The sequence below is a fragment of the Scyliorhinus canicula genome, chromosome 23 (assembly GCF_902713615.1).
Source record: "Scyliorhinus canicula chromosome 23, sScyCan1.1, whole genome shotgun sequence".
Taxonomy (NCBI): Eukaryota; Metazoa; Chordata; class Chondrichthyes; order Carcharhiniformes; family Scyliorhinidae; genus Scyliorhinus; species Scyliorhinus canicula.
In genome coordinates this window covers 8245018-8388846 of record NC_052168.1, presented here as the reverse complement: position 1 = coordinate 8388846, position 143829 = coordinate 8245018, and the positions used below count along the sequence as shown (strand labels likewise).

At 53.0% G+C, this 143829-nt stretch overlaps 1 protein-coding gene across 1 annotated transcript; it reads right to left on the bottom strand.

The window, feature by feature from the left end:
* Window positions 1–59082: 59082 nt before the first annotated feature.
* syt3 (synaptotagmin III) lies at window positions 59083–126480 on the bottom strand. Its single transcript, XM_038783821.1, has 8 exons — window positions 125491–126480; window positions 100263–100632; window positions 97279–97828; window positions 77867–77987; window positions 76276–76447; window positions 68800–68929; window positions 63844–63967; window positions 59083–59889 (listed from the first exon to the last, which is right to left on the bottom strand). Exons 1-7 carry the CDS (start codon window positions 125642–125644, stop codon window positions 63869–63871), a joined length of 1596 nt encoding a protein of 531 aa, XP_038639749.1. The 5' UTR covers window positions 125645–126480; the 3' UTR covers window positions 59083–59889; window positions 63844–63868.
* Window positions 126481–143829: the final 17349 nt, after the last annotated feature.

Genomic DNA, 143829 nt, shown 5'->3' with positions numbered 1-143829 from the left:
GGGTGAGCCGACTGACATTAATAGTAATTCGAGCGGGTTTTGCAGATTGAAAAAACGAGAGATGAACGAGCGGTTCAGCCAGATGGCGAGATAAAAAAATAAGAGAAAGACTGGGACAAAGAGAGGGCGGAATGGGAATTTGAACAACAAGAAGCAGAAGGAGAAAGAATTCACCGAAAACGTAGGAAGACAAAGTCAGAGAAGAGTGCGACAAGGGAGCACGAGAGATAGAATAACAAAAGGGTAAAAGTAAGCACAGCAAAACCTGTAAGTACATTAAAAGAGTCGGGGGGGCGGGGGGGGGGGGGGGGGGGGCGGTTAGGGTGGAAATGTAGAAACAGGCGGAGACCAAGGCCCCATAACCGCTCCGAAGGCCTGAGTAAGAGAGTGTTTTGGAACACTCTCCACTTGCCTGGATGAGTGCAGCTCCAACAACACTCAAGAAGCTCAACACCATCCAGGTCAAAGCAGCCCCGCTTGATTGCTCCCCCTTCCACAAAGATTCAAACCCTCCACCACCGACGGACAGTGGCAGCCGTGTGTGCACCATCCACAAGATGCTCTGCAGGATCTCCCCAAGGCTCCGTTGACAGCACCTTCCAAACCCGCAACCTCTACTACCGATTAGAACAAGAGCAGCAGATACACAGGAACACCAATACCTGCAAGATCCCCTCCAAGCCACTCACCATCCTGACTTGGAAATATATCGGCCGTTCCTTCACTGTCGCTGGATTAAAATTCCTCGACCAACCTTCCTATGAGCACTGTGGGTGTACGTACACCACACGGACTGCAGTGGGTTGAAGAAGGCAGCTCACCACCACCTTCTCAAAGGCAATTGGGGATGTATTATGAGTGCTGGCCTAGCCAGCGACGCTCACATCCCATTGTGGTGATATAACCACTGTAGTTATGTGTACTTACAGTAGGGGGATGTATGGCTGTACCTGTAATACAGGTTTCTCTGGTAAGCCCCTGCCGACTAGCTCCGCCCACAAGGAGCTTGTGAATAAATATGCGTGTGAGTCACTCAGACCTTCGTCTACAGTTGCAGATGGAGGAATAGCATCGCACAGCAATAAATTGTAGCGCTAACAATTACCCGATGTGGCTCACGACTCTGGGCCCAGTCCTTCTCCGTAGGCATGTCCGGCACCACAAGGCGGAACCCCTGGTGGACAAAGTACGCCTTCTCCACGCCAACCCTCAGTATGCCTATGTGGAGTTCCCCGACAGCCGCCAGGACACAGTCTCGCTCCGGGACCTGGCTCCCTCAGGTGCCGATCCCATGCCCATGCCCCTTTCTCTCCCTGCGCCACCCTCCTTTTCCCCGGCGCCCCCCTATTCATCTCCACCAGGTCCATCCCTCGTCCCCCTGCCCACACTGGAGGACACGGAAGATTTTGGCTCGCTCTCGGAGTCATCCCGCCATCAGCCAGCACCAACACCGCCAGCACCTGCACCATCGGGGCCATCACCGCCTGTGCCGACGTCGCCACCACAGCTACGCCGACCACAGCGGAACGTTCGACCGCCGATTCGGCTCAACCTGTAACCTGCTAACCGGATGGACTCTTGGTTTTCTTTGTGGACCCTCTTGTAAATAGCTCATCCTTTGTATTATAGTTACACGTCACCCCCGCCGGACTCATTTTTACAGGGGGTGAATGTGGTGATATAACCACTGTAGTTATGTGTGCTTACAGTAGGGGGATGTATGGCTGTACCTGTAATACAGGTTCCTCCGGTAAGCCCCTGCCGGATAGCTCCGCCCACAGGGAGCCTGTGTATGAATATGCGTGTGAGTCACTCAGACCTTAGTCTACAGTTGCAGATGGAGGGACAGCATCGTACAACAATAAAGCCTCGATTGTACTAGTCTCTCGTCTTTGAGTATAATTGTTAGCGCTACACCCATGAAAGGAATGAAGAGTCACAGTACCCGAGTAAGAGTAGGGACTTTGAAATTACTTTTGCCGGGGTATACTCCCTGGCGACACGATGGGCTGCCCCCCACCCCGCCATGCCTGGCACTGTGAAAACATGCCACACCGACAGGCCGGACGGCAGTGTAACACTGGCAGTGAGGGAAGGTTGGCGTTGACGGGCCTGTTGGAAGAGTTCTCCAGTCACTTGCTGCATCTGAATGCACCCGAGCTGGTGATAATTAATCACAGTAACCTGCAGCCCCGCCGCGCTCCCCTTGATTGATGGTTACAAGATTCTGTGCGGCACCCAATTATCAGAGGTTTTGAAAGAGAAGAGGCGATGTGTCTCTCTATTGGAACAGCACCTTAATGATTGGCCTGCACCTCACTCCACAGCCAGTCTATTATTCTACATCGCGAAACAATTCAAATCCTTTGAAAGAATGGACTCACATCAGCAACAGGAGCACGAGCAGGGTGGGTAGCCTCGATAAGATTGTCACCTGATCCTTCACCTCCACTCCTCTCTGCTACCCTCAGCTCCCGACTTTATTTCCCACCTTTCCTGCTCCCATGGTATTCGACAGCAAATTGCCCCCTGCTGAGGGAGACGGTGGAGGAGTGGTAACGTCGCTGGGCTGGCAAATCCAGAGGTCCAGGTCGAACGCTCTGGGGACATGGGCTCAAATCCCACCGTGAATGGAAAACTCGGGAGACTCTGTTCTCCCGCCGGAGTCGGCACTGATTTGCGCTGAGAGCGAGAAATGCGATTCTCTATCCCGTGCATCGCATGATTCCGCACGGCGGGGATTGCGAGGGATTCCGTCGCAAACCCCGCTATCGGGCCGCCATTTTAAGCGGGTGGTCCGATGGCGGGTTCGGGCGGCTGTGACCCCCGCAATGCAATACCGCATCTCCCCTCCCCCCCCTCCACCACCACCACCACCACAGGGGGTTCTGGGTCACTTACCCCCCCCCCTCCCTGAAACAGTACAAGGATGACCTGAACCCCCCACCCAGAGACTCTCACCAGAAATGTCCACGAGAGAAACGCCCCCATAAGAGAGAGATCCCACCAGAAACCCCATCAGAAGAGAGACCCTCCCAGGAGGGTGTGGTGAAGGCGGTGGTGCTGTGGTACTGTCCCCGGGTTGGTAACTCAGAGACCCACTGCAATGCTCTGGGAACCCGGGTTCGAATCCCACCACGTCAGAAGGTGGGATCTGGAATTCCGCAAAAAAAATCTGGAATTAAAAGTCTGATGATGACTGTGAAACTGGTTGTCGCAAAAGCCCACCTGGTTGACTGGTGTCTGCATTGTCCTTTGTTTCAGGGCAGCACGGTAGCATTGTGGTTAGCACAACTGCTTCACAGCTCCAGGGTGCGAGGTTCGAATCCGGCTTGGGTCAATGTCTGTGCGGAGTCTGCACGTTCTCCCCGTGTGTGCGTGGGTTTCTTCCGGATGCTCCGGTTTCCTCCCACAGTCCAAAGATGTGCGGGTTAGGTGGATTGGCCGTGCTAAATTGCCCTTAGTGTCCAAAATTGCCCTTAGTGTTGGGTGGGGTTACTGGGTTATGGGGATAGGGTGGAGGTGTTAACCTTGGGTAAGGTGCTCTTTCCAAGAGCCGGAGCAGACTCGATGGGCCGAATGGCCTCCTTCTGCACTGTAAATTCTATGATCTCAGAGAGACCCCCAGCAGAGATTCCCCCCATAAAAGAGAATTTCCAACCTGTCAGCCCCCATTATAGAGACCCCTGCCTAGAAGCCCCCAATTACAGAGACTCCTGCCTGGAACCCACCCCCCCCCTCCCATTACAGAGACCCCTGCCTGGAACCCGCCCCCCCTCCCATTACAGAGACCCCTATGTGGAAGCTAGAGAGCAATCCATCCAGCGACAGTGGAAAAAAAAGTCACTGCTTTAAAACTCACCTGTGCCCTACACCTGCTGCCTCAGACAGAGGACGCCGCACCTGTAAATTCCCAGAAAGGGGAAACCACATTCAGCTGGGTTTAAACCTCCTCAGTTCTTCGATCTGCAAGACTTCCATTCACATCAGTGTGAAATTGATTTGACTGGGCTGTGATTGACAGGTTACACACAGTCAGCTGTCTGGATTGTTTAACCTCATTTCCCTTCCCTCCGGCGCTGAGGACCCGGGTTCGATCCCGGTCCCGGGTCACTGTCCGTGTGGAGTTTGCACATTCTTCCCCCCCCCCCCCCTCCCCCTCCCCGTCTGCGTGAGTTTCACCTCCACACAAACCCCCAAGAAGTTGCAACCTTGAAAGGTTCATGGAAAACTTTATAAAAACCATGGGAAGAAAATGTGAGGAGCCGGTCAGCGAACAAACCAGCAACACTCGCGACAGAATTCAGCTCACGCGTAAGCTTGGGACATGCGTAGAGAAATTGTCACCTCCACCGTACGCAGTGGAAACGAATGACCAAATATAGAGGAGCAAGTGCAGGAGATTCTGAACAGCTTAGTGAAGGTGTGACTTCCCTAGAATCGGGCGGTCAGGGGAGGAGGGATCTCACCAGCTGTGTTGAGTACAGAACTACCAACAATCCCAGAGGTCCATGTGTCCCCAATAACTCCAACACAACAGGAGTTACCAATGCGCAGGAACAACACTGTCCCGACAAGGAACATCACCCAGACAAACAGTCAATACGCGCATGTGTACCATTTAGAGACCTGCATAATTCCAAAACTGTGGCCGTCATTCAGAGACTGAAGTTAAAGTCTGCACGTGAACAGCACGTTCCAGGTCTAGCCCTCGCCCGAGGCCGCACTGAGAGGGGTTCAGATTGGGCTCCCATTTTTTCCGGCAGCCGCAATCATACCCCCCCCCCCCCCCCCCCCCCCCCCCCAAGCCCTCCCTACTTTCTGGCCTCCCCCTCTTTTTTCACCCCCTCAACCCCTCCCCCCCTCCCCCCCCAACCTTTGAGAGGCCCCCGGGAACCCCTTCTCTACTTGGCAAGGCCGCCCCGGCCCGACCCCGGGCGGCGCCAACCTGTCACCCCTGCAAAGCCCTTGGCACCTTTCCAACAAGAGCCAACGGCAGGCGGCAAGAAAAGGAGAGGTTCCTCGTCGGCCATGTGGTGGAAGGAATGTTGGGACCCGCACCATCACGGCCCATCGCTCCAGCCGAAAACATACTGGAAAAGTGTGGCCACGAGGATAGATTGGAGAGGTTGGGAACATTTTCCTTGGAACAAAGAAGGCTGAGGGGTGACCTAATTCAGGTGTACAAAATGATGAGGGGAAGAGATGGAGTGGGCAGGATAATATTGTTTCCCTTGGTGGAGAATTCCAAAACCAGGGAACAGAGATTCAAGGCAGTAGGCGGAGAAGGGACATGAGGAAGAACTTATTTACTCAGAGGGTAGTGGGAGTCTGGAATTCACTGCCCGAGTTGGTGGTGGAAGCTGAGACTCTAAACTCTTTTAAGAAGTACCTGGATCTGCACCTTAAGTGCTGTAAACTACAGGGCTCTGGACCGGGTGCTGGAAGGTGAGATTAGAAAGGACACCTGGGTGTCATAGAACATAGAACAGTACAGCACAGAACAGGCCCTTCGGCCCTCGATGTTGTGCCGAGCAATGATCACCCTACTTAAACCCACGTAACCCGTATACCCGTAACCCAACAATCCCCCCATTAACCTTACACTACGGGCAATTTACCATGGCCAATCCACCTAACCCGCACATCTTTGGACTGTGGGAGGAAACCGGAGCACCCGGAGGAAACCCACGCACACACGGGGAGGACGTGCAGACTCCACACAGACAGTGATCCAGCCGGGAATCGAACCTGGGACCACTGGAGCTGTGAAGCATTGATGCTAACCACCATGCTACCGTGAGGCCCCTGGTGTCCTTGGGCTAGCATGGGAAAGATGGGCTGAATGGCCTCCTTCTGTGTGATTCTATTCTATTCTATGCCTGGAAGAGTACTGGCTGTCACAGTCACCCGGGCTCTCTGCGTGAACTGCGCCGCATCGCCACACAAGGAGGTAGAATGATAGTGAACTGCACACGCCCCAGAGGTAAGAAACTCTCAGCGTTTTCCCTTTAAACACCTTTTGACGTGTGACTGAGCAATCTCCTGGATGCACCAGGCCACCTCTGACCTTCCCTGCCTCTGAAGATTAACCGCACAGCAGGGCAAAGGCAAAGGGACGCCTGGCAGCTGGCTCACCCGCCAGAGGCTGTGATCACCTCACATTCCAACGCAGGGCCATCCAGGCTTAATGTTATTCTCCTTGGCAAAGAGTGCTGTTGGGAAGCATATCAGGCAAACCCTCTGTCATAATACGCACCCATGCACATCATGAAGTAAGAGCAGGCAGTGACAGACACCCAGGTGAGCCAATCAGTATACAGAACAGAACACGACCAATCACAAGACAGGACACCAGAGGGGGGGGGCTTCCACCTATAAAACACACGAGGCATCAGCGCTCCGCCTCTTTCCACTGGTGATAGCTGTAGTGACAGTCAGGGTGTACAACTCATTCAACACCTCCTACACGTGGATCAGCGCTAGCCTGGTCTAGATAGTTAGCTTTAGTTACTTCGGGTAGTAGAGAGTCAACCCACAGGCAGCTGTGCGTTTCGTTACTAGAGTTCAATAAATCTCATTGAACCAACGCCTTCGTTTGGTGTATACTTGATCAGGTAACTGCATCGTGTGCAGCCCGTGTTACCCCAGGGTGAACAACACGACACCCTCCTCCCTGGCTGACTTTGTGTTATGGTTCGACGTGAGAGGCAATTGAGGGGAAAATATCTTTTTCTCAACACATCTTTGTGAAGTTTACGTTTCTTTGGGATGTCGGGGTGGTCAGAATGTGACCTGTGACCCCTGTCTCCTTGTGATGAACAGGAATGTCAGTGGATAGGGGTTTGGCTCCTCAGCTACGTCTGCACGACCTTCAAAGCTGCCGATGCAATTGTGTTTGCTTTCCGTGAAGACAAATGTACGACTGGAGCGATGCCACCTAATTGCTCATTTAAATACTTGGACATTGGGTTCATCGGATTCACCCGGCACCCTGGGGTCAATGGCTGCTCCCAGAAGACCTTGCCAGGACGTTGTTTAGTCCTGGTCCACACAAACGTCGACCAGTCGGAACTGCACCTGGGGTGGGGGGGGGGGGGGGAGGGCTCAGGCCATTGGAGTAGTCGGGGCAGGGCAGGGTGGTACCCTGGCACACCATGGCACCCTGGCAGTGCCACCCGGGTACCCTGGCGATGCCACTGTGACACTGCCAGGGTGTCCAGGGAGCTGCCTTATGTTATACAGAGTGCCATGGTGCCCAGGTGCCAGGTTGGCACAGCCAGGGGTCGGGCCCGGTGGGGTTTTCCACTTGTAGGTGGTGAGGGGGGGGGGGGGGGGGGGGGGGATGCGGGGGTTCCCAGTGACCTCCCCAAGGTTGGGACGTTGGGAGGGGATGATGGAGGGGGTCAATAAAGCGGATGGGGGGGGGGGGTGTGAAAGGGGAGTTGGGTGGGGGAGGAAGATTGGGGCAGCCGGACACCCCGATCTGCGGACGGCCTTTCCTGCTGCCGACTTCAATTCGCCACCAGGAAATCGTTTCTAAGTGCAGCCCTTAGCAGAGAGGACCCCCCCTCCCCCGAGGCCAAAGAGAACAGCAAAGTGCTGTTGAATAAGGGGGTGTTTCTCGGCGCTTCGGTGCCACGAGACACTAAACGCGGCCGACAGCGGACTTAGTTTGAAGTCTTTTGAGCCAGGATTCCAATCTGGGATCTTCCTGAACAGTTTCACATCAACTGGGATCGTGACACAGACTATCAAACAAAGCACATCTGGTTTCATCCTTACCCGGGTCTGGCCTACATGTGACTCCAGACCCACAGCGATGTGGTTGACTCTGAACTGTCCTCTGAAAATGGCCGAGCGAGACACTCGATTCAAGGGCAAATAGGGATGGGCAACAAGCGTTGGCCCATCCTGGCGATGCCCACATCCCGTGAAAGCCGAACGAAAGAAAATTGGTCGCGACAACGGGACACAGACAGACTAAAACGTCGTAGAATGGTTTTAGCACAGTTTGAGACCATTCAGTCCACTGTGTCAATGCTGCCTCTCTCTGAGGGCAACTCAGCTAGTCCCACTTGTCCGGCAAAGGAAGAAGCCTCCAATATAGGTTTATTCATAAAACCCTGTGTAACAGAAGTGCAGACTATGTTTACATACAAGTGATGGGGAGGGGGGAGCAGAAGTAGGCCATTCGGCCCATCGAGTTTGCTCTGCAATTCAGTGGGTTCAAGACTGATCTGATATAATCCTCAACTCCACTTTCTCGCCTTACCCCCGTTAACTCTCGATTCCCTTACTGATTGAAAATCTGTCTATCTCGGCCTGGACATACTTAATGACCCAGTCCCTACAGCTCTCTGCGGTAAAGAATTCCGCAGACTCGCTGCCCTTTATTCCTCCTCGTGGCTTCCACATACTTTCCCCCATCACTGGTTGGCAACCGGCTCTTATATCTGTGCCTAAATTTCCCCAATTAATTCAACCTGCTTTTAATCACATCTACAGCATGCTGCTTAATCGTTCCCCTATTTGCAACATTAACACTGCTCCCCAGTCCTTTTCTCATCTCTGTACAATCTTTCTCTGCACAGCTTATTATCAAATTCTCCTTTGAAAGCCTCGATCGAACCTACCTCCCCCACACTCTCAGGCAGCGCATTCCAGATCCTAACCACTCGCTGGGTGGAAATGTTTCACCAAGTGTCCCTGTTGCTTCTTTCGCCAATTACCTCAAACCTGTGTCCCCTCTCGTTCTCGATCCTTCCCCCAACGGGAACAGTGGGCGGGATTCTCCGAAACGGTGGCAGAGTGTCCGCGCTGTCGTGAACGTCGTCGCGTTTCCCCGCCGGCGCAAAACGGGCACGGGCACTACCGATTCTGGCCCCCACAGGCCTCCCTTCCCGGCGCCAAGTGGGCGGCGCGCCAACCCGCGCATGCACATTGTCGCCGCGGCAACCCGTGCACGCGCAGGGGACTTCGTCGCCACCCCGGCCCCGACGCAACATGGTGCGGGGGTTCTAGGGGGCCCGGCCGCGTAACAAAATAGGGCCGGTGGCTGGAGAGGCCGGCCCGCCGATCGGTGGGCCCCCATCGCGGGCCAGACTCCATCGGAGGCCCCCCTGGTGAAGGAGCTCCCCTCCCCAGCCCCCCACAGGCCGCCCCCCCAACTCTGCGCGCAGAGTTCCCGCCGGCTGCGAGCCGGTGTGACGGCGACGCGGCCCATCAAGGCAGGAGAATCGGTGGCCCGGCAGCGACCAACGCAGCGCCAAACGCGCCGACGCAAATGGCGGCGATTCTCCGAGGGGCGGAGAATCGCGTGCCGGCGACGGGGCGGCGTGGCACGGTCCCGGCGATTCTCCGGCCCGGCGCGGGGCTCACAGAATCCCGCCCAGTTCCTCCCTAGCCTCTCCGTCCAGACCCCCTCGAGGTCTTGACAACCTCGATCAAATCTCACTCTCTATTCCGAAGGGAACAATTCCAGCTTCTCCAACCTGTCCCTGTAACCCAGGGTCCTATTCTCTGCAACCATTCTCACGAATATTCCATTGGAAGGTACGAACGGGAGGAGGCCATTCAAACCCTCAATCCTGTTCCGCCATCCAGTCAGATCACAGCGGATCTGTATCTTAACTGAATTAACCTTCCTTGACAGATTAGCCGACCCCTCACGGCGCCGAGGACCCGGGTTCGATCCCAGCCACGGGTCACTGCCCATGTGGAGTTTGCTCATTCTCCCCTTCTCTGCGTGGGTCTCACCCTCACAGCCCAAACGATGTGCAGGGTAGGTGGATTGGCCACGCTAAACTGCCCCATAATTGGAAGAAACAATTTTTAAAAAGCTATAAGCCTCTGGCGACTGACTAGCGACTTGTTCCAGGAATAACTAGCTATGGAAACAGACAAAACGTATGCCTTAATGCCCCACTAGGGGCAGGAAAATAATTGGGATCTTACCTGGAGAAAGACTAGCCTTTCTATTCAATTTCAAGGTAATGGAATGACTCAAACTGCTTTGGGATCTATATTTATCATGTACTGTTATGATCCCAGCTGCTGTTAATACTGGACAATTCAAATCCCAGAATAAAACCTCGCTCGATAAACACTTAAAAAAAAACTTAGAGTACCATTGTGCTCAATAAATCCTACCTTATTTTTTAGAAACATGGAAGAAAGCTACTGAATAAATTCACAGGAGTCTGCTGATGAACTTTTAATACAAAGGACAAAATACTTCTTTCAACAAGAAAAGTGAACTTTGTCACACCAGACAAAAAAGGTTGGAAAGATCTCAGTACAAACACAAGAAGACAATTCAAATTCCCACAATTTCTTTACCCCATGCAATATCTTTACAGGCGCACGAACGAGGGGGCAGTACGGTAGCATGGTGGTTAGCATAAATGCTTCACAGCTCCAGGGTCCCAGGTTCGGTTCCCGGCTGGGTCACTGTCTGTGCGGAGTCTGCACGTCCTCCCCGTGTGTGCGTGGGTTTCCTCCGGGTGCTCCGGTTTCCTCCCACAGTCCAAAGATGTGCGGGTTAGGTGGATTGGCCATGCTAAATTGCCCGTAGTGTCCTAAAAAGTAAGGTATGGGGGGGGGGGGTTGTTGGGTTACGGGTATAGGGTGGATACGTGGGTTTGAGTAGGGTGATCATGGCTCGGCACAACATCGAGGGCCGAAGGGCTTGTTCTGTGCTGTACTGTTCTATGTTCTATGAGTGACGATTTACCGCTGGCTTGACACGTTGGCTTCTCGCTCGGGATTGACACAGTTGGAAATGTTTTTTTTCTGACGAATTCCTGAGCATTCACTCAATGCTTCCCACCCAATCCATATTTCTCCTTGAGACACCCAAAAACTGCACTCTAAACTCACTGGTTCTTTAACCGCGCACCAAGCAAATGAGTTCCCCAAACTCGGTATTCCTGTAGTGCCTCCACTGAATTGAATACTTTACTGAGTTCCATACTTTTTGTTTACATTTAGCGTGCCCAATTCTTGTTTTTCCAATTAAGGGACAGTGTAGCCTGGCCAATCCACCTGCCCTGCACATCTTTGGGTTGTGGGGGTGAGACCCACGCAGACGCGGGGAGAATGTGCAAGCTCCACACGGACAGTGAACCGGGGCCGGGATCGGACCTGGGTCCTCGGCGCCGTGAAGCAGCAGTGCTAACCACTGCGCCGTTGTGCCGCCCTACATAGCCCCATAATAGTGCAGCACGATAGCATTGTGGATAGCACAATTGCTTCACAGCTCCAGGGTCCCAGGTTCGATTCCGGCTTGGGTCACTGTCTCTGCGGAGTCTGCACATCCTCCCCGTGTGTGCGTGGGTTTCCTCCGGGTGCTCCGGTTTCCTCCCACAGTCCAAAGATGTGCAGGTTAGGTAGATTTGCCATGCTAAATTGCCCTTAGTGTCCAAAATTGCCCTTAGTGTTGGGTGGGGTTACTGGGTTATGGGGATAGGGTGGAGTTGTTGACCTTGGGTAGGGTGCTCTTTCCAAGAGCCGGTGCAGACTTGATGGGCCAAGTGGCCTCCTTCTGCACTGTAAATTGTATGATAATTGATTATTCGGTTAAACACTGTCCCTTTAGCCTTGCAGTTTTTTCTTCTCGATGAGCTCTCTGACACACAAACAAAACGCTCCCTCTCACCTCCTGTCTTTCCTGGTTTTCTGTCGCTGGATCTCTGTCACTAGCAACAGTGAAGCTGGTCTACCTTGCGTTTGATTTCGAGAATCACTGAACGTTCAACTGCTTTTAACCTACATCTTTAACTTCAGGGGTTGTAAGACCACATTTAAAATGTGTAAATACAGGGCGGCATGTGGCGCAGTGGTTTGCACTGGGACTGTGGCGCTGAGGACCCGGGTTCGAATCCCGGCTCTGGGTCACTGTCCGTGTGGAGTTTGCACATTCTCCCCGTGTCTGCGTGGGTTTCACCCCCCACAACCCAAAGATGGGCTGTTTCAAAGCACGGCCTGGAACGTTAATGGAAGCTTATTCAGGAGTAAATTCAAAGGGAAACTGGTTTGAAGGAGGAACCTTTCGTCATGATAGAGATGCACGTTCCCTTTTCCCATTGGGACGTGGGAATTTTGGAGCGCAAATCATAACCCTCCCATCAGTCGCATTTAGCTCATGCCAGCTGCACCTCTGTTTGTAGCTGCACTTAGCCCTAAATCACGAGGTTCTGGGTTCAATTCCCACACCAGGACTAGTAAATGGAAATCGAGGTCTGATACTACACTGAGGACAGTGCTGCACTTTCGGAGGTGAACCTTTGGGACGTGCTTTTTGAGGTGGGAAGAAAGGCTGCTGGATTGACAGTCGCAAATCATCCAATCATACATTTTCTCTCCAATTAATGTGGTAAGCCTCCCCCTGCTTCCCCCCGCCCCAAAAGCCCCTCCCCCCCCCCGAGTTTACTGGGCTGAGCTGGTTATCATAGAATCCTTACAGTGAAGAAGGAGGCCGTTCGGCCCATCGAGTCTGCACCGACCCTCTGAAAGTGCACCTTTCCTCGGGTCAGGCCCCATAACCCAGCAACCCCAACAAAACTTTTGGACACTAAGGGGCAATTTAGCACGGCCAATCCACCTAAGCTGCACATCTTGGGGCTGCGGGAGGAAACCGGAGGAAACGCACGCAGACACGGGAAGAATGTGCAAACTCCACCCAGCCACCCGAGGTCGGAGTCGGACCCTGGTCCCTGGCGCTGCGAGGCAGCAGTGCTAACCATTGCGCCACCGTGCCGCCCACATCTCAGTTGCTAGGGGTGGCGGGGGGGTGGGGGAGGGGGTCGTAGGAAGGAGCACAAATGCCAAAACAAAGTATAATCAGCTGATGGTGCACCCTTCTCAATGACATCTTCAAAAAGAAATCTGGGCATCGGGGTAAGGACTGGATCAGACTCCTGTGAGATGCCTGCTGTAGTCGAGCAGCTCGGCATTGTTAGCCACGCAGGGAAAGCAGTGCCTCAAACGAGCCTTCCTGGCAGCTGTTGATGGGAGAGCGGAGGGAAGCAGTTCAACCTCACTTGCAGATAAACATCAATAATACTCTTAGGCCGGGACGCATTAAATATGGATCTGCCAAGGCTTGCTGTCCAAAATACTCCGTCAATGGACTGCAAAAAAAAAAAAACACTGAAGCCTGATGTGCAGAGCGCCTGCTGCAGACATTCTGCCTGGTGTGACTGTGCATTTTAAAAACTAATTGGCCAGTTTAATGGCTCACAGCTTGCCTCCCTCTCCATGTGGACGGTGACGCGCGTGGCAGACGGTGGTTATTTTACGTATTGCTCTGCTCACTGGGTGCGGTTTGCCACACGGTTGAGCGGCACCTGCTCGCAGTTGGCGATCTGCTGCAAACATTCCCCGGGCTCGCTGCCCACGCTGAGAGAGGACGGTTCCCACCCCGCCTCCACCCCCAGGTTCCCGAGGAACTGAGCACGGTTTGCAGATGTCCTGCACGAAAGAGTGGCTGTTGGGATCCACAGAGCCGTCACCTTACTGCTCGCCCCCTCCACCCAGGACCCCCGCACTCGCCACCTCCAGAAGTCCGTTCCGTCTTTCCTGAAAGCAAAACAAAAAAAGTATTGCATTTAAATAGCACCTTGTAGGCGGCACGGTGGTTAGCACTGCTGTCTCACAGCTCCGGAGTCTGCACGTTCTCCCCGTGCCTGCGTGGGTTTCCTCCGGGTGCTCCTGTTTCCTCCCACAGTCCAAATGACGTGCAGGTTAGGTGAATTGGCCATGAAAGATTGCCCCTGAGTACCCAAATGGTGAGGTGGGGTTACTGGATTGCGTGGAGAGGGTGGAGGCGTGAGCTTAAGTAGGGTGCTCTTTCCGAGGGTCAGTGCAGACTCGATGGGCTGAATGGCCTCCTTCTGCAATGTAAATTCTCTGATTCTTTCGTCAGCTCCAATTTGGGACTGTAAGGGTTAATGCGGCACTGGGGAAACATTGTCGCTCGCATTATGATGTAGAGAGAGTGTCACCTGGGCCTGAATTTAACGGGTCGGGGTACGCCTGAAGTCGCTGTGGGTGAGGGCGGATGCGATACCCCCCCCCCCGCCCGAGATCGGGTCGCTAACACGATATCGCGCTGTCTGACCAATCAACAATTCAGGATTATACTCACTTTTTGCAGAGCCAGCTATTCCAGTTCCTCTGCACACAGCAGAAAGTACTCTCCTGCGACCAAACCTCCAGACGAGCACCAGCACACTTAAAACAGAAGAAACAGGGGAGGGGGAGCTATAGCCCACCAGTTTCTGTCACAGAACCAGGATAAACTGCAGCAATGAAGCTGGGGCTGCAAGCTCACATGCAAAATATGAAATTGAACCTGCAGCAGGACAGAAGCGGCCACCAACTTGCCAAAAAACAGGACTCAGGGAGGCACGGGTGCACACAAAGAAAGTGAGCGTGACATTAACAGCCAAACTGCAGGCTGAGCTCAAGGATGAGAACAGACAAACGCAAGGGAGGTAAACCTTCAACTTCCAGGAAGAACATGCTTCACAGCGCCAGGGTCCCAGGTTCGATTCCCGACTTGGGTCACTGCAGGTTCTTCCCCGTGTCTGCGTGGGTTTCCTCCGGGTGCACCGATTTCCTCCCACAAGTCCCGAAAGACGGGCTTGTTAGGTGAATTTGGACATTCTGAATTCTCCCTCCGTGTACCCGAACAGGCGCCGGAGTGTGGCGACTAGGGGCTTTTCACAGTAACTTCATTGCAGTGTTAATGTAAGCCTACTTGTGACAATAAAGATCATTATTATCCAACCAAAGAAGACAGACTGTTCGTCGACAAGGAAAAATCCAGCACTAAGGAGCACCAAGAGCAAACCTGATAATGACGCCAGAGTGTTCGGAATGCCGAATATGTCAACTTCAACTCGACCAACAAATTCACCCCCAAAGCAGTTGAGAGTATCCAACCTCCAGAGAAGTTGTAAAGTCTCCGGAATCTATAAAGGCGGAGACTTGGATGGAGAAAGGGATAGCTAGTAAATACATTTGGGTAAAAGACTTGGGGTGAGGTGTAGTATTAGGGTGTCTGGGACTGCAAGGGTTAATATGGGATGGGGAAATGATGCAGCCCACATTATGATGCAGAAAGGGTCACATGGGTATAGTAGATTCTAGTGGACAGTCTGGTAACCATCAGCGTGAAGATAGTATTGAGTCGGGACCGTATCCTGCATGTATGTGTACAGTTATGGGTTATTAATAAACAGTTATTGTTTAATCACAGAAACCTCTAGATCTTTGGGCGGCACAGTGGCACAAGCGTTAGCACTGCTGCCTCAGAGCACCAGAGACCCGGGTTCAATTCCAGACTCAGGTGAGTGTCTGTGTGGAGTTTGCACTTTATCCCCGTGTAGCTAGTGGTGTCCCTCAGGGATCCATGTTGGGCCCATAATTGTTCACAATTTACATAGATGATTTGGAGTTGGGGACCAAGGGCAATGTGTCCAAGTTTGCAGATGACACTAAGATGAGTGGTGAAGCGAAAAATGTAGAGGATACTGGAAGTCTGCAGAGGGATTTGGACAGGTTAAGTGAATGGGCTAGGGTCTGGCAGATGGAATACAATGTTGACAAATGTGAGGTTATCCATTTTGGTAGGAATAACAGCAAACGGGATTATCATTTAAACGATTAAATATTAAAGCATGCCGCTGTGCAGAGAGACCTGGGTGTGCTAGTGCATGAGTCACAGAAAGTTGGTTTACAGGTGCAACAGGTGATTAAGAAGGCAAATGGAATTTTGTCCTCCATTGCTAGAGGGATGGAGTTTAAGACTAGGGAGGTTATGCTGCAATTGTATAAGGTGTTAGTGAGGCCACACCTGGAGTATTGTGTTCAGTTTTGGTCTCCTTATCTGAGAAAGGACCTACTGGCTCTGGAGGGTGTGCAGAGGAGATTCACTAGGTTAATCCCAGAGCTGAAGGGGTTGGATTACGAGGAGAGGTTGAGTAGACTGGGGCTGTACTCGTTGGAATTTAGAAGGATGAGGGGGATCTTATAGAAACATATAAAATTATGAAGGGAATAGATAGGATAGATGCGGGCAGGTTGTTTCCACTGGCGGGTGAAAGCAGAACTAGGGGGCATAGCCTCAAAATAAAGGGAAGTAGATTTAGGACTGAGTTTAGGAGGAACTTCTTCACCCAAAGGGTTGTGAATCTATGGAATTCCTTGCCCAGTGAAGCAGTTGAGGCTCCTTCATTACATGTTTTTAAGGTAAAGATAGATAGTTTTTTGAAGAATAAAGGGATTAATGGTTATGGTGCTCGGGCCGGAAAGTGGAGCTGAGTCCATAAAAGATCAGCCATGATCTCATTGAATGGCGGAGCAGGCTCGAGGGGCCAGATGGCCGACTCCTGCTCCTAGTTCTTATGTAATACCCAGAGTGAGGAAGGAGGACATGAATTGTCCATTGCCGTTTTTAAAACCCATCTGGTTCACTGCTACCTGTTAGAGAAGGAAATCTGCCATCCTTATCCGGCCTGGTCTACATGTGACTCCAGACCCCACAGCGATGTAGTTGACTGTTAAATACCCAATTCAAGGGAAATTAGTGATGTGCAATAAATGCCCCCCCCCCCATCCCACGGATGAAGTAAATACTGGGACAACAATCACCATCCAGTACCTTCACCCAACTGGGTATTTCTCCTGGGAAATGATGGCAGGATATTCATCCATGGAAGTCATCACAGTGAAGCCGAAACATTGGACATTCACCTGCGTGCATGGTGATGAGGAACGGTTCTGCTTTCCCATCCAAAACAGAAGAGCAAGGAGGTCAATTGTACCATGGGCGGCACGGTGGCGCAGTGGTCAGCACTGCGGCCTCACAGCTCCAGGGACCCAGAAAAGATCCACAAAAGATCAGCCATGATCTCATTGAATGGCGGAGCAGGCTCGAGGGGCCAGATGGCCGGCTCCTGCTCCTAGTTCTTATCTTCTTATGTTCTTATGTGTGTGCGTGGGTTTCCTCCGGGTGCTCCCATTTCCTCCCATAGTCCAAAGATGTGCAGGTTGGTGGATTGGTTTAGCGGCTGGTTTAGCACACTGGGCTAAATCTCTGGCTTTTAAAGCAGACCAGGCAGGCCAGCAGCACTGTTCAATTCCTGTACCAGCCTCCCCGAACAGGCGCCGGAATGTGACGACTAGGGGCTTTTCACAGTAACTTCATTTGAAGCCTACTTGTGACAATAAGCGATTTTCATTTCATTTCATTGGCAGTGATGAATTGCCCCTTAGTGTCCAAAGGTTAGGTGAGGTTACGGGTATAGGGCGGCGGGGTAGAGTTCTCTTTTCAGAGGGTGGGTGCAGACTCAATGGGCCGAATGGCCTCCTTCTACACTGTCGGGATTCTATGAACTTTACCTAATACCTCCCAACAACAACCAGATGATCCCTTTTTGTGACGGTGAATAAGGTCATACCACTTAACAGACAGGACAGGCAGAAACTTGGCTTGAGCGGGGAGATGGTGGCGTTGTGGTAATGTCACTGGACTAGTAATCCGGAGAGCCGGGCTAATGTTCCGAGGACAGCGGTTCAATTCCCACCACGGCAGCTGGTATAATACAAATGGAATTAGCCAACCTGGAATATAAAGCGAGGTGATCATGACAATTATCATCCATTGTTGTAAAAACCCATCTGGTCTTCACCATCTTTTTTAAAAATTGTTTCACGAGATGTTTCATGGCGCAAGGGCTGGAATACAAGAGCAGGGATGTACTTCTGAGGCTGTATAAGACTCTGGTCAGACCCCCATTTGGAGTGTTGTGAGCAGTTTTGGGCCCCGTATCTAAGGGGAGATGTGCTGAGGCCTTGGATAGGGTCCAGAGGAGGTTCACAAGAATGATCCCTCGAATGAAGGTTCCGGGATTTGTGGTGTGAGGAACGGTTGAGGACTCTGGGTCTGTACTCATTGGAGTTTAGATAGAGGGCGGGGGGGGGGGGGGGGGGGGGGGGGGGGACCTTATTAAAACTTACAGGATACTGCGAGGAGCAGAGTGAACGTGGAGAGGATGTTTCCATGAGTCGGAAAAACTAGAACCAGCCTCAGACTGAAGGGACGATCCTTTAAAACTGAGATGAGGAGGAATTTCTTCAGCCAGAGGGTGGTGAATCTGTGGAACTCTTTGCCGCAGAAGGCTGCGGAGGCCAAATCACTGAGTATCTTTAAGACAGAGCTAGATAGGTTCTTGATTAATAAGGGGATCAGGGGTAATGGGGAGAAGGCAGGAGAATGGGGATGAGAAGAATATCAGCCATGATTGAATGGCGGAGCAGACTCGATGGGCCGAGTGGCCTAATTCTGCTCCTATGTCTTTTTATAAGAAAATATTTTATTGAAGTATTTGTAATTTTGCGACTTTAACAAATTTAATACATTAACATTCTAAACAACCTAGTGGCCCGACGCACACAACCACATCACAATAACATACCCAACTACCCTCCTGCCCTAGCTCCTAACTACCCGTATATTAGATTGCCTGTCCTTATTCTACACTGCCATGCCTCCCACTTTCTCCCACCCACCTTTCCCCCTCCCCCCCCGCTCTGATCCTATGTTTTATGGCCTTATATGGGCGTTGCTGGGCTGGGTCGCCATTTGTTGCCCATGCCCTTGGACTGAGTGGCTCGCTCGGCCATGTTGGAGGGGCAGCTATGGGCCTGGAGTCACATGCGGGCCAGGCCAGGCGAGGACAGCGGATTTCCCTGCCCAGCTGGAGGGGTTTAAAGACAATCGATGTCAATTCCATGGTCACCGTTACTGGGATTAGGGCCGGGATTGTCCCGGGTCACCAGCAGAAGGCTGGGACGGGAAAATCTGGGATGGGCGTGACTGGAAACTCCCGCCCAATATCGCCTTATGTGACACGGGACACACCTTCAGATCTTTCATTAGGAGGTGACCAAGTACGCAGATGAAGGTAAAGCAGTGGATGTGGTGTACATGGATTTTAGTAAGGCATTTGATAAGGTTCCCCATGGTAGGCTTATGCAGAAAGTAAGGAGGCATGGGATAGTGGGAAATTTGGCCAGTTGGATAACGAACTGGCTAACCGACAGAAGTCAGCGAGTGGTGGTGGATGGCAAATATTTAGCCTGGAGCCCAGTTACCAGTGGCGCACCGCAGGGATCAGTTCTGGGTCCTCTGCTGTTTGTGATTTTCATTAATGACTTGGATGAGGGAGTTGAAGGGTGGGTCAGTAAACTTGCAGACGATACGAAGATTGGTGGAGTTGTGGATAGTGAGGAAGGCTGTTGTCGGCTGCAAAGAGACATAGATAGGATGCAGAGCTGGGCTGAGAAGTGGCAGATGGAGTTTAACCCTGAAAAGTGTGAGGTTGTCCATTTTGGAAGGACAAATATGAATGCGGGATACAGGGATAACGGTAGGGTTCTTGGCAATGTGGAGGAGCAGAGAGATCTTGGGGTCTATGTTCCTAGATCTTTGAAAGTTGCCACTCAAGTGGATGGAGCTGTGAAGAAGGCCTACGGTGTGCTAGCGTTCATTCGCAGAGAGATTGAATTTAAGAACCGTAAGGTGATGATGCAGCTGTACAAAACCTTGGTAAGGTCACATTTGGAGTACTGTGTGCAGTTCTGGTAATCTCATTTTAGGAAGGATGTGGAAGCTTTGGAAAAGGTGCAAAGGAGATTTACCAGTATGTTTCCTGGAATGGAGAGTAGGTCTTACGAGGAAAGGGTTGAGGGTGCTAGGCCTTTTCTATTAGAACAGAGAAGGATGAGGGGCGACTTGATAAAGGTTTATAAGATGATCAGTGGAATAGATAGAGTAGACAGTCAGAGATTTTTTCCCCGGGTGGAACAAACCATTACAAGGGGACATAAATTTAAGGTGAATGGTGGAAGATATAGGGGGGATGTCAGAGGTAGGTCTTTACCCAGAGAGTAGTGGGGACATGGAATGCACTGCCTGTGGAAGTAGTTGAGTCGGAAACATTTGGGACCTTCAAGCGGCTATTGGATAGGTACATGGATTACGGTAGAATGATGGGGTGTAGATTAATTTGTTCTTAATCTAGGACAAAAGTTTGGCACAACATTGTGGGCCGAAGGGCCTGTTCTGTGCTGTATTTTCTATGTTCTATTATGTTAAACATGCGATGTAAACATAACTTGTTGGTGTTAATAGTGTTCACCCGCGGTTCTGTAAAGAGGTGTTCAGCCAAACTGTCCTTTCCTCAATTTTAATCGCCCTATATATTTGAAAGAGCTGCCTCCACAAATGTTCTGGCAATTTACAGCCTGTAACATTATTAATTACTTTTGTGCTGTGACATATATTTAACATTATTACAAATGTAAACACGATTAATTGCAATCAAGTTAGAGCAGGCTTCATTAATTAAAACTTAATTCAATTAGTGTTTCGTTGCATTTTGCAATCGCGCCAAAAGGCTGGTGATGCACTCTGTAATATTGAGCCCTGTCCAACGTTTCCCCCGTCGGTGCCAAGGTAGGGACTTTCCTCGATTCAGCACCAGCTCGGACATGGCCAGCAAGGCTCTGGGGGACGTAGAGAGGAGATCGTCCAGGACGGAAGACGTCAGTGACGCAGAGAGGAGAGCAGAGAAGTTGCGGCTAATTTCCGTCTGGGGCTGGTTTAGCACAGTGGGCTAAACAGCTGGCTTGTAATGCAGGACGAAGCCGGCAGCGCGGGTTGAATTCCCATACCGGCCACCCCGAACAGGTGCCAGAATGTGGCGACTAGGGGCTTTTCACAGTAACTTCATTGAAGACTACTTGTGACGATAAGCGATATTTATTTATCAAGCAGAGAAGGGTAAAGGGAGAGCTCAGACAGAGGTGCCCAAAGTGGGTTTCAAAAAAGGGAAATACTTTCCAGATGAAGGAGTACTGCTCAGCGGAGGGAAGATCCAAAGGGATCCCAGGGCGAGTGGAGAAATTTTACTTCCCGCAGCAAGTTGTAGCGGTCTAGGTTGCTTTGCCCGAAGGGGCTGTGGAAAATTGTCAAGTTGCTCGCTTCCACTTGCAAGAAGCGACATATATTCCTACACAGGGACCTACTCTTTGCACAGAAAAAAGAAGCAACATGTCCAGGCATTGCACCTTTATTGAATGGAACAAAAGCCCGGGGGGCCATTGTTCCCTGGTACATTCTCCATGTCAATGCCTCGACCAATCAGAGTCAACATGCCGACCAATCAGCACCCTTTTCCGGTGCAGTATAACCCGCGCTCCCTTTGAAATGTGCTACTCTTGCGTCGGTCCTGATGAGTGCAAGACGCAAAGCTTCGACAGCATGTTTCTTTTTTCAGCAATAATACATTTCCAAAGGAATTTGATACATTCTTGAATATTTGTGTGTGTGGGGAGCGGGGCTGGGTAAGAAGGGGAACGGGGTGGAGTGTGTGTGGGTGGGGGGGGGGGGGTGAAGATGGGCAAGGCTCTTGGGAAAAGGGAGCGGGGGTTTGGGAAGAATTAGGATAATTGGAAGGCTTCCAGAAAAGCCAGCGTAAGTAGCAGTAGTCAGGCAGCCACCTTCTGTGCTTTCACATCCCAGGATTCGATGCTTTGGATTTTTATCTGTTTCTAATGCAATCAGGGCTGAACATTAACTGTGAAATGTTTTCCATCTGAGCTGTAAAACCCAGACATTATGATCAAGTATTCATCCTATGTTGCTGCTCGTAATGTCCTTTCTGCTGAGGTCTTGCTTCTCGCTGCATGGCAGGGACTGTAACTGATTTACAACGAGAACCAGGAGTTATACTGTCTGCAATAAAATGTATTCCCCCAACGTAATCAGAAAATGAACAGCAGATTATTTTGCGCAACAAATTTGCTTTCGAACACCCGGCTTAACCTGTGAGTCCTGAGCTAACCGTTCCTATTTGAGAAGACCACCATCCCTGCCATCAAGGTGTGAGCCCAAGTGAGACCACGATTGCTTTTATTCATTCCGGCACTGGATACGGGCGTCCCTTGGCAAGGCTGGTATCTGCTGCCCATCGCTAACTGCCCCTGAGAAGGGTGAGGAGCTTGCCCGTTCTCCCCGTGTCTGCATGGGTTTCCTCCGGATGCTCCGGTTTCCTCCCACAAGTCCCGAAAGACGTGCTTGTTGGGTGAATTGGACATTCTGAATTCTCCCTCTGTGTACCCGAACAGGCGCCGGAATGTGGCGACGAGGGGATTTTCACAGTAACTTCATTGCAGTGTTAATGTCAGCCTTTTTGTGACACTAATAAAGATGATTATGGAATGTGCTGGCGAGCACAGCTTCTTGAACAGTGGCAGGCCATCTGGCCCAGGCACCCCCCCCCCCCCCCCCCCCCGGAAGTGGGGTGGGTGGGGGTACCACTGAGGGGATTGCCTGGCCCACCTTGGAGGGGCGGTTAAGAAAGAACCACATTGCGGTGGATCTGGTGGCCAGACCGGGCAAGGCTGGCAGATTTCCTTCCCCGAATGGGACATTAATGAACCAGGTGGGCTTTTGGCCACAATCAGTTATGGCCGCCATTGCTGGGCTTGGCGTTCGAGTCCAGATTTCATCAATCATTTGAAGTTAAATCCCAACCCGACCAGCTGCCGTGCTGGGATTTGAACCCATGTCCCTGGAGGATTAGCCTGGGATTCCGGATTGCTTCCCCTACATCACCATCTCTCCAGGGCTGCTAGTTTGTATTTGGTGGGGGCGTGTATTTTGGTTCTAGTTGCAGCAGAGCATGAATGATTCCCGGAATTCTGGCTGCGCCACATCCTCAAGGGTGAATCACGCACCCCATGCACTAAAATAATGCCCAGACTTGGCAGGGCGCCCCATTAGTTAGACTTCTCCTTTCGCCCTGCCTCCCAGACCTTGGGTGTGGTGCCAGTCAGGAACATGGGAACAGGAGGAGACCATTCAGCCCCTCTACTCCTGTCCTGCCATCCAATGAAATCATGGCTGATCTGTGACCTAACTCCATAGTCCCACCATTGCCCGTATCCCTTCACACTCTGGTTAACAAAATAGTCAGCTGGTAAACGACAGTCTAAAACCTCGACCAGTCAGTGAGATTTAAGGATTAGAATCCCGACAATGCAGAAGGAGGCCATTCAGCCCATCGAGTCTGTTCCTACCCTCTGAAAGAGCACCCTGCCTAGCCCCAATCCCCCGCCCTATCTGTGACCCCACCTAACCTGCACGTCCTTGGGCACAAAGGGACAATTTAGCATGGTCAATCCACCTAAACGGCACATCTTTGGACTGTGGGAGGAAACCGGAGCACCCGGTGGAAACCCACTCAGACACAGGGAGAACGTGCAAACTCCGCTCAGTCACCCGAGGTCGGAATCAAACCTGGGTCCCTGGCGCGGTGAGGCAGCAGTGCTAACCACTGTGCCACCGTGCCGATTGAGGAAGAGACAGGGGGATGACAGACAAAGAAATTGGCTGAATTAGATTCAAATCAGGTAGAGAAAGCGAAATAAAGCGAGGGACAGAAATGTTGGATGAAGAGAGGGAAAAGAGAGGCAGAAAGAAAAGGTGAGACATTTTAAAATTGGAACACAAAATGGGCAAGAATAATTTATTATCTCTGGGAACGGGATTCAATTGTTCCCTTTGTTTGAGACTGAGTGGAGATGAAGCAACTGAGTGTCATCATTAAAAGGGTCCACCTTACGCTGTTAAGTACCAGACCTATCTTTGCACATTGCATTTAATTGGTAGTTAATGTACAAATGCAATAATGTCTTGATCCTCGGGTGGATGTATTCCGGAAATTCCAGGTCGATGTCCGACCTCTGTCATCCGTGCTGGGATCAGACAGTCGGGAAGAACAATGATTGACTTGACTATTGCACTTCTTCCTTGCTCAAGCTGTTTGAAGACTGACTGATGATGAGCGAGTGGGACTGCTGGCGCTAGCATTGTTTCTGACAGCGTGTGGGTGTTGAGCTACACACAGCTACGGTGGAAACTGCCAGATTTTTATGCTCCAGGTTGAGGGATATCAATTCTGGGAGAGTAAGCGACTAGTTTTTAAGTACAGCTTCCAAAATGTCGGCAGCAAACACTCTCAAGTCAGGGGAAACACAGCCGGGGGGGCAGGGTGAAGCAGCCTGTGCCAGACCCTAAAGTCATGGGGTCATTGCGGCACGGGAGGCCATTCAGCCTATTGAGTCCATTCTAGCTTTCTGTGGAGCAGTCCAGGCAATCCCATTCTGCTGGTTTATCCCTGTACCCCTGCAAGTTTATTTCAGTCAAGAGTCCATCCTGTTTCCTTGTAAAATAATTCATTGCCCCACCTTCCACCATCCTCTTCAGCAGTGAGGTCCAGAGTTATCATTCGCTGCGTGAAGAAGGGCAAGAAGGTGAAGGGGCTGGTTTAGCACACTGGGCTAAATCGCTGGCTTTTGAAGCAGACCAAGGCAGGCCAGTAGCACGGTTCGATTCCCGTACCAGCCTCCCCGAACAGGCGCCGGAATGTGGTGACTAGGGGCTTTTCACAGTAACTTCATTGAAGCCTACTCGTGACAATAAGCATCTTTCTTTCTTCTCACATCCCGCCCTGACATCACTTGACAAAAACATTAGCACCGTGGCCCCCTGATCCTAGTACCATCAGCGGGGAGGCTGTCAATATTGTCAATGGATTTATATTCCAGAGACCCAGGGGTAACGCTCTGGGAACCTGGGTTTTAATCCCACCATAGCAGATGGTGAAATGTGAATTCAATTGAAAATTAAAATCAAATGATTTTAGAGGGATGAGGGGGGATCTTATAGAAACATGTAAAATTATGAATGGAATAGATAGGATAGATGCGGGCAGGTTGTTTCCACTGGCGGGTGAAAGCAGAACTAGGGGGGCATAGCCTCAAAATAAGGGGAAGTAGATTTAGGACTGAGTTTAGGAAGAACTTCTTCACCCAAAGGGTTGTGAATCTATGGAATTCCTTGCCCAGTGAAGCAGTTGAGGCTCCTTCATTCCATGTTTTTAAGGTAAAGATAGATAGTTTTTTGAAGAATAAAGGGATTAAGGGTTATGGTGTTCGGGCCGGAAAGTGGAGCTGAGTCCACAAAAGATCAGCCATGATCTCATTGAATGGCGGAGCAGGCTCGAGGGGCCAGATGGCCTACTCCTGCTCCTAGTTCTTATGTAATACCCAGAGTGAGGAAGGAGGACATGAATTGTCCATTGCCGTTTTTAAAACCCATCTGGTTCACTGCTACCTGTTAGAGAAGGAAATCTGCCATCCTTACCCGGCCTGGCCTACATGTGACTCCAGACCCCACAGCGATGTAGTTGACTGTTAAATACCCAATTCAAGGGAAATTAGTGATGTGCAATAAATGCCCCCCCATCCCACGGATGAAGTAAATACTGGGACAACAATCACCATCCAGTACCTTCACCCAACCGGGTATTTCTCCTGGGAAATGATGGCAGGATATTCACCCATGGAAGTCATCACAGTGAAGCCCAAACATTGGACATTCACCTGCGTGCATGGTGATGAGGAACGGTTCTGCTTTCCCATCCAAAACAGAAGAGCAAGGAGGTCAATTGTACCATGGGCGGCACGGTGGCGCAGTGGTCAGTACTGCGGCCTCACAGCTCCAGGGACCCAGATTCAATTCCGACCTCGGGTGTCTGCCCGTGTGGAGTCTGTACTTTCTCCCCGATTCTGGGTGGGTTTCCTCCGGGTGCTCCGGTTTCCTCCCACAGTCCAAAGATGTGCAGGTTAGGTGGACTAACCGTGATCATTGCCCCTTAGTATCCAAAAGGTTAGAGATTACGTTAAGTGGGGTTAGTGGGTTAAGGGGATAGGCTGTGTGGGGCCTGACCCTGGGTACGGTCGGTGCAGACTCGATGGGCCGAATGCCCTCCTTTGCACTGTAGTGATTCTATGATTTCCCATCCGCTAAAAAAACAAATGTGGGGCGCGATTCTCCGTGAATCGGCACGATGGCCCGAACCCAGCGCCAAAAACGGCGCGAATCACTCCGGCGTCAGGCCCCCCGAAACGTCGCGAGTTCTTCGGCCCGGAATGGGCTAGCAGCGGCGTGATGCCATTCGCAACGGCGTCACCCGTCTCGGACGCGTGCGCAGTCGGTGACGCCATGCGCCGATTCTCTGACCCGGCAGGGGGTCGGAGAATCCCACCCATGGTCTTCCAACTTAACACAAACTGGCAATCTATACCCCCCATGCCACAGTAAGGCTCAGTATCCAATCGTTTCCTGATTGCTCCCCTTTGACCTGGAAGTGTTTGTGTGACTGAGATGGCCGACAAGGCCACGTTGTGAGGGCTCTGTCATCTGCTACTAACTGAACATATTAACAAATGCCACACCATGCGTAGACGGTTATACAACTTTATAATTAGCCTGAAATACAAACAGACCAAAACTAAATCCTACCCGTGTTACTTTGGAGTCCTGTTTAGCAATTTTAAACATTACAGCACATTATGCAGGGAATTCCGTGCTCCTTTGAGCTACTTCTGCAGTTCCCATTAGCATCTGTTCGGCATTATTGTTGATAAAGCCGCATAACTCTTAACATCAAAGTGGTGGCAGGGCCAAAGGCACAAAGATTTTCTCCACACAGATGCGAAGGACAACCCAAAGTCAACAGCAATGACTCACCGCTGTCCGAACGTGGTTTTCCCTTCTGATTGGTAATTATTGCTGCAGCAAAAGCTTCGCTTCTAAATAGGTAATGTCGCAGAGACTCCTCGGAGGATTACACTTGGCTTGTGTCCACCGTTTGTCCAAAGCTCAAACCGGGACCCAGCTGGTCTCTAACAGCCTGTTTATCCTCACGCTCCATCCCTTTCAGCTGATTGCCAGACCTCTCCTCTCCTTGCAAAAGATAATTACAGATCTGGGAGGCTACTGGGTCCGATTTAATTCATCCATCTCCGACTGCCCGAGATTTCACCCATCCTACAAGCCATCAGAGCATTGAATTTGGTTCCATTCCCTGGCCTCCAATACCGCATCAAAGCGTCCATGGGCGGCCCGGTAGCACAGAGGTTAGCACTGTTGCTTCACAGCGCCCAGGGACCCGGGTTCGACTCCTGACTTGGGTCACTGTCTGTGCGGAGTCTGCACATCCCCCCCCCCCCGTGTCTGCGTGGGTTTCCCCCGGGTGCTCCGGCTTCCTCCCACAAGTCCCGAAAGACGTGCTTGTTGGGTGAATTGGACATTCTGAATTCTCCCTCGGTGTACCCGAACAGGCGCCGGAATGTGGCGGCTAGGGGCTTTTCGCAGTAACTTCATTGCAGTCTTAATGTAAGTCTACCTGTGACACTAATAAAGGTCATTATTATTATTATTTGGTGCACGATCACCTTTTGCGAAGGAGATGGTCGATATCTCCACCCCAAAGTTCATCGCTTACTCATCTTGGGCCACTTACTCGAAACGGGCTTTGCCAGTGCAGTACTGGGCGAGTGCTGCACTGCCCGAGGTGCTGCCATTTGATGAGGAGCCAGGGAGTCCTACCCAGTGTCCCGGACATTATTTATCCCTCAACCGCCATCGTTGAAGCGGATGATCTGCTCGTTACCTCATTGTTTCTGAGTGGGATCTCGCTGTGTGCAAATTGGCTGCTGCTTTTCCAACATCGCACAACAGTGACCACGCCTCGAAAAGTCCTTCATTGGCTGAAAAGCACTTTGGGATGTTCTGAAGTTGTGAAAGAGGGCATAGAAATGTCCCCTTGACTCCCCCTCTCTCTCTCCCCCCCCCCCCTCACCTCACCCCCAAAATATCACTTAGTTTCAAATAATATTCTGGATTTATTATTTCCGTCCATTAGGCTGACACTAAATCCTCTAAACGCACTTCCCAGATGCCTCCCTCTCAGCTTAAAGATGCCAATTCTCTCAGGTGTCTCCTCATAACTCAGAACTTTGACCCGAGGGATCAGTCGAGTTCCCGGGCGGGATTCCACGGAGAATCGCCGGGGGGGCGCTCAATGCGGCCCCCCCCCCCCCCCCCACCCGCAGATTCTCCCCATGTTAGTGCCCGCCGAGTTCGGCTGAGTCCCGTCGGCGTCGTTCTCGTGTGGTCCTACCCGGGGGGACCTCGGCGATCTGGCTGCGGGGGGGGGGGGGGGGGGGGGGGGGGGGGGGGGCGGCCTGGTTGGGGGGGGGGGTCTCCGAGGGCATCCTCCATTGTGGCCTGGCCCGCCATCGGGGCCGACCCATCGGCGGGCGGGCTTATCCCAGGCCCCCTATGCTCCTCCGCGCCGGGTCCTGGTAGCTCTCCGCCATGTTGCTTCGGGGCCGGCACGGAGACGGCAAACCACGCGCGTGCGCGCACCCAGGGAATCGGAGACACCAGGTGCATGCCCTTTGGGCAGGGTGGTGCGCTGGCACTGCTGGTGCCACCTGGGCACCCTGGCAGTACCACCTGTGTGCCAGTCTGGCAATGCCAAGGTGCCCAGGTGGTGCCAGGGTTCCAGGTGGCTCTGCTGAGCTGGCATTATTTGTGTGCCGGCGATTGGGCTGGGGATGCCCTGTGTGGGTGTTGGGGGGGGGGGGGGGAATAGTGCATTGGGGTTGGGGGTCATGTCGGGGAGCGGGGTGGCCTCGGTAATCTCTCGCTGCGCGGTGTGGGGTTCCTGGAGCTCCTGAGTGTACAAAACGGGGCTGGGTGCGGCCTCGACTGCCCATTCCCCGCTGAGGCCCCTTATCTAGCCCGGGTGCCGTTTTATACCATTGTGTTTCTCGGCGCTGCGAGCTCAACACGTGGTTCAACGCGCTCGCTATGGGACCTTGTTCCCTTTTAATTGAATCGCACCCCAAAAATCTGCCTCTCCCAGCCTGAAATATTTCATTGTCGGGGCAACCCCAACCCTAGATTCCCAACCCTTTGAGCGAAGAAGTTCCTCCTCATCTCAGTCCCAAATGATCGGCCTCTTATCCCGAGACTGCGCCCCCATGTTCTAGACTCCCCAGCGACGGGAAACAATCCTGCAGCATCTACCCTGCCAAGCCCCTTCACAGAATCTTCCATATTTCAACGAGATCGCCTCTCATTCTTCTGAACTCCAGAGAATATAAACCCAATTAACTCAGCCTCTGGCGAGGATAATCCCGTCATCCCAGGAACCAATCTGGTGAACCCTTGTTCTACCACCTCCGATGCAAGTATATTCTTCCTTACCAAAGCCGAACACGGTATGGGTTCAGCAAAACCCTCTACCATTGCAAAAAATTACCCCTTTGCGTTGGAACCTCAATCCCCTTGCAACAAAGCCCAAAATTCAGGTTGCTTTCCTAATTGCTTGCAGTATCTGCACGCTAGTTTAATGACTTCCTTGTGCCCTAGTCTCTCTGAACAGCAAGTCAGAAGCTTCGGGCCTTTTTAACAATGTTCCTGTTTTCTGACTTACTGGCAAAGTTAATCACCTCAATAGGGCAGCACGGTAGCATTGTGGTTAGCACAATTGCTTCACAGCTCCAGTGTCCCAGGTTTGATTCCCCGCTGGGTCACTGTCCGTGCGGAGTCTGCACATCCTCCCCGTGTCTGCGTGTGTTTCCTCCGGGTGCTCCGGTTTCCTCCCACAGTCCAAAGATGTTAAGTGGATTGGCCATGCTAAATTGCCCTTAGTGTTGGGTGGGGTTACTAGGTTATGGGGATAGGGTGGAGATGTGGGCTTGGGTTGGGTGCTTTTAGGGGCTGGTTTAGCACACTGGGCTAAATCGCTGGCTTTTAAAGCAGACCAAGGCAGACCAGCAGCCCGGTTCAATTCCCGTATCAGCCTCCCCGAACAGGCGCCGGAATGTGGCGACTAGGGGCTTTTCACAGTAACTTCATTGAAGCCTACTTGTGACAATAAGCGATTTTTATTACATTTCTTTCAAAGAGCCGGTGCAGACTCGATGGGCTGAATGGCCTCCTTCTGTACTGTAAATTCTATGATTCCATGATTCTATGACCTCATTCTTCCCGACATTCCGATTTGTATTCGACCCCTGCGGCTGGCCAACATTCTGTTGACTGTTCATCTGCTTTGTTTGTTCTTCATCTTGCACCGACCAAGACTCCTAAACCTTTGATCACTTTATCCTTATTTCTGTTCATCCGGTGTGTGTGTGTCATTATATCCTGCCCTCCCCCCTTCCCTTTTTGCATTCCGGCCTTTGTTGAGGATTCCGTAGGGTGGCCAACTCTGTGTGAACCTGTTCCGGAGGGTTTCATCAGGGGCCTTCCAACTACCCCAGCCCCGCCCTCCCGCCATCATTCACCCGGCACGTCAATCGTCGCCACACTCCACGTTCCCAACCTTAATTGGAAACCGGACAGGCTCTTCCTCATCCGATTGGATGACTTTTGACTGTCCTTCAAACAGCAATTCGTTCGCACCTCCAACATACAAACATGGAGGATAGAAGCAGGAGGAGGCCATTCGGCCCTTTGAGCCCGCTCTGCCATTAATGACGATCATGTCTGATCATCCAACTCAATAACCTGATCCCATCTTCCGCCCCATATCCTTTGACCCCTTTCGCCTCAAGTGCAATATCATAGAATCACTACAGTGCAGAAGGAGGCCATTCGGTCCATCGCATCTGCACCGACCCCTCATGAAAGGGTGACCTACCTAGGGTCAGGCCCCCACCCTTTCCTCTTAACCCAGTAACCCCACCTAACCTAACCTTTTGGACACTAAGGAGCAATTGAGCGTGGCCAATCCACCTAACTTGCACATCTTTGGACTGTGGGAGGAAAGCGGAGCACCCGGAGGAAACCCACGCAGACACGGGGAGGATGTGCGGACTCCGCACAGACCGTCACCCAAGACGGGAATCGAACTCGGGACCCTGGCGCTGTGAAACAACAGGGTTAACCACTGGCCTGCAGGGACATCCTCCCCGTGTCTGCGTGGGTCTCACCCCCCCCCTCCCCCCACACACACACACACAAACCAAACGATGTGCAGACTAGGTGGATTGGCCACGCTAAATTGCCCCTTAATTGGAAAAATTGAATTGGGTATTCTAAATTTTAAAGAAAGATACTAAAGCGTCATTTATTTTACAGCCGTGCTCACGTCTAGAGTTTTATCCCATTTTCCTTGTGGAAAATAATTAGGTGCCGTTCTCAGTAACTCAAGGAGCCAGGAATCATCTCCTTTTCGTGAAAGGATTATAATTATTTTAATGTGGGTTGCAGTGGTCCGGATCTGCTAACAATTTCACAGGGTCCAGCTCCTTTCACTGGGGGGAATCTCACCGAGGACATATCATGTTAATTGAGGAACTAAAATCTTTAAAGCCATGTCTCCACGATAATCCCCCGCTGTCAGCAGAACTGCCTCACTGGACTAAACCAGCTCACTCGCCTGTCCGTACCCGGTACCCCGTCAGAGGAGCTCGGACGTAGGTGGGAGATTAACTGGATTAAGGGAAGGATGACTGAGCGAAGTTAAATAAACAAATGTTGTTTCAAGGGGCTTTGGGAGGAATCACAATCAGTCAATAGCACGGGAGGCTAAACTTTAGGATGCGTTTGTGGAGAAACATCTATCGTTTCCACCGTTCAATTGCTCATCAAACCTGCGGAATTGTTTCGGTGCTGAAGGAGGCCATTCGGCCCATCGTGTCTGCACCGGTCAAAAAACCGGTAGCATGGTGGTTAGCATAAATGCTTCACAGCTCCAGGGTCCCAGGTTCGATTCCCGGCTGGGTCACTGTCTGTGCGTAGTCTGCACGTCCTCCCCGTGTGTGCGTGGGTTTCCTCCGGGTGCTCCGGTTTCCTCCCACAGTCCAAAGATGTGCGGGTTAGGTGGATTGGCCATGCTAAATTGCCCGTAGTGTCCTAAAAAAGTAAGGTTAAGGGGGGGGGTTATTGGGTTACGGGTATAGGGTGGATACGTGGGTTTGAGTAGGGTGATCATGGCTTGGCACAACATTGAGGGCCGAAGGGCCTGTTCTGTGCTGTACTGTTCTATGTTCTAATTGTGATAAAGTTTTCCCCTCGCATCGCATTGGCTTCTTTTTCCAATCACTTGAAATCTGTGCCCCCACGCGTTCTCGAACCTGTCACGAGCGGGAACAGTTCCTCCCTCTCCGCTCTGTCCAGGCCCCCTCACGGTTTGGAACATCTCTATCAGATCTCCTCTCGGAACCTCTTCTCCCCCAGGGGAACGGTGCCGACCTCTCCAATCCATCCTCATCGCTGAACTCTCTCATCCCGGCTTCATTTTTGTCAACCACTTCTCCGCTCTCTCCAATGCCAACACATCCTTCCGATAGTGTGGCGCCCAGAACTGTACACAGTACTCCAGCTGACGTCTAACTACTGCTTCTCAAATCTTCACCCTTTTAACAATTAACTTCCCCGTGAACCTTGCTAAATACAAGCTCCCCCGTTAAAGGGGGGGGGGGGGGGGGCATTCAACCATTCACCATTCAACAGGTGAATAATTCACATATTTGCCTAATATTTGAAATCCCAAGGTGCATTTCGAACCCCCACGTCACTCATTTGACTCATAAAGCACAAAGGCCTGGTATAAGGGGCGATGGTGGCAGAGTGGCAATGTCACTCTACTAATACTCCAGCACCCCAGGTGAATGCTCATGCTCACTGTACGGCCGCTGACCCTGCCCTCTGGCCCCCCGGTCTCCTTATGCAGGGTCTCCCCTGGGTGCCGTTGCACGGCGCTGATGGAGTCTGTGCTCCTCCATCATTGTAATGAAAAATAGCGAGCTCCACTGGCTCCACACTGATATCGCTCGGGTTACCTGTGAGGGATGAGAGACAAAGAGAGAGAGAGAGAGAGAGCCAGGTTTGGTGTCGCGGCTTGATGACATCATTGCCTCCCCTGACCCATTGGCCCCCTTGAACCCTGGAAGCAGCCAATCCCAGACCTTATCCAGCGGCTACCACTCACTCACAGCTGAGATGCCCTCCCATCTCCATGGCCCCAGCCTATGTCTTCACCCAGTCAGAGTCGCCTTTGGTCTCCTGTCTGGTCCTCCCCTCCCTTATTCTCTATTCGACTGGGGGTTCTGACAGGTGGTTTATATTCGCATGTCCCTAATGGACAGGATCAACTAGACGGTGATGTCCACCTTGGGGGCGAATCACTGGCAGGCATTGGAGTCCAGCGCATAGGCAAACCCAGTGCCCCTCGATCCTGTGTACCCAAGAGTTGAGCCCTGAGTTTACATCCCGTCCCTTGACTTTGAAATATTTTGGAAGCAAAGTGATTGGCCGGGATTCTCCCCTACCCGGCGGGGCAGGGGGTCCCGGTTTGATGGAGTGGCGTGAACCACTCCGGCGTCGGGCCGCCCCAAAGTTGCGGAACTCTCCGCACCTTTAGGGGCCAAGCCCTAACATTGAGGGGCTAGGCCCCGCACCGGAGTGGTTCCCGCTCCGTCGGCTGGCGTGAACGGCCTTTGGCGCCACGCCAGCCGGGGCCGAAAGGACTTCGCCGGTCGGCGTAATCCGTGCATGCGCTGGAGCATCAGCGGCTGCTGAAGTAATCCCAGCGCATGCGCAGGGGAGGGGGTCTCTTCCACCTCCGCCATGGTGAAGACCACGGTGAAGACAGAAGAAAAAGAGTGTCCCCATGGCACAGGCCCGCCCGCCGATTGGTGGGCCCCGATCGAGGGCCAGGCCACCGTGGGGGCACCCCTCCGGGTCAAATCATTCCGCACACCCCCCCCCAGGACCCCGGTGCCTGCCCGCGCCGCCAATCCCGCCGGTCAGGTAGGTGTTTTGATTCCCGCCGACGGGAGAGGCCTGACAGCAGCGGGGCTTCGGCCCATTGCGGGCCGGAGAATTGCCGCGGGGGCCTGCCGACCGACGCGTCGCAATTCCCGCCCCCGCCGAATCTCCGGTGGCGGAGAATTCGGGACATGGCGGAGGCGGGATTGACGCCGGCTCTTTTGAAGTTCTTTTGAAGTCCATCCCTTGACTTCGGGGCAAGGGGCAGCTGACATTAAGGGCAAACTCTTGATGGCCAATGTGTTTGACGAGCTTGAGTATCTGGAATGTGAGGGAGCACAATTGCTTTCTGCGTCAAGGATAGGCAGGGGGGGGGGGGGGTGGGGGGAGGGGGGGGGGGGGTGGGGCCCTCCGTGCCTTCTCCGTGCCGGCCATGGTGGAGCCCTATAGGGGGCGGTGTGGAAGGAAAAAGTCCTCCCACGGCACAGGCCCGCCCGCAGATCGGTGGGCCCCGATCGCAGGCCAGGCCACCGCGCCCCCCCCCCCCCCCCCCAACCGGGGCCGTATCCCCCTCCCCCCCCCCCGAGGACCACACCAGCCGGCCTAACAGCCAGGTCCCGCTGTATGGGACCACGTCCAATCCACACCGGCAGGACAGGCCAGAAACCGATGGCCGCTCAGCCCATCGGGGCCCGGAGAATGGCCATGGATGGGGGGGAGGGGGGGGGACGCTACCAACGACCCCCCGACCAGCGTGGTGTGATCCCTGCCCCCGCCCAAAAACCGGTGCCGGAGAATACGGCGGCTGGCGTCGGAGTGGCGGGGTGGGATTCACAACGCCACCCCCCCCTCCACCCGGGATTCTCCGACCTGGCCGGGGGGGAGGGGGGGGGGGGGGGTTCGGAGAATCCCGCCCCTGACCTTTGGCCTCTCACGAGATTTAGCTGCCACGATGGGATTTGCGCCCAGGGCTAACGTGGCCACAGACTTTGCACTCCTACAATTCAGGCCTCTTGCGCATTCTGCACTCTCCCTTCTATTGGCTGGTGCTTGGGCCCAAGCTCAGGCATTCCTTTGCCAAAACCGCTCCACCTCTCCTCCTTCAAGTCGCTCCTTAAATCCTATCCCTTTGACCAAGGCTTTGGCCACCTGTCTGACAACCTCCTCCTTTGGCTCAGTGTCAATATTTGACTGGTAACACTCACGCTTTGGGATCCTTTATCACGTTAAAGATCCAATATCAATGTAAGGTTGCTGCTGGTGCTTATCGGAAAAGGCAGCTGTAACTAATCTTGGAAGAAAGTAAGCCAGGCCAAGCCCCTGGTGATTGTTTTGACAGAAACAAAATGAATGCTATATTTCAGCAGCTATTAGATATAAAAGCCCCTTTGGGGATGTTCACTGAACAGACAAAAAAAGTAACTCTCACAAGCCATCTGGTGATTTAAAAACTTTTCTCCTATAAACCTGCATTCCAACTCAAAGAGAAAATCAGGTCCAATTCATCGTAACTGTCTCCAGATCCATAAATCTAACTGATTTGATCAAACCATCAGGCCATATACCCTGATTGTCCTTAATCCCCATTTAACTCACCCAGATCCACGACAGCACGGGGTTAGATACAGAGTGAAGCTCTCTCTACACTATCCCCATCAAACACACCCAGGACAGGTACAGCACGGGGTTAGATACAGAGTAAAGCTCCCTCTACACTGTCCCCATCAAACACTCCCAGGACAGGTACAGCACGGGGTTAGATACAGAGTAAAGCTCCCTCTACACTGTCCCCATCAAACACTCCCAGGACAGGTACACCATGGGGTTAGATACAGAGTAAAGCTCCCTCTACACTGTCCCCATCGAACACACCCAGGACAGGTACAGCACATGGTTAGATACAGAGTAAAGCTCCCTCCACACTGGTCCCCATCATACACTCCCAGGAAATGTACAGCGCGGGGTTAGATACAGAGTAAAGCTCCCTCTACACTGTTCCCTTCAAACAATCCCAGGACAGGTACAGCACGGTGTTAGATACAGAGTAAAGCTCCCTCTACACTGTCCCCATCGAACACACCCAGGACAGGTACAGCACAGGGTTAGATACAGAGTAAAGCTCCCTCCACACTGGTCCCCATCATACACTCCCAGGAAATGTACAGCGCGGGGTTAGATACAGAGTAAAGCTCCCTCTACACTGTCCCCATCGAACACACCCAGGACAGGTACAGCGCGGGGTTAGATACAGAGTAAAGCTCCCTCTACACTGTTCCCTTCAAACAATCCCAGGACAGGTACAGCACGGGGTTAAATACAGAGTAAAGCTCCCTCTACACTGTCCCCATCAACACTCCCAGGACATGTACAGCACGGGGTTAGATACAGAGTAAAGCTCCCTCTACACTGCCCTCCATCAAACACTACAAGGAAAGGTACAGCATGGGGTTAGATCCAGCGTAAAGCTCTCACTACACCAGGGGTGGGCAAACCTTTCCGTGCAAGGGCCACATTCAAAAATTCACAATTCACAAAGGGCCGCATAGTATATTAAGTAAAATAATTACTTCACCCGGTTATGATTCTGGGCGCCTCATATAGAACATAGAACAGTACAGCACAGAACAGGCCCTTCGGCCCTCGACGTTGTGCCGAGCAATGATCACCCTACTCAAGTCAATGTATCCACCCTATACCAGTAAGTAACCCAACTGCCCGCCTCCATTAACCTTAAAAAATTTTTTTAAAAAAAACAAAAATTAAAAAAAAAAAATTTATTATTTTTTTTTTTTAATGACTTGGCGGGCCGCAGAAATACCTTTGGCGGGCCGCATGCGGCCCGCGGGCCGTAGTTTGCCCACCCCTGCACTACACTGTCCCCATCAAACACTCCCAGGACAGGTACAGCACGGGGTTAGATACAGAGTAAAGCTCCCTCCACACTGGTCCCCATCATACACTCCCAGGACAGGTACAACACGGGGTTAGATACAGAGTAAAGCTCCCTCTATATTGTCCCCTATAGTACAGCAACTACCTATATTTATATAGCATCTTTGACACCATGAAGTATACCTCAGCCTTTCCATGGAGCAGTATAGAACAAGCTATGAGACTGAGCCACACCAGGAGATAGTATTTCAGGGACCAGAGGCAAAGTGGTAGCTTTTACAGAGCGACCCGAAGGAGGTACAGTATGAGTTCGAGAGGTTTGTTCCAGAGCTTGAGGAGCCTCTTAGTTTCAGGAAAGCTTCAGAATAGAGAGGCGGTCGGATCTCTCAGAGCGTTGTGGGAGTGGATGGGATCACCGTGACAGGGAGGGGCGAGGCCAAAGAGGGATCGAGAAAATTCTCACTCAGACCTGCAAGGAAGAATTTGCCTTTAAATGGCACCTTCGGCCACCTCAAGGGCTCGGCAGACACCGGAGAGCAGTCACTATTGGAATGTAGGGAGCACAATGGCCAATGTTGTGCACAGCAAGCTCCCGCAAGTTGCAACGTGATGATGATGGGATAATCTACGCTGAGGGAATAAATATACCCTGTGACACGAGGGTTGGGGGATGGGTGGGGAGCACTCCCTCTCTTTCTCTCTCTCTCTCTCTCTCTCTCTGTTTTAGGCCCTTCCAACCTCATCACTCCACCCTCATCTCGCGAAAAGAATAGAGGAAGCAGCACGGTAGCACAGTGGTTAGCGCTGTGGCTTCACAGCGCCAGGGTCCCAGGTTCGATTCCCGGCTTGGGTCACTGTCTGTGCGGAGTCTGCACGTTCTCCCCCGTGTCTGCGTGGGTTTCCTCCGGGTGCTCCGGCTTCCTCCCAAAAGTCGTGCTTGTTGGGTGAATTGGACATTCTGAATTCTCTCTCTGTGTACCCGAACAGGTGCCGGAGTGTGGCGACTAGGGGATTTTCACAATAACTTCATTGCAGTGTTAATGTAAGCCTACTTTTGACAATAATAAAGATTATGATTACATGGTTCCCGAGCACAAGGAGTTAAGCGCACATCGCAGCGACTGGCGGCGTAGCGTTACGGGAATCCTGAAGGACTCGCATTCTCAATTCCTCCTCATCAATATTCAGGAGGAGTGTTTAACCATCCATAGCGCAGAGGCTCCATATGGACTGTATTAGCTTTAGCAGCATTTGAAATTCAAATGAGAAAGAGTCGATTTCTATATTGCTTCACTTGAAATTAGGCTGGGTTTTTCGTCGTCTAACCTCACCGGCTTGGCAGCGTTCATTGATCTCAATTTGAAAGGAGTACGTTGGCAAGGCCGTGACTTTGGCATTTTTTAAACGTACAGTCAGAGACAGTGCACCTCGCCTCCGAGATCCGACGTCTCTCTGTTCAGACACAGCTGTATTCGCAGAGAAAATGCCGCCGTCTCCTCAGATCGGTCGGCGTTTTACTGGTTGCTTCAAGCCAAGGAACGGACTTGCATTGATATAGCGCCGTTCTCTACCTCAGGACACCCCAAAGTGGGTTTCAGCCAATGACGCGCAGGCAAACGCGGCAGCCAATTTGTCCACAGCAAGCCCCCACCTCAGGTGACTGTCTGTGCCGAGTTTGCACCTTCTCCCCGTGTCTGCGTGGGTTTCTTTCCGGGTGCTCTGGTTTCCTCCCACAGTCCAAAGATGTGACGGTTAGGTGGATTGGCCAGGCTAAATTGCCCTATAGTGCCCAGGGATATGCCGGTTAGGTGGGGTGACAGGGATGGGGCGAGGGAGTGGGCCTAATTTCGGGTGGGTGCAGACTCAATGGGCCGAATGGCCTCCTCCACTGTCAGGATTCTATACACTCCATTCCAAGCTGCTGAATCTGGCTCCCTGGTCCCAGCGGTGAATTGTTCTCCCCACCGATCTCAGTTCTTGTCTTCCCCAGTTTTTGTGTGGTAATCTGGAGGAGCTGATCCGCTTCCCTCGCTGGCGGCGGGGAACGAGGAGAACAGGAATAAGGAAGTCTTGGCTACAGTTTGTAGAGTTTTGGTGACCACATCTGGAACTCCAATTCCCCTCCCTCACCTCGCGGGGCACTAAGGCAGACGAAGTGCCCCGCGAGGTGAGGGAGGAGAATTCCAACGCTAGTTATTCCCGGAACAGGTCGCGAGTCTGGCCCCTTGAGGGGCGCCCCTCCACATCAGGCCTGGTTGACCGGGAGTCTCCCCCGTTCTTACCGCCAGCCATTGGCGCGTTCGGATAGATTTATAAGTTGACACTCAACCTGTTTGGCCTGTTTGGCCGCGTTAAGAACGCAGCTTCCTGGGCCATCGAGTCCTGGGGCGGGACTCGAACCCGGAGCATCCGGCTCAGAGGCACTGAGTCTAACCCACTGCCCCACAAGACCACCACACAAATGGAATACGGTGTGCATTTTTGGTTTCCATATTTAAGGAAGGATAGACTTACATTGGAGGGGGTACTGCGAAGATTCACCCGACTGGTCCCTGGGATAAGGGTGATGTCCTGTGAGGAGGGGCTTAACAAATTGGGTTGATGTTCCCTGGAATTTAGACGAATGAGAAGCGATCTCGCTGATGTCTGTGAAGGGGTTTTGATCGGGTGGACCCTGAGAGATTGTTTCCGCTGGTCGGGACATCTAAAACACGGCTGGGGGGTGGGGGGGGGGGGGGATATTCTGAGAATAAGGGGTCGATCATTGAGGACTGAGATGAGGAGACATTACTTCTCTCACAGGGTTGTCAATCTTTGGAAGTCTCTGCCCCAGGGGATTATGGGTGCTCTGTTGCTGGGCAGCTTTCAGGCTGTCGGATGCACTGATTTTTGGTCTCTCAGAGAATTAAGGGATGGGGGAGTGGGCGGGAAAGTGGATTTGAAACCCGAGGTCAGCCAAGGAGCAGGCTCGATGGGCCGAACGGCCCACTTCAGCGCCTACTGGTCTTGTGTTCAGCTCACAGACCGATACAGGTCCCCCGAAGTGTGAAGAATAAAGGGTTTGCCCTCGCCCCGGCCCTGTCGCAGACTCATAGATCGCGACTGATCACTGTGAATGGCCAACAGGGCCATTATCATTGGGTCATGTGACTTTCAGCAAGGCACAGGCGAATGGAAAAACATTACCACGGTAAAGGTCAGCCGCGCAGCTCCGTTGATTGACACCCGGGCATCGACCTCTGAGTTACGAGGCAACAGTGCTTAAAGACAGGCCCTCTTCAAATTGCCAAGTGCAAGAGACTCATTCAGGGCAAACCAGTGATTGCAAAACCTACCCCCCAGACCGTTGGTTTGTACCTTGGTGGACCAGTCCAGCACCTCCAACAACACAAGGTCCAAAGTTAGCTGCTTGCAGCGCTGACAGTTTATATGTGTCCTACAATAGGATGGACAATAGGCAGGGCAAGGGAAGGAGGGTAAAGACCGATTCCTAATTACTATCCGGTCACTCCCTCCATGTTTGTGTGGATGTTTCCCACGGGCGGGCTCGATTTAGGCGGCTTTGGCTCCAGGGGTAGCCCTGTCGTCTGAGTCAGCTGGCTGCGCGGTCAGGCCGACCCCCAGGGACATGCGCATCACTGACCCTCCAGCTCAGCAATGGGGGCTTCAGACCAAGGCTCCAGCTGCCCTCTAAGGCGGTCATTAAAGACCCCCACCGTGGCTGAATCGAAGGGCGGTCAATGTTTCGCCCTTCGACCAATTGGTCATTTACCTCATTGCGTCTGGTCAGGACCTGCTGCGCACAAGTTGGCATTTGTGCGTGCCCATGACGGCACTGACGATGCTTGAAACGTACTTGGTTGGCTGGGAAACACTTTGGGTGTGAGGCGAGGGGGTCTTGAGATTTGACAAGGGGGTTTATCAAGACATGTTTATTTTTCTGTCTCTCTGATTCTTCCAAACAGCAACATTCGTTGACGCGCTTGGCACCCAGGCAGTTTGGCACCCAGGCAGTTTGGCACCCAGGCAGTTTGGCACCCAGGCAGTTTGCCGCTGTCTATGACCGGCCGATAGGTCCTCTCGGGCGGCGTGGTAGCACAGTGGTTAGCACTGTTGCTTCACAGCACCAGCGTCCCGGCTTGGGTCACCGTCTGTGCGGAGTCTGCACGTTCTCCCTGTGTCCGTGTGGGTTTCCTCCGGGTGCTCCGGTTTCCTCCCACAAGTCCCGAAAGGCGTGCTTGTTAGGTGAATCGGGACATTCTAAATTCTCCCTCAGTGTACCCGAACAGGCGCCGGAGCGTGGGGACTAGGGGCTTTACGCTGTAACCCCATTGCGGCGTTAATGTAAGCCTACTTGTGACAATAATGAAGATTATTATTAATGCTCTGCCGACGCAACCCACCGACAGAGCAAGCTGCGGGACATCATGAGCTCGCTGGGGTTCCACTGCCTCCCCAAATTTAATTCTTGATCCCAATGATGGGGTGGCTGTCTAGACTCAGCTGTTGGAGAATCATTGCTATCAGGGGGGTGAAAGTGGTAAGAGAAAGGGGGGGTGCTGCGGTGCGTGTGAAACACAGCCGGGCAGAGCCTGAGGCCTGTGCCTGAGAGAGATTTTTACGGACCTTCCTCTTCGTGGATGTCACGGATCATTGGGAGAGGGAGGCCGCAGGCTTCAAATCACGTCCCACTGCGCCGTGAAAAGCAAGGGTGGTCCTGGCTCGCCAATGAAGATCTCAGCGTGCTGCATCACCACCGAGTAATTTATCGGAGGATTGATCAGAATGGAAGCAGTTTCCACTGGCAACCGTCGCCATGGAAACCATCTTCCCGATGAAACGTGAAGCAGCTCCGGGGGTTAATGGCTTAGCTTTGGTCAAGGCCTCCCATCACAGGATGAGCAGAATTAACCCTCTGAGTGCTCCAGTAGCGGGCGACAGAGGTCAAAGAAACCAAAGCTAGAATGTCTTTCCAGAAACGATCGATAAGTGTAATACTTTTTCGGCCGAGGGTAGCAATCAGGATGTGAACTTTACTTCGCATTCTGACGTTAGTAGCCGCCTGGCAGTGCCGGCGTTGAGCGTTGCCGAGGGAAAAAAAAGAAAAACAGGCTGTCGAAGCTTTCCATCTTACACTGATCAGGACAAATGCCGGAATGCCGAATTTCAAAACGGGGCACCCGGTTCGTGCTGCGTGAGAACGGGGGTTGCTGTGTTTCTGTCGAGCAGATTGCCCATATTTTTCGTTTCCCTGCGCCAGACGTGACCGAGGGGCTGAATGGGCCTTACTCTAACTTCTGCTACTCGCTTCTGGGAGGCCTGAGCAGCAGTCTCCTTCACCCGTCACGTTCTTCTGAAAGGACGCCTGCCGGTACATTCCCCGCGACCATGATTGTCTTCGAAGGACAGTCCAGGTGGCGACCAATGTAGGCACAGGAAGATCCCAGAGCCAACATTTGTAATGGCACTTAGGTCTCCTTTTGGTCATGTTGGATTTGATTTGAATGTTAGTTTCGAGTGCTAGCGCTATTCCCTCCCCCTTTTACTGAATCTATTCTTTCACCCGAACAGTACTATGCGAGCAGGAGCTGTGTGCTCTTTTCACTAGCAATTGAAGCCAAGAAACCTGGACTTTTTATAAGTTGGGGTTGTTAGTGATACTTCCCACTCTATGCATATAATAATAATCTTTATTATTGTCACAAGTAGGCTTACATAAACACGAGAATGAAGTTACTGTGCAAATCCCACAGTCGCCACACTCCAGCGCCTGTTAGATTGGATTTTGTTTATTTTGCAGTGAAAAGTATTTTTCTGCGAGCAGCTCAACAGATCATTAAGTACATGAAAAGAAAAGAAAATACATAATAGGGCAACACAAGGTACACAATGTAACTACATAAGCACCGGCATCGGGTGAAGCGTACAGGGTGTAGTGTTAATGAGGTCAGTCAATAAGAGGGTCATTTAGGAGTCTGGTAACAGCGGGGAAGAAGCTGTTTTTGAGTCTGTTGGTGCGTGTTCTCAGACGTCTGTATCTCCTGCCCGATGGAAGAAGTTGGAAGAGTGAGTAAGCCGGGTGGGAGGGGTCTTTGATTATGCTGCCCTCTTTCCCCAGGCAGCGGGAGGTGTTGATGGAGTCAATGGATGGGAGGCGGGTTAGTGTGATGGACTGGGCGGTGATCATGACATTGAAGTTTCTTGCGGTCTTGGGCCGAGCAGTTGCCACACCAGGCTGTTCGGGTACACTGAGGGAGAATTCAGAATGTCCAATTCACCTAACAGCACATCTTTCGGGAGGAAACCGGAGCACCCAGAGGAAACCCACGCAGAAACGGGGAGAGCGTGCAGACTCCGCACAGTCAGTGACCCAAGCCGGGAACTGGCCATACGAAGCAACAGTGCTAACCACTGTGCTACCGTGCGTAGGGGGACGTAGTGGTAACATGGACCGGTAATCCAGAGGGCTAGGCTAACCCTCCAGGTACACAGGTTCAAATCCCGTCACAGCAATTCTTGATTATGATCCAGTCACCGTGACAACCATCGATTGTTGTCAAAACCCCTCGGGTTCAGTTAAGGGAAGGAAATCTGCTGTCCTGAATCGGTCTGGCCTACACGTGACTCCAGACCCCCAGCGTTGTGCCTGACTCTTAAACTGCCCGCCTGAAATGGCCGAGCGAGCCATGCTGTACAAGGGGCAATTCGGGATGGGCAACAAATGCCAACCTTAGAAGTGATGCCCGCGTTCCCCCCCCCCCCCAAAATAATGTTTTGAAAGGTCCGCACACTCGTGAGAAAGTGAACATTGTCCATTTGACTTACACCCTTGCTTGTTCTGTTTCAGTCCACGTTTGTGTGTGTTCTTCTTCCAGTCTGCTTCTTTCGGGGTCCCTAAATCAGCAGCTTGAGGGATAAATTTAAAGGCAGCCCCCCCCCCCCCCCCCTTGAAGAGGCGGGGCATCAGAATCTCAGAGGCGTGTGTGTGTCACACGCTCCATTGCAGTCTGCGGGAATTGAACCTGGGATCCTGGCCATACGAAGCAACGGTGCTAACCACTGTGCTACCAAGCAAAGGGGGATGTAGTGGTAACATGGACCAGTAAATCCAGAGGGCTCATCTAATGCTCCAGGCACACATGTTCAAATCCCACCACACCAATTCTTGATTATGATCCAGTCACCGTGATTTAGCACAGTGGGCTAAACAGCTGGCTCCTAATGCAGAACAAGGCCAGCAGCGTGGGTTAAAATTCCCGTACCGGCCTCCCTGAACAGGCGCCGGAGTGTGGCGACTAGGGGGCTTTTCACAGTAACCTCATTGGAGCCTCCTTGTGACAATAAGCGATTATTATCTGTTTGTCGGTGGGTGCATCTCCCTCTGTTTTAGCGCGTGTGTGTGTGTCTCCCTCCCCGCCTCACCCCATGTATCCCTCTCTCTCTCTGCTGCGTTTTGGCTGCCTCCCTCCTGCCCCTTTGTGTTCCTCCGTCCTGTCTCCGAAGCCTCGTAGTTTTCACCGTCACGTCTTCCCCTCTGCTACTCCCATCAGTCAGCGAGGCAGTAATTCTTCAGCCGGCCCTCCTGTTACAAGCCCAGAAAACCGGGACAATCAAATCGACGTCAATCACGGCCGCGGGATCAATTTGTCACACACACTCCATTGATCCTGAGCCACTGCGTTCTGATTAAATCCAATCTGCTGGCAATGGAAAATCACAAAGGGACGCATTTGCAATTTCTGGGGCCTATTCAGCGTCTTCCACTGTGGATTTTTCATCGGGAACAGCACACAGTGAATTTTAAACCAAAAAAAGAGCCAACTTCAGCTCGAGAGGGAGAGTGTGTCGGGATTCACCCTGTCCCATTTCTCACACTGTTAGCTTGTTTCCGGGGGATCTCTGTGATCCGGCTTTGCACAAAAAAGGGAACAACTTAAGATTTAACACATGATACAGCGGCACCAGTTCAGCCGTGAATAAAAATCCTTCTCTGGAGCAAACCATCTGTTTCAAGCCATTTGTCTCCTTTATCCAGCATGGGAGATGGATTGTCTGACGTAGGGAACATCTCCAAATCACGTTTTCAAACCATTCTGAATACAGATGGTCGCTTGCCTTATTTCTACACACACACACACACACATGGTGTGTCTCCCGCCCCCCCCCCCCCCCCCTCAGAGACGACCCACAATGCAGAAGGAGGCCATTCGGCCTATCGAGTCTGCATCGACCCCTTTGAAAGAGCACCCCACCTATCTCCACTCCCCCCGCCCTATCCCCGTAACCCCCATTTCACCTTTGCACACGACAGGGGCAATTTTAGCATGGCCAATCAACCTGAATTTTAGCATGGCCAATCAACCTGAATTTTAGCATGGCCAATCAACCTGAATTTTAGCATGGCCAATCAACCTAAACTGCGCACCTTTCGGCTCTGGGAGGAAACGCGTGCAGTCACGGGGAAAACGTGCAAACCCCCAAGGTCGGAATCGGGCCCGGATCCCTGGCGCCGTGAGGCAGTAGTGCTAACCACTCCGCCACCAGGCCACCCCACAAGGACTTGAAACGTTAACTCTGTCTTTCTCTCCATGGACGCTGCCTGATCTGCTGAGTTTATCCGGCATTTTCTGTTTTTTTTCACACCAGGAGTATCTCCTCCTGCTCGCCTTTAAGGTTATGCTAGGGCGCCGGTTCGCTCAATGCTGTGGAGGTGACAGGCCTGCGGCTTGACATATTTTCAGCCTCCAACACTGCAGTGATGCCTGAAGACGACGGCATCGGCGTCGATTTTACACTTGCCTTTCTAGAGTGGGGTTTGAACTCATAACCGCCTCACCCACAGGCAAGGGTGCAACCCACTGTGCCAGGGTGGCTTTTACAACTGTTGCAGAATCTGTCCCTGAGTCCCTGCCGTGCCCCCTCACACCCTTCCTGCAAACCCCCCCCCCCCCCCCCCCATCCCTACCCCACCCCCTCGCACGTTTGAGCTTGAGATCTGAAGAGCAGAGCTCGCCTGAATTTAAACGCAGCCTGATTGCAGCAGGACCATTAATTAAGTGTGGGGCCAATGCATGACAGACAGCTCTGGGCACCGAGCGTGACATCCACATGCGGGGTGACAGCCAGAAAGACCCTGAGCGACGGCCAATGATTAAAGGTGCTCGAGCCATGTAATTGGACAGTCGATTTCAATAATGTCTTGTAATGAGACACTGACAGATTGACACCACCGCCTGGCTGTGCTTTTGTCTCTATTCCGCACGTTGCCGAGGGAATCGAAAACTCTCCATCCTTCAGCTGTTGGGCACAGCATGGGCAGGGTGCTAAATCCCCTCTGCCCAGTTCTTAGTTAAAGAGGGAGCATGCGGAATTGGTAGCAGCGTTAGGACACAAGAGATAGGAAACTAACGGCTATGTGTCTCGCTGTCCTACGGGTCTGTTTGCAAAAGGTTGAAAATACCTCTGCAGTGCAAAATGTCTGCCCTCCCAGTCACAGCTCAGCTTCTGGTAGCTGCTGTGGTGCCTGTTCGCTTTGCTCTGAGTTCACACCCAGGCAGAACCAATCGAGCACAGTGGGCATGGATCAGTTGCCAGACTCGCATAATCAAACGCAGAGCAATCGAACACCACGCCACGTGCGGCACTGTGTGGGATACGGATGCTGGTGCTTACTCCAGGGGCGACTGCTTCTCCTGGGCCTGAGAGGGCAGATGGAGCCTCGGCAGGAGATGTCCCATCGGCTCGGAAGAAACGGTTTTAGGTTTGGTCCTTTTCTGCAACCATGTCTCATGCCCCTTTGCCCTCCCTTCCTGATTTGTTTGGTTCTTCCCTGCCCACATTTTACCTGGTTTGGGGAATAGCAGGGGAGCGTTGGAAGGATTAGCAGGTCGATCAGCAACTTGTGGACGTACACCACAAGCAGACGGCTAACCCAGAGTTTTTGGCCAGCGGGAGGGGCATTAATTACCGATCCATAAATCCTCCCATGCTCTGCTGGATAAAGAACTCCACATTATTCCCATTGCCAGATCATTAAGACCTTCTTTGCTTTGTTTGTTCATCCGTCAGGTTTTATTTAAGCTCCATCTTCCAACTGTAGCATCCAGCTATGTTCCTATGATGGTTGAATGGTTGATGTCCCTTTCCGTAGGGTCCCAAGTTCAAACCTTGGGCTCTTTTTTTAAAAATTCATTTGCGGGACGAGCGTATCATTGGCTAGGTTAGCATTGATTGCCCATCCCTAATTGCCCTTGAGAAGGTGTTGGTGAGCTGCCTTCTTGAACTGCTGCAGTCCCTGAGGTGTACGGATAGCCACAGCGCTGTTAGGGACGGTGTTCCAGGATTTCGACTCAGTGGCAGTGAAGGGAACGGCCGATATATTTCCAAGTCAGGGTGGTGAGTGACTTTTCATAGAATTTTTTTTTTTTCATAGAATTTTTACAGTGCAGAAGGAGGCCATTCGGCCCATCGAGTCTGCACCGGCACCTGGAAAGAGCACCCTACCCAAGGTTAACACCTCCACCCTATCCCCATAACCCAGTAACCCCACCCAACACGAAGGACAATTTTGGACACTAAGGGCAATTTAGCATGCCCAATCCACCTAACTTGCACATCTTTGGACTGTGGGAGGAAACCGGAGCACCCGGAGGAAACCCACGCACACAGGGGGAGGACGTGCAGACTCCACACAGACAGTGACCCAAGCCGGGAATCGAACCTGGGACCCTGGAGCTGTGAAGCATTTATGCTAACCACCATGCTACCCTGCTGCCCCATGCTACCCTGCTGTTGTTGTAGCTGCGCTCATCCAGGCAAGTGGAGAGTATTCCATCGCACTTCTGACTTGGGCCTTGTAGATGGCGGATCAGGAGGTGAATTACCCGCCGCAGGATTCCCAGCCTCTGATCTTTATCCCTGGAAGGGTAGTGATAAGACTCTATAAGGTGCCAGAGTTTTTGAGCAAATTAACCCAAACCATCATGTGACTATACCTCTGCGTTGGAACAGTTTGGTCTTGTTGGATCCTCAGTAGATTTTTGGACGTTCAGTGAGGGAAAGTGTGATAGAGGGAGAAGATCATCCATTTAGAGGGAGATAATGGTGTCATGGCAATGTCGCAGGACGAGTAATCGAGAGGCCCAGGCTAATGCTCTGGGGGCACAGGTTCAAATCCAACCCCGGCACATGGTGGAATTTGAATTCAATTCATAAAATCTGGAATAAATAATAATCGCTTATTGTCACAAGTAGGCTTCAATTAAGTTACTGGGGAAAGCCCCTAGTCGCCACATTCTGGCGCCTGTTCGGGGAGGCTGGTACGGGAATTGAACCCGCGCAGCTGGCCTTGTTCTGCATTTCAAGCCAGCTGCTTAGCCCACTGTGCTAAACCAGCCCCCTATAAAGCGAGTCTCAGCAACGGTGGCCATTATTGTACTAATTGGTACACTCAGCGAGACCTTAGGTGTCCTCGTGCATCAGTCGCTGAAAGTAAGCGCGCAGGTACAGGAGGCAGTAAAGAAGGCAAATGGTATGTTGGCCTTCATAGCGAGAGGATTTGAGTACAGGAGCAGAGATGTTTTACTGCAGTTGTATAGGGCATTGGCGAGGCCACACCTGGAGTATTGTGGGCAGTTTTGGTCTCCTCATCTGAAGAAGGATGTACTTGCTATGGCGGGAGCAGGGCCGGCTCAAGGCACCGGCAACTCGGGCAGTCGCCCGGGGCGCCATGTGCTAGGGGGCGGCAGAGACTCGGGTCCCGCGCATGCGCAGTTGGGCCGGTGCCAACCAGCGCATGCGCGGTGGCCGCCCTCCCCCAGGGCGGCCCCACCCCCCCCCCCGGTCCGCCCCCCCCCCCGCTCGGTCCGCCCCCACCCCTCGGTCCGCTCCCCCCGCCCCCCCCTTCGGTCCGCTCCCCCCCCGCGGTCCGCCCCCCCCCTCGGTCCGCCCCCGCCCCACCCCCCCTCGGTCCGCCGCCCCCCCCCCCCTTCGGTCCGCTCCCCCCGCGGTCCGCCCCCCCGCCACCCCCTCGGTCCGCCGCCACCCCCCCCCCCCCCTCGGTCCGCCGCCCCCCCCCCCTCGGTCCGCCGCCCCCCCCTCGTTCTGCCCTCGGCCCCGCCCCCCCCTCGGCCCCACCCCCCACCCCCGGCCCCCCCCCTGGCCCCCCGGCCCCGCCCCCCCCTCCAAGGGCGGCGAAGTTCAGCTTGCCCGGGGCGCCAGCAACCCTAGGGCCGGCGCTGGGCGGGAGTGCAGCGAAGGTTTACCAGGCTGATTCCTGGGATGGTGGGACTGTCATATGAGGAGAGACTAAGTCGGTTAGGATTATATTCAACTGAAGTCTAGAAGAGTGAGAGGGGGGGTCTCATGGAAACTTACAAAATTCTCACAGGAATAGACAGGGTAGATTCAGAAAGAATGTTCCGGATGGTGAGGGAGTCCAGAACTAGGGACCGTAATTTGAGGATAAGGGGTAAACCTTTTAGGACTGAGGTGAGGAGAGAATGGTGAATCTGTGGAATTCGCTACCACAAGAAAGTAGTTGAGGCCAAAACGTTGTGTAATTTCAAGATGGAATTTGATACAGCTCTCGGGGTTAAAGGGGATCAAGGGATATGGGGGAAGGCGGGATCAGGGTATTGAACTTGATGATCAGCCACGATCATAATGAATGGCGGAGCAGCCTCGAAGGGCCGAATGGCCACCTCCTGCTCCTATTTTCTATGCTCCTAAAAACCCATCTGGTTCACTCATGTCCTTTAGGGAAGGAAATCTGCCGTCCTTACCCGGTCTGGCCTACATGTGACTCCAGACCCACAGCCTCAATTGGGCTAGAAAGCACCCTTTTCAAGGGCAATTCGGGATGGGTAATAAATGCTGCCTGCATCCCATCTTAAAAAAAAAAGAAAAAATGGATCCTAAATGAATGGAGAACGAGCTGAAAGGTGACATGGCCGATTACTGCTACTATTTTTATATTCCTGCCTCATTTTGGTCTTCATTGTTACCTGTACCGATGCACTCCAGCAGGTATGGTTGGTGAATTATCAGGAGGAGGAACTAACTGGGTGAGTTCCCAAACCTTCCAGCACCATCGCGCCTCCCTTCGAAGCCCCCTCAGTCTAGGGATGCTTCAATGTGACTGTATGGGAGACAGTGAGGGCTCCGGGTATGGGGTACAGTGAGGGCTCCGGGTATGGGGGACAGTGAGGGCTCCGGGTATGGGAGACAGGGAGGGCTCCGGGTATGGGAGACAGGGAGGGCTCCGGGTATGGGGGACAGTGAGGGCTCCGGGTATGGGGGACAGTGAGGGCTCCGGGTATGGGAGACAGGGAGGGCTCCGGGTATGGGAGACAGGGAGGGCTCCGGGTATGGGAGACAGTGAGGGTTCCGGGTATAGGGGACAGTGAGAGCTCCGGGTATGGGAGACAGTGAAGGTTCCGGGTATGGGAGACAGTGAGGGTTCCGGGTATGGGAGACAGTGAGGTATCCGGGTACGGGAAACAGTGAGGGTTCCGGGTATGGGAGACAGGGAGGGTTCCGGGTATGGGAGACAGTGAGGGCTCCGGGTATGGGAGGCAGTGAGGGCTCCGGGTATGGGAGACAGTGAGGGTTCCGGGTATGGGAGACAGTGAGGGCTCCAGGTATGGGAGACAGTGAGGGTTCCGGGTATGGGGGACAGTGAGGGTTCCGGGTATGGGGGACAGTGAGGGTTCCGGGGATGGGAGACAGTGAGGGTTCCGGGTATGGGAGACAGGGTTCCGGGTATGGGAGACAGTGAGGGCTCCAGGTATGGGAGACAGTGAGGGTTCCGGGTATGGGGGACAGTGAGGGTTCCGGGTATGGGGGACAGTGAGGGTTCCGGGGATGGGAGACAGTGAGGGTTCCGGGTATGGGAGACAGGGTTCCGGGTATGGGAGACAGTGAGGGTTCCGTGTATGGGAGACAGTGAGGGTTCCGGGTATGGGAGACAGTGAGGGCTCCGGGTATGGGGGACAGGGCTCCGGGTATGGGAGACAGTGAGGGTTCCGGGTATGGGAGACAGTGAGGGTTCCGGGTATGGGAGACAGGGTTCAATGTATGGGAGACAGTGAGGGTTCCGGGTATGGGAGACAGTGAGGGTTCAGTGAGGGTTCCGGGTATGGGAGACAGTGAGGGTTCAGTGAGGGTTCCGGGTATGGGAGACAGTGAGGGTTCCGGGTATGGGAGACAGTGAGGGTTCCGGGTATGGGAGACAGGGTTCCGGGTATGGGAGACAGTGAGGGCTCCGGGTATGGGAGACAGTGAGGGTTCCGGGTATGGGAGACAGTGAGGGTTCCGGGTATGGGAGGCAGTGAGGGTTCCGGGTATGGGAGACAGTGAGGGTTCCGGGAATGGGAGACAGTGAGGGTTCCGGGTATGGGAGACAGTGAGGGTTCAGTGAGGGTTCCGGGAATCGGAGACAGTGAGGGTTCCGGGTATGCGAGACAGTGCGGGTTCAGTGAGGGTTCCCGGTATGGGAGACAGTGAGGGTTCAGTGAGGGTTCCGGGTATGGGAGACAGTGAGGGTTCCGGGAATGGGAGACAGTGAGGGTTCCGGGTATGGGAGACAGTGAGGGTTCCGGGTATGGGAGACAGTGAGGGTTCAGTGAGGGTTCCGGGTATGGGAGACAGTGAGGGTTCCGGGAATGGGAGACAGTGAGGGTTCCGGGAATGGGAGACAGTGAGGGTTCCGGGTATGGGAGACAGTGAGGGTTCAGTGAGGGTTCCGGGAATCGGAGACAGTGAGGGTTCCGGGTATGGGAGACAGTGAGGGTTCAGTGAGGGTTCCCGGTATGGGAGACAGGGCTCCGGGTATGGGAGACAGTGAGGGTTCCGGGTATGGGAGACAGTGAGGGTTCCGGGTATGGGAGACAGTGAGGGTTCAGTGAGGTTTCCGGGTATGGGAGACAGTGAGGGTTCAGTGAGGGTTCCGGGAATCGGAGACAGTGACGGTTCCGGGTATGGGAGACAGTGAGGGTTCAGTGAGGCTTCCGGGTATGGGAGACAGTCAGGGTTCAGTGAGGGTTCCGGGTATGGGAGACAGGGTTCCGGGCATGGGAGACAGTGAGGGTTCCGGGAATCGGAGACAGTGAGGGTTCTGGGTATGGGAGACAGTGAGGGTTCAGTGAGGGTTCCGGGTATGGGAGACGGTGAGGGTTCCGGGTATGGGAGACAGTGAGGGTTCCGGGTATGGGAGACGGTGAGGGTTCCGGGTATGGGAGACAGTGAGGGTTCAGTGAGGGTTCCGGGTATGGGAGACAGTGAGGGTTCAGGGTATGGGAGACGGTGAGGGTTCCGGGTATGGGAGACAGTGAGGGTTCAGGGTATGGGAGACGGTGAGGGTTCCGGGTATGGGAGACTGTGAGGGTTCAGTGAGGGTTCCGGGATGGTGTGCTTTGCTTTCAGTATAGGTGCTAATCCTTAATCGCAGAAGGATTAACACAGGAATGATATCCTGACTTTACCCTCCCACAACCTCAGGAAGTACCAAATGCTAACACAGGACCACTGTGTCCAAAAATAACTCGAGGCAGAAAGAGATTTCACCGTTAGTCATGAAGGTTTTATTCAACAGTTCAGCCACAATTTGAGCGGAGTTAACACAACCAATTGAGAGGAAAAATAAAATAATCACATTTATTTCCCTGTTTTCATGGCTTTGAGTGCGTGTTTCCGTTTGACAAACACAGATGACACACATTGGAAAATATCCGACATACATTCACAATGGATGGGTTTGTTTTACAAGATTGGCTTTGACAATTCTGCCCCCCCCCCCCCCCCATCCACCCCCCACCCTCGCTTGTGTATCCTTAAAAAGGGGCAAATTATTGTTCGCTCCGCATGCCACTCGACGAGACAACACATGCAAAAAATGTTCGAAAGGAGACGCGGATTCCGACCCTCGTCACTGATAACATCTGGCAAATTGTACGAAGACAAAAAGAACAGAAATAGATGGATCGTTTGGAACTCTATTGCTCGGGATTGTTGCTGTCAGCCCCAATGTTATTCCTCTGAATGTCGTGTACCCTTGACTACACCTCCCCTCGCAGCCTTCCTCGCCTCCCTCTTTCTCTCCCTCTCCTCCAATAGCTGCCAGCCAATGGCACGTGTGCTCTCTCTGTTCCCCCACTGCGCTGAAATTCGGACGCATCCTGTCTCCCACTCAAACCCGACCTCCCCCAGGATTTTGTTCCTGCGTTAATCCTGAACCCCCCCACCCGTTAGCGCTGGTTAGTGGTTAGCACTGTTGCTTCACGGCACCAGGGCCCGGGGTTCGATTCCCGGCTTGAGTCACTGTCCCTGTGGAGTCTGCACGTTCTCCCCGTGTCTGCGTGGGTTTCCTCCGGGTGCTCCGGTTTCCTCCCACAAGTCCCGGAAGACGTGCTTGTTGGGTGAATTGGACATTTTGAATTCTCCCTCGGCGTACCCGAACAGACGCCGGAGTGCGGAGACGAGGGGATTTTCACAGTAACTTCATTGCAGTGTTAATGTCAGCCTACTTACGGCAATAAAGATTATTACTATTATCTTGCTTCGATCACGATGGCCGCCCCCCCGCCACCGCTCCCGATTTACCTCACGCACTACTTCCAACTCGGCATCATCAAAACCAGAAACAATCGTTGAGCATGTTACGGATATTTAATAAATAAAATAAATAATCTTTATTGTCAGAAGTAGGCTTACATTAACACTGCAATGAAGTTACTGTGAAAATCCCCTAGTCGCCACACTCCGGCGCCTGTTCGGGTACACGGAGGGAGAATTCAGAATGTCCAATTCACCTAACAGCACATCTTTCGGGACTTGAGGGAGGAAACCGGAGCACCCGGAGGAAACCCACGCAGACACGGGGAGAACGTGCAGACTCTAAGCCGGGAATTGAACCCAGGACCCTGGCGCTGTGAAGCAACAGTGCTAACCACTTTACCGCCGGGCCGTCCCACTGTGCAGGAAGGTCATTATTGCAGCGCGGTTGCCATTTTGAATCGGACGGCGAGACCCTCTCCAGGTTTCTTCTGGGGTACGTGCAAATGTCAGGAGTTAGGAGCCCAGGGTGGCCACTCGGCCCCTCGAGCATCCCCCCTACGCCCCCCGCCGATTCAATAGGATCGCGGCTGATCTGATTGTGGCCTGAGCTCAACGTCTCTGCCTGCCTCCCCATCGCCCTTGGTTGCAAGAACAGTCACTATGTGCCACTGCAAACCTGTTCTTGGAAAACACTATGTTCCGATACGTATTGACATCGAAATAGGAAGTGTCCATTCAGCCCTTCAAACCTGTTCTGCCTTTCAATAAGATCATGGCTGGTCTGTATATAAAATTCAGTTGTCCGCTTTGGATCTCTGACCCCCATGTCCTCGCCTCACGAAACTCTCAGTTTATTCATTTTTAAACCCCATAACCTCCACCCTGCAAAGGGCAAGAAGATAGATCCTGATTGCACCCCTGTCAGAATGGTGATCAAATCCCATTCTATTGGCACCTCCCCTGTCCCAGCAGTTCGAGTTGCTCTGGCAACATCCGCTTTTCCAAGGGTGCTGCAGCCTGGAGCTATGGACCGTGATGGTCGAGGATCCGATTTTCTTCTCCCTTACAGGGCTAACCACTCTTACCGTCCACCATTGGCGTGCGTTTAGAAGGATTTACCAGTTGACGCTCAACCTGTTTTGGCCGCTTTATGAAGCCAACTTCCTTGGCCATCAAGTCCTGGGGTGGGGCTGGAACAGGAGGTTCTGGCTCAGAGGCAGGGATGTTAACCCACTGTGAGCGCCACAATACCTCCTCTCCATTTCTTTATCAAACTGATTTAGAAATACAGCATAAAACTGAGGTCCCAGTACAGATTCCAATGCGAGTCAGATGCTCCCATTCAGAGGGCACACTCATTGTTCCGACCCTCTGTTTCTTACCTCCTAACCAATTCTCTACCCACATTATCTTAAAATCTCCATATTCTCGTTGGATTGGGCCCAGCTGAGAGATTTGCTGCAGACAACCTTACTCTGCTGAGTAAATATTAACTCTGTACAGTTACACAGTGAGCGATCATTACCCTGCTGAATACATAGTAACTCTGTACAGTTACACAGTGAGTGATCCTTACCCCGCTGAATAAATATTAACTCTGTACAGTTACACAGTGAGTGATCCTTACCCTGCTGAATAAATATTAACTCTGTACAGTTACACAGTGAGCGATCATTACCCTGCTGAATAAATATTAACTCTGTACAGTTACACAGTGAGTGATCCTTACCCTGCTGAATAAATATTAACTCTGTACAGTTACACAGTGAGTGATCCTTACCCTGTTGAATAGATAATAACTTTGTACAGTTACACAGTGAGCGATCCTTACCCTGTTGAATAAACAGTGACTCTGTACAGTTACACAGTGAGTGATCCTTACCCTGCTGAATAAACAGTGACTCTGGAGTTACACAGTGAGTGATTCTTACCCCATTGAATCAACAGTGACTCTATATAATTACACAGTGAGTGATCCTTACCCCGTTGAATAAACTGTGACTCTGTACAGTTACACAGTGAGTGATCCTTACCCCGTTGAATAAACAGTGACTCTGTACAGTTACACAGTGAGTGATCCTTACCCCGCAGAATAAACAGTGACTCTGTACAGTTACACAGTGAGTGATCCTTACCCCGTTGAATAAACAGTGACTCTGTACAGTTACACAGTGAGTGATCCTTACCCCGCAGAATAAACAGTGACTCTGTACAGTTACACAGTGAGTGATCCTTACCCCGCAGAATAAACAGTAACTCTGTACAGTTACACAGTGAGTGATCCTTACCCCGCAGAATCAACAGTAACTCTGTAGTTACACAGTGAGTCATCATTACCCTGCTGAATAGATCGTAACTTTGTACAGTTACACATTGTGATCCTTACCCTGCTGAATAAACAGTGACTCTGTACAGTTACACAGTGAGAAATCCTTCCCCTGCTGAATAAATAGTAACTCTACAGTTACACAGTGAGTTACACCAGAGGTGCGAGGAGAGGCTACGGAATAGCAGATTGGGTGAGGCCACCCCCACCAGTCTGACTCAGCTTCTAAGATAGGAAGTTCTGAAAACTAGAATTCAGTCCCCGCAATGCCTGTGCCCCCAAACCTGATTTCTGCTGTTACAGAAGTCTTTCCATGGATTTCAAGGTCTTTATGTTTATTCACTGTGTAACAGTGTGGAGCTGGTGTTTATTCAGCAGGGTAAGGATCATTCACTGTGTAACAGTGTGGAGTTGCTGTGAATTCAGCAGGGTAAGGATCATTCACTGTGTAACTGTGGAGTTGCTCAGAATTCATCAGGGTGTGGATCATTCACTGTGTAACTGTGTATGGAGTTGCTCAGAATTCAGCAGGGTAAGGATCATTCACTGTGTAACTGTATATGGAGTTGCTCAGAATTCAGCAGGGTAAGGATCATTCACTGTGTAACAGTGTGGAGCTGGTGTTTATTCAGCAGGGTAAGGATCATTCACTGTGTAACTGTGTGGAGTTGCTCAGAATTCAGCAGGGTAAGGATCATTCACTGTGTAACTGTGTGGAGTTGCTGTGAAGTCAGCAGGGTAAGGATCATTCACGGTGTAACTGTGGAGTTGCTCAGAATTCATCAGGGTGTGGATCATTCACTGTGTAACTGTATGGAGTTGCTCAGAATTCAGCAGGGTAAGGATCATTCACTGTGTAACTGTGGAGTTGCTCAGAATTCATCAGGGTGTGGATCATTCACTGTGTAACTGTGTATGGAGTTGCTCAGAATTCAGCAGGGTAAGGATCATTCACTGTGTAACAGTGTGGAGCTGGTGTTTATTCAGCAGGGTGTGGATCATTCACTGTGTAACTGTGTGGAGTTGCTCAGAATTCAGCAGGGTAAGGATCATTCACTGTGTAACTGTGTGGAGTTGCTGTGAATTCAGCAGGGTGAGGATCATTCACTGTGTAACTATATAGAGTTGCTGTGAATTCAGCAGGGTAAGGATCATTCACTGTGTAACTGTGTGGAGTTGCTGTGAATTCAGCAGGGTGTGGATCATTCACTGTGTAACTGTGTGGAGTTGCTGTGAATTCAGCAGGGTAAGGGATCATTCACTGTGTAACTGTGTGGAGTTGCTGTGAAGTCAGCAGGGTAAGGATCATTCACTGTGTAACTGTGTGGTGTTGCTCAGAATTCAGCAGGGTGTAGATCATTCACTGTGTAACTGTGTGGAGTTGCTCAGAATTCAGCAGGGTAAGGATCATTCACTGTGTAACTGTGTGGAGTTGCTCAGAATTCAGCAGGATAAGGATCATTCACTGTGTAACTGTGTGGAGTTGCTCAGAATTCAGCAGGGTAAGGATCATTCACTGTGTAACTGTGTGGAGTTGCTCAGAATTCAGCAGGGTAAGGATCATTCACTGTGTAACTGTGTGGAGTTGCTCAGAATTCAGCAGGGTAAGGATCATTCACTGTTTAACTGTGTGGTGTTACTCAGAATTCAGCAGGGTTAGGATCATTCACTGTGTAACTGTGTGATGTTGCTCAGAATTCAGCAGGGTAAGGATCATTCACTGTGTGACTGTGTGGAGTTGCTGTGAATTCAGCAGGGTAAGGATCACTCACGGTGTAACTGTATGGACCCACTGTTTATTCAACAGGGTGAGGATCACTCACTGTGTAACTGTGTGAAGTTGCTCTGAATTCAGCATGGCGAGGATCGTTCACTGTGTAACTGTGTGGAGTTGCTGTGAATTCAGCAGGGTAAAGATCATTGACTGTGTAACTGTCTGGAGTTGCTCAGAATTCAGCAGGGTGAGGATCGTTCACTGTGTAACTGTCTGGAATTGCTCAGAATTCAGCAGGGTGAGGATCGTTCACTGTGTAAACTGTGTGGAGTTCCTGAGATTCAGCAGGTTAATAGTTATTGCCACTTTTAATTATTACTGATCCATCGAAACATAAGACATTTTGAAAAGTAGGATAGCGAAGTGGGTTCGTTCGGGAGGATGGATGGAGAGAATTGGCTGGTATTGTATCATTTCAGGAACGGGCTGGTCGAGAGGAAATCTGATTGTGTTGGAGTAGACAAATATCCTTCACAGAGAGAGGAACAAAAAGGTGAGAACATTAGTGGAAGGGTCAGCATGGTACATGTGTTCACATCCCTTCAGGTGGGAGGGACTGCGCTGCCTTATTATCCATTGAAACGGATGGCTAGATGGGTGCTTGCAGAAATTCCTGCAGGAATAATACCCCCCTCCCCCACTATTTTGTGCCACTTATTAAAGGGGAATTGTCTATGACTGAATGCCTGCGTTCTCTGAAATAATACAAGACAGATCGATGCCCTCCTTCCATTCGTCGAAGCTTCAAAGGGTTCGTCCAAGCGATCTTGAAAACGGGCCTCTTCATGGAGCTTCCTCTCTCCCCGTGTCTGACTCCATAATCAGCCACCACCTCAAAGAATGGCGGGACAGAATCGAGGGGCCGAATGTCCTCCCGCTGCCTCTATACATCTATGATGCAGCGCAGTAGCATAGTGGTTGGCACTGTTGCTTCACAGCTCCAGGGTCCCGGGTTCGAGTCCCGGCTTGGGTCACTGTCTGTGCGGAGCCTGCACGTTCTCCCCGTGTCTGCGTGGGTTTCCTCCGGGTGCTCCGGTTTCCTCCCACAGTCCAAAGATGTGCAGGTTAGGTGGATTGGCCGTGCTAAATTGCCCTTACCGTGCAAAAAAGGTTGGGTGGGGTTACTGGGTTACAGGGACAGGGTGGAGGTGTGAGCTTGGGTAGGGTGCTCTTTCCAAGGACCGGTGCAGACTCGATGGGCTGAATGGCCTCCTTCTGCACTGTAAATTCTATGATTCCATGATTCTATGAATGTGCAAGTTGGATTGGAGGAAATGGTATGTCTTATTGAATGTAAGCGGTAAAAGACGAGCGGGAACTCAACACCCATGTGGATTATTAAATAGATGCCCATTCAGTGGCATCAAGATGCCCTCGAATGATGAATCAGACTAGAGCAGAATGGGGAAATCGTGGGCGGGAGCCTTGATAGCTTCTCTGCTTTCGGTTATTAAAGATCTCAATAATGCATCTTGGAATCTTAGTTACATCTGCTGTCTGGTTCGAATAGCTTCTGATTAGCTGCCCACGAACATCTGGATCAACTGGGTAACAATGATAAAGAACACATGTTGGCAGGTTCGGGCTGGGTGTGAGGTGGTCATGGAGGGTTTGGGTGGGGAGGGGGGGGGGTGTTAGCGGGAATAGATCCCCTCACTGCTGCCTCAGGAGATAGCGTTATCCTTGTCCCAAACATTCCAAGTGGACCAGAGACAGAGTGACATTGGGCAATGATGCAGAGTTAGCCAACCCCGATGGCGTTCCGACGGGCGGCTTGGCGTAGAGATTGTCCCCACCGACGGCCCCTCTTCCCCCCCCCCCCCCCCCCCCACCCCCTCAACTCCAGAGACGGGGGGGAATGAATCCAGATGGAAATCCACTTAGCAAGATGGCTACAGTGTGACCCGAGGACCCACAAATCTTAGCGCCTCGAAAGCAAGTTACCAGCTCAAGAAAAAAGAACACCCCAAATCGTCTGAAATTCCTGGGTCGAGACACACATCCAGAAGCTCTTCCTCCCTCCATCCCGTCCGTCCTGCTGCCCGATTGGTGGGAATTTGCAGAGAATGGATCGGGTTTTGACTTGACGAAGTAGTCCCAGGTTGTGGGGGTGAAAGGGTTGGTGAGGGGGTTGGTGGAGGGGGTATGGGTGATGGAGGACAGGGGGAAGATATACGGTGGGGGCCACCGATTTCCCACTCACACATGTCCCACCCAAGCCACACACATATCCACGACGTACATGGTCAAACATGCATTCTAAATGAAGTCATTTTTCTTTGCTCCGAAAATTTGGTTTCGCAGTTGCATCCCTTTCAGAACGTTCCCTTCGGTTTCAGCTGGAGGGGGTGGGGGGGAGGGAGGGGTTGGTCCTGATTTGGGCTCCCAGGCGTCCCCTCGACAATGCGCGCACGTGGCAGTTGAATGTCGTTCGAAATGGACCATGGGCTTAATCTATGAGTTTACCCCCTTTCCTTCATTGCCCACTTCGCTCGTACTCGCTCTCCTCCGACCTGGATGCAGAAGTTGTACTTTTTGCTTTCCGCCTTTCTTTCTCTCTTTCGCGATGAAGAAAGGATTGTTAAAACTGAAGAAAAGTAAGAAAGCGCTGCTGGCTTCTTGTGTTCCCTGCGGGGGAGAGAGAGAAGGAAAGAGAGTGGATGAAAAATTGACGGTAAATAGATTTTCGCCGTCCCTATTTAGCACAAAATCTCAATGTTGTCTGCCTTGATCACAAAGGCACAGCTATTGCTATCCGTCAGATCGCTTTTCATCAGCCTCTGTGTTCACCTCACTCTCTTCAGTCTTACCCTTTTTGTCACTTCTTGTCATTTTCAAAGGCTAAATTGATTGGATTTCAATTCCACCAGCTGCCGTGGTGGGATTTGAACTCTTGCCCCAGCGACTTAACCCCAGGATTACTAGGGTATTGCTACCGTCTCCCCACCACTTCACTCTGACTGCCACTGTATCCAACTCGCGTTTCAAATCTGTTTGTTCCTCTCTCTGACAGAAACCCTCAAAGCTCTTCTAGAGCCAGGGAGGCCATTCAGCCCATCGTTCCTTGGCTGACCGAGGAAGACCATAAAACTGTAAGACTGTGAGCAGAATTAGGCCACTCGACCCATCGAGTCTGCTCCGCCATTCAATCATGGCTGATATTTTTCTCATCTCCATTCTCCTGCCTTCTCCCCATAACCCCTGATCCCCTTATTAATCCAGAACCTATCTATCTCTGTCTTAAAGACTCTCAGTGATTTGGCCTCCACAGCCTTCTGCGGCAAAGAGTTCCACAGATTCACCACCCTCTGGTTGAAGAAATTCCTCCTCATCTCTGTTTTAAAGATCGTCCCTTTGGTCTGAGATGGTGTCCTCTGCTTCTAGTTTTTCCTACCAGTGGAGACATCCTCTCCCCGACCACTCTATCCAGGCCTCACAGTATCCTGTAAGTTTCAATAAGATCCCTCCTCATCCTTCTGAACGCCAACGAGTACAGACCCAGAGTCCTCAACCGTTCCTCATGTGATTGAAGCAATCTAAACCCATTTTGCAGCCTGGGGGGCGGTGGCTCTGTTAGGTCACAGTTCATCTCCCCACAGCCCTTCCAGATAGCAAGTTCCAGACTCCCCACCACACTTTGGGTGAAAAAGATTTCTCAACTTCTCTCTACTCCTACTACCATTTACTTTAAACCTGTGCGTCCTGGCTATTGATCTCTCTCTCTGCTCAGGGAAGTACGTCCTTCCTATCTATTCCGTCTAGATGCCTCATCATTTTATAACCTCGCCTATCCAATCCTTTCTCGTTCCCCGTGTTCCCCATTGGAAAACGCAAACATGTGAAAAAGGGACATTCGGCCCCTCCAACCTACACCGTTTAATAAGATCATGTCTGATCAAATTGTGTTGAATTCTACATTCCCATCTACCCCCTCCACCCGATAACCTTTGATCCCCTGCCCAACAAGAATCTATGTGCCTCCACTTTAAAAATATTCAGTGACTCCACCTCCTTCTTTTGTATTCGCTCATGGGCAGCACGGTTCAGTTCCCGTACCAGCCTCGCCGAACAGGTGCCGGAATGTGGCGACTAGGGGCTTTTCACAGTAACTTCATTGAAGCCTACTTGTGACAATAAGCGATTTTCATTTCATTTCATGTGGGGCGTCGCTGGCTGGGCCCACGTTTATTGCCCACCCCTGAGGGGCAGGTAAGAGTCAACCACATCGCCGTGGGCCTGGAGTCACATGTAGGCCAGACCGGGGAAGGACGGCAGATTCCCTTCCTCAAGAGCATTGGTGAACCAGATGGGCTTTTATGACAATTGACAATGGTTTCATGGTCATCATTAGACTTTTCTTAATTCCGGATTTTAAAAAAAATTGAATTCAAATTTCACCAACCGCCCCGGTGGGATTCGAACCCGGGTCCCCAGAGCATGACCGTCTGGGAGCAAAGTGTTCTCCTCATCTCTGTCCAAAAAGGGACAGCACGGTGACGCAGTGGGTTAGCACTGCTGCCTCGCGGCGCCGAGGTCCCAGGTCGATCCCGGCTCTGGGACACTGTCCGTGTGGAGTTTGCACGTTCTCCCTGTGTTTGTGTGGGTTCCCCCCCCCCCCAACCCAAAGATGTGCAGGGTAGATGAATTGGTCAGGCTAAATTGCCCCTTAATTGGAAAAAAACGATTTGGGTACTCTAAATTTATTTTTTAAAAAGAAAAAAAAAAATCTCTGTCCTAAAGGTGTGACCAATAATTTGAAAACAGTTCCCCCTAGTTCCGGACTGACCCACAAAAGGAAACGTCCTTTCCATGCCCACCTTGTTGAGACCGTTAAGGATCTTACATACTTCAGTCAAGTCCTGCCCTCACTCTCCTAAACTCCAGTGGAAACAAGCCCAGTCTGTCCAAACTCTCCTCAGAAGACAACCCGCCCATTCCAGACATCGACCCGATGTTCCCGGCCTCATAAATCTCCTCTGTACCCTCTCTACTGCAATCATCCCGTTTTTGTAATATGTTGACCAAACTGTACGCAGTACTCCACCTGTGTCGCAACTAGTGTTCGTATTGTCATGTGAGTGACCCTTTCAGAAATGTTTTTGTCTTATCACATGGCTTCAGTGATCTCATTATGTGGGTGGAGCTGGGCTGTGGCTCTGGGTTTTACTTTCGCTTTCGTTTGGGGTTTGTTTGTGGCTCTGTGTTTTTGCTTTCATTTTCACATTTGGCTGCTGCGCTCAGAAAGAGGAGTGTCTCCCTGTCTTCAGTTTGAAAGCTGTTCCCAGGATACTTGATAACTTAAAGGAAATAATTGCTTTCTGGAAGGAAGTCAAACCTGCTGTTTTGGAAAGGAAACAAGAGCATCCACACCAGGGGCGAAATTCACCCCTACCCGGCGGGGCGAGGGGGTCCCGGCATAGCGGAGTGGCGTCAATCACTCCGGCATCGGGCCTCCCCATAGGTGCGGAATTCTCCACACCTTTGAGGGGCTAGGCCCGTGCCGCAGTGGCTCCCGCTCCGCCGATGGCGGCAAAACTGCCGGCAATGGCCTTTGGCGCTATTCCGCCCAGCGTCGGGGCTGGCCGAAAGGCCTTCTCCGGTCCACGCTTGCGCCGGAGTGTCAGCGGCCGCTGACGTCACCACTGGCGCATGCGCGGTGGAGGGGGTCTCTTCCGCCTCCGCCATGGTGGAGGTCGTGGCAGCGGCGGAAGAAAAAGAGGGCCCCCACGGCACTGGGCCACCCGCCGATCGGTGAGCCCCGATCGCGGGCCAGGCCACCGTGGGGGCACCCCCCCCGGGGTCCGATCGCACCCCCACCCCCAGGACCCTGGGGGCCCGCTCGCGCAGCCAATCCCGCCGGCACAGAGGTGGTTTAAACCACGTCGGCGGGATTGACCTGTCAGCGGTGGGATTCGGCACGTCGCGGGCCGGAAAATCGCCACGGAGGGCACGCCGATCGCTGCGTGGGGGGGGGGGGGCGGGATTTACCACGATTCCCGGGTGGCGGAGAATTCCGGCCACGGCGGGGGCGGGATTTACGCCGGCCCCGGGCGATTCCCCGACCCTGTGGGGGCCGGCGAATTCCGCCCCAGGTCTTGTGTGCTGGGCCACACCTTTGAGAAAGGGTCATTGGTTTAAGGGATCTTGTTATTAAATTGGAACAGTTAAAGGGGGGAATTTATTAAGGGTGATACATAGATTCCTGTAGCTGCGTGGGGCATTTATGTGTATAGTTGATAAGAATACTTACTGTGGGTGTTTATAAAAATTAAATTTGTAGACTAAAGCTTGTTTTGATTAAAAGTGCTTAAGGCCTCTGTTGAATAACATCTAAAAGGCCCGAGTCCTCATCACAACCAACATCGATAAACTGTTGTCGGTCAGGTGAACTCCATGATATAACTTTGGAGTTTCCTAAACCCTGGCCCATAACAGTATGTTCTTTTCCCCTACTCTCAGTCACTCAGTTGATGCTCTCCCCCTACGCCCCCCCCCCCCGCCCACACCCCCCCCCCCCCCCCCCCCCCGCCTCCCCGCCTCGCCTGTTTCTAACTAACCCGAGAGAGAGAAGGCAGCACTCACCTTTATATGAGGCATGATAAGACACTCAGTCTGAATGAGGACTTTCCACCACAATGCTAACTGGTTTGCTGGCACCAGCACTGGCAGTGTAAGTCTTCGTCATGTAACTATTCATCAATTTTTCCTGAGGGATTAAAACAAAAGGAAGATGTGGAAAATTGAAATGAGTTTAAAGACTCTCCACTGTCAATATCTCAACAATACACTGTCGTAAGGTCCCCCCCCTTCCCCCCCCCCCCCCCCCCCCCCCCCCCGGGTTGCTGCTGCTACTGTCCCCGTACCCTATCGCTGAGCCAGAAAGTCGAGGAAAGGTTGCCACCGCCTAAAGAACCCTTGTACCGATCCTCTCAGGGCGAATTTGACCTTCTCTAGCTTAATGAAACCCGCCATGTCGTTGATCCAGGTCTCCACGCTTGGGGGCCTCGCATCCTTCCACTGTAGCAAAATCCTTCGCCGGGCTACTGGGGACGTAAAGGCCAGCACACCGGCCTCTTTCGCCTCCTGCACTCCTGGCTCCACCCCAACCCCAGAAAATCGCGAGTCCCCAGCCTGGCTTGACCCTGGATCCTACCACCCTCGACACCGTCCTCGCCACCCCCTTTCCAGAACTCCTCCAGTGCCGGGCATGCCCAGAACATATGGCCATGGTTCGCTGGACTCCCCGAACACCTGACACACCTGTCTTCACCCCCAAAGAACCTACTCATCCTCGTCCCAGTCATGTGGGCCCGGTGCAGCACCTTGAATTGGATGAGGCTAAGCTGCGTACATGAGGAGGAAGAGTTAACCCTCTCCAGGGCATCAGCCCATGTCCCATCTTCGATCTGTTCCCCCAGTTCCCCCTCCCACTTAGCCTTTAGCTCCTCTACTGACGCCTCCTCCACCTCCTGCATTACCTTGTAGATATCGGATATCTTCCCCTCCCCGACCCAGACCCCCGAGAGCACCCTGTCACTCACCCCCCTCGTGGGAAGCAAAGGGAATCCTTCCACCTGCCGCCTAGCAAACGTCTTTACCTGCAGATACCTGAACATGTTCCCCAGGGTGAGCCCAAATTTCTCCTCCAACTCCCCCAGGCTCGCAAACCTCCCATCAATAAACAGGTCCCTCAGCTGTCTGATGCCCACTCTGTGCCAATCCTGGAACCCCCCCATCAATGTTCCCTGGACAAACCGATGGTTCCCCCTTAACGGAGCCTCCATTGAGCTCCCCACTTCCCCCTATGTCGCCTCCACTGCCCCCAAATCTTGAGGGTAGCCACCACCACCGGACTCGTGGTATACCTCGTAGGAGGGAGCGGCCACGGCACCGTTACCAGGGCCCCCAGGCTTGTATCTCCACAGGACGCCCTCTCCATCCGTTTCCATGCTGCCCCCTCACCCTCCATTACCCACTTGCGCACCATCGACACATTGGCCGCCCAATAATACCCCGAGAGATTGGGTAACGCCAGCCCCCCACCATCTCTACCCCGCTCCAAGAAGACCCTCTTCACCCTCGGGGTCCCATGCGCCCAAACAAAGCTCATGATGCTGCTAGTCACCCTCCTAAAAAAGGCCCTAGGGATAAAGATGGGCAAACACTGAAAGAGGAACAAGAACCTCGGGAGAACCGTCATTTTGACGGACTGCACTCTACCCGCCAGCGATAGCGGCACCATGTCCCACCTTTTGAATTCCTCCTCCATCTGCTCCACAAGCCTGGTAAAATTAAGCTTATGGAGAGTCCCCCAACTCCTGGCCACCTGCACCCCCAGGTATCTGAAACTCTTCACTGCCCTCTTAAATGGGAGTCTCCCAATTTCCTCCTCCTGATCACCCGGGTGTACTACAAATACCTCACTCTTGCCTAGATTTAACTTATAGATTTAACCGAGAAGCTCCCAAACTCAGCCAACAGCTCCATCACCCCCGGCATTCCCCCCTCTGGGTCCGCCGCATACAACAGGTCGTCCGCATACAGTGATAACCTATGTTCTTCCCCACCCCGCACCAGGCCCCTCCACCTCCCCGACTCCCTCAGCGCCAAAGCCAGAGGTTCTATCGTCAGTGCAAAAAGCAAGGGGGACAGGGGGCACCCCTGCCTGGTCCCACGGTAGAGCCTGAAGTACTCTGATCTCCTACCATTGGTAACTACACTCGCCATCGAGGCCTCATAGAGCAACCTCACCCATTTGATGAACCCCTCCCCGAATCCGAACCGCTCCAGCACCTCCCACAGGTACCCCCTCTCAACTCTATCAAACGCCTTCTCTGCATCCAGTGCCACCACTATCTCCACCTCCCCCTCCACCGCTGGCATCATAAGAACATCTAACAATCTCCGCACATTCGTGTTGAGCTGCCTTCCCTTGACAAATCCTGTCTGATCCTCGTGTATCACCCCTGGCACACAGTCCTCTATCCTGGTGGCCAGGATCTTCGCCAGCAACTTAGCGTCAACATTGAGGAGCGAGATTGGCCTGTATGATCCACACTGCAAGGGGTCCTTATCCCGCTTCAGGATCAGAGAGATCAGCGCCCGTGACATCGTCGGGGGTAAAGCCCCCCCCTCCCATGCCTCATTGAAGGCTCGCACCAACAGGAGGCCCACCAGATCCGCATACTTTTTATAAAATTCCACCGGGAACCCATCCGGCCCCGGCGCCTTACCTGACTACATTTGACCAATCCCCCTGACTAGCTCCTCCAACTCTATCGGCGCCCCCAGCCCCTCCACCAGCTCCTCTTGCACCTTTGGGAAACATAGCCTGTTCATGAAGCTCTCCATCCCCTCCCCCCCCATCGGTGGCTCCGACCGGTACAGTTCTTCGTAGGTCCCTAAAGACCCCGTTCACCTCTGCCCCCTTCTGCACCACATTCCCACCCTTATCCGTCACTCCACCAATTTCACTAGCCGCATCTCGCCTACGGAGCTGATGCGCCAACATCCTGCTCGCCTTCGCCCCATACTCATATACCGCGCCTTGCGCCCTCCTCCACTATGTCTCCGCCTTTCTGGTGGTCAACAAGTCGAACCTGGCCTGCAAACTACGCCGTTCCCCCAGCAACCACTCCTCCGGGGCCTCCGCGTACCTCCTATCCACATCCAGGAGCTCCCCCACCAGTCTCTCCCTCTCCCTCCTCTCCCTCCTTTCCCTATGGGCCCGGATGGAAATCAGCTCCCCCCGGATCACTGCTTTCAGAGCCTCCCAGACCATCCCCACCCGGACCTCCCCCGTGTCGTTGGTCTCAAGATACCCCTCAATACTTCCCCGGACCCTCCTACACACCTCCTCATCAGCCAGCATCCCCACATCCAGGCACCACAGCGGGCGCTGGTCCCGTGCCTCTCCTCTACCCCCCCGGCCCACACCAGCTCCTTCCTGGCCATTCCAGCAGCAACCCGGTCCCCCCTCCACCCCCCCGCACCCCACCCCCCCAGGCTAGGACCCCTCCTAGCCGCGACGCACCCTCCATGGTACTTCCGTGAGTCAGCTGACTTCTGCTGACTCCGGCAACTCGCGCTAAAACCCGGCCCCTCCCGACATGGGGTCATCCCCCCTCCTGCCACACCTCCTTGGCACCGCTTCAGCACGGGAAAAAACCAGTAGAGGCCACGCCCCCACCGCCAGCTCCACCCCCCCGCCCCGCAGCACGAGAAACCAGAGGAAAGCCCGCGCTTTCACACTGCCCCACCCCACCCTTCTGACGCAGCTCCCCAAATTCCAGCTCCACCCCATCCCCCAGCCCCGTACAGAAGAGAAAATAAAAAAAAACCCCAACATTCCCCATATAACCCAAAACCAAACCCAACAGACCCACCCGGAAACAGAGCAAAAAACCAGCATAAAAAACACATGTCAAAGTTACAAAAACAGCACAGCAAACAGCAACGACCATAGTTCACCGGACCCCACAGCCCCCAGACCCTAGTTCGAGTCCAGCTTCTCCGCCTGTACAAAGGCCCACGCCTCCTCCGGGGACTCGAAGTAGTGGTGCCGGTCCTTATATGTCACCCACAGACGCGCAGGCTGCAGCATTCCAAATCTGACCTGCTTGGCATGCAGCACCGCCTTCGTCCGGTTGAACCCGGCCCGCCGCTTAGCCACCTCCGCACTCCAGTCCTGGTAGATTCACACTACTGTGTTCTCCCACTTGCTGCTCCTCTCTTTCTTGGCCCAGCGCGGCACACACTCCCGGTTGCTGAATCGATGGAACTGCACCAGCACCGCCCTCGGGGGCTCATTTGTCTTGGGCCTCCTGGCCAGCACTCTGTGGGCTCCCTCAAGCTCCAGGGGCAAATGGAAGGACCTCGCTCCCATCAACGAGCTCAGCATCATGGTCACATAAGACGGAAGATCCGACCCCTCCAGCCCCTCCGCCAGACCCAGGATCCTCAAATTCTTTCGCCTCGTGCGGACGTCCAGCTCCTCCAAGCGGTCTTGCCACTTTTTGTGAAGTGCCTCGTGCAACTCCGTTCATGGGACATGTGTGTTGCAGGCTGGGCCAGCATTTATTGCCCATCCCTACTTGCCCCTTGAAGGGGCAGTTAAGAGTCAACTGCTGTGGGGGGGGGGGTCTGGGCCGCATGTAGGCCAGACCGGGTAAGGACGGCAGATTTCCTTCCCTATAAAGGGCTGGTTTTGAAAGCAGGCCAGCAGCACGGTTCGATTCCCGTACCAGCCTCCCCAAACAGGTGCCAGAATGTGGCGACTAGGGGCTTTTCACAGGAAGCCTACTCGTGACAATAAGCGATTTTCATTTCATTTCATAATGCAGACCAGATGGGTTTTTACGATAATTGGCAATTATCATTAGACTTTTAACTCCAGATTTTTATGAATTCAAGTTTCGCCATGTGTGGGATTTGAACCGGGTTCCTCTGGGTCTCTGGCTAACTAGTCCAATGACAACACCACTACGCTACGGCCTCCCCACAGGGAAACCTGAAGCATCTGGAGCGTCTGAAGCTTACCTCAATCAGCTGGTGCCACTGCTCAATGGGCTTGCGAGGATTGGCCAACATTTCGTTCCAGTGCTCCCGACCTGGCCCATCAGCGTCATTGCCCACGCAACACATCCCGATAACCTCGTTGTGACCAATACTGCGGAGAGAGTAAGAGGGGTGTCAGCAGCAAGTCTGGTACCATGGACTCTGGAAATTTGAAATCTGTTCAGTCCGCAACCCTGAGTTTCCAGGTGATTGTAACTTTAACTCTTACCCCTGGCTTCCAATCTGACCTCTCTGTCCTTGGCCTGCCTATATTTTCCAGTCAAGCTCAAGAAACATAATAATAACAATCTTTATTAGTGTCGCAAGTAGGCTTACATTAACACCGCAATGAAGTAACTGTGAAAATCCCCTAGTCGCCACACTTCGGCTCCTGTTCGGGTACACTGAGGGAGATTTCAGAATGTCCAATTCACCTAACAGCACGACCTTCGGGACTTGTGGGAGGAAATCGGAGCGCCTTGTCCTTCGACCTCGGCACTCACCAGCCGCCAGGACTCAACACCGACGTTCAACAACTTTCGATCATAACCGTCGCCTTCGTTTTGTTCAGTGGCCGCGATTTGTCCCAGAATGCCACCGAACCTACACATCTTTGGACACTTGGGGGCAATTTTCTAGCGCGGCCAATCGTCCCTAACCCTGCACATCTTTGGACTGCGGGAGGAAACCGGAGCACCCGGAGGAAACCCACGCAGACACGGGGAGAACGTGCAGACTCTGCACAGTCACCCGAGGCCGGAATCGAACTGCCGCCGTGACGTGGCAGTGCTAACCACTGGGCCACCGCGCTGGTTCTGTGGGTTGGGTGTCCTGGGCCAGGGAAGCTTGAGGGGAGAAATGTTCCTTCTTTCCAGCTCGCACTAACCCTCACTGTCAAGACCATTCCCAAGTGCACTGGGGCTAACTAGTGCTTTTTGAAGTGTGATCCCTGATGTAAGGTAGGAGAGTTTGCGCAAAGCTGGCCCCCACAAGCAACAATGAGGTAAATGATCTGTTATTCTTCGTGATCTTGGCTCAGGGATATATTAGGAAACGGATAGGGAGGGCTATTATGCAGAAGGGGTTACATAGATGCACCTCTGTTGGAACTCGTTGAAAAGAAATCCAACAGCTGTTTGCAATCCGAGTTCACTTTCCCACTTCCCGCTCAATCTTATTCTGAATATATTTATCAAGAGAAGCTGGAATTTTGAACGTTATGAAACGGTATCTCCTCGAGGAGCTAAAAGGCTTCAGCTGTGAATAGCTTGCACTCCCTACCAGGACAAGTCCCATTGACAGGTCAACGCAGCTACCATTAAAATATTTTACATTTAAAGATAGGGCCCCTCCCCCATCCCCCCCCCCCCCCGCCCGCCCGCCCTTTCCCCCCTCACCCCTCCACCTGCTCCACTCCCCCCCCACCCCCATTGAGGGGGACGCAACCCAGAAATTCACAGTGCACCATGGTGCTTAACCAATCAACCGCCGTTAATCCTTTAAACGCCATTGTCTGTGCACCTCCTCGTTTAAATAATTTATCGTAGAACAACTGCCTGATAGGATAACCAGGATAAACAAAATAATAAACCACTAACACCAATTGACTACTGTGGAACCACTGCAAAATACGTCTGTCCTCCAGCACGACCTACTCCCAACTCCCAGACCACAGGGCCACGTGATGGGTTTACACTGCCACCTTGTGGTCGGCGGTCGTGCATCACATTATGTACAAACCTGCCTTATGCATATCATCAAATGAGCTACTGCAAAATACGTCTATCCACTAAAACGACCTGCTCCCAACTCCCAGATCACAGGGCCACGTGATAGGTTTACACTGCCACCTTGTGGTCAGAGGTCGTGCATCACATTATGTACAAACCTGCCTTATGCATATCATGATATGAGCGACTGCAAAATATGTCTATACACTAAAACTACCTATTCCCAACTCCCAGACCACGGGGCCATGTGATAGGTTTACACTGCCACCTTGTGGTCGGAGGTCGTGCATCAAATTATGTACGAACTCTTGGGCTCTTGAATCCAATTGGAGGCCTTCCAGGACAAGAGGAGCGGAGCTAACATTCCAGGGATGAAGGTCTCCCATCTGGGATGTGATGAAGGTGTTAAAGAAGCTATGCGTCAAGGTAAAGTTAGATTTAAATTCCACTTTGGGCGAACTTCTTTCAAGATTTTCAGAAACCCCAGGCCGACAATAAATCCTTGAGATTGTATGCTCGAAACGTTTGAATCTTCTTGTGAATATATTAGTATAATTCTCCGTACAAGAGGAGAGGTAAGGTAGCTTATGTTATATCGCCAGGTTGTGCTATGCAGCCTCTTTGAGCCTAGTTAATAATACCTTTGGTAAAAGACAGAGCGAAAGTCATGGAGGAGCTGATGTAACAGGCCCCTTCAGCTGAACTTAAAAACAAGGCTATTGTAATGTAAGGGTGATAGATAAAGAAAGAGACAATGGGAGAGGTTTGAATGCACTTTATCGCTGGAAAGCTCCCTTTGTCCCGTGTTGATTGTGAGGTCCAGAGTCACGGGATTGACGCCGGCCCCCGCGATTCTCCGACCCAGCGGGGAGTCGAAGAATCCCGCCCCAGATGTGAGGTAATGCATTTGGGAAGGTCTAATAGGGGCAGCACGGTAGCATTGTGGATAGCAGAATTGCTTCACAGCTCCAGGGTCCCAGGTTCGATTCCGGCTTGGGTCACTGTCTGTGTGGAGTCTGCACATCCTCCCTGTGTGTGCGTGGGTTTCCTCCGGGTGCTCCGGTTTCCTCCCACAGTCCAAAGATGTGCAGGTTAGGTGGATTGGCCATGCTAAATTGCCCTTAGTGTCCAAAATTGCCCTTAGTGTTGGGTGGGGTTACTGGGTTAAGGGGATAGGGTGGAGGTGTTGACCTTGAGTAGGGTTCCGGACACACTGGGCACGATTCTCCGCTGCCCACGACGGGTAGGAGAATAGCGGGAGGGCCTTCCCGACATTTTTCCTGACCTCCCGCTATTCTCCGCCCCCCCCCCCCCCCCCCCACGGCCGCCCCACGACACGAATCGCTGCTCGCCGTTTTTTACGGCGAACAGCAATTCTCCCCAGGCCGATGGGCCGAGTTCCCAGGCCTTTACGGCCGTTTTCACGAACGCAAACACACCTGCTCTCACCGTTTGTGAAAACGGCCGCAAAGTGCCGACCCGGACAACTATGGCACCGATTGGCACGGCCGCACCACGGCCGTGCCAAGGGTGGCATGGGCCTGCGATCGGTGGGCACCGATCGCGGGCAGCGGGTCCGATACCCACGCACTATTTGTTCCTCCACCGCCCCGCAGGATCAGTCCGCACGACGGCCCGTGCATGCGCGGGTTTGACGCATATGCGTGATGACGTCATCCGCGCATGTGTGGGTTGGAGCCGTCCAACCCGCGCATGCGGGGCTGACGTCATCGTGCGCGTCAGCCGCCGTGACGCTTGGCGCGCGGGCTTAGCGACGGTCGCTAAGCCCGCGATGCCGTGCTTCACGGGGCCGCGCTGCTAGCCCTGCCCGGGGGGGGAGAATCGGGTCCCGGGAGGGGGCGCGGAGGCTGCCGTGAAACACGGCCAGTTTCACGGCAGCCTTTACGACTCTCCGCATTTGCGGAGAATCGCGCCCACTGGATGCAGGGACATTGTTCCCTCGGGCTTGGGGTGTCTAGAACAAGAGGTGACGGTTTCAGGATGCGAGGTTGGCTATTTAGGACTGAGATGAGGAGAAACCTCTTCACTCAATGGGTGATGAACCTGCGGAATTCTCTACCACAGAAAGCTGTGGAGGCCACGTCACTGAGCATACTTAAGAAGGAAATAGATAGATTTTTAGACTCTAAAGGTGTCGAGGGGTATGGGGAGGGCGCTCGGGTATGGTGTTGAGTGAGAGGATCAGCCACGATCACTTTGAACGATGGAACAGGCTCAAAGGACCAAATGGCTTCCTCCTGCTCCTATTTTCTATGTTTCTCTTATTCTGGTGAATATTCTCTGTGCTTAAGGTCAGTATGTCCTTCCTGAGGCGAGATCCTCAGAGCTTGTCCTGCAGATCTGTTTATCTTAAGTCCCATTATTTTCTCCCGTTTCGGCGCTTAGATTTCATTCAATAGATTTCTCCTCCTGACTGAGTTTTAATCTGGCTTGCAGCACTGTGCTTTTTTTTTGCCCCCACCTGCCACAGTAAAAATAGACGTATAATACTTGATTCAGCAAGTCTGCCATTTATTTCCCGTGTGTTTTAGTCTTTCCTCCTACACTGGGTCCACAATCATCATTACCTCCCCCCCCCCCCGCTATTTCTCTTGACCTATTTTTTTTAAGTTGCGGTGTTAGTATTGAATTCCTTAATTTTGTTTTTTGCATCATATTCCCTCTTTGCACCTCTATGGAGTTTGTTGCCACTCCAGTTTCTTGGCACTTCACCATTCCGTGGCTTGTCTGCGTACCTTTTCATTCAATGCTGCCTGCTCTCTCATTTGCAGGACGCGCAAGCTTAACAGCACCAGCGGAGCTTTTTACCATCAGGCCTGAGTCACCGCTTTGTGCTGGATCCAAACTCATCTGCGAATGCTTCCCGCTGTTCGTCTATAGTTTACCCATTTCGATCTCATCTCGGGATGCGGTCGATTTATTCCTTGCCCGTCCGAAATTTGCCTTGCTCAGATGTAAACTCTCTCGGTTCGCTCCAACCAAGCATCAAATTATATCACGGCCAATGCTGTCAAGGTGTACGCGTCCCTTAGCCTCAGACGGTTAACTGGTTCCGCCTCATTACTCATAATTAAATTGAAGAGACTGTTCTTTGGTCAGTGCTAACCACCATTCCAGAGATTCATCCAAACTCATTTTGAAAATGTTACTGCCTTTTCTGCCTGAGCTGTTCACCATCTTCCTGCCCACGTGAAAATTAAAATCTCCCCATTCTAACCAAATTGTTTCTGCTACATTATTCCTTTACGATGTTTCAACCTCCCCCTCACTATATCATGAGGGAGGCTTTTTGTTTTATTTGTTCGTGATGTGTGGGCAGGCCATCCCTTGAGGTAGCGGTGGCGAGTTGCCTGCTTGGAGCGGTGTGGTCCATTATGGTGTAGGTACACCCCCGGTGCTGTTAGGGAGGGAGTTCCAGGATTTCTTTTTTCCCGTCGGCGATGAAGGGACGGCCGATATATTTCCCAGTCAGGGTGGTGAGTGGCTTGGAGGGAACCTCCAGGTGGGGGTGTTCCCCATGTGTCTGCTGCCCTTGTCCTTCCAGATACTGGAGTTTGCGGGTTTCGGAGGCACTGTCGAAGGAGGCTTGGCGGATTGATTTTTGATGGCGCACACTGCTGCCACGCCCCATCCCCCGTCAGTGGTGGAGGGCATTAAGGTTTAAGATGGTGGATGAAGTGCCGATCAACTGGGCTGCTTTATCCTGGATGGTGTCGAGCTTCTCAATGAATGACAGAGGCAGAAACTGCAGGATTGGAACCGCAGGAAGTCAACCCCCGCAGCCTGAATCCCAGGACCAACCGAGTTTTAGGTGTCTCAGGGCAGGGAGGGTAAGGTGATGCGCAGTGCGGTAAGCAGATGGAGGTTGGGGTGTGGGTGAAGAGGCTGCGGGCCTGGGCAGGACTTAAGAGACCAAATCTTAGAGTCGTAGAGTCATACAGCACAGAAAGAGGCCCTTCAGCCCATCGTGTCTGCGCCGGCCATCAAGCACCTATCAATCTAATCAAGTACCTATCTATCCTAATCAAGCACCTATCTATCCTAATCAAGTACCTATCTATCCTAATCAAGGACCTATCTATTCTAATCAAGGACCTATCTATTCTAATCAAGGACCTATCTATCCTAATCAAGGACCTATCTATTCTAATCAAGCACCTATCTATCCTAATCAAGCACCTATCTATCCTAATCAAGCACCTATCAATTCTAATCAAGTACCTATCTATCCTAATCAAGCACCTATCTATCCTAATCAAGCACCTATCTATCCTAATCAAGTACCTATCTATCCTAATCAAGGACCTATCTATTCTAATCAAGGACCTATCTATCCTAATCAAGGACCTATCTATCCTAATCAAGTACCTATCTATCCTAATCAAGGACCTCTCTATTCTAATCAAGGACCTATCTATCCTAATCAAGCACCTATCCTAATCAAGTACCTATCTATCCTAATCAAGCACCTATCTATCCTAATCAAGTACCTATCTATCCTAATCAAGGACCTATCTATTCTAACCAAGTACCTATCTATTCTATTCAGGTACCTATCTATTCTTCAGGAGGGGCAGCGGAAGCGGGTTATCGGGGGGGGGGGGGGGGGGGGGGGGGGGGGGAAGGGGGTGGATGGGGTGGGGGGAGGGGGGTGGATGGGGTGGGGGGAGGGGGTGGATGGGGTGGGGGGAGGGGGGTGGATGGGGTGGGGGGGGGGTGGATGGGGTGGGGGTGGATGGGGTGGGGGGGAGGGGGTGGATGGGGTGGGGGGGAGGGGGGGGGATGGGGTGGGGGGAGGGGGGTGGATGGGGTGGGGGGAGGGGGGGGGACGGGGTGGGGGGAGGGGGGTGGATGGGGTGGGGTTTGGGGGGAGAGGGGGGATTGCCCGATGTCAGAGGGAGGCTGCTGAAGGAGACATCCCCCGCCCAGCTTCCCACCCGAGGCTTGGACAGGATTCCCTTCTGGGCCCCCCGCCTGCGCCCTCAACTACTCCTTCCGGAACCATCCAACGGTGAATTTGCGGAGAGCGATCAGGGCGGGTGGGAGCCCGATCGTAAGGCGGTCAACCCTCCCGCCGCCTGCAAAGCTGGCGACAGTGGAACGTACACCTCTGCCAATGGAGTCATGACGGCACAGATGGTCGACACATCCCAGGCTGGCTCGCTCTGTAGAGCAATCTAGGCAGTACCAACACCCCCCCACCCCACCCTCCACTCTACCCCCATAGCCCAGCAATTTCATTTCCCTGAAGCGCTCATCCAATTTCCTTTTGAAAACATTGTCTCTGCCTCAGTGCCCTTTCAGCCCATTACCATTCGCTGCGTAATAAAATTCGTCATCCAATCCCTCAGCACGGTTTTCTCAAAGCTGAAATCCATGCCCCTTCACTCTTGCATGACCAGCTGAAGGCAACAACATTTCCTTGTCTCCCATCCCCTACCCCCTCGTTTGCGTGAACCCGTCTTTAATCTAACCCTTCGACTCCAGGTCAATCTACGCTCCTTCCAATGGCCAGACCTTCCTTGTTGAGCATCAGGGCTGTTTTTCTCAGTCACACGCTGAACACACTGCTACACCGAAACCAATGTGGGTGGATGTTGGTGCTTAATCCTTTCATAAGTCCAACCGTCCCCCCCCCCCCCCCAGCTCCTCCCACCCCCCCCCCCACCCCAAGGCCAGCCCCCTATTTGGTTCAAGAGCCTCTCACCAATCGTAGTCCATGACAGCAATGATGACGTTGACGTGATCCATGTTCTCGTTGGGAATGTCGAACACCAGCGCCTCGTTGTACACCGGGTTGAGTGTGTTTTTCTTAATCGAGGTCTTCCGCTTCTTCAGGCGCCTCCCTTCGCAGATCAGCGAGGCCTTCACGTAGGGATCTGCGAAGAGAGGGGAGGAGGGGTTTGGTCGAGAAACGGGGCTGGTGCCCACCGGGGCCTCGGTTCTCTGCTGCTACCCTTCCCCCACAGCCCCAGAGCCGCCCTCACGTTCGAACAGGAAAGGGAGAAATCGCTGCCGACCTCGGCTGATCTCGGCCTGAATAAAGGCGCTGACTACAACGTGGGGGCCTGTGTCTGCCAACCACTGGCCTGCACTGGCAAACGGCGGCGATTGCTGCAATTGGCCTCAGCACCCTCAGTCAGGGAAGGGCAAGATCAATAAAGGCAGGAACCCTGGACTGGAGTCTCCGGTCGCCGACGCCGAAATCGCGTTCGGAGAATCCAAATTCCCGACGGAATCAGGAGGCGGCACTGCTTTCGCGTTGCTCCGCCCCCTCCATTGCCTGGGGCCCACGCCCCTGCGATGCTCCGCCCCCGACCGGCCGAGTTCCCGACTACGTGTGTCTCCCACGGTCTCACCCGTCGGGAACTCGACGTGCCGGCTGCGGACTCAGTCCCGCGCCGCCACAGTCGCGATCCGGGGAGACCCGATCGGCGGGCGGGTGTTGGGGAGGGGGGGGGTGTACATTACCCGAGGCTGGCGGCACTGTGGGGGGGGGTTCGGGGTACGCGGGCCGGCTGAAGGGGGCTATTCACGGGCTGGGTCCGCGAGCGGCCTCCGCCGTGAAGCACGGCGCGACCGCTGCAGGCCTTCGCCGTGCGCCTGTGTGGCCACGGACCCGGCAGTTCACCGGGCCGTATCGGCGGCTGGAGCCGTCCTGCTCGCCCCCCCCCCCTCCCCGCCCCCCAGCAGAACGGGGACTCGGTGGCCGTTTTGCGCCAGTTTTCCTGACTTAAAACGCCTCAGTTGCCACGGCGACGTGGGGACATAGCCCCAGAACGGGAGAAGCCAGCCCCCTATTCCTGAATTATTATCCATGGGAGTAAATCATTCAACCCCTCTCGTCTGTCCCACCACTAATTTAGGTCATGGACAATCTGCACACTGACTGCCGTTCGCTTCATACCCCTCAACCCCCCCCAAAAAAAAACTATCGACCTCATCGAAAATTGTAATCGTCCACCCAGTACCCACTGGGAGATTTTTGCATCGCCTCCTAAAATAGGCCCCAATAACGCCTATAAGAATGGGAGCATGTGCAGGATTCAGGGTCAGGGGTCAGGGGTCGGCCAATCGACCCTCCCTGTCTCAACCGCATGCGGCTGAGGTACCCCGGGGGGAAGAGAGAGTTGACAGTATCTGTCGGAGCAACGACCCAGGAGAGAGGGAGAAAGGGCCGTGGTGGGTGAGGGTTGTGGGGAGGCAAGGAGGGCTGAGAAGTGTACAATTGGTTTGAGGGGAACGGGAGAGGTGGGTGAGGGGGGGCCTACCGTTCTCGCGCGAGGCGGTAAGGTTACCTGAGAATCCGGTTAAATCCATCGCCTTTAGGTTGGTGGCTTTGATAATGGTGATGGTCAGCCTCCCGGCCGTTGGGAGGTAGCACAGAGAGAAGTTTATCTCGCCCAGATCAGCCTTCTCCTGGGGGAAAGAGAAACACATTAGTGCCGCAAACGAACACCCCAGAATACTCCGACCTGGGCTTTATTTCTCGGCACTGCAGCGAAGGATTCAAATATTCCTCGTCTGTTTATCGTCCTGAGATGGAAACACGCCTTACCTCCGTCAAGACCAAACGGCCATCAGAGCAAGTGGGAGATAATCATTGAATAATCATCCAGAATAATCATTGAATAATCATTGAATAATCATTGAATACTCATCCAGACCAATCATGCCAAATCTGCTTCACCTTTCAGATGAACGTGCATACGATCATGCAAATCAGGAGTGGGAGTCGGCCATTTGGCCCCTCGAGCTGGTCCACCATTCAATAAGATCATGGCTGACCTGATGGTGGCCTCAGCGCCCCTCCCCCCATAACCCTGATACCCTTTGATCCTCTACTTAGTCAAGAATCTGTCTCCTTCCACTGCTCACTCATACTTCGATAGGTAGAGGCCCAACCTGCCCTTCCTTTCCACCTAATTCCTTATTAATTTACTCATTCTTTCATCCCAGGAATCGGCCGAGTGCACCTTCTCCGAACTGCTACCAAGACAGCGATGGTAAATATATCCCTCCTCAAAGTAATGAGCTGTCTCCCTGTCCATCAGGAGTGAGGGAGCCCAGTGCTGGAGTGGTGAAAATTGGGATTAGCCGAAAGGGGCGATTTGGAGGAGCGCCGATATAGCGGAGGGTCGGCGGCGGGGGGGAGCTCGAGAAGATTATTGAGACTTGGAGAGGTCCGAAAACAACAATGAGGATTTAAAAATCGAGGCTTTGTTCAATTGGGTGCCAACGTAGGCTAGCGAGCACGGGGCTGATGGCGGAAAGGGGCTTGGTCGGAGTCAGGGATTTGGGACGCAGGGCTCGAGGTTATGGAGACCGTTACAATAGTCAAGTCTTGAGGTACCAAAGGCGTCAGCTGGGCCTCAGACTTTCAGCAGCAGATTTACTGACGCAGCCTTGTTAGTCAAGGCAGCACGGTAGCATAGTGGTTAGCATCAATGCTTCACAGCTCCAGGGTCCCAGGTTCGGTTCCCGGCTGGGTCACTGTCTGTGCGGAGTCTGCACGTCCTCCCCGTGTGTGCGTGGGTTTCCTCCGGGTGCTCCGGTTTCCTCCCACAGTCCCAAGATGTGCGGGTTAGGTGGATTGGCCATGCTAAATTGCCCGTAGTCCTAAAAAGTAAGGTTAAGGGGGAGTTGTTGGGTTACGGGTATAGGGTGGATATGTGAGTTTGAGTAGGGTGATCATTGCTCGGCACAACATCGAGGGCCGAAGGGCCTGTTCTGTGCTGTACTGTTCTAAATCTAAATCTATCTGCCTTAAAAAAATTTAATCGGGGCAGCACGGTGGCACAGTGGTTAGCACTGCTGCCTCACGGCGCCGAGGTCCTGGGTTTGATCCCGGCTCTGTGTCACTCTCCGTGTGGAGTTTGCACATTCTCCCCGTGTCTGCGTGGGTTTCGCCCCCACAAAGATGTGCAGGGTAGGTGGATCGGCCGCGCTAAATTGCCCCTTAATTGGAAAAAATTAATTGGGTACTCTAAATTTTAAAAAAACTAAAGAAAAACATTTAATCACCCTGCCTCTTACACTCTTTGGGGAAGAGAGCTCCACAGACAAACGACCTGAGAGAAAAAACATTTGCCTCATCGCTGTCTTAAATGGGAGAATGCTTCTATTTAACTCTCGCCCTTTCGTTCTAGTCTCTCCCACAAAGGGAGACATCCTCCCAGCACTTACCTCTTGAGTTCCCTCACGAGCTTATGTTTCAATAAGGCCCCCTCTCATTCTTCTAAACATCAATGGATATTTGCGCAACATGTCAAACCTCACCTCACGGGTAGAATTTTAAGGATTCGCGCGCGCCTTCTTAAGAGTTGGCGCCGAACACGCAGGGGCCTAGTCTCGATCTCCCACGTCAATTTAAGGCTTGCTTGAGTGCCGATGGGCTGTGGGCGTGACTTCAATCTGCCGTTGGAAGACCCACCTGAGAGAGAGCTGTGGGCCAATCAGACTGGCGTTGATGTGGCCAGAAGCGGTACTTTGCCTGGGACTAAGTCCCGGGATCTTTGAAAAGGTAGGCCCTGACGGGGTTCCCAGAAGGGGAGGGGACGCCCAGGGTGAATTTGGTGGGAGAGGGAGGCGGGGCGATCGGGGCTTTGTCGGGGGGGGTTGGGGTGGGGTGGGGTAGAGGTGGTAGGCCAGCGGTCCTGGAGCTCAGACATCTGGACGATAAGATAACCCATCCCAGGAACCCCTTCTCTCCTACAACGGACTGCTTTTAACAACACGTAATTTCCAAAGAGAAATCTGTAATTGCCTGGACAAAGACCTTTTGTTTTCATACTACCTCTGCCAACCCCATCAAGTCTCAAGCGCTTTACGGCCAATGCAGTACATTTGAAATTTTTGCAATGTAGGGAGTTTGAACAGTCGTCGTAAGAGCACACGAAACAGGAGCAGGAGTGGGCCATTCGGCCCCTCGAGCCTGCTCCACCATTCCATAAGATCATGGCTGATCTGACTGTGTTTTGAGTTCCACATTCCCAGCGACCATCCCAGTTAAGCTTTGCGTTATGTTTCTTTGTCGGCGGAGAGGGAAAAGGCCCGGAGGCGCCCACACTCTGGATTCTTGTGAAACGCGGTGAGGGGTTTATTAAGAGCCGTTGCTCGTACAATCAAGGTGACGATCCGCCCAAAGCCCGCACAAGCGCTCTGCTGATGTCACCACACATCACATGATGCAGATCCAGCAAGAATGTTTTCCCAGGTCCATAACACTCTGATCCCCTGGCCTATCAAAAATCTATCTCCCTCCACCGTGGTGGGATTCGAACCCAGGACCCAGAGCATGATCCTGGGTTTCTGGATACTAGTTCAGCAACAATAATACTGCGCCACCGCCTCCCTGGTTCGAATCTATACGATTCTACTTCAGGGTTGAAGAGAGGGAGAAACCGGCTACTTTTATGTTTGATTCCTCTCGTAATAGAGGAGAGCATTCCATTAGCCTTCTTAATTACTTGCTGTCATGTAGGAAACACTGCAGCCAATTGGCACACGGGAAAGCCCATAAATAGCAGCGTGATCACAATCAGATTATCTGTTTTTAATCATGTTGGTTGAACGATGAATATTGGCCAGGCGGCTCGGGACTGCTACCACCCCAACTCCCCCCCCCCACCCCAACTCCCCCCCACCCCCCCACCACCACCACCACCCCAACTCCCCCCCACCCCAACTCCCCCCACCCACCCCCACCACCCCAACTCCCCCCCACCCAAACTCCCTCCCCACCCCAACTCCGCCCCACCCCCCCAACTCCCCCCACCCCAACTCCCCCCCACCACAACTCCCCCCCACCACAACCCCCCACTCCCCCCACCTCCACCCCCCTACCCCCCCACCACCACCCCCCACCCCAACTCCCCCCACCCCCCCACCACCCCCACCACCCCAACTCCCCCCCCCCCCCAACTCCCCCCACCCACCCCCACCACCCTAACTCCCCCCCCACCCCAACTCCCCCCCACCCCAACTCCCCCCACCCCCCCAACTCCCCCCACCCCAACTCCCCCCACCCCCCCCACCACCCCAACTCCCCCCACCCCAACTCCCCCCCACCCCTCCAATGCCCCCCACCCCAACTCCCCCCACCCCCCCACCACCCCAACTCCCCCCACCCCAACTCCCCCCCACCCCCCCAACCCCCTCCCCACCCCAACTCCCCCCCACCACAACTCCCCCCCCACCACAACCCCCCCCACTCCCCCCACCACCACCCCCCTACCCCCCCCACCACCACCCCCCCCACCCCAACTCCCCCCACCCCCCCAACTCCCCCTCCACCACCCCCCCCCCCCCCCCCCCCCCGACCCCCGACTTTCCGAATTCTCCCTCCGCGTACCGGAATGTGGCGACTGGGGGCTTTTTGCAGTAACTTTGTTGCGGCTTTAATGTAAGCCTACTTGTGACACCAACAAAGATTATTATATTGATGGGTGCCCCTCTGATTGAAAAAAAAATTCTTTGCTGGGACGTGGGCATTGTTGGCAAGGGTGGCATTTGGTGTCCACCCACGACTGCCTTTGAACCGGGTGGTCCGCTCGACCATTTCCAGAGGGCAGTTAGGAGTCAGCCACCTTGCTGCGGGTCTGGACTCACATGTAGGTCAGACTGGGTGGGGCCATTAGTGAGCAACAACCGAAGATAGTTTCATGGTCGGCGTTGCTGAGCACAGGGTCTGGATTCTCCAGCCTCCCAGCCGCGTGTTTCCTGGCGCCGGGCGGCGGCGCGCCTTTGGCTGGTGGCACGCTTCTCCGTTCCCGGGATTGTCAATGGGAATTTCCTCAGAAGCCACTCCACGCCTTCGGGAGCCAGCAAACGGCCAGAGATTCCCGGCCTAGCTTTTCAACGGCAGATTTCATTCGTTGAATTTAATCTCCACCGGGTGCCGGGCTGGGATTTGAACCCGGGTTGTCCGTCACGTCAGCCTGCGCCTTTGGCTTCCTAGCCCAGCGACGTGACCTCTATGCTGTCCTCACCCGCCTCACACTTCCTCCCGTGGGTTGAGCAGCCTTGCTGCCCCTCAGGGTTTCCGGGCTCACGCACAGGGAATGGTCACTTGGGGCAGGGTGTGCTCTGCAGGTTGAGGGATGACCATTGGAAATAGAACAGTACAGCACAGAATAGGCCCTTCGGCCCTCAATGTTGTGCCGAGCCATGATCACCCTACTCAAACCCACGTATCCACCCTATACCCGTAACCCAACAACCCCCCCCCCTTAACCTTACTTTTATTAGTACACTACGGGCAATTTAGTATGGCCAATCCACCTAACCCGCACATCTTTGGACTGTGGGAGGAAACCGGAGCACCCGGAGGAAACCCACGCACACAGGGGGAGGACGTGCAGACTCCACACAGACAGTGACCCAGCCGGGAATCGAACCTGGGACCCTGGAGCTGTGAAGCATTTATGCTAACCACCATGCTACCCTGCTGCCCCTCAGAATGGTGGAGGACGGGGCGAAAGAGGTTTTAAAAGGTGTCATGTGAGAGTACTTTAAGAACTGGGTGTTTATAAATGGGTGTGTATATAAATATCTGTAGTGAGAGTACCTTTAAGAAATGGGTGTTTACTACTGCAGCGATGTCAGAGAGTGGGTGGAGCTGGGCTGTCTGTCAGCTTTTTACTTTCATTTTTGAGCAGGCTGCAGGGTGTGTTTTAGTTTCGTTTTCAGTGTTGGAGCTGAAGCCAGACCGAGCAGGTGTACTGCTGTTCTCTCTGCCATCAAAAGACCATCTCTTGATCATTTGGGGAATTCAGAATTATAAATTCTTTCAGTAGTGACTTTAACCTGATGTGCTTCTGATAAAGGTTTTGTTTTTAAGTCGTATGGATGTTAAAAGGAAAGCTTAAAGGATTACTTAGTGTTGTATTCTTTGGGGGTTGTATCTGAATTAATGGTTGCTAAGGTGTTCACTGTATGTTTTAAAAAGGTTAACTTGAGTTCATAGAATAAACATTGTTTTGCTTAAAACAATACTTTTCCATTTCTGCTGTACACCTGTAGAGTGGGCCGTGTGCTCCCCATACCACAATCTATTAAAAGTTGTGGGTCAGGGGAACTCCTTGATACACTTTGGGGTTCTGTAAACCCTGTCCCATAACAAAAGCATTAAACGGCCAATGAATAGATTAACCTGAAATGAAATTTTCCTCTTTCGCAAGTGTGAGCGTCGCCGTACTAATAAAAATGCAACCTGACGGGCCTGAAGAATATAACCTATCTTCGAGGTCAGGGTGCGGGCTACACATTCTGTGTCTGCTTCCTCCAACACACCAGGACCTTTGCTGCTCGATGTCGGAACCACTGAAGTAAGAACAGCCCAAGTCCTGGTTGTGTGAATGCCGACTCACTTGTGTGAATCATTTGATTACTTCAGTTAATGATCGGAGACCACCCACCCAGGCCCCCAACCCCAGATGTCAGTTCGCTTCGATTGGGTCGGTGATTCGAGTCTGAAAGACGGATTTACTTTTCAACAGTGCCTACTGAACTCCGCCACAAGATGTCGCTAGCTGTGGCTCCCCAGCAGGCTCTTGTCGCGTTCTGGCCCCCATCGGATTCTGGGATAGGTTGTCCGCTAAGGGCTGGGGGGTGCGCGAGGCTTTTCAGAAGATTAAATCCCAGCTATAGGTCAACAACAATAATTATATAAATATATATATGCAACACCGCTAATGCAATAAAATAGCACAGAACAGGAACGTTATAAAACAAAGTACGGCACCAGGCCGCATATTAGGTCAGATGAGGAAAGCGTAGTCAATGAGGAGTGTCATAAAGGCAGTAGAGAGGTGGAATAGTGCAAGGAGGGTTTTCCAGAGCTTGGAGCCTTACCAACTGAAGACAGCGCCACCAGTGGTGGGGCGATTAAAATTAGGCACACACAAAAGGTCAGATGTCATGAAGTGTAGCCAAGACTGAGGTTGTAGTGTGTTGAAAATTGCATTGCGCATATTGTCCATTTGAGGCCACCGTGCGCACATGTACCAGCAGAGGGAGTCTGCCGGGAAGAGATTATGAAGGATCCATGTTTAAAAGCTCATGCAGTTCTAATTCGAAATCCCCCTCCCCCCCCCCCCCCCCCCCCCCCCCCCCACCCCCGCTGCTGAATGCCTCTGTCCCAAGAACGACACAGAGGCCTTCAGGAGGGGAGAGGGAATGGAGAATGATGGGGCTGTGATGAGGCCTTCTATCCCTGCATCGGAGAAGTTCAGGGCCTTCCAGCCAGCAGCGCAGGGACTATCGGCAGATTCACGTTTATCACCATTTGAGTACAAGGAACAAAGAACAAAGAAAAGTACAGCACAGGAACAGGCCCTTCGGCCCTCCAAGCCCGTGCCGACCATTCCGCCCGTCTAAACTAAAGCCTTCTGCACTTCCGGGGTCCGTATCCCTCGATTCCCATCCTATTCATGTATTTGTCACGATGCCCCTTAAACTTCACTATCATCCCTGCTTCCACCACCTCCCCTGGCAGCGAGTTCCAGGCACCCCCACCCTCTGTGTAAAAAACTTGTCTCGTACATCTCCTCTAAACCTTGCCCCTCGCACCTTAATCCTATGCCCCCTAGTAATTGACCCCTCTACGCTGGGGAAAAGCCTCTGACTATCCACTCTGTCTATGCCCCTCATAATTTAGTAGACTTCTATCAGGTAACCCCTCAACCTCTGTCGTTCCAGTGAGAACAAGCCGAGTTTATTCAACCTCTCCTCATAGCTAATGCCCCCCATACCAGGCAACATCCTGGTAAATCTCTTCTGCACCCTCTCTAAAGCCTCCACACCCTTCTGGTAGTGTGGCGACCAGAATTGAACACTATACTCCAAGTGTGGCCTAACTAATGTTCTATACAGCTGCAACATGACTTGCCAATTTTTATACTCAATGCCCCAGCCAATGAAGGCACGCATGTCGTATGCCTTCTTGACTACCTTCTCCACCTGTGTTGCCCCTTTCAGTGACCTGTAGACCTGTACGCCTAGATCTCTCTGACTTTCAATACTCTTGAGGGTTCTACCATTCACTGTATATTCTCTACCTGCATTAGACCTTCCAAAATGCATTAACTCATATTTGTCCGGATTAAACTCCATCTGCCATCTCTCCGCCCAAGTCTCCAAACCATCTAAATCCTGCTGTATCCTCTGACAGTCCTCATCGCTATCCTCAATTCCACCAACCTTTGTGTCGTCTGCAAACTGACTAATCAGACCAGTTACATTTTCCTCCAAATCATTTGTATATACTACGAACAGCAAAGGTCCCAGCACTGATCCCTGCGGAACACCACTAGTCACAGCCCTCCAATCAGAAAAGCACTCTTCAATTGCTACTCTCTGCCTTCTATGACTTAGCCAGTTCTGTATCCATCTTGCCAGCTCACCCCTGATCCCGTGTGACTTCATCTTTTGTATCAGTCTGCCATGAGGGACCTTGTCAAAGGCCTTACTGAAGTCCATATAGATAACATCCACTGCCCTACCTGTATCAATTATCTTTGTGACCTCCTCGAAAAACTCTATCAAGTTTGTGAGACACGAGCTTCCCTTCACAAAACCGTGCTGCCTCTCCCTAATACGTCCATTTGCTTCCAAATGGGAGTAGATCCTGTCTCGAATAATTCTCACCAATAATTTCCCTATCACTGACATAAGGCTCACCGGCTTGTAGTTCCCTGGATTATCCTTGCTACCCTTCTTAAACAAAGGAACAACATTGGCTACTCTCCAGTCCTCCAGGACATCATCTGAAGACAGTGAGGATCCAAAGATTTCTGTCAAGGCCTCAGCAATTTCCTCTCTAGCCTCCTTCAGTATTCTGGGGTAGATCCCATCAGGCCCTGGGGACTCATCTATCTTAATATTTTTCAAGATGCCCAACACCTCGTATTTTTGGATCTCAGTGTGACCCAGGCTATCTACACACCCTTCTCCAGACTCAACATCCGCCAATTCCTTCTCTTTGGTGAATACTGATGCAAAGGGGCTGGTTTAGCTCAGGGGCTGGTTTAGCTCACTCGGCTAAATCGCTGGCTTTTAAAGCAGACCAAGCAGGCCAGCAGCATGGTTTGATTCCCGTACCAGCCTCCCCGAACAGGCGCCGGAATGTGGCGACTAGGGGCTTTTCACAGTAACTTCATTGAAGCCTACTCGTGACAATAAGCAATTCTCAATTTCAATTTTTCAATTTTTAAGTATTAATTTAGTACCTCGCCCATTTCCTCAGGCTCCACACATAGATTCCCTCCCCTGTCCTTCAGTGGCCAACCCTTTCCCTGGCTACCCTCTTGCTTTTTGTGTCCGTGTAAAAAGCAGTGGGATTTTCCTGAACCCTATTTGCCAATGACTTTTCGTGACCCCTTTTAGCCCTCCTGACTCCTTGCTTAAGTTCCTTCCTACTTTCCTTATATTCCACACAAGCTTTGTCTGTTCCCAGCCTTCTAGCCCTGACAAATGCCTCTTTTTTCTTTTTGACGAGGCCTACAATATCTCTCGTTATCCAAGGTTCCCGAAATTTGCCGTATTTATTCTTCTTCCAGAATTGAACCCGGGTCCCCGGCGCCGTGAGGCAGCCGTGCCAACCACTGTGCAGGTCAAACATTCGGCAAATATCTTCAGCAACGGGCAGGAATTTTGGGGAGAGTGCAGCGCAGGAGGACTAGTTTGAGACTGGTTGAGCAAAGAACACAGTTGGAGTGCTGCACAAGTTCCACATTACAATGGGAGAAATCGCGCTGTTGTGCTGATCTCCGCACCCATTTATGTAATTTTTTTGCAATTTGGAGAGCAGTCTTTGTGTCTCTCACCCCTATTGTGACTGAGCACACACTGACATTTCAATTAGATTTCAACGTAATTAATAGTTGCATAAAGGTAGGTAAGTGATTGATAGACTCCATTACCTAATAACACTGGAGAAAGTGCAGGTGAAACATCTCTACTTATCTCTGCGTAATAAATGATCTGTTTCAGCATTCAGCAATGTATAGTGCCAAACCAATCACTTATACAATGACTCCACATACCCTGGTGTGTACATACTTGCAGCTCATCACTGTCCAAGGCATTAGTGGAAGCGTTTCCAATGGTTAAAGACCAGAGCAACTTTGGAGAACCACTAGCTTGCAACATCCTGGGGGGTCATTGACCAGAAACTGAATGGACTAGCCTCATAAATACTGTGGCTGGCACAAGTCAGGAGGGTGATGGGATAGGCTCCACTTGCCTGGATGAGCGCAGCTCCAACAACACTCAAGGAGCTCAACACCATCCAGGCCGGGGCAGCTCCGCTTGATTCACACCTCTTCCACTAAATTCACTCCCTCCACCACCGACGCACAGCGGCAGCCGTGTGTACCATCTACAAGATGCACTGCAGCAACTCACCAAGGCTCCTCAGGCAGCACCTTCCAAACCCACGACCACTACCACCTAGAACGACAAGATAACTGCGAACAACACCACCTGGAGGTTCCCCTCCAAGTCACTCACCATCCTGACTTGGAAATACATCGGCCGTTCCTTCACTGTCGCTGGGGCAACATCCTGGAACTCCCTCCCTAACAGCACAGTGGGTATACCTACACCTCAGGAACTGCAGCGGGATCAAGAAGGCGGCTCACCGCCACCTTCTCAAGGGTTAGTAGGGATGGGTAGTAAATGTGGCCTCGCCAGCGACATCCACATCCCGTAACTGAATTTTTGAAAATGCTAATATTTTACTATAAATGCCCGTTCTTGGGATGTGGATATTTCTGGGAAGTATCTCCCAGCAGTAGTGGTCCATTAGAAACGATCTCCCTGTTGACATCCATGTGGTGTTAGGTAGGTGACTCCAGGATTTGGTTAGTAGTGACAATGAAGGAACAGCCAAGAATGTCCGAGTCAGGGTTGTGCGTGACTTGGAGGGGAACTTGAGGTGGGTGGTGTCTCCCTCATATCTGGCTCACTAGCCCTTCTAGCAGATCAGAGAATCACTACAATGTACAAGGAGGCCAATTGGCCCATCGAGTCTGCACCCACCCTCCGAAAGAGCACCCTACCTAGGCCCACTCCCTCTCTCGCCAAACCCCGTAACATGACCTGCACATCCCTGGGCACTAAGGGGCAATTTAGCGTGGTCAATCCACCTAACCCGCACATCTTTAGACAATGGGAGGAAACTAGGGAACCCAGAGGAAACCCATGCAAACACAGGGAGAACATGCAAACTCCACACAGTCACCTAAGGCCAGAATCGAACCCGGGTCTCTGGCGCTGTGAGGCAGCAATGCTAACTAACCACTATGCCACCGTGACGGGCAAATGGCAGTCATATGGGGGCACTGTCAAAGAATACCCTCTCCTACCACAGGGGAGGGAATAATGACCGATTCTTGCTGGGGTTAATGCATAGTCCACCCACATTCTACAACTTTAAAAAAAAATTCATTCACAGGATGTGGGTGTCGCTGGCTAGGCCAGAATTCATGGCCCATCCCTAATTGCCCTTCAGAAGGTGGTGGGGAGCTGCCATCTTGAACCACTGCAGTCCATGAAGTGTAAGTACACCTTCAGTGCTGGTAGGTTGGGATCTCCAGGATTTTGACCCAACGGCAGCGAAGGAGCGGCCGATATATTCCCAACTCAGGATTCTGAGTGGCTGGGAGGGGAACCACCAGGTGGTGGTGTCCCCATTTTCCTGCCACCTTCGTCCTTCTAGATGGTCGCGGTCATGGGTTTGGAAGGTGCTGTGGAAGGGGCCTTGGCCAATGTCATTCTTCAAAGGTGTAAACATCCACGTGCAAAGTGGTCAACTATTTTATTCAAGACAATCAAAATCCTGCTGTCAATTTATGGACACATGGACACACACTCGCTCGTGCGCTCTTGCACACTTATTCCTTTGACCCCCCCAATCACTGAATCAGTCAAGATCGAACAATTTTGAACCCCATCTTTCATCCCACCCCCACTGGTTCCACCCTACTCCCATGCTCCGGCCAATGAAGGAGCTATGACTTTCCTTCCACCTTGGGGTTGCCAACCCTCCAGATTGACCTGGAATCTCCAGGAATTGAAGGTCAATCTCCCAGGACACTGCTGTGCGTGCGACCCTGGAGAAAAATCATAGGGACGTTAATTTGTTTCCTTTGATCATTCATCACCCGGGGCAGCAGGGTAGCATGGTGGTTAGCATAAATGCTTCACAGCTCCAGGGTCCGAGGTTCGATTCCCGGCTGGGTCACTGTCTGTGTGGAGTCTGCACGTCCTCCCCCTGTGTGCGTGGGTTTCCTCCGGGTGCTCCGGTTTCCTCCCACAGTCCAAAGATGTGCGGGTTAGGTGGATTGGCCATGCTAAATTGCCCGTAGTGTCCTAATAAAAGTAAGGTTAAGGGGGGGGTTGTTGGGTTATGGGTATAGGGTGGATACGTGGGTTTGAGTAGGGCGATCATGGCTCGGCACAACATTGAGGGTCGAAGGGCCTGTTCTGTGCTGTACTGTTCTATATCTATCTGAGGGAGATGGGGGGGGGAAGAAAAGGTTGTTTGGCTGACAGTTGACAGTCATCCAATTGGGCAATGAGTCTTTGTGCTCTCCTATTGGTGTAGAAAGGCAACGTGTCACAAGGATAGATGTGATGGCTGACCAATGGCATTGGGGAGGGGAACTAAGTCATGTGATGGATTTTGTTTATTGTCACGTGTACCGAGGTACAGTGAAAAGTATTTTTCTGCAAGCAGAAAACAGATCATTAAGTACATGAGGAATAAAAGAAAATACATAATAGGGCAACACAAGGTACACAATGTAACTACATAACACTGGCATCGGGTGAAGCGTACAGGGGTGTAGTGTTAATGAGGTCAGTCCATAAGAGGGTCATTTAGGAGTCTGGTGACAGCGGGGAAGAAGCTGTTTTTGAGTCTGTTGGTGCGTGTTCTCAGACTTCTGTATCTCCTGCTCGATGGAATGGATTGGAAGAGTGAGTTAGCCGGGTGGGAGGGGTCTTTGATTATGCTGCCCGCTTTCCCCAGGCAGCAGGAGATGTAAATGGAGTCAATGGATTGGAGGCTGGTTTGTGTGATGGACTGGGCTGTGTTCACGACTCTCTGAAGTTTCTTCCAGTCTTGGGCCGAGCAGTTGCCATACCAGGCTGTGATGCAGCCCGATAGGATGCTTTCTATGGTTCACCTCCAGCAATGCATTCAATCAGGGTTGGCAACCCTATTTGCCCACATCTTGCTGGCAGAGATCCCAAAAGGAAAATGCTGAGACAATAGCCTGTTCCCCCTCCACCCACCCTCACCCCCGCCCCTGCCCCCACCTTCCATGACTCGTGCTTGAAGCTGCTTCACTAAATTAGCTCAGGTGGCTATTTCCTCCTCCCCAGTCAAGGGCCTGTCCGATGTCACGCGAACCCACCGCTCAAAGCGAGGCCTATTGATTGCAGTTCTCCCAGGGAGAGTTCTGATCGACTCCGAAGAGCTTTTTTCTGCCTCATCTGTTCCCTTCTAAATGGCTCAGGCAGCTTTTCATCTCCACATGGTTGTCCTAAACCCCCCCCCCCACCCCCACCCCCCACCCCCCGCCCAATTGAACAGTCTCAGCAGCCTCCCCCGCAGGGAGCCATGTAGGCTGTGGTAATGATTATTTCTGTGGGCCCATCAGTTAGCCAAGGCTGCCAGGACGTGTAAAACTGGACTGAGAGGAGGAATATGAATTTATTGTTGAGTCATGGACTCCCTTTGTCAGCTCCACTGTTGTGCCGACTAAAGGCTTCTGTCGCAAACCAGCTTCGTGACAATCACCAAGGTTGCTGGCTCTGCTTTGAGCATTGGGAGTAAGTGAGGTTGCCGCCGCACCAGATGACCGTAGGCTGCTCTTCCCTTTGGGGTGGGGGGGGGGAGCTGACTGGTGGTGATTTAACCTGAGAGTCAGGTGATGAGCAAGGTTGAGAAGGTGGGACCTTCATGAATAACCTCAGCCATTATACCGTGGGCAGCACGGTAGCACAGTGGATAGCACAATTGCTTCACAGCTCCAGGGTCCCAGGTTCGATTTCCGGCTTGGGTCACTGTCTGTGCGGAGTCTGCACGTTCTCCCCGTGTGTGCGTGGGTTTCCTCCGGGTGCTCCGGTTTCCTCCCACAGTCAAAAGATGTGCAGGTTAGGTGGATTGGCCGTGATAAATTGCCATTAGTGTCCAAAATTGCCCTTAGTGTTGGGTGGGGTTACTGGGTTATGGGGATAGGGTGGAGGTGTTGACCTTGGGTAGGGTGCTCTTTCCAAGAGCCGGTGCAGACTCGATGGGCCGAATGGCCTCCTTCTGCACTGTAAATTCTATGATTAAGGGTATTGAACCTGGCGCTGCTGGCATTGCTCCACATCCAACCAACTGAGCTACACTGAGTACCACGTGGGCACAGCACCATTCTGCTACTGGACTAGCCATCCAAGGCTCATGGGCTGTGAGTTCAAATCGCACCACAGCCTCCGTGAAGCTTGGCGTCGGTTCAATAATTACAATTGCACCAAAAAGCTTGTGCACTGTGACTGCTCCATTGTCGATTGCTCAGAAACACCAGGGGCTGGGTTCTCCGCCGTCGAGATTCTCCGCTGTCGAGATTCTCCGCTGTCGAGATTCTCCGCTGTCGAGATTCTCCGCTGTCGAGATTCTCCGCCGTCGAGATTCTCCGCTGTCGAGATTCTCCGTTGCGCCGTCAGCCCGGGGTTTCCCCGACCGCGTGGGCTGCCCACAATGGGAAACCCCATTGGCCGGCTGGCTGGATGGGGAATCCCACTCCAGCTTTCTGGAAAGTGGGAGGACAGTCATTTAGCAAGGCCCGGGAATTCTGGGAATTGTGTAAACTCTGAACACAGCTTCACAGCTCCTTGAAGGTGGAGTGGCAGGTGGACAGGTTGGTGAAGAAGGCATTCAGCATGCTGGGTTTTATTGGTCAGAGTATTGAATACAGGAGTTGGGACGTCTTGTTGACATTGTACAAGACATTGGTAAGACCACACATGGAATACTGTGTTCAGTTCTGGTCACCCTATTATAGGAAGGATATTGTTAAACTGGAAAGAGTGCAGAAGAGATTTACGAGGATGCTACCAGGACTTGATGGTCTGAGTTATAAGGAGAGGCCGGATCGGCTGGGACTTTTTTCCCTGGAGCGTAGGAGGCTTTGGGGTGATCGTATACAGGTCTATAAAATAATAAGGAGCATCGATAAGGTCGATAGTCAACATCTTTTCCCAAAGGTAGAGGAGTCTAGAACTCGAGGGCAGAGGATTAAAGTGAGAGGGGAGAGATACAAAAGAGACCAGAGGGGAAATTTCTTCACACAGAGGGTGGTGAGCATCTGGAACGGGCTGCCAGAGGCAGTGGGAGAGGTGGTACAATTTTGTCCTAATACCAGTTAGATAGTTACATGGGCAGGGTGGGTATAGAGGGATATGGGCCAAATGCGGGCAACTGGGTCTAGCATAGTGATAGAAGCTGGCTGGCATTGACAAGGTGGGCCAAAGGGCCTGTTTCCATGCTGTCACCAGCGAGAGAGGACATGCATTTATATAGCGCCCTTCAAGAGCTCAGGAGATCCCAAAGCACTTTCCAGCCGAGGAAGTACTTTGGAATTGCATTCCCTGCTGCGGTGTAGGCTGCGGGATCCACCCCTTCGCCGGGCAGCGTACCCACACCCCATTGGCCGGCTGCAGGAACGGAGAATGCCGCTGCCGGTGGGGGCACGGCGCCGGAAAACGGGGACGGAGGACCCCACCCAGGAACTGCGGAAACCAATTTGTGCACAGCAGCCCCAGGATTCGCACACTCCAGCCCGATTGGCCGAACGGGGCCGCGTGACCCTCCTGGAACTCGCCCCTTAAAGGGGCAGGCCACCCCAGCCTCTGATGGTTTACCTTCCCCCAGCAGGGAAGTGGGGTAGTGGGGTAGTCAGGTGGGGAATGGGGGGGGGGGGGGGGGGGGGGGGGGGGGGGGGGGGGGGGCTAATTCGGAACTTCTGATGAATTAGGGCCTTCGGTGCCGGGTGAAAGAGGGAAAATCCCACCGGCGGGAAGGGTGGGGTAAACCCCACTCTCGGGGTTTAAACCCCATCCCAGGGCCCTGATGGCCGTGGAAGGTGCGCTCGCAACGCACTGGCTCCGAGCGTCGACCGGCGAATCCTCCCGAGCGCGCCGACGTCCGACCGTAAGAGCGAGAGAGATTCCCGGTCGGCCCGCACGATGGAGATAAAACACGAGAGCCTCCACCGTCGCTCTCCCTAGCGCCAGACCACAACGTGCTCGGAAAAGCAAGTCAGGCTGCGTTGCAGGCGCACGCGTTGCAAAATGGCATCGGTTCAGCCTTCAGCGTCTGCCGATTATTAGCGAACAGCCGGAGGAGGTGAGGAGAATTGTTTTTCATTTAACTCAGTGGGGCTGTCACGATCTTGAGTATGCGGTGGGAAGAAATTCCGACAGCGTCCTTCAGCAGGTACTTGAAAGAGTGCTGGGGCTAGCACAGGTGCTGTGGGCTGAACGGTCTCCTCCTGTGCTGAACCATTCCTATGATTCAAGCCCCCTGCGGGGGGGAACGGTTGGCTGTAAAGCAAACCGGATCCTCCCCCCCCCCCCCCCCCCCCCCCCCCACACCCCTCCTCCCTGCCGCAACCCATTAGCAATGCAGCTGGCAAACTGGACGAGCAATATGTACAGGACAGGCGCCGCTGGCTCTCTCTGCTTCTGTGTCCCAGGGAAACGAGTTGATGTCTGACAGCAATTTAAATTGGAAACGTTGCAAAGTGGCTCCCAGGGACCGTCCTGCGACTGTCTCTGCTCCACACGCGCGGCTAAAGGGAAGATTCAGTAAATAATACATAAAAGAAGGAAGAATCTTTAAGCTGCGACCGCGGCTGAATGAATTGAGCACCAGGAGAGCTAGTTTGTAAAGTGAGATTAAAAAGCCTTTGTTCTGAGGGTTAAGCGCCGGCCTTCCGTGTCAGTAAATAGCCAACGCTGGGATCTGCGGTTCGAGGTGGACAGAATGGTTTCGGCGGCCCCCTGGTTCCCCATTCCACCCCCCCCTCCTCAGCCCCTCCCTGCCACCTGCCCCCCCCCCTCCCCCCCGGACCCCCCGCCCCACCATCCCCCGCCACACCACTAAATACTCCCTGGTCTCTCGGGAACTCAAAGTTTCCTTCATGCATTTGCGGGGGTGTGGGTGTCACTGGGCAAGGCCAGCGTTTGTCGCCCATCCCTAATTGCCGTCGACCCGAGCGGCGTGCCCGGCCGTTGCAGACGGGCGGTCAAGACGCCAACTGCGTTCGGGGAGAAGGCAGTGGCGGCGGCACTAAGGCACGCTGCTCGTTTGGAGGGCTGATACAGCCACGATAGGCCAAATGCCTATCAATCATGGCTGGAGGGGGGGGGGGGGGGAATAGCACAGCGGTTAGCACTGTTGTTTCACAGTGCCAGGGTCCTAGGTTCGATTCCCGGCTTGGGTCACTGTCTGTGCGGAGTCTGCACGTTCTCCCCGGGTCTGCGTGGGTTTCCCCCGGGCGCTCCGGTTTCCTCCCACAAGTCCCGAAAGGCGTGCTGTTGGGTGAATTGGACATTCTGAATTCTCCCTCTGTGTAACCCAAACAGGCTCCGGAATGTGGCGACTAGGGGATTTTCACAGTAACTTCACTGCAGTGTTAATGTAAGCCTACTTGTGACACCAATAAAGATTATTATTAGATTATTATTCTTTGCCCTTGAGAAGGTGGGGGTGAGCCGCCTTCTTGAACCCGTTGCAATTCACGTGGCGTAGGTACACCCACTGTGCTGTTAGGGAGGGGGTTCTAGGATTTTGACCCAGCGACAGTGAAGGAACGGCCAATATATTTCCAAGTCAGGGTGGTGAGTGACTTGGAGGGGAACTTCCAGGTGGTGGTGCTCCCAAGTAGCTGCTGCCCTTGTCCTTCTAATGGGTAGAGGCCGTGGGTTTGGAAGGTGCTGTCGAAGGAGCCTTGGTGAGTTGCTGCAGTGCATCTTGTAGATGGTGCACACGGCTGCCTCTGTGCGCCGGTGTTGGTGGTGGAGGGAGTGAATGTTTGGGGATGGGGTGCCAATCAAACGGGATTGCTTTGTCCTGGATGGTGTTGAGTGTCTGGAGTGTTGTGGGTCAGACCAGACGAGGATGGCAGATTTCCTTCCCTACAGGAGCATTTTGTACACCAATCGATGATAGTTTCATAGTCACCACTACTGAAACTAGCTTTGTATATACCAAAATTTAAATTCCACCAGCTGCTGTGGTGGGATTTGAACCCATGTCCCCAGATGCATTAACCTCTGTATTGCTCGTCCAGTGACATTACCATTATGCCAACGTCTGCCCAGTTGAGGTGGAGGCCGCTCATAAGGTGCACTGCCGTTGTTTTTCTTATGACCTTATTGTCAGCGCAGTCAGGTTTCTGCTGCTGTTGAGACTCCAGATAAACCTCCTCCCACCCTACCTCACTCACCCCACCCAGTAAGAAGTCTTACAACACCAGGTTAAAGTCCAACAGGTTTGTTTCAAACACGAGCTTTCGGAGCACTGCTCCTTCCTCAGGTGAATGGAGAGGTATGTTCCAGAAACATTTACATAGACAAAGTCTGAGATGCCAGACAATGCTTGGAATGCGAGCATTTGCGGGTAATCAAATCATTACAGATCCATTGTAACAATTCACACCTCTTTAACCTCATTACAGATCCAGAGATAGGGAGTGATCCCAGGTTAAAGAGGCGTGAATTGTCTCAAGCCAGGACAGTTGGGAATATTTATACTGTGGAGTGAGAATGAAAGATGAGTCATAGCCACAGAAACCCAGGGAAACCATTGTAGGGCAGCACGGTAGCATTATGGATAGCACAATTGCTTCACAGCTCCAGGGTCCCAGGTTCGATTCCGGCTTGGGTCACTGTCTGTGCAGAGTCTGCACATCCTCCCCGTGTGTGCGTGGGTTTCCTCCGGGTGCTCCGGTTTCCTCCCACAGTCCAAAGATGTGCAGGTTAGGTGGATTGGCCATGATAAATTGCCCTTAGTGTCCAAAATTGCCCTTAGTGTTGGGTGGGGTTACTGGGTTATGGGGATAGGGTGGAGGCGTTGACCTTGGGTGGGGTGCTCTTTCCAAGAGCCGGTGCAGACTCGATGGGCCAAATGGCCTCCTTCTGCACTGTAAATTCTAAAATGGCCACAGAAACCCAGGAGAAAGAGAGTTAATGGCAGTCCCCAGAGAGAACAAAAGGCGTGAGAGGCCAAACAGCAGAGAAACTAACATCAGAGGGTGAACTGTGACAGATGTAGATGTGGGGGGGGGGGAGGGGGAAGCGAAGGGGTAAGGAAAGGTGGATAAGATTGGGGGCAGGGGGTAAATATACATTAAGAAAGACAAGAAAGAAAGAAATGGTAAGAGGCAGTTGAAATGAAATGGGATGGAAACAAATGGGTCAATGTGGGGTAGAGCTGATCATCTGAAGACGATTACAGTATAAATATTCCTCACATCCTCTGACGGTTAGCTTTGACAAAGAGTAATCGGACCCGAAACGTCAGCTCTTTTCTCTCCCTACAGATGCTGCCACACCTGCTGAGATTTTCCAGCATTTTCTCTCCCCTCATTTCATACACACAGACTCGCCCAGCGTGGGGGAGGGGGGGGGGGGGGACAACGCAACTTACCGACGTCGCTTCCAAGATGTCGCGCCACATGGGCGTGCCCTCGGACAGGTCGGAGAACTCCAGCAGGTTGTCCAGCACCACCTGCCCGATGAGGTCGTGGCGGGAGAAGCGATCAAAGTCATAAATGCTGAAGTGGAGCTTGCGGTTCTGGAGGTCGTTGAAGGGTACATTGAACTGAAAAGTCTCATTGAACACCGGGTTCAGAGTCTTGCGGTGAACCTTGGTCTGGAACTTCTTCTTGCGGTCAGGAAGCAGGTAGATCTTCACATAAGGGTCGGAGAATCCGTTGGCATCTTTCGCCGGCAGGTCGAGGGCCTTCAGGATTTTCACCACCAGCTGCTCTGTGGCGTACGTGTACCTCAGCAGGAAGTTTATTCTGCCGCAGCTCACTTTCTGGTGCTTCTTCGCCTCCGCGTCGATGGACCTCTGCTTATAGAGTTCTGGTTTGATCTGGCCAATGCTGGTCACCTGCTCCACTTTTTCATCGCTCTGGCTCCCAAAGTCCGGACTGGAGAGCTGCTGTGGGATTGGCCTGGGGAGTGAGTTGAACCTGGAAGGCAACAGAGACGTTAAGTGGTCCTTCCCCAGCATTTCGCTCCACCCAGAGTGGCGACCTGCAATGTGAGTCTCTGCTCCCCGAGCAAAGAAGGAAGGCCCCCGCTATTGCCAGCCGCGTTGGAACTGCATCACCGTTCCTTCATTGACATGGGGTCAAAATGGCTGAACTCCCTCCCTAACAGCACTGCAGGTGCACCTACGCCAGACAGACTGCAGGAGGTTCAAGATGGCGGCTCACCGCCAGCTTCTCAGGGGCAATTAGGGATGGGCAACAAATTCTGGGCCGCTCAGCCAGTGATGGACAAATCCCTCAGTTGAATTTAAGAAAACAGGGCGGATTTGGGTGTCAAACCACTCATCCTCGTGGCAAGATTCCCAGGCTGGTTCGCATTCCGAGCTTGGCCGTAACCAATGGTGATGGTTGTAAGGGGGTGTGGTGGGGAGGGGAGGGATGGGATTGTGGGGATGGGGGCAGGGAGGGGGTGGGGGAAGTAGGAAGGAAGTCGTATACGGCAGGTGGAGTCTGTGGGCCCTCACAACCTGAATAGGGAGGCGGGAAGGCGCTCAGCCGCGGAACGGTGGCACAATGGTTAGCACTGATGCCTCACAGCGCCAGGGACCCGGGTTCGATTCCAACCTCGGGTGACTGTGCAGAGTTTGCACGCTCTCCCCGTGTCCGGGTGGGTTTCCTCCGGGTGCCCTGGTTGCCTCCCACAGTCTAACGGTTCGGTGAATTGCCACGATCGATTGCCCCATCGTGTCCAGGGATGTGCAGGTTAGGTCGGGTTATGGGGATAAAGCAAGGGAGTGGGCCTGGGTAGGTTGCTCTTTCGGAGGTTCTGGGAAGTCAAAATGGGCCGAATGGCCTCCTTCTGCACTGTAAGGATTCAATGATTCACTGGATAACCCAGTGGACATCAGCCCGAAATTCAGAGTTGGTCCTTAGTCACTGGGACAGTGAAGCAACATTCAAACCCGGAACGTCTTCGCCAGGGTCTTCCCATTGGTTTCTGATCCCATACAAGGATCCTGAGGTCACAATTGCCAGGAGTCAGACTCGGGGAGGAGGGGGGATATTTTCCCTCCAAACCGGCTGATTCCATGCTTAAGGACGGTAGATGATCTGCCGCTGTCCAATCACAGCCCTGGAGAGGAGGGTGGGAAACCCCGAGCGTGCCTTAAAATGGAGGTTTCGGGGTCATTAAGTTTCCTTCGTGGCAGGGATACACCTGTGGTAGCAGCAGTTGGGCGGTCTATGCTTTTTGGGAAGTGGCGGTCTGGGATGACCGTAGGGAGGCCCACGTCCATCTTCACAAATGGGATGAGGCCGTTCTGTCCACAACAAAATGTCAAGGAGTGATCGAAAAGCCCTAACTGTGGCCTTCATTTTGTGGATCATTTTCCTTGATCCTGGGACGGGGCTTGGCCGGCATTTTGAGGGGAACTCATCACCTGCCCTGATTGGCTGCTGTGTTCATGACCCCAACCCTCCCCCCCCCTCTTCGCCCGAATCGGGTATAATTGACCGTGAGGAAGGGTTGTCATAGAGACGAAGCCTTGCTCCCCTCGTTTTTATCCTTATTCTTTTGAGGGAGGTGGGTGTCGCTGGCTGGGCCACCCGACATTTATTGCCCTCCCTAATTGCCCTGGAGGGGGGGGGGGGGGGGGGGGGGGGGGTGGGGGGGGGGGGGGGGCATTTAAGGCAGTCAACCACCTTGCTGCGGCTCTGGAGTAGGCCAGGCTGGGTGAGGATGCCACCGGTGAAGCAGATGGGTTTTTAATGACCTTGGTTTCCAATTAGTCGAATTCAAATCTCACCATCTGGCTTGGCGGGATTCGAACCCACGCCCCCAGAGCAACGCCCTCGGTCTGCTGATTATTGGTCCAGTCACAACACCACTACGCCGCCCAGGACAAAGAACCAAGGAAGCTGCAGCTGTACAAAACCCTGGTTAGACCCCACTTGGAGTCATTGTAAACAGTTCTGGGCACCACACCTTAGGAAGGATATTTTGCCCTCGGGGGGGAGCGCAACGTAGGTTTACTGAACGGTTACCTGGACTACGGGGGTTAAGTTACGAGGAGAGATTGTGCAAATTAGTCCTGTTTTTGCTAGAATTCAGAAGGTTAAGGGGTGATCTGATCGAAGTATTCAAAACCTTAACAGGGAAAGACAGACTCCGCACAGACAGTGACCCAGTAGGGAATCGAACCCGGAACACTGGAGTTGTGAAGCAACAGTGCTAACCACTGTGCTACCGTGCCGCCCTGCCATGATGCCCCCATGACCCCAACATAATTTCAACCACCTTAAGTTGGCTAAGCCTTAAATAAGCAGACTGGAGATGGGGAAAGTAACACTAAAGACCCTTTCACCCCCCCCCACCCCCATAATACCCCAAACAGCGAGACGTCACATTCCCCACCTTGTTGCTGGTGGTGGGGCGGCGACCTGTTGGTGGGAGTGCGCATTCGGGATGATATTCTCCTTACTGCCAGAGTTGGTGTCCACGGGGATATCGGGCGAGGTCTGGCTCAGTTTGATGCTGGACTCTGGGTAGGACTCCAGGTCGAGGTAGGAGCGCTCGGGCATCTCCGGCCCGCACTCGACCCGCTCGACAGCCAGGTCGGTGAAGTGCGAGTGGTGGTGCAGGTGGTGCGAGTCCTTGCGCTGGGGGTTCAATCCTTTGTCCCGCCATGGGATCCAGCAGAGCTTCCACGAGACGAAGAGCGAGACGCCCAGGAGGACGATGCCGCAGAACGTTACGATCACGGAGAGCAGGCTGACCGATATATCTGGGGGTGAGAGACAGCGGGGGAGGGGGGGGGGGGGGGGGGGGGGGGGGGGGGAGGAGACAATTATTAGCAAAAAACATCAAACTTTTGAAGGACATCGTCACTTACTCAAAGCACTAAACAATATTGAACACATCAATCGGTACTGAAGCAATCAGCAATTTTAATAATCCGATATAGTGTCCGCAGGATAACCAAATATAAGTACAAAAGAAAGATAATAGAATGATAGAAGGAGGCTGTAGTGTTCAACTGTTCTGTGTTTGATTATGGGAATCTGGTAACTGACCTATGCTCATTGTGTTTGATTAGTTAAGCCTGGGTGTGGACTCCGAGGAAAGAAAAGAAACACCATAGAAGTTACTAGAAGCTGAGCTGTAAGCATGAAGTGCAGACACTTTATGACTGCAGAGATATTGGCCATTTGGGAGACAATGTTCTCCCGCAGGAGATGAATCGCCTCGCTGGGAACAGCAATACAGAGTGGATTTAGTATCCCTTGCCACATAAGTATGTGTACAGTGGGGATTGTGAGGGATTCCTTCGCGAGTCCTACTATTGGCTGCCATTTTGGGTGGACGGTCCGATAGCGAGGTTCAACGGGCTGGTCCTCCATCCCTCCTACAACTCTATTCTGCCTCCCCACACCACGGAATTTGCTGGGTCATGCCCCCCCCCCCCCACAGTACAAGGGTGAACCGATTCCCCCACTGTCACCCACCAAGAACCCCATAAGCCAGACCCCCACCAGAGACTGCCCCCACAAGAGACTCCCCATAAGAGTTAAGGAAGTGAGAGCACTTAACTGCCTTTGATGTGGTCCAAGAGCTGCCAATCATTGCTAGATATTTTTAATCATTATTGTTCACAGCTGGGTACTTGGGATCCACTCAAGCATGAAGGGAAATTAAAGTAAACAATCCAGAGAGCTGGCTGTGTGCAAGCTGTCAATCACAGCCTAGTAAAACCAATGTCACACTGATGTGAATGAAAGCCTTGCAGATCAAAGATCTGAGGAGGTTGGAACCCAACTGATATCGTTTTCACTTCCTAGGAATTTACAGGTGCTGCTTCCTCTGCCTGTGCCAGCAGGTGTAGGGCACATGTGAGTTTTAAAGCAGTGATTTTTTTTTTCACTGTTTCTGTCTGGACAGCTTTATAGCTTTCAGATAGGGGTCTCTGTAATGGGCGGGGGGGGCTCTAATGGTGGTCTCTGTAATTGGGGAGGGGGTCGATCTCTGATGGTGGTCTCTGTAATGGGGGGTTTCTGATGGTGGTCTCTGTAATGGGGGAGGGGGGTCGATCTCTGATGGTGGTCTGTGTAATGGGGGTCTCTGATGGTGGTCTGTGTAATGGGGGTCTCTGATGGTGGTCTGTGTAATGGGGGTCTCTGATGGTGGTCTGTGTAATGGGGGTCTCTGATGGTGGTCTGTGTAATGGGGGTCTCTGATGGCGGTCTGTGTAATGGGGAAGGGGGTCGATCTCTGATGGTGGTCGCTGTAATGGGGGAGGGGGGTCGATCTCTGATGGTGGTCTCTGATTGGGGAGGGGGTCGATCTCTGATGGCGGTCTGTGTAGTGGGGGAGGGGGTCGATCTCTGATGGTGGTCTCTGATTGGGGAGGGGGTCGATCTCTGATGGTGGTCTCTGATTGGGGAGGGGGTCGATCTCTGATGGTGGTCTCTGATTGGGGAGGGGGGTCGATCTCTGATGGTGGTCTGTGTAATGGGGGAGGGGGGTCGATCTCTGATGGTGGTCTGTGTAATGGGGGAGGGGGTCGATCTCTGATGGCGGTCTGTGTAATGGGGAGGGGGGTTGATCTCTGATGGTGGTCTGTGTAATGGGGGCGGTTCTGGTCTGTGTATGTGGGGATCTCTGGTGGGGAGTCTCTGCAATAGAGGAATTTCTGGTGGGGTCTCTGTAATGGGAGCCCCTGGTGGGGGGGGGTCCGTTGGAGGGGGGGGTAGGATTTGCAATGTTGGGGGGGGAAGGGGATGCCTCTGATGGACTTTACGGGCAGCTCCTTTAAAGAGTTACCCCCTTGGCCCACCGCGCCAGGGCCAAGCTGGCAAATACCTGCACCAATCCTCGCCCACGTCAATCCCGGCCCAGAGGACTGGAGAATGACGCGGGTTTGGCGAATCCGGTGCTCAGGCCGCAGGCGCGCGGGACGCGAACCCCGATACTGCCGCCAGCGGGGCACCGCAGACACAGGGAAGATCACGGTTTTTGACGAGGCTGGATTTCCCGCCGCATCAGGATCTCTGCTAGTGGCGGCGGAGACGGAGATGGGGCGGCGGGGGGTAGCACAGTGGTTAGCACTGTTGCTTCACAGCGCTAGGGTCCCGGGTTCGACTCCCAGCTTGGATCACTGACTGTGCGGAGTCTCCCCGTGTCTGCGTGGGTTTCCTCCGGGTGCTCCGGTTTCCTCCCACCAGTCCCGAAAGACGTGCTTGTTCGGTGAATTGTACATTCTGAATTCTCCCTCCGTCTACCCGAACAGGCGCCGGAGTATGGCGACTAGAGGATTTTCACAGGAACTTCATTGCAGTGTTAATGTAAGCCGACTTGTGACAATAAAGATTATTATTATTCGAATCCAGCCTATTTTCAAACAACAGTATCCATTCGGGCCATCTTGCCTCTGCTGGCCCTTTGAAAGTTTGATCCAAAATTATCCCACGATCCCTTGCTCTTTCCCCATAACCCTGTCATATTTCCATTTGATAAAAGTCCTGCGTCCTTTTCAAGTGAAAATTGAACCAGTTTCCATTGTACTCCCAGTTGCATACAATCCCTGCCGTGCAAAAGGAGGCCATTCAGCCCCTTGGGTCGGCACTGACCCTCTGAAAGAGCACCCCACCCAGGTCTACTCCCCTCCCTCATCCAACCTTCAGATCCCTGGATACTTAGGGGCAATTTTAGCGTCACCAATCCGCCCAACCTGCACATCTTTGAACTTGTGGGAGGAAACCGGAGCACCCGGAGGAAACCCATGCAGACACGGGGGAGAACGTGCAGATTCCGCGCAGACAGTGACCCCAAGCCGGGAATCGAACCTGGGACCCTGGCGCTATGAGGCGGCAGCACTAACCACTGTGCTACCAATCAGATCATCGAAACATACAAACATTGTTGTCAGCTACCTCCTTGGTCCTTTTCCAATGAGCGTAACAGCAGAAGCATGAAAGCTTTGCATTTACATATCGTCTATCATTCACAGGAATATTATAAAGAAAAATTGAGACACATAGGGTGAAATCTAGAATGGGGGGGGGGGCTCACTGTTTAAAAATAATTGGTCACTCATTGAAGTCGGGGTTGTGGAGAATTGTTTTTCTCTCAGAGGGTGATGAATCTCTGGAACTCCCTCCCTTAAAGGGTGGTGGAAAACAGATTCTTTGAATATTTTTAAGGCAGAGCTTGATAGATTCTTGATTAACAAGGGGGGGAGGTGAAAGGTTATCAGAGGGTCGTCAGGAATGTGGGCTCGAGGTGACCATCAGATCAGCCATGACCTTATTCAATGTTGGAACAGACGCGAGGGGCCGAGTGGCCTACTGCTGCTCCTAACTCGTGTCTTTGTGTATTAGCGCAGGTGGCTAGTATTTTTTAAGGAGCATCTTAAAGGAGTAGCAAGGTGTGAGGGGTGAATTCCAGAGCCTGGGGCCTTGGTAACGGAAGGCCCAATGTTTTTTTTTATGCGTTCATTGGACGTGCCAGAATTTATTGCCCTTCCCTAATTGCCCTTGAGGGGGCAGTCAAGAGTCAACTACATTGCTGTGGATCAGAAGTCACATCTAGGCCAGACCGGGTAAGGACGGCGGATTTCCTTCCCGAAAGGACATTAGTGAACCAGATGGGTTTTTACGACAATCGAGAGTGATCGTCATTGGATTTTCAATTCAGATTTTGATTGAATTCAAATTTCATCATCTGCAGCGGCGGGATTTGAACCTGGTTCCTCAGGGCAGTACTCCGGGTCTCTGGTTAACTAGATCAGTGACAATACCACTAACCCACTGCCTCCCCGGTGGGGCAATTAAAACCGGGGATGCACGGGAGGCCAGAACGAGAGGAGTGCAGGCAGATATCTGGGAGGGTTGTGAGACTGAAGAGGAATACGAGACAGGGAGAGGTGAGTCCACGGAGGGATTCAAAAAAACAGGATGAGAATTTTAAAATCAAGACATTGCAAACCAGTGTAAGCACAGGAAAGATAGGGGATCGAGGCTGGCGTGAGTTAAAACAGAATTTGAGATCACCATTAATGTATGTTTGAACCAGCTGAAATGATTTGTCTGCTGTGACTCTGTTGTGCTGGATAGAAACCTATCAACACTATAACTCGATCATATACTGTGGTGGTATGATTTGCCTAGCTGTCTGCCATTGGTGCAGAACACCGGCTTACCATTGGCCCTGGTCGGTCATGTGCCCCTCGACCGATTGGTTGAGACCAGTCATGTGACGGCTCTCCGATTGGTCGAGAGGCTGAGTTAACCACGCCTCCATACCGAGGTATAAATAGTCAGAACGCCCGGCGGTCGTCCATTTTATTGTAGTCGACCGCAGGGCTAAGTTCTAGCTTATTAAAGCCTAACTTTTGTACAGCAACTCGTCTCTCGTGCAATTGATGGCTCATCATATACATACTGTGGATACTGGAGCAGGTCAGAGGCTGGGAACTGTACAGTGAGTCACTCACCTCGTGACCCCCCCAAAGCCTGTCCGCTATCTACAAGGCACAAGTCAGGAGTGTGATGGAACACTCTCCACTTGCCTGGATGAGCGCAGCTTCCAACAACACTCAAGAAGCTCGACGCCGTCCAGGACAGATTAGATTGATCAGCACCCCATCCACAACCATTCACCCCCTCCACCACCGACGCACAGTGGCAGCCGTGTGTACCAGCTACAAGATGCGGTGCAGGAACTCGCTCCTTAACCAGCACCTTCCAATCCTGAAAACTCAACCACCTAGCATCAGGAACGCCACCACCTACACATTCCTCTCCAAGCTACCCATCATCCTGATTTGGAAAAGTATCGGCCGTTCCTTTGCTGGCGCCGGGGCAGCATCCTGGAACTCTCTCCCTAACAGCACAGCGGGAGTACCTACAACGCGCGGGCTGCAGCGGGTTCAAGAAGGCAGCTCGGTGCCACCTTCAGAAAGGGCAATTAGGGATGGACAACAAATGCTGGCCTCGTCAGCAGTGCCCACAGTAAGAAAGATCAACAGGGACATTACCCCCCAAGGCAAACAAGGGACATGGCATGAGCTGGTGAGAAACACATGTAGAAATGTTTGATACTGTGAGCTGAAGAACTTTTATCATAGAATTTACAGTGCAGAAGGAGGCCATTCGGCCCATCGTGTCTGCGCCGGCTCTTGGAAAGAGCACCCTACCCAAGGTCAACACCTCCACCCTATCCCCATAACCCAGTAACCCCACCCAACACCAAGGGCAATTTTGGACACTAAGGGCAATTTTGGACACTAAGGGCAATTTATCATGTCCAATCCACCAAACCTGCACATCTTTGGACTGTGGGAGGAAACCGGAGCACCCGGAGGAAACCCATGCAGACATGGGAGAACGTGCAAACTCCACACAGACAGTGACCCAAGCCCGGAATTGAACCTGGGACCCTGGAGCTGTAAAGCAATTGTGCTAACCACAATGCTGCCGTGTTTCTTTGCACTGGGGCGAGGAAAAGAGGGAGGCAAAATGTACAAGGGAATAAAAGCTACATAAAGGCGGCGGAACGTTGGCCTTGATCCCAGGGAAAGTGATGCCTGAGTTGTACAGAACCTTGGCCCGGCCTTCTGTCGACTGGCCAAGTTCCATTCTGGCCACCGCACCGCACCTCAGGGAGGATACCTTGGCGGGTGAGTGAGGAGCAGGTTCGCTGGAATGATAACCGGCCTCCCAGGGGTGAAATCTGAGGGAAGGTCGTACAAACTCAGATAAATGCTGATGGTGCTGCCATTGATGCTCACGCTGGGCGGGACCCTCCGCGCGGTGTGTTGTCCGGCGGAGGAGGCGACACGCCCATCCCGCTGCCCATCCCGCTGCCCATCCCGCTGCCAGGGACCCGGAAGTTCCCGTCGGCGGGAAGGAACGCAAAGTCCCGCCCTTTCTTTCTTTATTGCAACCGTTACATCTTTGCCGTTTAATCTCTCCTGCCCTCCACCCTCGGACCGATGGGCCGAATGGCCTCCTTCTGAACTGCAGGGATTCTGTGGGCGGGATTTACCAGCCACGCCGTGCCCAACCTGATGAAAGCGACCAGGCCGCGGAATCTCACGGGAGGCCCTCGCGATGTTTGAGACCTCTCGCGATATTCAGCCGAACCTCGCGGCATCGCGGTCTGCATGTTAAAGATGAGCCATTGGCCTCAGTTAAATACGTCTGTGCCGCATTTACCCGGCGCCCGGGGCATAACGGCCTCCTTAGCGAGGCAGCGAATAGCGCTGTTTGGCCCTGGCCCACACAACTGTGGATCAGGTGTAACGGCACCGGGAGAGGGGGGGGGGTTCTCCCAGGCCAGCGGAGACCCCCCGGGTGGTCAGGCATTAGGTAGGGTGGCACTCCCGCTCGCACCTGGGCACGCCACCAGCCTGGCACCTTGGCACTGCCACCTGGGCACCCAGGCAGTGCCACCCCAGTTGGGAGAGGCACTGCCAGGATGCCGGGCTGATCGTGCCAAGGTGCCCGGGAGCCAGGTTGCCCGTGCCAGGGGTCTAAATGATGGGGCAAGGTGGCGCGGGGAGGGGGCTCGAGGACCCGGAAGAGGTAACTTGGGTGAAGCGGAGGCATACGGAGGCGGGGTCGCTAACGGGGGGGGGGGAGGGTTGAAAGATCGGGGCTGCCTGTGAATATGGCGTCCCGATCCGTGAGGAGACTTCCTGCACTGGCGAGTTGCCAGGCTCTGGGTAAGAGGGTGGGTGGCAGTGGGCATAGGAGAGTTGCCAACCCAGACACGACGGGCTGAATGGCCTCCTTCTGTGCTGTCAGCATTCTACCATTCTGGAACGGTCCTGGCTTCTTTGTACATGGCCGAAGTCTTTCGCTGCTGGGTAGCATTCTAGTGTAAGATTCCCTGGGCCCCCTCTGAGGCCTTCAGCATCCTCCCATCCTTCAACCGTCCTTCGTCAAGCACCAGAAGCATGTTGCCCATAAACACATTCGGGCTGCAGCCTGCAGGCTAGGCCTCCTGTGCAGCGCCGACCCTGGCAGAGACAGCGAGCGATCGGCTACCTCAAGCGGGAGGGAAGCCTTCTGTTTGGGAAGCGATTCCAGTATTTGCTCAATAATAAATAGCCTATAAACGGATAAATAATTTGCATAAGCTGCGAGGCCATGTAATAAAGTCTAATTCGGTAATTAAAACATTAGTTTGGTTTCCTCTGCAGCCTCGCTGTTAAATAATGCATCGCATTGCGATCTATCTAATAAATAATACATTTGAGTACACACCTTCAGCGTGACCAGCAAATCTCAGCTGTTGCAGTCAAATATAAGCCTGGGCTTTGCGAAACCAAGAAACTGTGGGCGAAATTCTCCGACCCCCACGACGGGTCGGAGAATAGCGGGAGGGCCTTCCCGACATTTTTCCCGCCCTCCCGCTATTCTCCCCCACCCCCCGCCCAACTCCCGACCCGAATCGCTGCCGCCGTTTTTTTACGGCGGCAGCGATTCACAGCTGTCCGATGGGCCGAAGTCCCAGCCCTTTACGCCGTTTTTACGAACGGCAAACACACCTGGTCTGGCCGTTCGTAAAAACGGCGTCACAAACTCGCTTTTTATAACCATGGCACCGATTGGCACGGCAGTACCACGGCCGTGCCAAGGGTGCCATGGGCCCGCGATCGGTGCCCACCGATCGCGGGCAGCGGGCCCGATGCCAGCGCACTCTTTCTCCTTCCGCTGCCCCGCAGTATCCATTCGCGGGGCGGCTGAGGGGCAACCCGGCCCGCGCATGCACGGGTTTCACGCAAATACGCGATGACGTCACCCGCGCATGCGCGGGTTGGAGTCTTCCAATCCGCGCATGCGCGGCTGACGTCATATGACGCGTCAGCCGGCGCTAACTCCGGCAAGCGGGCTTAACAATATTCGTTAAGCCCATCATGCCGGAGCCTACGGCGTCGGGCTGCTAGCCCCGACCGGGGACCAGAATCGGTTCCCGGTCGGGAAGGGGCGCGCTGGCGTCAAACCTGCCCGGATTTGACGCCAGCCTTACGATTTCTCCCGTTTTGGGAGAATCTCGCCCAGAATCTCTCTAGCCCCCTGCATTGTGGGATGAGCTTTCTAAACCACCAGATGTTGGACAGTGTAGCCCGTTTGACCATCCGATCTCTATCTCCAGCAATGTGTCAAGCTCCCCGATTGACTCCCCATCCTCCCTGGGACCTCCCCCTCCTCCTCCCACTTCCGTAATGTCCGTCCCTGTGGCTGAAGCTCTGGGAGGACCACCTGCGGCTTTCGTTACCTCAAGCCTTGACTGTTGTAACGCTCCGTTGTAATCTTGTGCTCCGCATCCTAACTCCCGCCAACCCCCCTTTCCCCTACCAACCCTAAGCCCACCTGCCGCCCAAATGGACGCCTCGATTTTAAAATCCTCCCTCTTCCTCGCTTTTGAACCCTCCCACCGTCTCGCCCACCTCCCCAGCTCGCTAACCTGCTCAAGTCCCGCAACGCTCTGAGGTATCGCCGCTCCTCCCATTCGAGCCTTTCGCAGAATCCCAATTTTCAATCGCTCCATCATAGGATCCCTACACTGCTAAAGGAGGCCATTTGGCCTACTGGGTCTGCACCGGCCCTCCGAAAGGGCACCCCACCTCGACCCAACCTCCCTTCCCCCCCATCCCCACCTAACCTTGGACACTGAAGGGCAACATTATCACAGTCAATCCACCGAACCCGCACATCTTTGGACTGCGGGAGGAAACCGGAGCATCCGGGGGAAACCCACGCACACACGGGGAGAACGTGCCAACTCCACACATTCAGTCACCCAAGGTCAGAATCGAACCTGGGCCCCTGGCACTGTGGGGCAGCAGTGCTAACCATGGTGCCGCCCGTCCATCGTTGGACATCCTCACTCCTGAGGAACATGGAGCGAGCTCCTTACTTTAAGGAGGGATGTTATTACAATTGGGTCACTGTCTGTGCGGCGTCTGCACATCCTCCCCGTGTGTGCGTGGGTTTCCTCCGGGTGCTCCAGTTTCTTCCCACAGTCCAAAGATGTGCAGGTTAGGTGGATTGGCCGTGCTAAATTGCCCTTAGTGTCCAAAATTGCCCTTAGTGTTGGGTGGGGTTACTGGGTTATGGGGATAGGGTGGAGGTGTTAACCTTGGGTAGGGTGCTCTTTCCAAGAGCCGGTGCAGACTCGGTGGGCCGAATGGCCTCCTTCTGCACTGTAAAATCTATGATAATCTATGATAATTGGAAGCAGTTCGGGAAAGCTTCACTTGGCAGAATCCTGGGATCAGAATCACTGTGCTACTGTGCCGCCCAATGGCTCACTCCTGCCGTTAATTCGTATGTTCGTACGTATATTAGTATTTTATATAATCAAGGCAGGGTTAAGACAGATTTTTGATCGAAAAGGGAGTCAAGAATTATGGTTGGGGGCGGGGTGCACGCAGGCAGGAAAGTGGAGTTAAGGAGACAACTGGATGAGTCAGTAGTGGAGGACGCTCGATGGGCCGAATGGCCTACTCCTTCACATAGTTCTGACGATCTGATGACTGAGATCCAGTTTAGTGGCCTCCAGACCTGTGATAGATTGGGAGGCACGGTGACAGATAATAATAATAATCTTTATTGTCACAAGTAGGCTTACATTAACACTGCAATGAAGTAACTGTGAAAATCCCCTCGTCGCCACATTCCGGCGCCTGTCCGGGTACACGGAGGGAGAATTCAGAATGTCCAATTCACCTAACAGCACGTCTTTCGGGACTTGGTGGAAACCGGAGCACCCGGAGGAAACCCACGCAGACACGGGGAGAACGTGCAGACTCCGCACAGACAGTGACCCAAGCTGGGAATCGAACCTGGGACCCTAGCGCTGGGAAGCAACTGGGCTAACCACTGCGCTGCCGTGCCATCCTAAGTGGTCAGCACTGCTGCCTCACAGCACCAGGGACCCGGGTTCGATTCCGACCTCGGGTGACTGCCTCTCCGGAGTCTGCACGTTCTCCCCGTGTGTGCGTGGGTTTCCTCCGGGTGCTCCGGTTTCCCTCCTGCAGTCCAAAGATGTGCAGGTTAGGTGGGATTGGACACGCCAAATTACCTCTTGGTGTCCTAAAAGGTTGGTTGGGGTAACGGTGAAAGAGCGGGTGGATTGGGCTCAGGCAGGGTGGCCTTTGGCAGGGCTGGCGCAGAACTCGATGGGCCGAATTGACTCCTCCTGCACTGTAGGGATTGTATGATAGTGTCAAGGAAGTAGGGGAGAAAATCAGGCACGGGGGATGTGTGGGTTGGGGAGAGGGGAGGGGTGGGGGGGGGGCGACGTATATGATTTTTTTTCCCTCGGTCCCTATTCCCGAAGAGGGGCGTGGGATGCTGAACGCTGGCAGATTGCCGCTGAAGCCCGGGCACATCAGGCCGGCACGTTAAGGAGCTCAGGGCGAAGGGCAAACCTACGTCCTCCCCGTGTGTGCGTGGGTTTCCTCCGGGTGCTCCGGTTTCCTCCCACAGTCCAAAGATGTGCGGGTTAGGTGGATTGGCCATGATAAATTGCCCGTAGTGTCCTAAAAAAAAAAGTAAGGTTAAGGGGGGGGTTGTTGGGTTACGGGTACAGGGTGGATATGTGGGTTTGAGTAGGGTGATCATTGCTCGGCACAACATCGAGGGCCGAAGGGCCTATTCTGTGCTGTACTGGTCTATGTTCTATATGTTCTATGGGAGGCTGTCGCCTCCCCTCCCCCACTCTGTAATTACAGTGAGCGTTCACTCCAGCAGAACCTGCTTGTTCACACGCGGCGTGATGGCAGAATCGCAGATGATTAATAGCGGAGGGAGGCAGAGGCTCAGCGGAGCATCGATCCGACTGCCAGGCGGTCACGTGTGCGGCTCACAAGAGAGATTAGGCTGCTGCCTGGGGCCCTGAAGACTGCCAGGCTGCGAGAGAGAGTGTGTGTGTCTCCCCTAACGCTCACCGACAGGAAGAGCTGACTCCGTATGGATGCGAGTCAGACTGCGAGCAAGCGCCACAGTGCATTACACTGTATTGATAGCTTGCTCAATGTATTTGCCAATACAATTATGGCCGGCTGAAAATAAACCAGGTTTACTCCAGGTGAGAACGGGGATGATGAATTCCAGTCTCCGAGGGGCAGCGAGGGGGCACGTCCAGGGTACCTGGTCAATGCTGCTAAAAGGGCGGAGAGAGGCCCTGCATTTCGATAGCGCCTTGCCTCTCCCTTGTCCCAGGATTCCGCGCAGCCACTGGAGTACTTTTTGAGGTGCGGCCACCGTTGCATTGAAATGTCAGGGGCGGAGCGATCCCCCCCCCCCTGGACTGAGGGCGCCAGAGACACAATACCCCAAATCGGCACGCGGTTCCTTTGGAGGGGGACTTCCGTTTTCGGGGAGGTGGGAGTGGCGGTGGCGGGGGGGGGGGGGGGGCAATCCCGCGGGAGTCCAACCCAAAACGACGGCTTTAACGCTTTTCCCCGATCGATTGCCCCCTCCCCCCCGCAATGATATAACGGAATTGTGACATTTTGAGAGTCAGGATTCCCGTTTGCTCAGATATAAGTGTCATTATTAGACCTTTACGCCTGATAGTCCTTGTCTCCCCTCTCCCATCTCCCCCCACCGCCCTGTCCCGCCCCGTTGGGTTCAGTTCAACGTGAATAATGACAAGTGCCCCCACGACATGTACCTGAGGAGCAAATCCTGCCCAAGGAACACAGGCGAGTACAGCCCTGGGAGAGGGGGAAGGAAGGGAGGGGGGAGGGTCGTGTCCAGGCAGTACCCTGCCACTATACCCTGGCACTGCTCTCTGTTACAGCCCCGGGCACTGCCCCAGCACTGCCCGGCCACCATTCCCTAGCACTGCCCCCTGGCACTGCTCCCTAGCACTGCTCTCTGTTACAGCCCCGGGCACTGCCCCAGCACTGCCCGGCCACCATTCCCCAGCACTGCCCCCAGGCACTGCTCCATGGCACTGTCCCCTGGCACTGCTCTCTGGTACAGCCCCGGGCACTGCCCCAGCACTGCCCAGCCACTGCTCCCTGGCACCGCTGCCTGGCACAGTCTCCTGGCACTGAACCCCTGGCACTGCCCCCTGGCCCTGTCGCTGGGTACTGCTCCCTGGCACTGCCCCATGGCACAGTCTCCTGGCACTGCCCCATGGCACTGTCCCCTGGTACTGAACCCCTGGCATTGTCCCCTGGCATTGTCCCTGGGTACCGCCCCCAGGTACTGCCCCTGGCACTGCCCCAGGCACTGCCCGGGTACTGTTCACTGGCACTGCCCCCAGCACTGCTCAGGCACTGCACCTGGGCGCCACTCCCTATCACTGCCAGGGCACTACCCCTACTCAATCATGTCCTGCTGCGCCAGTGTGACTTCGTGGGACCCGTCCCATAATTTTCTTTGTGCCTAAATGGCTACAAATACGGCAGAGGACCCGTGCTCTCCAGCCGCAGCTTCCACCTCATTTGCCCGACCCGCTCCGCTACACGGCAAAGTGATGAAAAAACTCCACCCTCAAAGACAACACAGCTTTGAGGGAGAGGCTAGGATAGACAGGTGGGGGAGGGGGGGGGGGGGGGGGGTCTATTTCTATCTGTCTGCTCACTAGGCTGCTCAGAATACGTTAAGGTGACAGCCACAGACACTGAGGCCCGAAGGGATTGTAACGACGAGTTTAAGCAGGGAGGCGAGCGGGCGGTGAAGATCAAGGAGAAATGGGAAGCGGAGTTGGGAATGGAGATCAATTGGGGAGTATAGAGTGAGACACTGCGAAGGGTAAACGGGACCTCCCCCCGTGCGAGGATGAGCCTGATACAGTTTAAGGTGGTGCACAGGGTGTGTATGACTCGGGCGAGAATGAGTGGGTTCTTTCAGGGGGTAGCAGATGAGAGTGAGAGGTGTGGGTGGGGGCCAACGAATCACGCGCACATGTATTGGGGTTGCGAAAAATTGGGAAGATTCTAGGCGGGAGTGTTCGCGGTCTTAGCCAGGGTAGTGGAGGAGGAGGTGGACCCTTTGGTGGCGATATTTGGGGTTTCAGAGAAGCCGGAGCTCATGGAGAGGAGGAAGGCCAATGTCAGGGGCTGGTTTAGCACTGGGCTAAATCGCTGGCTTTTAAAGCAGACCAAGGCAGGCCAACAGCACGGTTCAATTCCCGTACCGGCCTCCCAAACAGGTGCCGGAATGTGGCGACTAGGGGCTTTTCACAGTAACTTCATTTGAAGCCCACTTGTGACAATGAGCGATTTTCATTCCATTTCATTAATGAAGGTGGTTCACTCTCTGAAAGGGTGGGAGGAGTGTGAGCTCTCGCAACATTCAAGAAGCATTTTGATTCGCACTTGAAACTCCAGAGCACACAAGGCTATGAATCACGTGCTGGAAAATAGATTTGAATACAGACGTGATGGATGGCCAGCACGACACACTAGGCCGAAGGGCCTCTTCTTTTGCTGTAAAACCCGATGGCTCCATGAGATGTTTTAACACGAGCGCGCAGAAACTTCAATTAAGTACTTTTTCCTCTAATTAAATGTCTGCCAAGTGACTGAAGAGGAATTAAAAGGCCACACTGTCTCACTCGATTGATTCGCCGCGGAAAAATGTTTAATGAAAGATTGGCCTCATTACCGAACACCACATTATTGCTGGACAAATATGGACTGTGTGGCCAGCAGAGAAACACAACCCCTCAGTCAGGATTGCAAGCTGTGCCCAGGGGGTGTGAGTTCAACTCAATCTGCTGGATTCCTCCAGTGGTGAATGTAATATATAGATGTACATATGATAATTCACACTGTCTTTGTAAGCGCAGTAGCGCTATCCTACCACTAGGGGGAGAAGCTCTGGGAGTACTCAGGAACTTGTACTGGGCTCCACCCTTGGCTCCGCCCACGACTCCTCCCCCCTAGTGCAGATGTATAAATACCCTTGTCCAGAGTCAGCCTGAGTTCACTAAGAGTTCATCAACGGGTAACAGGCTGGCTCTGAAGTAATTCGATTAAAGCCTAGATTCATATCGGAAACACGTGTCTGGTGAATTCATGGTTCCATCACCTCCACAAGGCCTAGATTTTCCGTTTCGAAGTTAGCCTGGTTGCCCTTTCCCCTTCCCTTGCAGCTGAGGAAGGCGACCAGAACCAGTTCCCCATCTGCGTCAGGGGGCAGTGGCTGTTGTCATGGCAATGGGTTTCGACTCTCGCTGGGGTGCAGTGGGGGTGGGGTGGTGATTATGTAAGGGGGGGATGGAACAAAAACCTCCGTTGGTATCCAGCCTTTTACACGCCAAGGAGATTCACAGGTCTAAACCTCAGACCGAGACGCGTGGGGCGATCACAGAACGGGCGCCCAAAGGGTGGGGCAATGGTGTGGGCCTCAAGGATGAGAGAGGGAGGGTGCGAGCTGGAGAGGTTGAGGGAAGGAACTGCAGAGCCCCAGGTAGGTGAAGGCACCTCCGGAAATTGTGGAACGATCGGAAAGTTTCATACAGCTCCCTGTGGGGCACACCGGGAGAATTTGTTCTGGCTCAGGAAGGTCGTGTGGGTCCTCGACAGTGAGGGTGAGAAAGAGAGAGCGAGAGGGTAATGGGAATTTACCAGAGTCATTCCCAGGGATAGAACATAGAACATATTGGGCGGGATTCTCCCAACTGGAGTCTAAGAGCCGACGGCGGAGTAAAAACCGGAGTGTTTTACTCCGGCGTTGGCGCCCGTTCGCAGACCCCCATTCTGGGGCCTCCGTGGGGCTGGCAGGGGCGTGGCACGATTGGGGGCGGGGCCTCGGAGAACCGGCGCCGCGTAAAAGACACGCGTTCCTTGGGTCCCGCGCATCCGCAGTTGGGCAGGCGCCAACTAGCGCATCCGGCGTGGCCGTCCTCCCCCAGGCCGCCCCGCACAACAATGGCGTAGGGCTGTAACATTGCCGGCGGAGGAAAGGAGGCCCGCCGACAGAGAGGCCGGCCCGCCGATCGGTGGCCCCCGATCGCAGGCCAGACTCCATCGGAGGGCCCCCCCCCACCCCGGTGAAGGAGCCCCCCTCCACCCCCCCCCCGGTGAAGGAGACCCCCTCCACAGGCCGCCCCCCCTGAGCGTTCCCACAGAGTTCCCGCCGGCAGCGACCAGGGGTGAACGGCGCCGGCGGGACTCTGTCGTGTCGGAGCGGCCACTCGGCCCATCCGGGCCAGAGAATCGGTGGCCCCGCCCAACGCGCCGGCGCAAATGGCGCCGATTCTCCGCCCCTCGGAGAACCACACGCCGGCGTCGGGATGCTTGGTACGGTTGCTCCGATTCTCCGTCCCGGCGCGGTGCTCGGAGAATCGCCCTTACAGTGCAGAAGGAGGCCATTCGGCCCATCAAGTCTGCACCGACCCACTTAAGCCCTCACTTCCACCCTATCCCCGTAACCCAATAATGAGGGATTTTAGCTACGATGTTAGGGTTGGAGTAGCTGGAGTTGCTCTGTGTGGGGCGGGAGAGACTGAGGAGAGATTTTGATAGAGGTGAACAAGGTTATGACAGGATCGGACAAGGTGAACAAGGAAAATCAGATCCCATTCGGGGGTGGCACAAGAACTAGCGGACACAAATCTAAGGCAAGAGATAGAGGGGACTTGTGAGGAAGAATGCAGCAAGTCACAATGACCTGGGTGGTGGACATGGAGACAATTTATGGTTTCACAAGAAAACTGGGTGGATGGTTGAGGAAAATAAACTTGGAGAGTTACGGGGGCAGAGCGGGCAAATAGGACTCAATGGAGTTGCTGTACAGAGAGCTGGCATGGACTCAATCGGCCCACTCAAAGGTGACGATAGTTAAAATCGAGGATGTGTAGGAGCCAAGATTCCACAGAATCTCTACAGTGCAGAAGGAGGCCATTCAACCCATCGAGACTTCACCGATCCTCCGAAAGAGCACCCTACCTAGGCCCATTTCCCCGCCCTATCTCCATAACCCCGGGAGGATAGACTAAGGGGCAACTTGGCAAAGCAACCTGCACATCTTTGGACTGTGGGAGGAAACCGGAGCACCCGGGGGAAACCCGCGCACACACGGGGAGAACGTGCAGACTCCACACAGGCCAGAAGCGAACCCGAGTCCCCGGCGCTGTGAGGCAGCAGCGCTAACCACCGTGTCGCCCATTCCCTTTCCTGATGGCTGGCTCACGTTAAGCAGGTGCATGCATTGCATTGGGATATCGTTGCTTTCAACTGCAATGCACTCCACAATCAAACAGTCCACCGATGTTCGCGCGCAAGGGCTTCATTAGAGCGCGTGCGGCTCCCCGCATCGCCTTCTGGGCCGGTTCTTGCCCGTGACAGAGGTCACATGAGAAAGACGGTGGCCAGGACTTTCCGAGCCTGCCCTAACACGACCCGCCGCGGGAGATTCGGCGTGCCAGCCAAAAGCCCGTTGACTTTCCTGGTGGCGGGCACAGCCGGAATATCCCGTTCCCTGGTGGGTGGGTTGGTTGAGAGTTAACGCCAACATATTGTTTTGCAAAACCGTGAGGGGTCTGACTGGGTTAGATAGGGAGAAGCTGTTCCCACTGGTCGGAGCATCGCAGGCAAAGGCAAATGAGGACTGGACATTGGAGGTGGGAGTGCCCAAACGGAATGGTTGGGAATGACATCCATCTCCCGGTGGCTGGGGAAAGATTGGAATGCTGTTTTCTGGGAAGCAAATGTTGTATCTCCTGCATTCTCTGTTGGTGGTACGTTTATTAATAATAATCTTTATTGCCACAAGTAAGCTTACATTAGCACTGCAATGAAGTCACTGTGAAAAGCCCCTAGTCGCCACATTCGGGCGCCTGTTCGGGTACACAGAGGGAGAATTCAGCATGTCCAATTCACCCGACAAGCACGTCTTTCGGGACTAAACCAGTAGCTGGTTTAGCACACTGGTCTAAATCGCTGGCTTTTAAAGCAGACCAAGGCAGGCCAGCAGCACAGTTCAATTCCTGTACCAGCCTCCCTGACCAGGTGCCAGAATGTGGCGACTAGGGGCTTTTCACAGTAACTTCATTTAAAGCCTACTCGTGACAATAAGCGATTTTCATTTTTCATTTCACTTGTGGGAGGAAACCGGACCGCCCACGCAGGTGGGGGGGGGGGGGGGGGGAGAGCGTGCAGACTCCGTACAGACAGTGACCCATTTTTATTGCAAATCCCCAATTGTCCTTGAGTTGAGTGGACACAGACTCCAACTCAATTCACGGTGCGCCGCGAGCGGCGTTTTTGTACGGAAACGCAGGGCGGGATTCTCCGTCCATTCACACCGGCCGAATTCTCCGTCCTCGCCAGCGACCGGCAGTGGGGGCCGGACTCGCAACGGAGAATCGCGCCCGCACATTGTTCCCTCCAGAGTGGAATCTGGGATGGGAATCCAGGCTGACTTCGCCGAGTCTGAGTTCCGGGGCACGGGCTGTGCCTGCTTGTCCCCCGGGGGAGTTCTGTCTCGGCTGCAAAACTTTCCGTTGCAGCTATTCCAGATTTACTGCACGGAGGTTGCCGCCCGCGCCTCACTTTCCCGAATTCTCCGGCCGTTGGGATTGCCTATTCCCGTCGGCAGTGGGTTTTTCCGGAAGCGTAGTGGGGGGTGGGGTGGGGTCTTCAATGGGAAATCCCATTAACAAGCGGCGGGAGTAGATAATTTCCCCGCCAGCGAACCGTGGTGCGGCCAAGAAACACGCGGCGGGGGGGAGCGGGGAATCTCGCCCTTAACCTCTCCGTGGGGCTCTGACCTCAGCGAGGTTGATTTATGTGCCGAGGCGTCAAGGAGCCTCAGGAAGAGTCAAGCAGACAGAATCGCGCAGAGAACAAATGGAAAGTCGGCGAGATGCCAACATTAATCAGACGGAGCGCCCACACGGCATCAGAAAAGGACAATGCGCATCGGCTAATCTTGAGTGGTTAAGATTGCATTCTGTTTCGCTTGGCTGAATATCCCTGGTTTTCTCTACTTTTCGAACCGAGCAGGTGCCAGTTCCCTCTGTCCGAGTATTTGGGTGGCCAACCCGATTCTCAGCCAAGAGGGTCGGTGACCTGCCGGTTTTGAAGAGGTACCCTCCCCTAACCAGGCGGGAGCGACACTGGGGGGGGGGGGGGGGGGGGGAATTGCTCTTCTGAGGGCCAGCGTGGAAAATGGTGGGCCGAACGGCCTCCTTCTGAACCATTCTATGGGGTCCACGTAATCTCCTGGATTGGTTTCGATCAGGAACGATTGGAGGGGAGTTTGTCCTTTTCTCATGTTTATTTTCTCCCCCTCCGTTCCTGTGTACGAGAGCGGCCTTCGAAGGTCTGTGTTCGCGGTGGACCGACCAGCATTGCATTGGGCAGAGGCTCGGTTGACCAGTTGGCCTTCACCCACCATTGTGGCTTGTTCGTCGGAGATGGGGGAATGAGGGAGGGCAGCACGGTAGCATTGTGGATAGCACAATTGCTTCACAGCTCCAGGGTCGCAGGTTCGATTCCGGCTTGGGTCACTGTGCGGAAGGAGGCCATTTGGCCCATCGAGTCTGTACCGGCTCTTGGAAAGAGCATCCTACCCAAGGTCAATACCTCCACCCTATACCCATAACCCAGTAGCCCCACCCAACACGAAGGGCAATTTTGGACACTACGGGCAATTTAGCATGGCCACTCCACCTAACCTGCACATCTTTGGACTGTGGGAGGAAACCGGAGCACCCGGAGGAAACCCACGCACACACGGGGAGGATGTGCAGACTCCGCACAGACAGTGACCCAAGCCGGGAATCGAACTTGGGACCCTGGAGCTGTGAAGCGATTGAGCTAACCACAATGCTACCGTGCTGCCCTGGTGAACCTTTGTTGCACTCCCTCTCGAGCAAGAACATCAGGCAAGGTGACCAGAACTGTGGCCCGTACTCCCGATATGGCATCACCAGACCTTTACACAACTGCAGCAAGTCATTTAATCATTAAACTTTCACTTATGCGTTTAAGTCCAAAACCAGGTCAAAGGTCAAAGTTTCTACTGTCTAAATTGACAAAGACGTACCCATCAGACTGTCATAATATACACACATTTATATGATGGCGCATAGACAAACACTGACTGACTGACACACTGAATGACCAATCAACACACAGAACACAGCAGCCAATCACCAGACAGGACGTGGCCACTATAAAGCCAGAGACACTAGTTTTCCCGCTCTCTCGGGATGCAGCCTCTGAGACAGCCAGAGCCCGTGATCAGCAACACGAACATCCACCATGTGCTAGCAGCATAGTCTGGTCAGGTTAGCCTCAGGTCTCCAGTCTACTCAACATAGTGTCAACCCACAGTGCAAGTATGTTTAACAGCTCATAGTTCAATAAAATAGAGTTGTACTTCTACAAGTGTCTCTCTCACTGCTGCAGTCCTCGCAGACCCAGCTTACCCAACACATCACAGACTTCCAGCCCTGCCTTCTTCCAACATCAGAAAAAATTAGGAAATTAGTTTTGCATAAAACCTTATAACATGCATCATTAACTTAACAACTTTTATCAGAGGCCATTGGTGCCTGCCTGAGTAATACCCTGCACATTTTCAGAATTAGCTGGGAGACCGACCATTTCTGTTTCCTAATGCCAGACACCTGGGGCGGAATTCTCCGACCCCCGCAGGGTCGGGGAATTGCCCGGGGCCGGCGTAAATCCCGCCCCCGCCGTGGCCGGAATTCTCCACCACCCGGGAATCGGCGGGGGGCGGGAATCGCGCTGCGCCGCTCGGCGGGCCCCCATGGCGATTCTCCGGCCCGCGATGGGCCGAAGTCCAGCCGCTGTTAGGCCTCTCCCGCCACCGTGGTTTAAACCACCTCTGGTGCCGGCAGGAGCAGGTGGCGCGGGCGGACGCCGGGGTCCTGGGGGGGAGCGGGGCGATCTGACCCCGTGGGGGTGCCCCCACGGTGGCCTGGCCCGCGATTGGGGCCCACCGATCGGCGGGCGGGCCTGTGCCGTGGGGGCGCTCATTTTCTTCCGCCGCTGCCACGGCCTCCATGGCCTCACCCATGACGGAGGCGGAAGAGACCCCCTCCACCGTGATTGCGCCGGGGTGACGTCAGCGGCCACTGATGCTCCGCCGCATGCGCGGACGCACGCCAACCGGCGAAGGCCTTTCGGCCAGCCGTTCGCATCGGTCGGCGGAGTGGGCGGCACTCTGGCGTGGGCCTAGCCCCTAAAGGTGCGGATCTGCACCTTTGGAGAGGCCCGACGCCGGAGTAGTTCTCGCCACTCCGCCCCGCCGGGTAGGGGAGAATCCCGGCCCAGGCGCGGAGACTTTTGTAAAATATCTTGGCGTCTTGGGGCTGCAAACACAGTCAACGGGTAGCGAGCTCCGCCTCTGAGCGAGAAGGTCGTGGGTCCTTGAGGAAATGTTCTTGGCCAGCACTGCCTGGCGCCCCGCTGAAGGAGTGCAACACTGCCTCCTCAGGTAGAATGGGGGAGAGTTCCTGCTCCTCCCACCAGGAACGCCGAAAGATTTACCCGGTCGTGACGGTGCCGCGCCCTCTGCTACCCAGAAAGCTGGTGATGCCAAACGCCCTCGCCCACCCACATCCCCCCCCATGCGTTTGCTGGTTGCCTTTGCTCCGACCCAGCCGAGCTGTCGATGGCACAGCACGGTCACCCCACGGGGACCTGAGGAGGATTTCCTCCCTCTCTGCCCCTACATTCGATCCGCAGTCCTGCCTGCTGTGGGGCAACAAGTGACACCATGCGGAAAACCAGCGCCCAGCACGTGGGCAGCCTGCAACTCAAGACATTTCTGTTCGATCGTGGGGGGGGGGGGGGAGTGGGTCAACCCGGGATTTGTGGGTAATACTCTCTCAATCTCAGTCAGCAGTCCCAGGGGCTTTGAGACCCTACTCCCGAGGTGGGCGCACACAATGCAGGCTGAGCCGTCCGGGCTGGATCGCTCAACATCTCAAAGTGCTTCACAATCGATTCAGTACTGTCATGTGAGAGTACCTTTAAGAAATGGGTGTTTGTCAGTGATGTCAGAGTGTGGGTGGAGCTGGGCTGTCTGTCAGCTTTTTACTGTCGTTTTAGGCTGTTTGCTGCAGGGTGCGTTTTAGTTTCGTTTTCAGTGTTGGAGTTGAAGCTAGACAGAGCAGGTGTACTGCTGTTCTCTCTGCCATGAAAAGACTATCTCTTGATGATTTGGCGAATTCAGAATTATAAATGTTCTCAGTAGTCAATGTAAACCATGTAAACAATGTAAAAGGCAGCACGGTAGCATGGTGGTTAGCATAAATGCTTCACAGCTCCAGGGTCCCAGGTTCGATTCCTGGCTGGGTCACTGTCTGTGCGGAGTCTGCACGTCCTCCCCGTGTGTGCGTGGGTTTCCTCCGGGTGCTCCGGTTTCCTCCCACAGTCCAAAGATGTGCGGGTTAGGTGGATTGGCCATGCTAAATTGCCCGTAGTGTCCTAATAAAGTAAGGTTAAGGGGGGGTTATTGGGTTACGGGTATAGGGTGGGTTTGAGTAGGGTGATCATGGCTCGGCACAACATCGAGGGCCGAAGGGCCTGTTCTGTGCTGTACTGTTCTATGTTCTAAACCTGATGCGCTTCTGTTAAAAGGTGTTTCTTTTGTCTTCTGGATGTTGTTTGGGAAGTTATTAAGGATTACTGAGTGTTATATTCTTTGGGGGTTGTATTTGAATTGATGGTTGCTAAGATGTTCACTGTATGTTTCAAAAAGCTCAACTTGAGTTCATAGAATAAACATTATTTTGCTTTAAAAAATACTTTTCCATTTCTGCTGTACCACACCTGTAGAGTGGGCCGTGTGCTCCCCATACCACAATCTAATAAAAGTTGTGGGTCAGGTGAACTCCATGATACACTTTGGGGTTCTCTAAACCCTGGGCCCATAACAGTACTTTCAGAGTGCAGTCACTGTTGTGATGTTGCCATTTTGTGCAAAGCAAGATCCCGCAGGAAACAAGGCGATAACGAGCCAGACAACCTGGTTTTGTGATGTTGATTGGGGGATTGACGACGACACTGTTCCTCCTCGGAAATTGTGCCATGGGATCCTTTAAATCCACCCAAACAGGTCGATGGGATCGCTTCCTCCCCATCTCCGTCACCCCCTTTAAGGACACCGTGCGGGGTCAGGTGGGTGCGGGGGGGGAGGGGGGGGTGGACTGAGAGGGGATCAAAATGGCTGCCGCCCCTGGGGAACCATGGGCCGGACTCTGAGATGTTCGCTGGGCAGAAGCAGTGAAGTTTCTTTGTTTGATCCCTAAGCCACAAACGGGTTACACGGGGGGTGGGCACAACAGTGGTTGGGCAATAAACTCTGGGCTCGCCGTCGGCGGCCACATCCAAGAAAGACCTTTTAAAAACTGCGTCTCAGCTAATTATCTCGAAGGCTTTAACTGGAAGGATGTTGGAGGCAGAATCGATGGTAACCTTCAGGGGAGACAATGGGCAAAGTCCCAGAATTAGTAATGTAGTTATAGATGTTAAACATAGAACATTACAGCGCAGTACAGGCCCTTCGGCCCTCGATGTTGCGTCGATTTGTGAAACCACTCTAAAGCCCATCTACACTATTCCCTTATCGTCCATATGTCTATCCAATGACCATTTGAATGCGTTTAGTGTTGGCGAGTCTACTACTGTTGCAGGCAGGGCATTCCACGCCCTTACTACTCTCTGAGTAAAGAACCTACCTCTGACATCTGTCCTGTATCTATCTCCCCTCAATTTAAAGCTATGTCCCCTCGTGCTAGACATCTCCATCCGAGGAAAAAGGCTCTCACTGTCCAGCCTATCTAATCCTCTGATCATCTTGTATGCCTCAATTAAGTCACCTCTTAACCTTCTTCTCTCCAACGAAAACAGCCTCAAGTCCCTCAGCCTTTCCTCGTAAGATCTTCCCTCCATACCAGGCAACATCCTGGTAAATCTCCTCTGCACCCTTTCCAATGCTTCCACATCCTTCCTATAATGCGGCGACCAGAATTGCACGCAATACTCCAAATGCAACCACACCAGAGTTTTGTACAACTGCAACATGACCTCATGGCTCCGAAACTCAATCTCTCTACCAATAAAAGCTAACACACCGTACGCCTTCTTAACAACCCTCTCAACCTGGGTGCCAACTTTCAGGGATCTATGTACATGGACACCGAGATCTCTCTGCTCATCCACACGACCAAGAATCTTACCATTAGCCCAGTACTCTGTCTTCCTGTTATTCCTTCCAAAATGAATCACCTCACACTTTTAATACATGTGTTTATATGTACCGGTATTTAAAAACACACATATGTATCATATATATAAGACAAATATAATGGACGCAATTCTCCGGCCGTTGGGATTCACTCTGTTCCCACTGGAAGACACCCCCACCCATGGGATCCCAGCGACGTGGGGTGACTTCAATGGGAAATCCCATTGCCAAGCAGTGGGAGTAGGGAATCTCGCCGGCAGTTGCTGAGGAACACATTGCTGGGAAGCTAGAGATTGCATAATATATATACATAGGGAACACACACATATTACACAGAAAACAAATATAGTGTACATTTACAAACACACATATCTCTATTATTTTATATTAATATGTCCCGATCAAACCAGGGCAGATAGTGAGATTTGAATCTTATAATTTACAGTGCAGAAGGAGGCCATTCAGCCCATCGAGTCTGCACTGGCCCTTGGAAAGAGCACCCAACCATCCAAGCCCACGCCTCCATCCTCTCCCCGTAATTCCCGGCTTGGGTCACTGTCTGTGCGGAGTCCAGCATGTTCTCCCCCGTGTCTGCGTGGGTTTCCTCCGGGGTGCTCCGGTTTCCTCCCACAGTCCAAAGATGCGCAGGTTAGGTGGATTGGCCATGCTAAATTACCCTTAGTGACCAAAAGGTTAGATGGCGTTACTGGGTTACAGGGATAGAGTGGAGGTGTGGGCTTAAATAGGGTGCTCCTTCCAAGGGCTGGTGCAGACTCGATGGGCCGAATGGCCTCTGTCTGCACTGTAAATTCTATGATTCTATGGACCCCACCTAATGTTTTTGGACAGGGGCAATTTATCGTGGCCAATCCACCTGACCTGCACATCTTTGGACTGTGGGAGGAAACCGGAGCATCCGGAAGAAACCCGGAAGAATGTAATGAATGAATATGATTTGAAATGTGTATAAAGCTGAAAATGTTATTAAAATATTTTTTTTTAAAATTAAGTCATAAGATTTGGAATTGAAAGCTTGCCTCAATAGCGGTCACCCTGATAACTTTCACCAACCCCATCGGGTGCCCCCTTTTAGGGAAGGAAATCTGCCGTCCTTACCCCGGTCTGGCCTACTCGTGACTCCAGGCCCAGGGCAATGTGGTCGACTCTTAAATGCTCCCCCTGAAATGGCCGAGCGAGCCACTCAGTCCAAGGATGGGCAATCAGGGATGGGCAACAAATACCCGCCTTGCCCACCTCCCAGTGAAAAAAAATCAAAGGCGTACACTGCGGAAATGGGAAAGGTTTCCGGGGTTGCGGGAGGCTGTGGAACTGAGCTGGTGGAGATACAATGGGCCAAATGGTCCCCCCCCCCCCCACTGCGCTGTAGGAGTCGCAACTCTAGCTGGGTCTGACATTGGACGAGCCCGCCTCCCGCTCGTTACCTGTCTCGATGTGGCGCGTGCGGTCCCGGTCACGCATGAGGTAAGAGAACTCGATACATTTCTCCTTGATGCGGTTCTGCCGGACGCTCAGGCACAGTTCACTGACCAGCGCCAGGGCGTTTCGGCACAGCTCTTCCTCGCCGTCCCCGGACATCGCGCCACAGCATCGCCTTCGCACGAGGAGAGGAGAGGAGTAGAAACTGCGCCCAGCTTCCCGACGGCGACTTGGATTTGGGGGGGGGGGGGGGGGGGAGACCTTCAGCCGGGTGACGGGTTTCACCTGCGACAATCCAGGATCCTGTGGAGGGACAGAGGGAAATCGAATCACAATCCGGGCCCCTTCTTGGAAAGGGGTTTTGACTGAAAGGGACGGTTAGGGAGGTGGGGGGCCAGAATCCCCTTGAAAATTTCAACCCTCAATCTTTAAGTCTGCGGATCGCAACTGGGGGAGAAGCCAGCTCCTTTCTCAATGGGGAATTCGGGCAAATCGATTGGGATCGGTCACAGTACAAGCTCCAGTTGTGCATGGCCTGGGCCGAAACGCGGGTGGACGAGCACAGGCCTCAACAGGCCTTGCTTCTCGACTGGCGGGAGAAGCGGCCAACGGTTACTACTTCCTGGATCAGGGGTCGCGGGGCCTTTTGCGTCTTGGAGGGTGACACGCCTTCGCTGCGGACTGTGGTCCCTGAGCCAGGGGCTACCCGGTTACCCCCTCGCCCGTGTTATCTCGGCACAGGCTGGCAGCGCCCATTCTCGCGATCTGCGTTTCTCCCAGGGGGCAGGGGTCTTGAGAGGCCTCTTGAATTTTCAAAATCCGGTCGCTGATCCCGAGCCGCTGCTTATTGCGGGGAACTGTGATGAATCCTCGGACGAACGTCACCTTCAAATTGCAGCTTCATTTTTCGGGAAGAACATTCAAGATGTTCAGAGCAGTGACTAATCATTCTCACAGTTGAAAGTCATTATGAAGTTGGCCTCTTCTGCTGCTCTTGCCTGCAAGGAAGAACGTATCTCGTAAGGAACAGTGCATTAAAAAAAAGGAGAATTTATTTCTTATTGGCTGCTTCATTATCACATCACACTCGGCTCCCAAATATATCTGGGCCCACCTACACACAGCTTTGATGTGGTATGGCCAAATGTAGAATTACCACCAAGGATCAGAAATCGGAGCTTGTGCTCTGAGTGCAATTAGCAACCAAGTCAGAACCCCCCCCCCCCCCCCCCCCCCCGCCCCCCGCCGCACCCCACTTAAACATGGACCCTGGGGGAGTGTGCGCAATGAGAATGCACGAGGCCTGAATATTTCCTGTCCGCACACACTCTCCATCTTCACTCTCTCTCTATTTCTTCAACATCTCTCTCTGTCTTTCCTCAAGCTCTCTCCCTCCCCCTTCTCTCCCCGTCTTTTCCTCTTCCCCCCTCTCTCTCTCACACACATACACACTCATCCCTTCTCTCTCTTTCTCTGCTTTTCCCTGCCCTGCTCCCTCTCTCTGTCTTTCCCCTTCTTTTTCTCTTTCTCTCCCCTTTCTTTCTTCTACTCTGCCTTTTCCCTCCCATCCTCCCTCTATCTCTCTCCCCCTTCTCTCTCACTATGTCTTTCCCCTCCCCTCCTCCCTCTCTATCTCTCCCCCTCTCTCTCTGTCTTTCCCCTCCCCTCCTCCCTCTCTATCTCTCTCCCCCTTCTCTCTCTGTCTTTCCCCTCCCCTCCTCCCTCTCTATCTCTCTCCCCCTTCTCTCTCTGTCTTTCCCCTCCCCTCCTCCTCTCTATCTCTCTCCCCCTTCTCTCTCCTTCTCGTACTATGTCTTTCCCCTCCCCTCCTCCTTCTCTGTCTGTCTTTCCCCTTCTCTCTCTCCATCTTTCCCCTTTTATTTCTCTTTCTCTTCCTTTCTCTCCCACACTCTGCCTTTCCCCTCCTCTCCTCCCACTTTCCCCCTCATTCTCTCTCTCTCTCTCTCGCCGCCTTCTTTCTCTCCCACACTCTGCCTTCCCCCTCCCCTCCCTCCATTCTCTCTCTCTCTGTCCTTCCCCTTCACTCTCTCTCCCTGCCAGCTTTTCTCATTCTCTCCATCATCTGTTCCTTCATTGCTTTTCTGCACCCCTCTCATTTCTCACCGTTTACACACTCGCTTCGTTTCTAATCCTCACACACGTTATTAACCCTTTGCGTTGCTCTCTGGCGAGGTCAGTTTATTGTGGTTAATCCATTCTCTCACTCAGCTTCATTGAAGCCTACTTGAAATGAAAACCGCTTATTGTCACGAGTAGGCTTCAAATGAAGTTACTGTGAAAAGCCCCTAGTCGCCACATTCCGGCGCCTGTTCGGGGAGGATGGTACGGGAATTGAACCGTGCTGCTGGCCTGCCTTGGTCTGCTTTAAAAGCCAGCGATTTAGCCCAATGCTATACTAGCCCCTTTGTGACAATAAGTGATTATTATTATTATGTCCATGCCCAAAGATGGACAGGTTAGGCGGATTGAACACGCTATATATTATCCCTTAGTGTCCAAAGATGTGCAGGTTAGGTGGGGTTATGGGGCCAGGGGGTTGGGTGGGAGTGGGCTTAGGTAGGATGCTCTATCAGAGGGTCAATGGAGACGCAATGGACCGAATGGCCTCCTTATAGACTAGGGATTTCATAGATTCTATGAATATACACTGATTAGAATCAGTGTGTAAACGGTGAGAAATGAGAGGGGTGCAGAAAAACAATGAAGGAACAGATGATGGAGAGAATGAGAAAAGCTGGCAGGGAGAGAGAGTGAAGGGGAAAGACAGAGAGAGAGAGAGTGGAGAGAGAGAGAGGGGAGGAGGGGAGGGGGGAAGGCAGAGTGTGGGAGAGAAAGAAGGCGGCGAAAGAAGAGTGGGACATGAAGAAAGGAAACCTTTAAAAAAGTAATTCATTCGGAACTTTCTACTATGTTGAAAAATAGTCACTTCACCACTGGGCAATAAAAGTATCAGTCTTTCAGAACCTTTAAAGTATCAATAACAAAAGCATAAATCCTTGAAACCATTTAACCCGTAAATAAACATTGTGAAATTGACAGCAGAGATCAGAGAGCCTGAATGTCATTCAATAATGTTTTCTCTGGCGTGCAATAATTTCGACAAGCATAATGGATATCAGGGCTCTCTTGGCTGAGAGAAGGTTTTTTTTTGGGTGGGGGGCAGACAGGAAAGTTAGGTTGAGGCCATGATCAAATCCGCCATATTTTAATTGAATGAGGGGCAGTGTCGAAGGACTAAAGGTTCTTATCCTGCACTTATTTCTCATGATCTCAGGTTAAGCTCATGTACATTTGATTGTGAGTTGAGCTGGGAAAGAGTATGCTTTGGTGTGATGCTCCCCAAGTCAAATAGCCGGCCAATATTTCATGTCTGGTCTTTCAGGCATTGAAAGACCCTAGAAAATAGGCCATGACCCATATATTCCAATCAATCCAGACATCCAGAATGGCAAATGGGACATTAACCCCTTCTCGTCCTGTTTCTGAGGGACACCATGGCGGCACAGTGGCTAGCTCTGCTGCCTCACAGTGCCAACCTGGATTGGATTCCGACCTTGGGTGACTGTCTGTGTGGCGTTTTCACGTTCTCCCCGTGTCTGCGTGGGTTTCCTCCGGATGCTCCGGCTTCCTCCCACAATCCAAAGGGGCGCAGGTTAGGTGGATCGACCATGGATTAAGGTTACGGACATGGGGCGGGGGAGGGGGCCTGGGTGAGGGTGCTCTTTCGGACGGTCGGTGAAGACTCGATGGGCCGAATGGCCTCCTTCGGCACTGCAGGGATTCTATGATCCTGTAATCTGTCAGAAGTCTTGGATAGACTAAAATGATCAGATTATCGCAGTGCTGTGTCTGGGACATAACTGTGCGCAAATTGGCAGCGGGGCATCCTCCATTTGAGCAAGTGCTTCATTGTTTGCTATGTGCTTGGGAAAATGCCCTGGCTAAATGGGATAGTATTTCTTTCATTGTCTTTCGCGTCCCTTGACGTCGCCATGCTGATTTATCTCAGAGGAATATAGTGTTCAATTCTGGTCGCCACATTACCAGAGGGATGTGGAGGCTTTGGAAAGTGTACAGAAGTGGTTTACTCGGATATCGCCTGGTATGGGTGGGCATTAGCCATGAGGGGAGGTTGGATAAACTCGGTTTGTTCTCACTGGAACGACGGAGCTTGAGGGGTGACCTGATAGATTATGAGGGGCATGGACAGAGTGGATAGTCAGAAGCTTTTTCCCAGGGTGGAAGAGTCAATTACTAGGGGGCATAGCTTTAAGCTGCGAGGGGAAAAGTTTAGAGGAGATGTACGAGGCAAGTTTATTTACACAGAGGGTAGTGGGTGCCTGGAACTCGCTGCCGGAGGAGGTGGTGGAAGCAGGGACGATAGTGACGTTTAAGGGGCATCTTGACAAATACATGAATAAGGTGGGAATAGACCCCGGAAGTGTAGAAGGTTTTAGGTTAATAATAATATTTATTAGTGTCACAAGTAGGCTAACACTAACACTCCAATGAAGTTACTGTGAAAATCCCCTCGCTGCCACACTCCGGCGCCTGTTCGGGTACACAGAGGGAGAATTCAGGATGTCCAATTCACCTAACAAGCACGTCTTTCGGGACTTGCGGGAGGAAACCGGAGCGCCCGGAGGAAACCCTCGCAGACACGGGGAGAACGTGCAGACTCCGCACAGACAGTGACCCCGGCCGGGAAACAACAGTGCTAACCACTGTGCTACCATGCCGCATGGGCAGCCGCCAAGGCCGGCGCAGGCCTGGAGGGCTGAAAGGCCTGTTCCTCTGCTGTACTTTCCCTTGTTCTTTGATCTTTGAAGACCCTTTCCAATTAAAGAATCTTCTGCAGGCGCACAGTCAAAATGATTCTGTGTTCTGGCAGTATCTTAAGCTGTTGTCTCAAAGATCAGTGAAGCAGCAAGGGTTTCTTGTAACAATCCGGCTGTCTTTCTCCCTCTCTCCTAAATATCAGCTCAACGTCCCTCAATCTCTGGATAGCTGTTTTCTGCAAAGAAGCCCATTTCAGCTTAGCCCGTTCAAGCACAATGACTCCTATTTGCTTTGCTCCGATTCAGTTCGATTTCCCAAGGATCCCTTGCACGGAGAAATCGTAAGCCCTTTTCTTCTGGGCTCAGACAGTGCGCTCCAGCTCAGCGGAGCGGTGAGCATTTGCAACACAGCGCAATCTATTTTTAAAGCTGGTGGTTGCAGCAGAGGAGAGATTATTCCCCCCCCCCCCCCCCCCCCCCCGGCTCCTGAAAATGCCTCTCGATGTCTGGCCCCGGGGGCTGGGGCACGCTCCCTGGGCAGACGTTCCCCCCCCCCCCCTGCCCCCCCCTCCCCCCCCCACCTCAGCGCTTCGCTGAGGGAGTGCCGCACTGTCGGCGGAGCAGTCTTTCCGAGCCGGAGTGACCACCTCGCTGTCTGTGGGAGCCTCCTCTGTGCAAATTGGCTGCCCCGCTTCCCTATGGTGACCAAAGAGTACTTAATTGGCCGCTGAACACCTTGGGGCATCCCGGAGTCTTGGAAGTATTTGCGGGAATATCCCGGGAGTTTTCGAGGGGCAGGAATGAACCAATATTGAAATGGGAGTGGGGGGGGAGGTCCGAGGAACGAGCCGATAATTACAGGGTGTGGTCCAGGAATGAACCAATAATTATGGGAGGGGGATTCCCCCCCCCGCCCCCCCCCCCCCCCCCCCAGTATTTACAGGGGATTCTGAGGAATGAGCCAATATTTACGGATGGGGGAATCGGGTCGCATGGATGAGCCAATGATTACAGGAGGGAGGTCCTAGGAAGGAGCCAATAATTGCAGGGGGGGGGGTCCTCGGAATGAGCCAATAATTGCAGGGGGATCCTAGGAATGAGCTAATAATTGCAGGGGGAGTCCTACGAATGAGCCAATAATTATAGCGGAGTCCCAGGAATGGGCCAATAATTATAGCGGAGTCCCAGGAATGAGCCAATAATTATAGCGGAGTCCCAGGAATGGGCCAATAATTACAGGAATGCACTAAAAATGAGCCAATATTTGTGGGTTGGAGAGGGGGGGGGGGGGGGGGGGGTCCAGGAATGAGCTAATAATTACAGGGGGTCCTCGGAATGAACCAATAATTACAGGGGGTTGTCAGAATGAGCTATGAATCACAAGGGGTTCCTAAAAATGAGTCAATAATTACAGGGGGTCTGAGAAGTGAGACAATCTCTAATATAACTGGAGTGACACTCAAAAAGGCAAAACGATCACAATATATCGCTGAAAAGAGAGACATGTTGCCGAAGCTTTTTGCCTGGCACTCATCAGGGCAAACACAAGGATGCCAAATTTCAAACGGTCACAATAATTTATACTGCAGGAGAAAAGGGTGGCTGATTGGCTGGCAAGTTGTCTCTGATGGCCTGCGCGTTGCCGTGGAGAAAGCAATGGGGAACTATCGGCTCCCCAACCTCCCGGGTAATTCAAAAGAGACGGGCGGCTTGAACATATTCCTTTTGTTTGCAGGCAATGGGTCCCAGCGTGTGAATGCACCTCACTTCGAGCAAGCACAAACGAGCCTCACGAGCATGGCCGATTATCCTAAATTGGTTGTGCGTGTAGCCATTGGCGCTCTCAGGGTTATTCAGTGGGTGCTGCCCAATCACGAAATCGCATCTAGCAGTACATATATTTTTGGTCATATGCTTGTGGCTGCACTGGCAGCATTCAATGCATGAATGGGAGGGTGGAGTGGGCACCCATGGGTGCTTCTTGCCGCGTGCATCTCCCACTCTGGCTGACTCTGCGTGCTGACTGATGGTGTCCTGACTACGGGTCCTCTGCCCACAGACCTGGGGAGGGTGTAACAGCTGGTGCAATGCTGCATGGCCTAGTCCCAGTCAGCCTATTAAACAGATGTTGCCCGCGGAGATCACCAGCTGATTCCTGAAGCCTTCCCGCTTCGAGGAACCTCCATCTAACCGGCTAATGTTGCTAAGCAACAGTCCTAACAAAAAAAAAAATCTGACGAATGCCAGTCCTTTTGTCGTCGAACATGTTTTCGTGTTGGTTGACATCCTCCTTCCTCAGGTTTTGGTCAGATGATTGGACCCATAAAGCAGCTCTGGCCACCCCCCCACCCAACACCACCGCCCCCCCCAACACCAAACCCCTCCCACCCCCCCAACACCACCCCAACACCATCCCCCACCACCCGTAACGCGCTTTGCAATCAATGACGCACTCCCGAAGCGTTGTTGTAAAGTAGGGAACATGGCAGCCAATTTCCGCACAGCGCGATCCCACAAACAGCGACGTGATCGTCTTGTTTCCGGGATGTTTTGTGCGAGGGGGTAACTATTCGTCCGGGACATCGGGGAGCACCTCCCCTCCTCTCCCTCGGAACAGTCGCCTCCGGGATCGCTTCCTGGTGCCGGAACACTCAATTCTGGAATTCTGGGTCCCAGCCGCTCCACCTCTGAAATGAAATGAAATTCGCTTATTGTCACGAGTAGGCTTCAAATGAAGTTACTGTGAAAAGCCCCTAGTCGCCACATTCCGGCGCCTGTTCGGGGAGTCTGTTACGGGAATCGAACCGTGCTGCCGGCCTGCCTTGGTCTGCTTTCTAAGCCAGCGATTTAGCCCTGTGCTAAACATCCACCCCTGAGACGCTCCTTGAAGCTGGCCTCTCTGACCGAAACTTTGGCTGACCAACTTAGCATCTCCTCACTTTTGCTTTTGGAATTCACGTTGTAGAAGGAGGCCATTCGCTCCATCGGGTCTGCACCGGCCCTCGGAAAGAGCACCCGACTTAAGCTTACGCCCACGCCTCCACCCTATCCCCGTAACCCCACCTAACCTTTTGGATACTGAGGGGCGATTTAGCGCGGCCAATCCACCTGACCCGCACACCTTTGGACTGTGGGAGGAAACCGGAGCACCCGGAGGAAACCCACGCAGACACGGGGGGAGAACGTGCAGACTCCACACAGACAGTGACCCAAGCCGGGTATCGAACCTGGGGCCCTGACGCTGGGAAGCAACAGTGCTAACCACCGTGCTACCGTGCTGGTATGTCAGTGCAACCGTGTCATTGCAGCCCCCTCTTTGGAGATGTTCAGCTGGGGCTCCCCGTGAGGCCATGAGCACACGGACGCTTCCTGATCGAGCAACGCCCCCCCCCCCCCCCCCCCCCCCCCCCCCGCCTGGTTTAAAATACACCAACATCTCCCGCAGACTGATGGGAGTTTGAGAGCGAATCTAGTACAACAGCTTTGCTGTCACAGCCTCAGGTCACGGTGAGACATATCAATTTGGATCCTTTAATTATTCCTCTTCCTGACCCTCCTTCCCTGCTGCTTTGTGCTAATTAGTCTCCTGTCTCAACGAGTAAGGTTCTTTCACTCTCTCTCTCGCTCTTTCTTCTGTTCTCTCTCTCTCTCTCTCTCTCTCTCTCGGGCCCTCGGTTCACAAGCAGCGATGGGGCCTCCGCTAACCCCACAGTCAGCGGCGGCACTCGCTCACCTGCGAGATTTATCGGCGGGTCGCCTGCCCACGGAGCAACCCGACACCCTGATCCAACCCCTCACCCCCCTTCCCCCACATGGGATGGCCGTCGGGGGCCTACACCTGGGCCACGTTGCCGCTCCCGAACCTGCTTGTGCCATCGCACCAAGCGGCTGGGTTCCCTGGGCAGATCGGGAGATTGGAAGGCCATTCGGCCCCTCTAAACCGCTCTGCCCTTCACTGAGATGAGGGGTGGTCCTCGACTCCTCCTTCCTGCCAGCCCCTCCCCGCAAAACTCTTGACTCCCTTGTCCCAACGAAATTCTCCTTCGCCGGGCGCTGAATACCTTGTATGGCCCGGCCTTCAAGGTTCTCTGTGGGACAGAACTCCCACCCGCTGAGAGAAGCATTTCCTCCTCCTCCCTTCTTATCCATGTGCCCCTAGTTCTAGATCCAACCTCCCCCCCCCCCCCCCTCCCCCCGCCCGTGAAGGAAATCTCCTCTCAGCATCCATCCTGTCAAAGCCCCCTCAGAATCGTACACATTTCAATAAGATCTTCTCTCATTTTTATCTACACACCCAGAGATATGCAGCAGGAACCTTGGCTGGGCTTGCCTTTCCCTAGATAAGGAACTGCGACACTTCACTGCATTGGTGAGGGGGGCGCTGCATTGGCGGAAGTGGTGTCTTTCAGAGGGGGTATTAAGCCGGGGCCCCCACCTGCCTCCTCGGGGGGGGGGGGGGGGGGGGGATGCAGAAGGCCCTCCAGCCACCCTTTCAAAGAAGAGTTCGATATGAGGGGTGGCACGGTGGCACAGTGGTTAGCACTGCCGCCTCACAGGACCGGGTCAGATTCCGGCCTTGGGTCACTGTCTGTGCGGAGTCTGCACGTTCTCCCCCGTGTCTGGGTGGGTTTCCTCCGGGTGCCCCGGTTTCCTCCCCCAAGTCCAAATGTGTGCAGGTTGGGTGGATTGGCCAATGCTAAATTGCCCCTTAGTGCCCAAAGCTGTACAGGTTAGGTGGGGTTACGGGGCTAGGGCTGGGGAGCGGGCCTAGGTAGGGTGCTCTTCCAGAGGGCCAGTGCAGACTCGATGGGCCAAATGGCCTCCTTCTGCACTGAAGGGATTCGGTGACTCTACGATGACCGGGCCAATATTCATCCCTCGATCAACATCACGTTGCTGTTGGTGGGAGCTTGCTGTTCACTAATTGGCTGTCCAGTTACCTTCATTACGACACTTCATCTTGTCTCACTGGGGCAGCTGGAGGTTGTGAAAGGTGCTCCATAAATGTAAATCTTTATTTCTTCAATGTGCATCTCACTCCCACCGCCCGAGGTCAAATCAGCTAACCAAGCAATCAGGCAAAAAATGTATAATTTGCCTGATTAAACCCATTATAGAAAAGAATATCAAATGGAGCACAGGACCATTCAGTATATTTTTTGACAAATGGTGGTATCTGGCTCTTTTAATGGGATTAACTCCCGCTGGTACTCCCTTGACAAAGCTTTTTTTATCCGAATACTTCACCCGTTGAGAATCGAAGATTCAGAGAGTGGAATTTAACGGAGTGGATGGGGGTCACACCCGTCGGCTGGGAGAACCAGCCCCCGTGGCCTGGTTTGGGAAGGCTGGTCAAGTTAAAGTCACTCAGGCATTCAACAGGGCAGCATTGGGTCTTCCTTCGGTGGGGGAAGGTCAAGGACCCTGTAGGCAGTTGCCCCTCCCATCAACAGCAAGCGACCAAGAGATCCATCCTCAAGTTGGGGGCACAGTGGTTAGCACGGTTGCTTCACAGCTCCAGGGTCCCAGGTTCGATTCCCGGCTTGGGTCACTGTCTGTGCGGAGTTTGCACGTTCTCCCCCGCGTCTGCGTGGGTTTCTTTCCGGGGGTGCTCCGGTTTCCTCCCACATTCCAAAGATGTGTAGGTTAGTTGGATTGGCCAGGCTGAATTGCCTTAGTGACCAAAACGTTTGGGTGGGGTCACTGGGTTATGGGGATAGGTTGGGAGGTGTGGGCTTGGGTGGGGCGCTCTTTCCAAGGGCCGGTGCAGACTCGATGGGCTGAATGGCCTCCTTCTGCACTGTGATTTGTGTGAAACTATGAAATCGTATTTGCACAGTGGGCTAAACAGCTGGCTTGTAATGCAGAACAAGGCCAGCAGCACGGTTCAATTCCCGTACCGGCCTCCTCGAACAGGCGCCGGAATGAGGCGACTAGGGGCTTTTCACAGTAACTTCATTTGAAACCTACTCGTGACAATAAGCGATTATTATTATTATTATTATTAAAATCCCCTCTGGTCCAACACCCTGCCATGAGTAGAAACATCCTCCCGACATCGACCCTGTCGAATCCCCTCAGAATCTTCTGTGCTGGGAAACTGAGGTAAAAACCGTTCTCCCCGTAACCCCTGCACTAAGGGGAACAATGCCGGCGTCGCTAATCTCGCCGCGCAACTCGAGTTCCTCATCCCCGTTACAGCACCGGTAAAATCTCCCCTGCCCCCAGCCCGAGTCCTGGCTGTCCTGCTATAGTGCGTCGCCAAGACCCTAGCACCCAATGACAGCTGAGGCCTCATCGGTAAACTGTGAATTTCAGCTTAACGCCCTTGCCCGTGTATTCCGCCTTGCGCCTCGGAGTGTGCGATGCTGCCATGCAGAACCTTCCGGCTTGGCTGGGACAGTCGTGTCGCCGCTCTCGCTGGTGTTCTTGACTGCCCTCTCCCCGTTGTGGTTTTGCCATCTCCCAATTTCGGATGTCTGACCCGGGCAATGAGGCGGCGCCATTGGTCACGTTGAGCAATGGGTCCCACGCGAGGGTCACCTTCAGGGAGTAATGGCCTCCGGATGATGTCAGCGGCCTAGCCCGAGCAAGTTTGGAAGGAATGGGAATCGAGCCCTGAGGAAAAGTCAGCACGGGGGGGGGGGGGGGGGGGGGGGGGGGGGGGGGGGGCAGGAAAGGAAAATCCCGACAACTGGAGAATTCCGGCCATGATCACAGGATGAAGCGAATAGGCATGATACTTTTTGCTGAGGTCACTTCTGAGGGGCGGCACTGCTGCCTCACAGCGCCAGGGTCCTGGGTTCGATTCCCCGCTGGGTCACCGTCTGTGCGGAGCCTGCACGTTCTCCCCGTGTCTGAGTGGGTTTCCTCCGGGTGCTCCGGTTTCCTCCCACAGTCCAAAGATGTGCAGGTTAGGTGGATTGGCCCCTTAGTGTCCAAAGATGTATAGATTAGTGGGGTTATGGGGCTACCGGGGGGGGGGGGGGGGGGACACGGGTGGGCTAGGTAGGGTGCCCTTTCAGAGGGTTGGTGCCAACTCAATGGGCCGAATGGCCTCCTTCTGCACTATGGCTGTGGACCAACCAAAGACTGAGAAAGCAACCCAGTGTCGGGATGCGAAAGGATCGATGTGATGGACAGTTGTTGTTGAGCTGAAGGATGGAAGGAGCCTGAGAACTCTGAATGGCAAAGCACAGCTGGAACGAGAGCGTCGAGGAGGGGAGTTCCTCTGCAGAAGCATCAGCCCCGATCAGATCAAATCCAGTTGGACTGGAGTCAACCTGGACTGTCTACCTCGGGGGTAACTATGTTGCCGATTGCATTGTAACTCTTTGGGTTTACGCTTTGTGTTCGTAAAGGTGTTGGAGATGCAATAACACGCCAGTTATAATTCTCTATCCTTTGTACGTAATATGGGGGGAGATCCATCGGCAAAGATAATCCCACATCTCCCAGTTGCCAGGCACAAGTCCTTTTCTTTGAAGCATTCTGTAGTGGGTTTGAAATGCTCTCTAAACAATTGATCGGATGGGTGACAGGTGGGGACAATGGGCAGAGTTTTTGCCCCAGGGTAGAAATCCTGAGTTCGGGGGCATATCTGGGCCAGATTACGCTCTTCCACTCCCTTCGGGCAAGTACCCGGGACTACTATTTCCCATTCACCCCTGGTCTGTGTACGCTGACGGAATGAACTCCATCTTGCTTAGTCCCATTGCGCCTTCTCAGCAAGAGGCCAACCGTCGACCTTCTTGCTGAAAAACTGTCTCGAACCACGAAGGTGAAATGTCGCTGGGAACAGAGCCGTGTCGTCGGAGGTTTCCATCTTCCACTCATCAGGGCCAACACAAGAATGCGAAATTTCAAATGGTTACAACAGTGCGCGAGTAGCGACGCTAACAACCGATTTAATCAAACCAATCAGTCACGCTCGTCGTGTGGCTCATTTACACTCGCTATAAGTGTAAGTGTAAAGTCGCCATTTTCCCAGATGACCAGAGGCTGCTTTCCCCTTTGAGGAGGAGAGAGCTGGCGATTTAACCTCAGGGTCATCGCACCTCAGGAGAGGGGCAAGGTTGAGAAGGCGGGGGCTTCATGAGTAACATCAGCCGGTGCGGGGATTGAACCCACGCTGCTGACCTCGCCCTGCATCACGAACCAGCTGCCCAGCGAACTAAGCTAAACCGGCTCCCTCGCAAAAAAATGTCATGAATCCATGCAGGGGGTGGCACGGTGGCATAGTGGTTAGCACTGCTGCCTCACAGTGCCGAGTCCCTGGTTCGATCCCGGTTCTGGGTCACTCTCCGTATGGAGTTTGCACATTCTCCCCCGTGTCTCTATGGGTCTCACCCCCACAACCCAAAGATGTGCAGGGGAGGCGGATTGGCCATGCTAAATTGCCCCTCAATTGGAAAACAAAAGAATTAGATCATAGAATTTACAGTGCAGAAGGAGGCCATTTGGCCCATCGAGTCTGCACCGGCTCTTGGAAAGAGCACCCTACCCAAGGTCCACACCTCCACCCTATCCCCATAACCCAGTAACCCCACCCAACACTAAGGGCAATTTTGGACGCTAAGGGCAATTTATCATGGCCAATCCACCCAACCTGCACATCTTTGGACTGTGGGAGGAAACCGGAGCACCCGGAGGAAACCCACGCACACACGGGGAGGATGTGCAGACTCCGCACAGACAGTGACCCAAGCCAGAATCGAACCTGGGACCCTGGAGCTGCGAAGCAATTGTGCTAACCACTATGCTACCATGCTGCCCAGTACTCTAAACTTTTTCTTAAATGAGTCCATGCAGGGATCTATTCTCTGCAAACTAAACAAATATGTTTAAAGCCTTGCGCCATTTCTGAATTACCCAGGGAGAATGGGAAGCTGATAGGTTCTCAGTTGCTTCCTCCGTGGCAACGCCTCAGCCAATCAGATTCACCTTAACAACCAAACGGCTGCCTTTTCTTCTGTTGTATAAATTGTTGCGATAGTTTGAAATTTGGCACTCTTGCATTTGACCTGATAATTGCAGAATGAAAAGCTTCGACAACCTGTCTCTTTTCGACAACATTCCTGCTCTATAAGCCCAACGAGGGCGGATGCAAGGTGACCCGAGTGTGGGCTGCAAGTGGCTTTGGAATTACTGACGGACAACTGCTCAGGTAGTGACTGAGGGGAGAATGGGAATAAAAAATAAAAATAAAGCTCGGACAGCTCTGTTTGGTGACCTAGACTGGGTGATATTAACACAGCAAATGGTAATGTTTCTGTTTTAAAAATTAATGATGAACTCAGTATTTACAGAGAGCTAACCAGGAATGTGTTTGTATCTGTGGGTATGTTAGCATCCTGGGCCCTGGAATCCGCAACAATGCACCAGCTTTGGGTATCCATGGCCATTCTGTCCTGCTGGATGCTCGTATCCATACTGATTTTAGCATGTTCATAAAAGTGTAGGACTGTCAATAGAAAAAGCAGCAATCCCAATATATCAGGTACAACTCCCTCTACGCTGTCACCATCAAACACTCCCAGGGCAGGTACAACACGGGGTTAAATACAGAGTAAAGCTCCCTCTACACTGTCCCCATTAAACACCCCCAGGACAGGTACAGCACGGGGTTAGATACAGAGTAAAGCTCCCTCTACACTGTTCCCATGAAATACTCCCAGGACAGGTACAGCACGGGGTTAGATACCGAGTAAAGCTCCCTCTACACTGTCACCATCAAACACTCCCAGGACAGGTACAGCACGGGGTTAGATACAGAGTAAAGCTCCCTCTACACTGTCACCATCAAACACTCCCAGGGCAGGTACAGCACAGGGTTAGATACAGAGTAAAGCTCCCTCTACACTGTCCCCATCAAGCACTCCCAGGACAGGTACAGCACGCGGTTAGATACAGAGTAAAGCTCCCTCTACACTGTTCCCATCAAACACTCACAGGACAGGTACAGCACGGGGTTAGATACAGAGTAAAGCTCCCTCTACACTGTCCCCATCAAACACTCCGAGGACAGGTACAGCACGGGGTTAGATACAGAGTAAAGCTCCCTCTACACTGTCCCAACAAACACTCCCAGGACAGATACAGCACGGGGTTAGATACAGAGCAAATCTCACAGAAGGGAGGGCACGTGATTCGTTACAGCGTAATGTCAGAAATGGGCCTTGTTGTTGAACGGCATTCAGACATTTGATGTATCTGAAGACAGCTGAGAATCGCCTGTCAGCCGGTTCAGATATTCTTCCCTAAACGGCATCCGTGAACCAGATGGGATTTGAGGAAATTCTGATAGTTTCACCATTTCTAAAGCCAACCTTTTGATCTCCTAAATTTAAGAAAGCTGGAATCTGAATTCATATAGCGCCGTTTGGCTTCTATGTCGCCAGATGATTAGTCCAATAATGTTGGCACGAAAGTGCCGTAACTACCATTTAATTATCGTTTTGATCCTTTACTTCTTCACACCTTGAGTCTGTTTCCTCATTTCCTCCATGTAAAATGTAACAACAGACGGCCGGTGCCTTCAATATCACCCCATCATCAATTAACTTGCTTCTCAGCAATCTCCTGAAGTCAGTTATAGGCCTTTCCACACTGAGCTGTATTGTGGTATCAGATGCTGATTACATTTAATCTGTCAAAAGACGTTTCCTGAGTCCTTCATAATTGAGGACACATTTACGAAGCGAGAAAAGCTGTGTTCCAACAAAGTCCTGTCGGAGAAATTGAATGTTTGCTCCGGGCCCTCTGGGATATTAGATTTATTTGTCTGTTCGGCGATGTGGGCATCGCTGGGTGCGTTGGCATTTACTGCCCCGCCCCCCCCGTGCCTCGCCACCCTCGAGCAGCTGGCATTGCCCCCCCCCCACAACCCTTCAGCTCCCTCTGCCAACTGAGTGCAGGGTCCTCAGCCTGGGCAGGCCCTCCCTCTTTCCACCCCATCTCCAGAGCGCGGCGTCCACGTTGCCCAGGAACCCTCCCATCTGAGATTGGCAAGAGATGGGTGGGTGGGTTGAGCGGTTTGCGGGCGGGGGGAGGGAGTTTGGAGTCAGGGGTGGGACAGGAATGAGAAGCTCAAATTTCCTGCCTGTTGGAAAGAGCTTCATCTTAGGGGCGGACGTTAATGCCCTCCCCCATGGCAGGTTTGGCGACCGGGGGGGTGGGGGGGGGCATTTAATCGGCCGGGAGAATGGCGGATAGGGATCCCACTGCTCCCCTGCCTATTGATGCCCCTGGTTGGCCAACCACTCATACCACCGCCAGGTGTATTGTGGGGGACCTCACCATGCGGAAATGTCTAGCCCTGCTTCCGAAGATGGGGTTCTCATGACCTGGCATGGAAATATGTGGGGTGGGGGGGGGGGCCATGCCCTCTGAGGACCACGCCCTCGCCGCTGATCGTGGCCCACCCTCCCCCAGGGACACCACCCCCAAATCTTACCTGGGGCCTGAGTCCATTGGCATTCCTGGGCCTCAAGTGGGTGCAGTACCATCAGCAACCACTGCTTCCCTGGAGGCGCTGCTGACCAATGGAGCCATTGGCCATCCAGCCAGACTTTCCCCCCCACCCCCCCAGCCCTCGACCCACTCAGGGTCCATGTACCTAGGGAAGGTTTGCCAATGCACAGTTAGGGGCCTAATCATACATTTAAAAAAAGTAAATTTAGAGTACCCAATTCGTTTTTAGCAATTAAGGGTCAATGTAGCGTGGCCAATCCACCCACCCTGCACATCTTTGGGTTGTGGGGGTCGAAACCCACGCAGACACGAGGAGAATGTGCAAACTCCACACGGACAGTGACCCCGGGGCCAGGATCGAACCTGGGACCTCGGCACCGTGAGGAAGCAGTGCTAACCACTGCACCACCAGGTGGGGGTGGGGGGGGGGTTTGAAAGGATATCTCTCTCCAGCTGGTGGGCAAGAACCCTGTCACTTCCATTCAATACCACCCCCATTCCCCCCCCCCCCCCATATTTTCAGATGACCGCAGGAGCAAGAGTAGGCCTTTCGGGCCTTCGAGGGGGCTCAAGATTGCAGCTGATTTACCTCAACCTCATGACTCCATATCCCTTAGTGCCTTCAACAGAACTCTATCGATCTCTGTCTCCAGTAAACGCAAGGACCGAACATCCCTGGGGTGGAGAATTCCGAAGATTCAGAGTGAAGACATTTCTCCTCAACTCAGTTCAAAAATGGCCGCCGCTTTACCCTGAGACTCTGACTCTGTGTTCTAGATTCTCTCGGCCATGGATGGGGGAGGGGCGGGGGGGGGGGGGGGGGGGGGGGGGGGGGGGGGTGAGGTGGTGCGGGGGGGCATTTTCCCAGCATCCAGCCTGTCAAATCCCCTTCAGAAAGTTCTCATCTTGGATGAGATCACCCCTCTCATTCTTCCAATCCCTTCACCGTGTTAGCCAACCTTGCCGAACACTGGGCTGCCTGCTCGCCCGGCTACAAGCGGCGAATTGGAACGCAGTGCAGGAGCTGTGGTGCTCCCCATTAAAGCTGCTGTCTGAAGGATGTTATCCGGAGCCTGTGCAAAGATTTTTCTTCAAACAAGTCATTTTGATGCCCCTCAGCAACTTATTACTAATGGATTGATGTTCTCCTGTGCTGTTTCTGACTCACTCCGTGTTGTCTCTCCTAAGGCCTCGCATTTTATTTAAAGCTAACGAGCGGAGAGCGATGCCATGGGAGCCTTGCAACCCCCCCCCCCCCCCCCCCCACCCCCCCCCCCCCCCCCCACCCACCTTTTCCAAGTCACCCCGACCACGTCGATCAGCGACGGAGAGGCTTCGGAGGATGGGCAGAGGCAGGCATCGACCCGGGTTCGATGGGTGAACGCCGGGGTAGGTGGTGGGTCAGGTTGGCCAGGCTAATGGAGGGAGAGTCCCTGTTTGATGGGTGACGAATGTCTGCCCTGGTTTGATTAAGGAGGAAGGCGGTGGCCCAGTGGAATTATCACTGGACTGGTAATCCAGAGACCTGGAAGCTCTGCGGACCAGGGTTCAAATCCCGCCATGGTGGATAGTGAAATTTGAATCCAATTGTTAAATGTCTACTAATAATAATAATCACTTATTGTCACAAGTAGGCTTCAATGAGGTTACTGTGTAACCTAGTCACATTCCGGCGCCTGCTCGGGGAGGTCGATACAGGAATTGAACCCGCGCTGCTGACATTGTTCTGCATTGCAAGCCAGCTATTTAGCCCACTGTGCTAGACCAGTCTGGAATTAAAAGGCTAAATGATGACCGTGGAGCTGTTGTCAAATCGTCGTTAAAAACCCATCTGGTTCACTAATGCCCTTTAGGGGAGGAAATCTGCCGTCCTTACCCGTTCTGGCCTACATGTGGGCCTCTGGAATGGAGATGGTCAACAAATGCTGGGTCCCATCCCACGAGAGGGAGCGGAGATAGCATTGACATTGCTTGGGACAGAAATCTAGGATTTGATTGGCTCAGCAGAGAAGGCAGGGAATGGAGATGAGGAAAGTATCAGCCATGATCGAATGGCGGAGCAGACTCGATGGG

Bases quoted from the DNA above. Each gene is read 5' to 3' on its own strand.
- syt3 (XM_038783821.1), bottom strand. From the start codon at position 125,644: ATGTCCGGGGACGGCGAGGAAGAGCTGTGCCGAAACGCCCTGGCGCTG. The intron at 100,633-125,490 runs GTAACGAGCGGG...TCTCACCCCCAG, and splicing joins CACGCGCCACATCGAGACAG to ATATATCGGTCAGCCTGCTC. The intron at 68,930-76,275 runs GTGAGAGGCTCT...CTCTCTCCGCAG, and splicing joins GCTGTCATGGACTACGATTG to TATTGGTCACAACGAGGTTA.